The sequence below is a fragment of the Somniosus microcephalus genome, chromosome 27 (genome assembly GCF_052327205.1).
Source record: "Somniosus microcephalus isolate GS21.2 chromosome 27, FLI_Smic_1.0, whole genome shotgun sequence".
NCBI lineage: Eukaryota > Metazoa > Chordata > Chondrichthyes > Squaliformes > Somniosidae > Somniosus > Somniosus microcephalus.
In genome coordinates this window covers 43,918,269-44,062,447 of record NC_141013.1, presented here as the reverse complement: position 1 = coordinate 44,062,447, position 144,179 = coordinate 43,918,269, and positions in this window count along the sequence as shown.

The following is a 144,179-nucleotide window of genomic DNA, read 5'->3' as shown; positions in this document are numbered from 1 at the left end:
TAAGAAAAATCCATTTCGACTGGAAGTCGATACACGAGATAAAAGTAGAGACCACCAAGGATGATACAACCATTACAAACAGGCTGTCAAAAATATTGGCAAAAACACCAGAGGTGTTCCAACAAGGGCTGGGGACCTTAAAGGACATTAGAGCAAAAATAACTATTGCTCAAGACGCAAACTCCAAGTTTTGCCTTACGCCATTCGGCCAGCTGTGGAAGCAGAACTGGATGCCTTAGAGAGTGCAGGTGTCCTTACGAAGATTGAGTGGAGTGAGTGGGCCACGCCCATCGTCCCAGTTATAAAGAAATCTGCAAATAACACGCCGGGGGAACCAAAGAAGGTTCGCATTTGCGGGAATTTTAAGATAACTATTAACCCAGTCCTGCACACGGTACAGTATCCGCTGCCGCGGATAGAGGACATATTCGCATCGTTAGCTGGGGGTAGACACTTTACGAAGATTGACCTTTGTCAAGCTTATTTACAGATGGAGGTGGAGCAGGACTCGAAAAAGCTCCTAACGATTAACACACACAAGGGATTGTACCAGTACAATCGCCTGGTATTTGGTGTGGCGTCCGCCCCAGCCATATGGCAGAGGACCATGGAACAGGTCCTACAGGGCATTCCAGGAACGCAGTGCTACCTGGATGACATCCTGGTGACAGGACAAACGGATAACAACCACCTCGCTAACCTGGAGCGAGTACTTCTGCGGTTGCAACAATACGGACTCAGGGCGAACAAGCAGAAATGTGAGTTTTTCCAGGAATGTATCTCATACTGTGGTCACATTATGGATAAGGAAGGCCTGCATAAGTCCCCAGAAAAGATCGAGGCAGTAGTGAAGGGCCCGCCCCCTGAGAATGTATCTCAGTTACGATCATTCTTAGGCCTTATAAACTATTACCATAAGTTCCTCCCGAACTTATCGTCCATTTTACATCCACTAAATTCATTGCTGCAAAAGGGAGTCTCCTGGAATTGGGACGAAGCGTGTGAGGCTGCTTTTAAAAAGGGTAAACAACTCATTACATCAAAGGAAGTGCTCGCACACTTTGACCCAAAAATGCCAATGAGGTTGGCATGTGACGCCTCCCCGTATGGTATAGGGGCAGTGTTGTCACACAAATTTCCCAATGGGACGGAGAGGCCAATAGCATTTGCCTCAAGGTCGTTAACTACAGCCGAAAGAAACTATGCGCAAATCGACAGGGAGGCCCTCAGTCTGGTGTGGGGTGTAAAAAAGTTCCACCACTATCTACATGGGCAACGTTTCACACTACTGACAGATCATCAACCGTTGGTGTCCATATTTAATCCAACAAAAGGGGTGCCCCTGATGACGGCCCAAAGGCTACAGAGATGGTCACTGTTCTTAGGAGCACACCAGTACCTTATTGAATATAAGGGTACCAAACAGCATGGCAATGCGGATGGCCTGTCGCGGCTACCATTGCCTGCCGAGATGAAGAGATAGTACAGGACCCCGTGTAAATATACCATACGGCGGTTATGGAACACTTGCCCATCACCAGCCAATGTATCGAGCGGGAAACACAGAATGACCCGACACTGGCAAGGGTTTACGAATTGACCGTGAAAGGCTGGCCGGCGCAGGGTGACGCATCATTGCCGGTGTTTTCGGCAAGGAAGGACCAGTTGTCCGTATGCCGGGGCACATTGATGTGTGGGGCCAGGGTGGTGGTCCCTCAAAAATTACAACATAAAGTGTTGCGGGACTTACACGAAGGTCATCTGGGGGGTGTCAAAATGAAAAGCCTCGCCAGAGCCTACGCCTGGTGGCCCGGCATTGACAGGGACATCAAGGAAGTAGCAAAAGCATGCCAAGGGTGCCAGATGGTACAGAACGTACCACCCCAAGCCCCACTACATCCGTGGGAGTGGCCCTCAACGCCGTGGCAAAGGATCCACGTGGACTTCGCTGGGCCCTTCATGGATGCGATGTTCCTTATTGTAGTGGACGCCCACTCAAAATGGCCGGAGGTCATAAAGATGTCATCAACGACAGCCGAAAAGACGGTCGCAGCCTTAAGGACCATTTTTGCCCGAAACGGGGTGCCCGAGCAAGTCTGTTCGGACAATGGGCCACAATTTGTGGCAGAAGAATTTCAAGCATTCCTAAAAAGGAATGGAGTGCGACATTATACGTCCGCACCATATCATCCGGCTACAAATGGGCTGGCAGAGCGATTTGTACAGACTTTTAAAAAGGCCATCAAGGCGATGGGGGAGGAAAGGTTGCCACTACAACACAAGGTGGACAATTTCCTATTCGCGTACCGTAATGCTGCACATATGGTGACCAACCAGGCCCCCGCCGTCATGTTCTTTAATAGAAGGTTAAGGTCTCGCCTCGAATTGCTCAGACCAAACATCCGGAGAGACGTGGAAAACCGAGTATTTCGTAGGGCTCCTGACAGACAGACACGGAGCTTCGTGGTGGGACAGCAAGTGTTGGCCCGTGATTATAGAAATGAAAAGTGGCGGTCTGGTACGATAAAGGCCCGCCAGGGACCTTTGATGTACACAGTGGATACTGGGGACGGCATAATCAGACGACATGCTGATCAACTTGTGGAGTCCAGAAACCCAACTGATTCACTACCTCAAACGTCTCAGCACATTGTTCCAGCGGAATCACGGCCCAGCTCGTCGCTACAGAAGTCTCAGGATTGCGAGGAGTTCAACACTCCAGTGAGCTCCACGGCACAGGATGTGCCATCAGACACCGACGACTCCAGCGATGAAGTGGTGACGGAAGTACCGCCGCCTACACCGAGACCGACTAGAGAAAGACGTTATCCTAGTCGAGACAGGAGGCCTCCTCAGAGACTGAATCTATAACATGTTTCTTTTTATATATATATAGGTAGACAACTCTGATGTAAATATGTTATGTATGTTGCATTACCAAATGTTATTAGCCCTAGTTATGGTGCATCTGTTGACTTAATTGCACGGGTACATTTTAATTAAAAGGGGAGGAATGTTGTGTATGTAATATGTATGTCACTTTAAACCTATGGCCAGGGCAGCACTACTTTGTAGGGCGTAGTGATACCGTAGTACCACTCCTGGCCATAGGGGTATAAATAGTACTGTGGGTACTGATCTCCCCTCAGTTCCCGCCTGTGGGCATGAAGTAAAGACCTAAGTTAAACCCTTCCAAGCTGTCTCTTCCTTATTGTATTAAGTATATTCGCATACTTTACAGGAGCTGATTCCATCAATAATTTTAAAGGGAGTTGGACGGTTCTGGAGGGTGAGAAACTGACAGGGTCACGGACAAAAAGCGGAGCTGTGGGACTGAGCACGACGGCTCTTTCAATGGGCCAGCACAGGCACGACGGGCCGAATGGCCTCCTTCTGTGCTGTAAGTTTCTCTGATCCGATGGTTCATTCCTGTAAAGAAAGACTCAAGTGGCAAGAGTTCAGGAAATGGAGAAACAAGAAGCACCTGAAGAAAATCCCTGTGGCTTCCAGCAGCGATCACACAGCTTGTACCAGAGACTGGTAAATGGGGCAACTCCTAGAATCGTACAGCACAGGAGGAGGCCATTCGGCCCATCGTGCCTGTGCCGGCTCTCTGAAAGAGCTCTCCAGTTAGTCCCACAAACCCACTGTTTCCCCGTAGCCTAGGTAATACTCAAAATAAATAATCTAAAGCTTCTCAATCCTGCACTTTTTGCTTTCACCAAAAAACTCATGTTCAGCCAATCCACAACTGAAATGCTACTGTTTCATTTTATTTCAAAGTGAAACTTTCACAACTTTTCTAGGCGTTTATTATGTGCAGATGACGTTAAAACTGGATTTAAATTCCTGCCCATTGAGAACTCATTTCAACTCTAAGTGGAATTCCAGCCTTTTATTATTCAACCTTTTTTCTATTTGTCTAGTTATTAAATTTTAGACAGAGCCTGGGATTTTTCACTTCGGTGGAATTCCAGCATATCTTCCGGCCATTGACCGAGCCGATTTTCCAGGGTTGTGTTAAATAACATTTTATCGGCTGGGTCCTGGGTGAGGACCAGATTGTGGAGAGAGAAGAGAAAGAGAATGGCTGCAGCAGGCCTCAAGCCCTTACTACAGGCCTCAAGCCCTTACTACAGGCCTCAGGCCTCAGGCACTTACTCCAGGCCTCAAGCCCTTACTCCAGGCCTCAAGCCCTTACTACAGGCCTCAGGCACTTACTACAGGCCTCAGGCACTTACTACAGGCCTCAAGCCCTTACTACAGGCCTCAGGCACTTACTACAGGCCTCAGGCACTTACTACAGGCCTCAAGCCCTTACTACAGGCCTCAGGCACTTACTACAGGCCTCAGGCACTTACTACAGGCCTCAAGCCCTTACTACAGGCCTCAAGCCCTTACTACAGGCCTCAGGCCCTTACTACAGGCCTCAGGCACTTACTACAGGCCTCAGGCACTTACTACAGGCCTCAAGCCCTTACTACAGGCCTCAGGCACTTACTACAGGCCTCAGGCACTTACTACAGGCCTCAAGCCCTTACTACAGGCCTCAGGCACTTACTACAGGCCTCAGGCACTTACTACAGGCCTCAGGCACTTACTACAGGCCTCAAGCCCTTACTACAGGCCTCAAGCCCTTACTACAGGCCTCAGGCACTTACTACAGGCCTCAGGCACTTACTACAGGCCTCAGGCACTTACTACAGGCCTCAGGCCCTTACTACAGGCCTCAGGCACTTACATAGAAACATAGAAACACAGAAGATAGGAGCAGGAGTAGGCCATTCGACCCCTCGAGCCTGCTCCGCCATTTAACTGTGGTTGGTCTTTGATGAGGGACAGCGACTGAAGGTAAAGGACATTGTGGTCAGTCACTGCCTGTAATTGTGTGACCTTCTGATAAACAAAACCTGCACAAGTGGGCTTGATAGCATACCATGCTAACCTGAGTAGATTTGTTGACTGAGTGCACCTATAAGTCTGCAGACATAGTTGGTGAGTTCTGAATGGAAACATAGAAACATAGAAGATAGGAGCAGGAGTAGGCCATTCAGCCCCTCAAGCCTGTTCCGCCATTTAATGAGATCATGGCTGATCATCCAAATTCAGTACCCTGTCCCTGCTTTCTCCCCATACCCCTTGATCACTTTAGCCTTAAGAAATATATCTAACTCCTTCTTGAATATATTTAATGAATTGGCCTCAACTGTCTTCTGTGGTAGAGAATTCCACAGGTTCACCACTCTCTGGGTGAAGAATTTCCTCCTCATCTCTGTCCTAAATGGCTTACCCCTTATCCTTAGACTGTGAGCCCTCGTTCTGGACTCCCCCACCATCGGGAACATCCTTCCTGCATCTAGTCTGTCTAGTCCTGTTAGAATTTTATAAGTTTCAATGAAATCCCCTCTCATGCTTCTAAACTCCAGCCTCTACCAACTTTTTTAAATAGTGGGGTTACATTAGCTACCCTCCAATCCATGGGAACTGTGCCAGAGTCTATAGAATTTTGGAAGATGACCAGCAATGCATCTACTATTTCTAGGGCCACTTCCTTAAGTAGCCTAGGATGTAGATTATCAGGCCCTGGAGATTTATCGGCCTTCAATCCCATCAATTTCCCTAACACCATTTCCCTACAAATACTGATTTCATTCAGTTCCTCCCTCTCATTAGGCCCTATGTTCCCCAACATCTCTGGGAGGTTATTTGAGTCCTCCTTTGTGAAGACAGAACCAAAGTATGTATTTAATTGGTCAGCCATTTCTTTGTTCCCCATTATAAATTCCCCTGATTCAGATTGCAAGGGACCTACGCTTGATTTCACCAATCTTGTTCTCTTCACATATCTATAGAAGCTTTTAGACTCAGTTTTTATGTTCCTAGCAAGCTTACTCTCATACTCTATTTTCCCCCTCTTAATTAATCCTTTTGCCCTCCTTTACTGAATCCTAAACTGTTCCTAATCCACAGTTTTGCTGCTTTTTCTGGCCAATGTATATGTCCTCTCCTTGTTGGCCACAGTTGCGCCACCTTTTTTGTTTTATTTTTATGCCAAACAGGGATGAACAAATTCTGTAGTTCATCCATGCAATGTTTGAATGTTTGCCATTGCCTATCCACCGTCAACCCTTTAAGTAACGTTCCCCAACCCATCCTAGCCAACTCGCGCCTCATACCGTAGTAGTTTCTTTTATTTAAATTCAGGACCTCTAGTTGGTTCCTCGACATATTGGTCCAGGAAACCATCCCCTATACACTCTAGGAATTCTTCCTCCACAGTATTGTTACTAAGTGGTTAGCCCAATCTATATGTAGATTAAAGTCACCCATGATAACTGCTGTGCCCTTATTGCACGTGTCTCTAATTTCCTGTTTAATGCCATCCCCAACCTCAGCATTACTGTTTGGGGGTCTGTATACAACTCCCACTAACGTTTTCTGCCCCTTGGTATTTCTCAGCTCTGCCCATACAGATTCCACATCATCAGAGCTAATATCCTTCCTTACTATTGTGTTAATCTCCTCTTTAACCAGCAATGCTACCCCACCTCCTTTTCCTTTTTGCCTGTCCTTCCTGAATATTGTATACCCCTGGATGTTGAATTCCCAACCTTGGTCACCCTGGAGCCATGTATCCGTATTCCCAATTATATCATATCTGTTTTCATCTATTTGCGCAGCTAATTCGTCCACCTTATTACGAATGCTCCTCGCATTAAGACACAAAGCCTTCAGGCTTGATTTTTTAACACTCTTAGTCCTTTTAGAATTATTATTTACTGTGGCCCTGTTTGATTTACACTCTGCCTTCCATTTTTGCTTTTCTCCTTCCTGTCTTCTGATTCTATCCTTGCTTCCCTTTCCTCTGTCTCCCTGCACAGGTTCCCAACCCCCTGCCATTTTAGTTTAATCACTCCTCAACAGCACTAGCAAACACTTCCCCTAGGACATTGGCCCCGGTCCTGCCCAGGTGCAAACCATCCAGTTTGTACTGGTCCCACCTCCCCCAGAACCGGTTCCAATGTCCCAGGAATTTGAATCCCTCCCCCTTGCACCATTCCTCTTGCCACGTATTCATCTGAAATATCCTTCTATTTCTACTCTGACTAGCATGTGGCACTGGTAACAATCCTGAGATTACTGCCTTTGAGGTCCTATTTTTAAATTTACCTCCTAACTCCCTATATTCAGCTTTTAGGACCTCATCCCAGTTTTTACCTATATCGTTGGTACCTATATGCACCATGACAGCTGACTGTTCACCCTCCCCCTCCAGAATGCCCTGCAGCCGCTCCGAGACATCCTTGACCTTTGCACCAGGGAGGCAACATACCATCCTGGAGTCTTGTTTGCGGCCGCAGAAACGCCTATCTGTTCCCCTTACAATAGAATCCCCTATCACTATAGCTCTCCCACTCTTTTTCCTCCCGTCCTGTGCAGCAGAACCACCCATGGTGCCAGAAAGTTGGCTACTGCTGCCTTCCCCCGATAAGCCATCTCCCCCAACAACATCCAAAGCGGTATATCTGTTTGAGAGGGGTGTGGCCACAGGGGACCCCTGCACTACCTGCCTGCACCAACTACTCTGCCTGGCGGTCACCCATTCCCTTCCTGCCTGTGCAGCCTTTACCTGCGATGTGACCAACTCCCTAAATGTGCTATCCACGATGTCCTCAGCATCACGAATACTCCAGTATGTATCCATTCGCAGCTCCAGCGCTGCAATGCGGTCTGCCAGTAACTGCAGCTGGATACACTTCCCGCACACATGGTCGTCAGGGACACAGGAAGTATTCCCGGTTTCCCCCAGTGCAGGAGGAGCATGCCACGGGGCCGAGCTGTGCTGCCATGACTTACCCTTTAATTAATTCAAATTAAATTAAATCAAATCAATACCAGTAATTACACTACAATTAAATGATATACTCAAGCGCCCTTATTTACTAACACTCCCCGCTACACAACAGAGACCCTGGAAACTATAAACCACAAAAATTAAGTTTGGAAAAAAGCGAGAAAGAGAGAAATACTCACCAACCAATCACTTACCTGCTTTCTGGTGACGTCACACTTTGATTACTTTTTACTTCTCTCTCTCGCCGCTCCTTAAATCCTCGGTCTCTGCGCTCAGTCTCCACCCAGGGCCGCTCTCGCTGCTGCCGCCAGTGAGTCTGGGCTGCTCTCTCTCTCCTCGCTCCTTAAATCCTCAGTCTCTGCACTCAGTCTCCACCCAGGGCCGCTCTTGCTGCTGCCGCCAGTGAGTCTGGGCTGCTCTCTCTCTCCCCGCTCCTTAAATCCTTGGTCTCTGCACTCAGTCTCCACCCAGGGCCGCTCTCGCTGCTGCCGCCGGTGAGTCTGGGCCGCTCTCTCTCTCCCCGCTCCTTAAATCCTTGGTCTCTGCACTCAGTCTCCACCCAGGGCCGCTCTCACTGCTGCCGCCAGTGAGTCTGGGCCGCAATCTCTCTCCCCGCTCCTTAAATCCTCGGTCTCTGCACTCAGTCACCACCCAGGGCCGCTCTCGGCACTTACTACGGCCTCAGGCACCTACTAAGGCCTCAGTCACTTACTACAGGCCTCAGGCACCGACTAAGGCCTCACGCACCTACTACAGGCCTCAGGCACTTACTCCAGGCCTCAGGCACTTACTACAGGCCTCAGGTACTTACTCCAGGCCTCAGGCACTTACTACAGGCCTCAGGCACTTACTACAGGCCTTAGGCACTTACTACAGGCCTCAGGTACTTACTCCAGGCCTCAGGCACTTACTACAGGCCTTAGGCACTTACTACAGGCCTCAGGCACTTACTACGACCTCAGGCACTTACTCCAGGCCTCAGGCACTTACTACTGATCCCAGGCACTTACTACAGGCCTCAGGCACTTACTACGACCTCAGGCACTTACTACAGGCCTCAGGCACTTACTACAGGCCTTAGGCACTTACTACAGGCCTCAGGCACTTACTACGACCTCAGGCACTTACTCCAGGCCTCAGGCACTTACTACTGATCCCAGGCACTTACTACAGGCCTCAGGCACTTACTACGACCTCAGGCACTTACTCCAGGCCTCAGGCACTTACTACTGATCCCAGGCACTTAGTACTGATCCCAGGCACTTACTACAGGCCTCAAGCACTTACTACGACCTCAGGCACTTACTACAGGCCTTGGACACTTACTACAGGCTTCAGATACTACAGGCCTCAGGCACTTACTCCAGGCCTCAGGCACTTACTACAGGCCTTGGACATTTACTACAGGCCTCAGATACTACAGGCCTCAGGCACTTAATACAGGCCTCAGGCACTTACTACAGGCCTCAGGCACTTACTACAGGCCTCAAACATGTATCACAGGCCTCAGGTATTTGTTGCAGTACACGTGGAATAGTTGCGTAGGAGTCCAATATTCAACTTTTGTGGGGAATTTAAGTTTTAAATCAAACCATAGGAATAATGAGAGCCAAGAATAATAGAATCTTACAGCACATAAAGGTGTCATTTGGCCCATCATGCCTGTGCCAGCTCTTTGAAAGAGCTCTCCAATTAATCCCACTCCCCTGCTCTTTTCCCACCAGCCCTGCAAGAACACAGAGCTGTTCCTGACACTGAGAGCTGCTAGGGTACAAATTAAGGTAAATATGTCAGATGATGCATTCCCTTCATTTGCATTCAATTTACACCCGCCCACTGGAGGTGATGGGAAGAGCAGGAAGCTGGTGGAGCGGTTCCTGGAAGGATTTCCTACCCAATGCACTCGAGCTGTGTTGGCAAGCCAGCAGAAGAGGCAGGTCCATTTCTTCCTGAACACCTGTCACCCACTGAACAATAACAACAACAACTTGCATTTATCTTCTTCTCTTAGGCAGTCCCTCGGGAACCGAGGATGACTTGCTTCCACCTTAAAAATGAGTTCTCAGGTGACTGATGAGTCCAATGCGGGACCTACAGTCTCTGTCACAGGTGGGGCAGACGGTGGTTGAAGGGGCGGGTGGGTGGGGTGCTTGGGTTGACGTGCGCTCCTTGCGCTGCCTGCGCTTGGCTTCCGCTTGCTCCTGGCGAAGAGACTCGAGGTGTTCGGCGCCTTCCCGGATGCTTCTCCTCCACTTTGTGCGGTCTTGGGCCAGGGATTCCCAGGTGTCGGTGGGGATGTTGTACTTTTTCAAGGAGGCTTTGAGGGTGTCCTTGAAGCATTTTCTCTGCCCACCTGGGGCTCTCTTGCCGTGCCGGAGCTCCAAGTAGAGCGCTTGCTTTGGGAGTCTCGTATCGGGCATGCGGACGATGTGACCCGTCCATTGGAGCTGATCAAGCGTGGTCAAAGCTTCAATGCTGGGGATGTTGGCCTGAACGAGAACACTGATGTTGGTGCGCCTATCCTGCCAATGGATTTGCAGGATCTTGCGGAGGCAGTGTTGGTGGTACCTCTCCAGTGCTTTGCGGTGCCTGCTGTACATGGTCCATGTCTCTGAGGCATACAGCAGGGCGGGTATCACTGCTGCTCTGTAGACCATGAGCTTAGTGCCTGGTCTTCAAACACTCTCTTCCTCAGGCGACCGAAGGCTGCACTGGCACACTGAAGGTGGTGTTGGACTTCGCCGCCGACATCTGCCCTTGTTGACAGTAGGCTCCCGAGGTATGGAAAGTGGTCCACGTTGTCCAAGACCTTGTCATGGATTTTGATAATCGGGGGGCAGTACTGTGTGGCGGGGGCAGGTTGGTAGAGGACCTTTGTCTTACGGATGTTTAGTGTAAGGCCCATACTCTCATACGCTTCAGTGAAGGTGTTGACGATGGTTTGGAGTTCGACCTCCGAGTGAGCGCAGACGCAAGCATCGTCTGCATACTGTAATTCGATGGCAGAGGATGGCAGACCTCGGATCTGGACTGGAGGCGACGGAGATTGAACAGTTTCCCGCTTGTTCTGTAAATTAGCTCCACTCCAGCGGGGAGCTTACTGAGGGTGAGATGGAGCATTGCAGCAAGGAAGATCGAGAAGAGCGTTGGTGTGATGACACAGCCTTGCTTGACCCCGGTCTGTACTTGAATTGGGTCTGTGGTGGAACCATTGGTCAGGATCACGGCTTGCATGTTGTTGTGAAGCAGGCGGAGGATGGGGACAAACTTTTGAGCCGAATTTGAGGAGGATACCCCATAATCCCTCACGGTTGACAGTGTCAAAGGCCTTTGTGAGGTCAAAGAAGGCCATGTACAGCGGTTGGTGCTGTTCCCTGCATTTCTTTTGTAATTGATGCACGGTGAAGATCATGTCCATTGTGCCCCTTAGTGGGCGGAATCTGCATTGTGACTCTGGGAGGAGGCGATTCAGGAGGATTCTTGCGATGACTTTCCCTGCGGCAGACAGCAGGGAAACTCCTCTGTAATTACCACAATCGGACTTGTCACCTTTCTTGAAGATGGTCACAATTACGGCATCTCTGAGATCCCCTGGCATGCTCTCCTCCTTCCAGATAAGAGAAATGAGTTCATGAATTCGCGCCAGTAGTGCTTCTCCACCATGCTTTAGTGCCTCGGCAGGGATTCCATCTGCTCCTGAGGCCTTGTTGTTCTTCAGTTGTCGGATGGCCTTTTCAACCTCATGCCGGGCTGGGGTTGTGCTGAGATGGTGGCGGGTAGCATGCTGCGGGATGGAGTTGAGGACACTCGCGGTGAAGACAGAGTCTCGGTTAAGGAGATCTTTAAAGTGCTCCTTCCAGCGGGCACTGACTGCCTCCCTGTCCTTGATGAGTACCTCTCCATTCTTGGCCCGCAGTGGGGTAGGACCTTGGGTGCTTGGGCCGTAGGTGGTCTTGACTGCGCTAAAGAATCCATGCACGTCGTGGTTGTCGGCTAGCTGCAGGATCTCCTGCGCTTTCTCCACCCACCATCTGTTCTATAGGTCACGAGTTTTTTGTTGGACCTCGGCCTTAAGGCGTCTGTAGAGCTGCTTTCTTGCTCTCGAGTTCTGTTGCTGTTTCCAGATCAGGAATGATTTGCGCTTGCGGCTTATTAGCTCCTAGATCTCCTGGTCATTCTCGTCGAACCAGTCTTGGTGTTTCCTGGTCGAATGACCGAGCATCTCTTCACAGGTGCTGATTATGGAGGCCTTTATATACATGCATTTATACACTTGCATTTATATAGCACCTTTAGCATAGTAACACATCCCAAGGCACTGCACAGGAGCGTTATCACACAAAATTTGGCGCTGAGCCACATAAGATATTAGGAGAGGTGTGAGGTAGGTTTTAAGGAGCATCTTAAAGAAGGAGAGAGAGGTAGAGAGGAGGAGAGGTTTAGGGAGGGAATTCCAGAGCTTGGGGCCTTGACAGCTAAAGGCACGGCCACCAATGGTGGAGCGAAGGAATTCGGGGATGTACAAGAGGCCAGAATTGGAGGAGCACAGAGATCTCGGAGAGTTGTAGGGGCTGGAGGAGGTTCGTTCATCAGACGGCACATCACAAAATCGCCCACGATTTCCCAATAGCCCCGGCGGGTGGACAAAGCTCTTAGGGCTAGAAATTCAGTAGGCTTTGCGCCCAGTTTTCGCCCAAAGAGGGCTTTTGCGCCACTTGATGAGGTTGCGCCGATATTCAGCGCTGCGGTAATGGCGGCATTAGCCAGTAGCGGTGCGCCGCCACCGATGACGTCATCGGTGTGCGCAGTGCCCCGCTACTGCCCCGATACCAGCCCGACCGCCATATTGAGTAGCGGCCGCCTCTTCCGTAGCGGCCGCAAACAACGTTCAGAGACCGGGGCCGAACTGCAGCCTTAGTGGGGCGAGTTAAGGTGGAGGTGCGGCCGGCCGCTTTTTCGGCGGCCGCCTGCCCGCACCTCCTTCCCCGGACTCCTCCACCCCCCCCCCCGCGGCATTGCCGGCTGTTTTCAGGGAGCCCGGCACTTCTCCGTGGTGCCGGGCTCATTTGCCGGCACTAGCGAGCGGCGATCTCGCTGTTGCAGGCACCTCCCCCTTAAGAGAGGGAGGAAGGCCTGCAGTACCGCAGCCTGCCGCTCCGCAGCCGGTGGCGCTGCGGCAACTAGTGCGCCGAAATTCAGTTTCAGTGCCCCAAGCGGGGGCGGCCACACCCTTGAACAGCGGCCGTCTTCGACTTGGGGCGCTGAAACTGAATATCCGACGGGCGCGAGTGGCTCCGCGCCCAGCGGTAACTTCTGGGCGCTAGCGAGCTGGCGGGGCCTAACTGAATTTCTAGCCCTTAGTCTCCAGCACAAACTCAGAAGATCAGCCCCGAGGACACCAGTCAGGATACAAGTGTTGCAGATCAGAGGATAGCTGACTGTAGTCTTGAGAGCTGGGTCTTCCTCTTCACACCATCAATTTTTGGGTGGTGCTGGAATTTATAGGAGTGGATGGAGAACGGGAAATGGGGTGGGGACATATTACACTGGATCTGCCTCCAGTTTCCATTGGTCCGATTTTCCACCATCACTTTATCTGGATGCTAGAAAGGACACACAAACATGGGTGAGTATATTTCGATGAGGCGGTATTGACATGATGACGTCATAGGTCCCACTCTCCGTCATTGTCACATCTTTCACTCTGATGTGAATCACACCTCTAGGAAACAGGCTCCCAGCGTCCCTGGGCAGGATGTAAAAGGTGGAGTTCACTTAAAGAGGTACAACGGACACTGTAAACTGTCTTTCTCCACTGACTGCTGCGTTGCCATCTACCGTCGCTCCCTCTGCAGTGGGGCCCATCTTTTGCCCCCATCCAATTTAAAAGAGCTTACACTGGGCGGGGAATTTTCCTGGGGGTCAGCGGGTGCATTCGGTCATGGGTCAGGTGGGAAAAAAATGTTTTTGACTGCAGGTCGGGACCCCGCTGTCAACCCGCCACCACGCGCCTTTCCCAGGTGTTGGATCTGTCAGCGCTAAACAGACCCGACATGCAGCGGTGGGGGAGGTAATTCAGGTCATTATGACCTTGTTAACAGCCCATTAAACAATGTTTTGAGCTCACCTTTACAATTTACGAGGTTGCCCACGGGGACCACACTGCTCGGGGATCACGTCAGGTAAGCAGGTCGGGAGTTGTATGTCCATGGAATCATCTCTTTACTTGACAGCTGCAAATGTGCTATAAAAGCTCCCATCTCACAGCTGTTCACTTTCCAAGCTCAGAAGCTGTTGCTTACTGCATTTGGAAGACAGAGTGAGCTTTACCCAGGTTACAAGTGTTTGGAGTAAACTCTCTATCCAGTGTCACCTCATTGGAAAAACCTCTCTCACCATTGACAGAATGCTTCTGTCATCTCAAGTTCACCTGCCATCTATTAGATCAGCTTCAGTGCTATTGAAACTATCTCACCTTGGTCCTCAGAATTCCAGCACGATCAGCCCCAACACCAGCAGCACCAACAACAACACCAACCTTCTCCGCAATCACCTGATGCTGCGCAGGACACAGGGCATTAGCACCCGAGCACATTGCTGCCTGGAAGGCCAGGGATGGCCTCACCATGATCACATTTACTTCACTTGACGCTGCACACCCTGGCTGCCACATGATGTGCCAGGTTGGCACCATCCCACACCAACACCATAAAGCATCCCTACAATGCCCAAGGCATTCCTTTCACACTCAGCACCATTGCAGGGGTACCGTTATGTCTCACCATTCACTGCAACTCACTAAGCCACTTCCAAAGGTGCACACGAATCTGTCCAAGAACACAAAGTGTTGAAAATAAAGATTTCATTGTTTGACACCACATTAACAGAAACTTTTCATGAACATTGGCTAAAATACCCAAATGCCTACTCTTGTGTGTTGTTAGTTGGTATGAGTGCACTAGGGTGAGGGTGAGTGTGAGGGGTGGCTAGTGAGATGGGGAAGTGATAATGTAGATAGAGAGGGATGGGTGGAGGTGCAAGGTAAGTTGGTGTGAGTAAGGATGTGCAGGAGAAGGGTAGGGGAGGCAGAGTGATGGGGGTGTGATGAGTGACACAGCAGGATTAGGTTGAGTGTGGATTTGCAGTAATGTTTCGTGATCTACTGAGATCATAAAAAGGTTTGTGCCGCTGCAGCCTGGCCCTCCTGATGACATCCCTGCTTGTGTCCTCCTGTGCAATGTGCAGCCAGGCTGCATTGATAGCTGGGGAGGTCTCTTCTGCCCAGGGGAGAGCCTTGGTGTAGCCGTGCACCTCTGTGCAGTGCTTGTCAGTGTTTGCAGCCCGCCAGTGCTGTAGAACAACACTGACAGCACAACTGTCAAAGTAAATTTGTGCATGGTCCCTTTAAGGAAACCGAAGTCATCAGACCCGCTTCCATCAATTGGCTGGGAAATGCGCTGGGCGGGGCTTAACAAGTGCAATCAGGAACAAAATTTTGGACAGCGGGCTGGAGCCGGCAGTGGGGCCGGGAACCGCCACCAACGTCGCCCGCCACGGACCCGCTGAGGTTGGTAAAATCCAGCCCTGGGTGTCCTATTTGGAATACGCCTGTACCCTTGTTTTATGGAGGAGAAAGAACCAGAGAGGAGGCCAGGCTGGTCAAGCACCACAGGAATCACAGAGCACTCATCCTCCAGTACTCGCACTCCCGAATATGCAGACCAAGGCACTCCCACCTCCAGCTGGCCCAGGAGCAGTGTGTGCAATGGGAACCATCAATGAGTTAGGCCACTTGTTGCAATCTGACCAACAACCAACCTTCGCTTTTGGGATGGCATTGCCAAGTGGCTGTGAAGGTCACTTCACCCCTGAACTTTATGCTACAGCATCATTTTTTATGTCACTGGGGACATCAGTAACATTAGCCAATCAGCTGTGCACACCAAGCAAGCTACAGGCGCAATGTTTGCTAGAGCCAACCAATTCATCATCTGCCCCATGGACAACCAAAGGCAGCATAACAGAGCACTGTAGCAGGATTGCTCAACATGCTATAGATTGCACCCAAGTAGCCCGGCAAAGTCCCTTCATCAATCCCATCACCTACGTCATGAGGAAGGGATTCTAACCTTAATCTCCAGCTCATACACGACCAGCAAGTGAATGCTCACTTTCCTGTCAGCTACCTTCATACTTCACCATCTCCACTCCCTCCAGGCTGTCCCCAGGGTTGCATGGGCCTCTTTCTCACTGTGGATGACTGGGAGTAGATCAGTTGGTGGCCTCCCTGTGGAATCTCTCACCCTGTTACAATGCATTGTCATCTTGAAAATCTGAAGCATCAGTCGGCAGGGCAGCCCAGAATGGGTGCAAAGCACCATGTAGACAAGAAACTGCAGGGCTTGCATGTAAGGCTGTAAGGGAAGGAATTCATCCAGCTGAAGGCTGGGGTGTATAGGGCACTGCATGGCCTTTGGAATAATAAAGGAAACCAATTCTATGGGCTGGATTTTAATTCAGGGGCGGGTTGGAGTCGTGTAATCTGCATTTCGTGTTATCCACCCAAATCTAAATCGATGAGTTTTTCCAGTCTGAAAGTTACCTCCGATGACTTCATCATTGCTGCTGCATTTAAGGTCTGCAACAAGCCTTACTTCTTCTGCAGACTGCCAACCTTTTGGCCTTTCGTTCTACAGGGACCTGGAGGAAGAATGGCCAGCGAGAGAGCTAGGGTTGCTCCCAGGTTTGATGATGTTGCCTTGCAGGCTTTAGTTGAGGGAGCAAGAGCTCAGAAAGAGGTGCTCTTCCCTTCTTCAGGGAGGAAGAAGCCTCCCCAGCAAACCAAGGTTGTGTGGGTCCAGGTGGCCCAGGAGGTCAACTCTTTGTCAGTAACCCACAGAACCTGGATACAGTGCAGGAAGAGGTTTCATGACCTTCTGCGCACTGGAAAGGGGAGTATGAAGTTCCCATCACCCTCAATCTGATCCCCATTGCCTCTCCTCACCAGCACTCAGCTTTAGCAATCTCTTCCTCCACATCCCACTTGACACTGACATCCATGCACCCATTCCCTCTCTCTCTATGGTCACATTCACCTAACTATTCGACTATGCAGCCCCCACACTCCCTATCACTGTGATGCTATGAAAACAACTGACAACACACAGGGAGGGCCCTTGGTCTTGCCACCTCACTCCATCTTTGTCTTCTTCTAAATATCTATGCTATGGAATCTCTACCCTCATTCCTTCATTCTCACTCAACCTCCACTTGTCTCCCTCATTGCAGGCAAGGCAAGCTCACAATAAGCGAGAAAGAGCGAGGACAGGAGGAGGGCCACCCTCAGTAGCCCACCTCACCCCCTGGGAGGAGGCGGCCCTAGAGATCGTAGGAGTGGAGGAAGATGCGCAAGTGGGGGATGGACAGAGGGGTGCATCACAGCAAGCTGGTGACAGAATAGTTTTTCATCTCTCTCATTGACATTGCATGAGTCGTTGATAATGATTCTGAAGCTCTAACAGATGGACTTATGATCATCTGCAATATGCAATGTGCGTGTAACCTTGGCATCACATCCCTGACTCTTTCCTTTACTCCCCCACAGGACCATCGAGAGCCCCCATCCCCACTAGCCAGGAGGAACAGCCTGAACATCCAGACTCCTCAGAGGAAGCTGCAACCTCTGATGGCGCAGTATCAGCAGAATTCAGTGCACCCAGCACCAGCGCAGACACTCACACCTCGGTGGGACCTTCGGAACATAGAGTAGTGTTGTCATCTGGTGTATCACAGCTCACAAGTGAGCATCAGCAGATTGTGGAGACAGGGACAGCAGTGGAGAGTCCTAGTCGGAGGGCGCAGGACTCTGCCAGCTCGGCTCAGCTGCACTGCATATCGGCCCTCTGCCTCTGGGTCCATCCATAAGATCAGTGGCGCTGGAACTCCAGGAACAGATGCAGGAGTCTCTGGCAGGTTTTGTCTCCAGGGTCACTGCGAGTGTGGAGCGAATGGAGGAGTCCATAGCGAACATGAGCAGAGCCTTTGTGGAGTCATTGGCACATGAACGCATCACCATGGAAAGGATGGCAACCTCCATGGGGGAGATAAGTTGCCAGAGTGTAGAAAACGTGGTGAGTGTTCTGAATAGATTGACATCTCTGGAGGGGCGATGGTCATCTACTGAACAGAGAAACCAAACCTTCATGGAAGTCCTTCTGAGTAGGACTGCCAGTGCAGATACGGGTCCCCATGGCCCCCCTGATGTGCAGCAAGGTGCTCTTAAGCCACTTGCAAGAGCTGAGGGGGACCTGACTCATGAGAGGGAAGTTGGTGGCAGACATCAAGGAAGTGGGGCCTCCTCTCCAAGCACTCACACTTCCATGCCACTGCAGAGCCCTCGGTCAGAGCCCCACCAGAGTCCACACCCAACTGCGATCGCCGTCTCAACCCCTGCACAGCCGCAGAAGCAGCAGACTGTTGCCGAGCCCTCACAGGTTCGCTACCCCAGAGGACGCCCGCCAAAGGTGTCGAGACAGGAGCAGCAAGAAAGTGAGCAAGGGGCCTCCACATCTGCTGAAGCCACAGGGGAAGCACCACGTAGGAGCACGCGTAAGAGAAAGATACTGCACAAATAGTCACAAGGGTAGTCACTTGGGTGAAATTTGATGTTTTCTGTGAAAAAGCCATCAGATGAATAATGTAAATAAAAAATCTGATGGCTACTGATGTAGTTGTGGCGTGTGTCATTTCGCGAATGGGACTTTCACATTGAGGGCTTAGGATTACTTGCAATTGTCAGTATGGTGGTCAAATTGCTAGGAATCCGCTGGTCCTTGGCCATTGTCAATGCTCAGGTAAGAAGCTGCGAGGCAAAGTGTTTGATTGGCTAGGCTAAGCAAATCTAGCCAAGATGAGTGCGTTCCTTGCACCCCGGGCAGCAATGTTCTCGCGTACTGCTGCCGCTGGTTGATGGGCCTCTGCAAGATGTTCGTTTTCGCTCTCCTCCTCCTCCTCTTCCTCCTCCTCCTCATCTGAGGAGGATATGTGATGAGCCATTTGGTCCTCAGGAATCTGCAAGCCATGACGCTGCGCCATGTTGTGAAGTGCACAGCAAACCACGTCGATTCTGGAGACCCTGGCTGCTGAGTACTACAGGGCTGCACCTGATCTATCCAGGCATCTGAAGCACATCTTCAGCAAACTGATGGTTTGCTCGATTATGGCTCTGGTGGACATGTGGCTGGAGTTGTAGCTCTCCTCAGCTTCGTTGGATGAGCTCCTCAACAGCGTCATTAGCCACGCCTTCAGGGGATAGCCCTTGTCTCCAAGTAGCCATCTGTTAATTTGGTCTGGCGGACTGAATGGTGGAGGCACACTTGACTGGCGCAATATGAAGGGTACTTGACACAAACATGCAAAATTTCCTTCTTGTGGTCACACACCAGCTGAATGTTAAGGGAGTGGACGCCCTTGCAGTTGACAAAAATACCTGGATTGCGATGGGGTGCCTTAAGGGCCACATGTGTGCAGTCAACGATGCCCTGCACCCTTGGAAAGCCTGCCAGATTAGCTAATCCAACCACACATGCCGTGACACTTGCTTGATCCTTGGTGAAATGGATGTGATTGTGCGCAATCGCAAAGAGGGCATCAGTTACCTGCGTGATGCAAGTGTGTGCAGCCGCCTGGGCGATGCTGCTGATGTCTGCTGCTGATCCCTGGAATGAGCCTGAGGCAAAAAAGTTGAGTGCGGTGGTGACTTTGACGGCCACTGGTAAGGGTTGTCCACCTGGTCCTCTGGGCTCCAGGTCTTGTTGCAGCATTGTGCAGATGTAACCCACTACCTCTCGCAAAAGTCGGAGCCGCCTTTGGCACTGCTGCTCAGTCATGTTGAGGTAGCTGACCCTGTGTCTGTAGACCCTGTTTGGGGGGGTATCTCCTGCGCCGACGGGCTTCCATGCGCTGGCCCCTTCTGGCCTGTGCAGCCTCCAGCAGCTTGGTGCTCCTGTTGGTGCTGCTGCTGTTGGTGCTGCCGTTGTTCCTGGTTCTGCTGGTGCCGCGGCTGGTCTTCGTCCTCATCTAATGTCCAGAAGGGAAGGAAATAAATGCCTCCCATGCTTCTGGTAGGTGCCTCAGTTGAGGAAGCACTCAGTGAAGGTGGCAAGAGGGGTTTCCCAGGAGGTCACACTGGAGATGGGTGTCAGGCTCCAAACTTCCACAGCTGTGGTTATGCCTTCTAAAAGTTCCCCCAGACCTGAGACTACAAAGTCCTGCCACCTGCAAATGATGGCTGATCAAATCTCCTCTTTAATGGTTGAGCTGCTGCTGACAGTCAGCAATCCAATTGTGCTCCCGCCAGGTTTCACCGTCGTGTTTCAGAGCAGGTGTGCTTCACGTGGGAAAAGGGTTAAAATCACAAAGGCCTTTCAAAATGGCATTATAGAAGCAATTTAGTGCTTGTTAAGGGCCTTAATGGCCTATCCCGCCTCTTGGAGGCGGGACGGAGACGGGACCATTAGACACGAATTAATGAAAATTGCTAGGAGGCGGGATGGAGGCGGGGTTGGTCCCACCCGCCAGTTTTTGCAATTTTAACCCCCCACATGCCTCCAATCCCGCCTCCATGGCCCAATGAAAATCCTGCCCATTCAATCTAAAAGAAAGAGCTTGCATTTATATAGCACCTTTCATGACCTCTGCAGTTATCAGCTAACGTGATGCCCAGGTCTGCTTGACTAGTGCTCACATCTCCTTTCCCACTGAATAAGAATGGAATGTCCTAATTCCCTGATGTCACCACACTGCTACATTTCCCAGTAGAGAGTCGTTGTGAACCTGAATTCAGTGAATCTGGCGCCTGATAAAAATGGCCATGAAAGCTGCTGGATTGTTGTAAAAACCCAACTGTTTCACTGCTGTCCTTCGGGGCACGGAGCCTACCATAAGAGCAGCTAATAAGGCTTATAGCAAGGTTTGGAACGCTAAGTACAAGCTGAAATTAAGTACAGAGCAAGGTGTGCCTTCATATTTAGTGCTGAAGCACAATAACTACTGTCAGCAGCTGGTCCTGAGCTATCTTGGCATAAGCGAGCAGGCAGTGGGCATTCATCAATCATGGCCAATCTGCAGCGTGAGGGAAATACAATCAGCAACTGCATAAAGGAAAGAAAGGACTTGCATTTATACCTTTCATGACCTCAGGACGGCCAAAGTGTTTTGCAGCCAGTGAAGGACTTTTGAATTGTATTCACTGTTGTAATGTAGAAAACATGGCAGTCAACTTGCGCACAGGAAGGTCCCACAAGCGGCAGCGAGATAAATGGCCAGATAATCTGATGTTGGTTGAGGGGTAAGTATTGTCCAGGACACCGGAAGAACTCCCCCTGCTCTTCTTCGATAGTGCCGCGGGATCTTTAGAATGACCTGAGAGGATTTTACTACGTTAAAGGCGTTATATAAATGTTGTTGTTGTAGATAGGCCCTCGGTTTATCATCTCATCTCATCTGAAAGGCGGCACCTCCGACAGTGCAGCACTCCCTCAGCACTGCACTGCCTTGGGCTCCAATCTAAGTGAAGCCCCCTTGTCTGCCTTCAACATGCTGGGTGAACAGATCTAGAGAACCTTGAGGCAGGGATTGACCTCATTGCTCTTGAGGCAGATCAGTGAACATCGAGTGTCATTATACAAGTGGCAGGAGATGTGCCAGCAAGAGGCCAACAACAGACGGCAGCTGTGGCTGAACAAGATACAGTTGAGCCAATTGGGACAGGGCCGTCGGAATCCCAACCGGCTCAGACATTGCACCAGCAGGAAGTGGTCTCACTGTGGGAACACACGTCTATAATGTCCCTAAGTGGTCTCACCGTGGGAACGTACATCTATAATGTCCCTAAGTGGTCTCACCGTGGGAACGCACGTCTATAATGTCCCTAAGTGGTCTCACCATGGGAACGCACATCTATAATGTCTCTAAGTGGTCTCACCGTGGGAACGCACATCTATAATGTCCCTAAGTGGTCTCACCGTCAGAACACACGTCTATAATGTCTCTACGTGGTCTCACCGTGGGAACGCACGTCTATAATGTCCCTAAGTAGTCTCACCATGGGAACGCACATCTATAATGTCCCTAAGTGGTCTCACCGTCGGAACACACGTCTATAATGTCCCTAAGTGGTCTCACCGTGGGAACGCACATCTATAATGCCCCTAAGTGGTCTCACTGTGGGAACGCACATCTATAATGTCCGTAAGTGGCCTCACCGTGGGAACGCACATCTATAATATCCCTAAGTGGTCTCACCGTGGGAACGCACATCTATAATGCCCCTAAGTGGTCTCACCGTGGGAACGCATGTCTATAATGTCCCTAAGTGGTCTCACCATGGGAATGCACATCTATAATGTCCCTAAGTGGTCTCACCGTGGGAACGCACATCTATAATGTCCCTAAGTGGTCTCACCGTGGGAACGCACGTCTATAATGTCCCTAAGTGATCTCACCATGGGAACGTACATCTATAATGTCTCTAAGTGGTCTCACCGTGGGAACGCACATCTATAATGTCCCTAAGTGGTCTCACCGTCAGAACACACGTCTATAATGTCTCTACGTGGTCTCACCGTGGGAACGCACGTCTATAATGTCCCTAAGTAGTCTCACCATGGGAACGCACATCTATAATGTCCCTAAGTGGTCTCACCGTCGGAACACACGTCTATAATGTCCCTAAGTGGTCTCACCGTGGGAACGCACATCGCTAATGCTCCTAAGTGGTCTCACCGTGGGAACGCACATTTATAAGGTCCCTAAGTGGTCTCACTGTGGGAACGCACGTCTATAATGTCCCTAAGTGGTCTCATCATGGGAACGCACATCTATAATGCCCCTAAGTGGTCTCACTGTGGGAACGCACATCTATAATGTCCGTAAGTGGTCTCACCGTGGGAACGCACATCTATAATATCCCTAAGTGGTCTCACCGTGGGAACGCACATCTATAATGCCCCTAAGTGGTCTCACCGTGGGAACGCACGTCTATAATGTCCCTAAGTGGTCTCACCGTGGGAACGCATGTCTATAATGTCCCTAAGTGGTCTCACCATGGGAATGCACATCTATAATGTCCCTAAGTGGTCTCACCGTGGGAACGCACGTCTATAATGTCCCTAAGTGGTCTCACCATGGGAACGCACATCTATAATGTCTCTAAGTGGTCTCACCGTGGGAACGCACATCTATAATGTCCCTAAGTGGTCTCACCGTCAGAACACACGTCTATAATGTCTCTACGTGGTCTCACCGTGGGAACGCACGTCTATAATGTCCCTAAGTAGTCTCACCATGGGAACGCACATCTATAATGTCCCTAAGTGGTCTCACCGTCGGAACACACGTCTATAATGTCCCTAAGTGGTCTCACCGTGGGAACGCACATCTCTAATGCTCCTAAGTGGTCTCACCGTGGGAACGCACGTCTATAATGTCCCTAAGTGGTCTCATCATGGGAACGCACATCTATAATGCCCCTAAGTGGTCTCACTGTGGGAACGCACATCTATAATGTCCGTAAGTGGTCTCACCGTGGGAACGCACATCTATAATATCCCTAAGTGGTCTCACCGTGGGAACGCACGTCTATAATGTCCCTAAGTGGTCTCACCGTGGGAACGCACGTCTATAATGTCCCTAAGTGGTCTCACCATGGGAACGCACATCTATAATGTCCCTAAGTGGTCTCACCGTGGGAACGCACATCTATAATGCCCCTAAGTGGTCTCACCGTGGGAACGCACGTCTATAATGTCCCTTAGTGGTCTCACCGTGGGAACGCACATCTATAATGTCCCTAAGTGGTCTCACCATGGGAACGCACATCTATAATGTCCCTAAGTGGTCTCACCGTGGGAACGCACATCTCTAATGTCCCTAAGTGGTCTCACCGTGGGAACGCACGTCTCTAATGTCCACACATCACAGAAAGTAAAGAAATAAATTGGACGCACTCAATTTGCACTTTATGCCGAGAGTGTATTTGTGATTGTGCAAAATTAGGTAGCAGCACAGCAAAGGATGGCCATTGATGTAGTAGAGAGAGAGCAGGGACAGTGCAAAATTACTGCCCCTTTACAAAATTATTACAGGGCTTGATAGGGTGGATGCTGGGAGAATGTTTCCCTTGGCTGGGGAGTCTAGAACCAGGGGCCACAGCCTCAGGGTAAAGGGTAGGCCATTCAGGACTGAGATGAGAAGAAATTTCTTCACACAGAGGGTGGTGAATCTTTGAAATTCTCTGCCACTTTATTTTGTAAAGGGGCAGCTCAGGTAATGAGTGCGATGTATCTTGTATCAGCGCCTGGCTACATCCTCATGGTCACTGACAGCTTTCTGCTCTGATAATGATTCCACATTGGCCTCCTCCCATTCCATGGTTAGACCTCTTTGTATCATAATACAGTGCACAGCAGATAATGATGAGACTCCGTGGGCTATCCTGGAATCACCCCTTGATCTGTTAGAACATAAGAACATAAGAAATAGGAGCAGGAGTCGGCCATTCGGCCCTTCGAGCCTGCTCCGCCATTCAATGAGATCATGGCTGATCTTCTGCCTCAACTCCATTCACCGGCCCTATCGCCATATCCCTTGATGCCCTTACTAGTCAGAAATCTATCAACTTCTGTTTTGAATATACCCAATAACTGAGCCTCCACAGCCCTCTGTGGCAGAGAATTTCAAAGATTCACCACCCTGTGTGTGAAGAAATTTCTTCTCATCTCAGTCCTGAATGGCCGACCCTTTATCCTGAGGCTGTGGCCCCTGGTTCTAGACTCCCCAGCCAAGGGAAACATTCTCCCAGCATCCACCCTATCAAGCCCTGTAATAATTTTGTATGCTTCAATGAGATCCCCTCTCATTCTTCTGAATTCAAGAGAATACAGACCTAGTTTACTCAATCTCTTCTCATACAACAGTCCCACCATCCCAGGAATCAGTCTCGTGAACCTTCGTTGCACTCCCTCTATGGCAAGTTGAGACCTGTGAAGCGCTGCCGCAAGATGCCAATGAAATGGGCCTCGTTGTACCTGAGCTCAGGTTGTATCTGTAACTGATGGAAGGGCTGAAGAGGGTAGCCTTGGTCTCCCAGGAGCCGTCTTTCCAGACTCTTTGCTCTTTCGAGTAAGCCTGTGACAGATGATTGTTGCAACATTGCGTGAGCTGATTACGGAGCAGACATGGGCCCGTGCGGTATGCAGGCCAGCTAAATATTGATGAAGTGGAACTCCTTTCTGTTCCAGTGTGCCATTGCGTTATGGGTAGGTGACCAAATGGCCAATGGGAGCCATCAATCACCCTCTTTACTCCATGAAAGCCAGCAGTCTGGCCAAATTGGACAATCCTGTCATGCCCTATTGCTGGTCAGTGGAAAGGAGGTGAAAGTATTGGCCCTTCTAAAGCCTGTGTCACTTGTTTGCTGCACCTATGGACAGCTGATTGGCTGATGCTCCTGGTGTCTCCTGTGCTAGCCTAGAAGAGCCTATTCCCAGTGTGGTCTCTCAACAAATTTGTAAAATTTACCCATGTGAACTTGCCAATCATCATTGGAATAGCTTCCTTCAAAGCATAATCAGGATCTCGAGATAACTTCCAGGAAATGATTAATAACAGTTTCACTGAATATTTTCAATAAATAGTTATTATCAAACTCAAATCCTTTACATTTCCACCTTTGATGTTGGTATTGTTTCTTCAACAAACTGCACAAACTCTGAATTGTCCAAAACTCTGCTGTCTGCTCCCTGTTCCACATTAAAACCCAACCATGTCCTCATTGATTTACACTGGTTCCTTATTCCTCAGTAAATCAAGTTTAAAATCTTCCTCCTCATCTACAAATCCCACATGGCCTTGCCCCATCCCACCTCTAGAACCTTCTCTGGTCTATGTCCCCTTTCGTGCCTTCCAGTCTCCCACTTTGAGCTCCCTCTCATATACCTTTCAGCCTTCTGCCATCTTGGCCCTCCTGTCTGTAAGTCTCTCTCCAAACTACTCCACCTCTCTGCTTCCCTCCCCCCCTTTAAAGACTTCCCTGAAACCCATGTCTTCTACCAAGATTTCAGCCACCTCTCCTTAACCTCTCAGCATCCATCCCTTCTCTCCTCGCACGGTGGCATAGTGGTTAGCACTGTTGCCTCACAGCGCCAGGGACCCGGGTTCAAATCCGGCCTCGGGTGACTGTCTGTGTGGAGTTTGCACATTCTCCCCGTGTTTGCGTGGGTTTCCTCCGGGTGCTCCGGTTTCCTCCCACAGTCCAAAGATGTGCGGGTTAGGTTGATTCGCCATGATAAAATTGGCCCTTAGTGTTAGGGGGGATTAAATACGTGGGCTTACGGGGTTACGGGGATAGGGCTTGGGTGGGATGGCTGTCGGTGTAGGGACCGGGTGCTAGGGTTTGGATGATCAGCCATGATCTCGTTGAATGACGGAGCAGGCTCGAAGGGCTGAATGGCCTACTCCTGCTCCTATCTTCTATGTTTCTATGTATGTTTCTGTGAAATGCCTGGGGTGTATTTCTATGTTAAAGTCACTGTAAAGAAGAACTTGCATTTCTATAGCATCTTTCATGATCTCGGGACATCCCAAAGCGGTTTACAGCCAATGAATTACTTTTGAAGTGTTGTCACTGTTGTAATGTTGGTACAGGAAACTTTGTGATATCCGGCACCGATGGGACCGGCGTGTTGCCGATCTATCAAAACTGCCGGACATACAAAGTTAATGTTGAAGCATACGGAGGTTTTCATCTCCGTATCTGACAACAAACACTGTTGCTTAGCAACAGCTTCTAAAGAGTCGGCTGCAGCTGCAAGCGTCTGTAGCTGAAGGTGTTGCTATAGCTACAGACCTTGCAGTGGCTGACTGGGAAAAAAAAAGAACGAGATCTAAAAAAACTTACAGAAAATGGCTCCTGATTTTTGCCGTTAGATCGAGTGTTCCAGACATACAACCTCCGGATAAACCAAAGTTTCCTGTAAATGGATCAGCCAAATTTGCGCACAGCAAGCTCCCACAAACAGCAATGTGATAATGACCAGATAATCTGTTTTTGTTACGTTGGTTGAGGGATAAATATTGGCCAGGACACCGGGAGAACTCCCCCTGCTCTTCTTCAAATAGTGGCATGGGATTGTTTACGTCCACCTGAGAGAGCAGACAGGGTCCTCGGTTTAACATCTCATCCGCAAGAGGTCACCTCCAACAGTGCAGCCCTCCCTCAGCATGGCAGTGGCGTGCCAGCCTAGATTATGGGCTCAAGTCTATGGAGTGGGGCTTGAAATCATGGCCAACTGACTTAGAGGGGAAAGCGATATCACTGAGCTATGGTTGGTACCTGCAAATGCCAAGCTGTTGTGTTGTTGTCCCCTCATCATGTTCATATTTCAAGGTTCCTGTTCCAGGGTACAGAATCGTACATTTATCTCCATTTAATTCCATTTGCCATTCTTTGCCCTGTCTAGTTGCTCCATTTCTCTTTGAGTCCTTTCGCTCTCCACTACACTCATCACCTGGCCGTGCAGTTTATTGATATCAGCAAACTTTATATTTCAACACCATATCTGTTGAAATGCTGTGACTAGCAGGGCAGCAGAATAGACCATTGCGGAGCAAGGGCGAGGAATTAGTGCAGCCTCTTGATTTGTTTATTGTCAATGATTATCCCTCAGGGAGAGATGGATAATGTCAGGCTTTTCCCTCCTGCTTAGCCCAGATAATCCATTATAAAGAGACAGATCACATGGGCAGCTGGTGAAGGAGGAGTAAAATCAGGGACGAATCAACGCACTGGCCTTCAGGGCCCATACCCAGCGGTCCCAGCCCAATGATGGAGTCCCAAAAGGCTGTGGATGCTGGCACAATTTAAATTTTCAAGACTGAGATAGATAGCTTTTGTTGCGTAAGGGTATCAAGGAATACGGAGCTAAGGTGGGTTGATGGAGTTGAGGTAGAGATCATATTGAATGGCAGAACAGGCTCAAGGGGCTGAATGGCCTTCTGTTCCTGTGTTTCCCAACTCACCATAACACAGAAATACTGCATACAGCTGCTGATTTAAGCATAGTAGATTGTGATATGATTTGCTTTATTATTAATGCAGTGTGTAAACATTCTAGGGCCCTATTTATTCAAGCAATTCTCTACATGTTTGTGATTTAATGGATCGGGTTGGGGGGGTGCGTGGAGGATTATGCTGGGATGCGGAGGGGCCCAGAATATCCTTGATGCCCAGGGCCCGAAGAATTGTTAATCCAGCTCTGAGGGAGATTCATTGCAAGTGTAGTTGACAGAGTCCAGCAGGATTTTAACCATGAATCGTGCATCTCATCGATCGACCTGCACATTGGGACGTGTTATGTACTGTGTGTTCTCCTCCCACCTGCAGTGGCGCTGTCACAGCAGATATATGGTTGGGTGTTCTCTTGGTTAAGTTTAGCTCCCTTTGTTCGGAACTCTCCAGAACTTTCCTTTCCTTCCTGAATAAAGCACTTCATGTTTGAAAAAACTGCCACTATATGTGGTAAAGGGAAATTACCCATCGCTACTGGGACGTGCGTGGCTAGAGAAAATCACGCTGGACTGGCCTGCAGTCCGCATGATGTCAAAAGGGGAGTCAGGTCTGACTGCAGTGTTAAACAAACATGCAGAACTCTTCAATGGGGAACTTGGGAGCATGAAAAAGATCAGCGTGAGACTGGACATTAAACCTGACAGCAAGCCAAAGTTTCACAAAGCCCGACCTGTACCCTATCCAATTAGGCCAAAAGTTGAGGCTAACTTGGAGGCCTTAGTCAAGAATGGAGTCCTGGAGCCTGTGAGTGTGAGCAAATGGGCCACACCCATTGTTCCTGTCCTGAAAAAGGATGGATCTGTTCAAATCTGCGGGGATTTTAAAGCGACTATTAACCCGGTGCTGTCTGCGGAACAGTACCCTCTTCCCCTCATTGATGATCTTTTTACGGGCCTGGCCGGAGGGCAAAAGTTCATCAAAATAAACTTATGCCAGGCTTATCTACAAATGCATGTCGATGACAAATCAAAGGAGCTGCTGACAATTGTGACACACAAGGGGCTATACAGGTACTGCCGCCTTCCATTTGGAATTACGTCGGCCCCTGCTCTATTCCAAAGGGCAATGGATCAGATTTTGAGTGGACTGCCAGGAGTCCAGTCCTACCTGGATGACATCCTTTTCACTGGGACAAATGAGGAGGATCATCTTCTGAACTTGGATGCGACACTACAACGACTGAAAGAGTACGGACTCAGAGTTCGTAAAGACAAATGTGAATTCTTTCAGTCTTCAGTTGAGTACCTGGGGCATGTGATTGACGCTACTGGCCTGCATAAGGCGCCGTCAAAGGTCAAGGCGATTGTGGAGGCCCCAGCACCCCAGAATGTGAGCCAGTTACGTTCATTTCTGGGGCTACTTAACTACTATGGGAAGTTTATTCCAGACTTAGTAACATTGCTGAAGCCGTTACATCAGTTGCTATGTCAAGGCAAAACATGGAAATGGACTGAACTGTGCAACGAAGCTTTCGCCCAAGCAAAGAAAGCATTGCTGAAATCGGACATCCTGACACACTTCGACCTAAAGCTACCCATGCAGCTAGCATGTGATGCGTCACCATATGGTGTGGGAGCAGTCATATCCCACATCATGCCTTCTGGTGAAGAGAAACCTATCGCCTTTGCATCACGCACCTTGAACAAGGCCGAGAGTAACTATGCACAGATTGAGCGCGAGGCCTTGGGAATCGTTTTTGGAATTCGAAAATTTCATCAGTACCTGTTTGGGAGAAGGTTCACACTCCTGACAGACCACCGTCCATTGACTTCAATCTTCGGGCCCCACACCGGAATTCCGTCTCTTGCTGCAAGCAGGATGTAAAGGTGGGCTTTACTGTTGTCAGGACACACATACGACATCAAATATCGCAAATCAGACTTGCACGGCAACGCAGACGGTCTCTCGAGGCTACCCTTGCCTGTTACTCCCCCAGAGCCTCGTCAGATAGACATCTTCTACTTTAGACAAGTGGAGGGAGCACCTGTCACGGCAGTTCAGGTGCGAAGGTACACCCGCAATGATCCAGTCCTATCTGAGGTAATGGACGATGTCATTCGAGGGAGAGCTATAGGAGATTCTCCTAGTTTGAAACCTTACGTTTCAAAAAGAAATGAGCTCTCCGTCCAGGCAGGTTGTCTTCTTTGGGGACGCCGTGTCATCATTCCGCCACCCCTGAGGGAACCTATACTGCAACAACTTCATACAGGCCACAGTGGGATGGTTCGGATGAAGGAAATGGCAAGAAGCTACTTCTGGTGGCCAGGTCTCGATGGAAATATTGAGGAGAAAGCCAAAACATGTTCCCCATGTCAAAGGGTCCGGAATGTTCCACAGCTGGCAACCCTACACCCCTGGGATTGGCCTGCAGAAGTGTGGCAGCGAGTACATGTGGACTTCGCCAGTCCTTTCGAAGAGAAGATATTTATGGTGGTTGTGGACGCTCATAGCAAGTGGCCGGAGGTCGCTGTGATGAGGTCTACCATGGCAGAGAAAACAATTGTGAAACTTGGTGAGATGTTCAGCCGTTATGGCTCACCGGAACAACTCGTAAGTGACGACGGTCCACAATTTGTATCACAGGAGTTTGCAACCTTCCTGCATGTGAATAGTGTCCAACACATCAGGTCTGGGCCCTATCATCCCTCTACTAACGGCCTGGCAGAAAGGTTCGTGAAAACTTTGAAGCACGCCTTGAAGGCATCGCAAGGTCAGGGCTCAATCCACCAACGTCTGAACAGCTTCCTGTTGTCCTACAGGAACGAGCCGCATGCCACAACCAAAACTTCCCCCGCTTCGCTCATGATGAAGAGGCAGTTGCGGACAAGTTTTGACTTACTCAAACCTCCAAGGGCAGAACAGGTTGTCCATTGTCAACAACAAGCTCAAGTTGAAAAAAGAGAGAAAAGAGCCAAGGAGAGACGGTTTCACCCTGGAGAGCACGTCCTAGCTCGAAACTACAACACTGGACCGAAATGGGTTCCTGCTACAGTGATCGCGCAGACGGGCCCTGTGTCTTACATGGTTGAGACTGCCGAGGACGTCGTCTGGAGAAGACACACAGATCAACTGTTGCTAGGAGCAGAGACAGCCACAGAGGCTCCAATGGCTGGTTGGCCTGAACTGTTTCCGGATGATACCGCAAACCAGCATCCTTTGCCACAGTGCTCTTCTCCAACACAGGAAGTCATAGAGACTGTTCCACCTGTGCAAACTCCTGACTTTCGACTGACACAGGCACCTTCTCCATCCAGGCCTTTGTCAATGCCTACTGCTGTGGAAGCCAGCGATGACCACCAGTATCCTGTCAGAGAGTGGCGGCCTCCAAGACGCTTGGATCTGTAGGCGTAGTGACTTACCCACAAGACTGGGGCAGAATAAACCCCAGGGTAAAGTCAGGGTTTGAGGCAGTCTACCTCTACTCTTGGTTAGTTGAGTGCATTGAAAGTAACTTACCTGTTGAGGAATAATGTGGACCTTTCATTTAAGAGGGGAGGAATATGTTATGTATTGTGTGTTCTCCTCCCACCTGTGGTGGTGCTGTCACAGCAGATACATGGTTGGGTGTTCTCTTGGTTAAGTTTAGCTCTCTTTGTTCGGAACTCTCCAGAACTTTCCTTTCCTTCCTGAATAAAGCACTTCATGTTTGAATCTCTGGATTCTGAGTTCTAATTGTGTCTAGGTAGAAAGGTACCGACACAACAGGACGCCATTTGTTTTGTTTCCTTTCGCTATTTGTTCTCCCCTCCCCCAGGTGAAGGAGTTGGTTCCTGATGGGTTAGCGTTGCCGGTGGTTACACAAGTGGCCATTCTTCACAAGCATGAATTGACAGTGAGTGCTGGCGAGCTCCTTCTACTCCGACCACTGAGGTGGATCCTAACCTCCCGCACCTGACCTCCACCTTCCAGTCAGGGTCATCAGTAGCCCATTTTCCACAGGGACTTAGAAAGCCATTTCTAAATCCTGAGTAGAAATTGGTAATATAAGCAGCCCCTGGCGCCCTCAGAGCCAACTATCATCATTACCATCTCACTCTCGCCCGAGGGAGACAGGCTGGGGAATTTGAGGAACGCATCCCCAGTCTGACCATCTGTCTCATTCCTCGGCCATCCATTTCCTTCATTGTGAGCACTCCATCTTGTACATCCCTGCTCAAACTGTCCTTTCATCGCTCGACATCCCTGCCTTGACATGTCTGTTGAGAACAATTTACACTTTATACTTGCCAAATGAATGGCCCTTCCTAAGAACGGTACAATGAAACACAATCTTTGACAGAATTTATAGAATAGAATCGGACAGCACAGAAGGAGGCCATTCGGCCCGTCCTGCCTGTGCCTGCTCTTTGAAATCTGAACAATTTAGTCCCACTATCGAGCTTTTTCCCTATAGCCCTGCAAAGTTCTCTTCAAGTACACATCCAATTGCCTTTTGAAGGCTCCCATGGAATCTGATTCCACCGCTCTTTCAGGTGGTGCATTCCAGACGTTAACAACCCTCTGTGTGAAAAAAAATTCTCCTCATTTCCCCTCTAATTCTTTTGCCAATTATTTTAAATCTCTGAACCTCTGGTTACCGACCCTCATGCCAGAGGAAGAATTTAATTGCTATTAATCTATTAGGCTTCCTCTCCGTTTGACTACAGTTGTGTATAATGGGACCGAGTAGCAGTTCTGTGAGACAATGCTCCCTGCCTTGTGCGATCAGGTGTCGCTGATATTAAGATGATTTTCTGCCTCATTTCAGAACCAAGAATCTTTGAACCCAAATAACTTAGAATACTGGATGGAGGATATCTACACTCCGGGATACGACTCCTTACTGAAACGGAAAGAGGCTGAGTTCAGGAGAGCAAAGATCTGTAAGATGGCTGCCTTAATTGTAGCAGCAGTCTGTACTGTGGTTTTGGTTATTGTAGTCCCAATTTGCACTATGAAATCCTAATGTTTTTATAATTCTTGTATCAAAGAGTCTGAATAAATGTCCAAGGTCTCAGATCAATATGTGCATTTGGGGCTGATGTTTATCGCTGTCTTAACCTTATGTGTGTTGTATAAGTGGGTTCACAGGATCGGACACTAGAGGTTCTAATCTTCACTGGTGAACAAGTTGAAACATTTGCATAATCTTCTCCTGCGCACTGTTTTGACGCAGTCATTTAAAACAAACAGACTCACGACTCCATCAAGCAGCGTGCAACAGAACTGTACCTGAATGAGGCACCCAGTGCACTAGGCATCCACATGTTAGTGGCGTCTTAAAATAAACTTGCCATGAAAATGAAACAGGCTACTGGAAAAATAACAGTATACCAATAACTGCCACAGCTAGCAGTGTTTGAGGGTCGGTTATGTTTTGGCACCAGAATTTAAATTGGAATAAATTGAGGACACTTTTGATTGTTTCGGTTGTATTGGGAATTAAAGCAGGTTCCGAGCCTCTGTTGTTTTGTGTTGCTCTTTTCTGGAGCTCTTCTTCTGCTGCTGGTGGGAGCTTCACCTCACCCGTTGGGCACACCCGTCACGAACCCTGGCGCGCACGGCCCACGATTCTCCGCCGGCTGATTTTTGATGGGCAGAAAATGACGGCCATCCCGCAGCTCGCCTGAGTTATGATGATGAGGCCGGAGGATGAAGTTAGTTTGGTTCCCAGGCCTCTGCGTCCTGGCTCCCCGCCGGAATCACGGCCGGTTTGGGGCGCTGGCGGAGTTAGGCCCCACTGAACCAGAATGTGCTCAGTCACTGAGATCAATGGACCTGTCACAGAAAGAAAAAGAAATAGTTTAACATCTGGCAGACTGCTCAACGTTTAACTTTAACGAGGTTTTGGTCTGTCTTGCCTGGGGGTGAAATTGGTCTTGGGCAGTATTGCTTTGGCTGCCCGTTATACGCCCCCGATATTCAGACACATTGAAGCCAATGGCCCTGAGTTTGCTGGAGCGGGCCATCTTACAGCGAGAGTAGTGACTTGGATTTTATCGCCTCACACTTCAGATGGTATTATTTCGGTGCCGCAGATTGTTATGCGAGACGGTAGCGGAACGGCGAGGGTAACAGGGGAACTTGAGACATCATGAACGTCGGGTCCGATGGTCTGTCTCCTTAACCAATGAAATTTAAGGAGAGAGAAAGGAACAGAACGGATGATGGAGAAGGAATTAAGGTGAATTAGAGTCAAATTAGATCTAGAAAAAGAAATAAAGAGAGGGAAAGAAAGATTGGGTTAAAAGAGAGAAAAAAGCAACAGAAATGAAAAGTAAGATTAAACTCTCGGGACGATTTACGACCTGCAGGAGTGAGACTCCACAGTTTCATTTGTTCCCACTCTGGGTCTCCAAGGTTCAGTTTCATGTCAGGGCCATAAATCACGTCATTAACAGAGACATGAAATACCAGCCCTGAATGGCTGCGGCGAGTTTCATTCGCATTAACGGCGAACATCCATCAATTTCATGACACACAATGGGGAGGCTCAAGGCGAGGTGGTAATTTTTGGGGTTTTTGCAAGGCTGACGCCCAGCAATTTGTGGCGAATTGAAACTCACGGTATATGTCTTCCTCGCCACAAATTGTTGTCTTTTTGGTGCACTAATACTGGCGGGCAGCATGCAATGTTCCCTTTAAGCTGCACGGCTGCGCAGCACTCTGAAGGTCCCATGCAGCCGGCTTTTAAATAGAATAACCACGCGTGCACAGTACTTTGAAAAACCATTACAGGGAACATTGGCGGCGTGACCTCACCATTATTTTTCCAGCAATTTCTGGCACATCCGTTTTCAGGTACCGTCCAAGTCAAATTTCTACCTCAAAGTATCGGCTGGGTGGAGCAGGGAGAGGGAAATTGGGCAGGGAAGCGGGGCACCTTCATAACAGAACGAGCCCAATTTTCCTACCGTGTAAATTAATGGCATGAAAACCCAACAGTCTCGGTCAGGGATCTGCCATCCTTCCTACCAGATGTGCCTCACAGCACCTCGTCCTGGCCGGACTAACAGTCCAGCCGATCATCTACCCCTTGATTCTTTACAGCTTTCTGCAAAGGTCCTGGGAAGGACGTCAATCACCCTTCTGGACTAGACAAGGTCCATAGGGGGTGACTTTACAAGTCGCTCTGCATTTGGTCAAAAAACCATGGGGAGAGCGTCCGAACAACCAAAATCTGCTGCAGGGAATGAGGTGCATAGGAACAGAGGAAGATAGGAAGAGAGGAACATAGAAACAGAAGGACAGAGGGACATAGAAACATAGGAAGACAGGAAGAGAGGAACATAGAAACAGAGGGACAGAGGAACATAGGAAGATAGGAAGAGAGTGACATAGGATCAGAGGAACATGGGAACATAGGAACAGAGGGGCATAGGAACATTGGAACACAGGAACATAGGGAGAGTGGGACATAGGAACATAGGAAAAGCAGGAAATAGGAACAGAGGAACATGGGAGTATATGGACAGAGGAATATAGGAATTGCTAGACGAATAAAGACCAAGGTCCATCTAGTTCGCCTTCCACCATCCTGGTAGTCACATGATCCAACGATAATGAAGCTGTTGACCAATCACAGCGATCAATCTCTATCAGTGAGGCAAGGAAACTCCAAGTATTGGAGAGCTTTGGGAGCCAGAGGTCCACAGTCACCTGTTCCTCCCAAACATTCTACACTTACCCCATGTGATGTCTCAAATTACTCATGCACTGTATTTCAAAATGTCACTTTCTGAATAAATCTTGTCGAATTTGTATTTGAATGAATTGATACGAGGCGGTAAAGGAGGCTCAGTAGGGGGTTCATAAAATGACCCCCCTAATATGTGCAAGGATTAGATAACTGCATATGTCGCAATTATTGAACAGTGGCTGTTAATTTTCCTGCAACTGTGCTCATCATAACAACATGAAATATAAAGCGTGTCCAGTCTTGCAATCCCACCTGTGAAAACTGTGATCTATTATAAATGAACTGAACAATTTTGTATCTAATCACAAAATAAATACAACTGAATGTAAGCACCTCTTTGAGTGTTGGCGTGTATTAAAATTATTCAAGATTATATAATCAGCGGCCTCTTAAAGCGTACGGTATCTGAGCGGAACACCAGGGTAATAACTGACAGGCTCACAAAAGCAGCAAATTCGCCTGTCAAAGAATTTGAAGGAAATTGCATTTCACAAGTCCTATCACTCCATCTTTCATAAGAAAAATAAATTGAAGGTGCACTGAAATATTAATGTTATATATTAATTCAATCTGTACACTGCCAGCAAAAATTCAAACGCTCTGAGAAAATTGAACAACATTTTTCAACAAATAAATATTTGCTGAGCAATGTTATTAATGGTTTGGGGCAATTTGGTTGGAATCTAAGGGAGGAATCGCTGCACCACGTCCTGTTCACACATCGCCCCTGTGCACGCTGACCTACATCGGCTCCCGGTTAAACAGCGCCTCGATTTCAGAATTCTCATCCTTGTTTTCAAATCCCTCTATGGCCTCGCCCCTCCCTATCGCTGTAATCTCCTCCAGCCCCACAACCCCCCGAGATATCTGCGCTCCTCTAATTCTGCCCTCTTGAGCATCCCCGATTATAATCACTCAACCTTTGGTGGCCGTGCCTTCTGTTGTCTCGGCCCTAAGCTCTGGAATTCCTTGCCTAAACCTTTCCGTCTCACTACCTCTCTTTCCTCCTTTAAGATGCTCCTTAAAACCTAACTCTTTGACCAAGCTTTTGGTCACCTGCCCTAATTTATCCTTATTTGGATCGGTGTCAAATTTTTTGTCTTAAAATACTCCTGTGCAGCGCCTTGGGACATTTTACTACGTTAAAGGCGCTATATAAATACAAGATGATGTTGAGTGCAGGTCCGGGGGGTGGAGGAACTCCACAATATTACAGCTGGGAATCTCTGGGCAGTGAGATCGCCCTGAGATCCCGTTGTCCATTGGGAGTGAAGGATGCTTGAATTGGCCCCTCTCCCACCTGCCTTTAATTACATGTTTTTTTTAAAAACCCCAATGAAAATATTCATCCTGAGGATTGGAAGAGAATTTACTGCGTGGACAAAAGCGAAATAGCAAAGGGATTAGTCCCGCACTCCCGGCCAGGAGCCTCGATCTCTGGGAATTCCGAATGTTCCCACCAGACACCCAGACTCAAAATAACCCCGCAAAACTATTCTTCAGCTGAAGAAATTCTCACCATTCATATGAGGAAAGATCTTCCTTGCAAGTGGAATAAATCTGTCAACCCACATTGGATAGTCCCTTTCCGCAACACACAAATAGGATGAAACTATTTGGGTTTCCATTTGTATTTATTGTCATATTTTTTCCTGACAGGAATTATTGGATGTCGAGAGAGCTTTTATACTTCCTCCGATGTCACCCCAGGAGACAAATCGGCTGGGATTTTCCACTTCACGCTCCTGGCACCCCATCCACCACCTTAAACATTCACTCCCTCCACCACCGGCGTACCGTGGCTGCAGTGTGTACCATCTACAAGATGCACTGCAGCAACTCGCCAAGGCTCCTTCGGCAGCAACTCCCAAACCCGCGACCTCTTCCATCTAGAAGGACAAGGACAGCAGGCGCTGGGAACACCATCACCTCCAAGTTCCCCTCAAGTCACACACCATCCTGACTTGGAAGTATATCGCCGATCCTTCATCGTCGCTGGGTCAAAATCCTGGAACTCCCTCCCTAACAGCACTGTGGGAGCACCTTCACCACACGGACTGCAGCGGTTCAAGAAGGCGGCTCACCTTCTCAAGGGCAACTAGGGATGGGCAATAAATGCTGGCCTTGCCAGCGACGCCCACATCACATAAACAAATAAAAAGAAAACACATGCTGGGAATGTCTATCGGGAGATTCCGCACCCCCTGCCCTCTCCCGGCACCAGTGTCTGAGGCTCAGTCTGACTCTGCTTGTGATTTTGAACACAGGCTAGGGAGGCACTGTTAAATATTTTTTTTAATAACTTTCACTGGGGCCGGAATGTCTGGGTCGCGAGGGGGCGTGACTGGAGAGGATCCACTGGGTATCTGCCTCTATCCACTACTTTCAATGGGGTATGGACAGCCCGCCAGGCTTGTTCTGGAGTCTCCAGGAATTAAAGATTAATCTCCCGAATTCTGCAGCCAGCAACCCAGGCGAAAAATCACAGGGGCGTTAAAAAGAAATGGTGATTTTATTTTTCATTTTCTTTGAACGCTTTTATTTATTAGCTACAAAAATAGGCTGTTTTACTGGGTGGGGGGGTAATGGCCCCCCAGAGATGCCCTGGAATCCCCGGAGCCTGGTGATGCAAACCAATGGTTATCCGGGTGGGTGGGTGCGCAGGTATTCAGTGCAGGTACCGAAACGTGGCAAAAGCTGACCCTGGCACAAGTGAGGCCTGTTTTATAGACCGGTGCCCTCCCCCATCCCCCACCCCGTACCCCCACCAACCCCCATCAGTGGAGTGCAGAGTGATTGAGAAAGCAGCAAATTTATAATGAGACTTTGTAAAAATTTCTTGCAACATCTACAGTTGGCACTGCAGCCCCAATAACTCTCACACCGCAATATTTAACCCCCCCACCCCGCCCACCCCCCCCCACACACCCCCCCTGCCCACCCCCCCCCACACCCCCCCCTGCCCACCCCACCCCCACACACACCCTGGCCCGCCCCACCCAGACACTAAGTCTGGCACCCTGGTGCCACCAAAAATGGCAAGGGCGCCTCCCCAAATTGTGCAAATGACCCCGAGCCCCCGACCTGTCCCTGGCAGGCCTTTCCAAGGGGTCATTGTCAAAGCGATGGTGGGGTCAGCACACAGCACTGTGGGACTGAATGAGCATCAGTCGGGGCAGTGTAGCGGAAATGGCCGTGAAGCGACAAGGGAATCTTACACACATCCAGTGGTTACAGCAGCTCCTTGCCTGTCCACATCAGGGACTGCTCCTGAGACGTGCAGCTGAGAATTATTGCCTCGAGCACTGTTAAGTGTGAATGTGAAATAAATGGAAGCAGTTATCAGTTTGAAACCAAAATGTGTGATTCTATCTGCATGAGTGAGATTTGACAGCCATGCCATTTTCTTGTTTGTGGTGATATACATCTGCAGCACTCTCCAGTCATGGGTCGAAGTGCTGTATGATAAACCTGGGAAGATTCTTAAAAGGGTGTTATATATTTTATGGGCATTATAGTGACTTGCAGCAGTGATGTCAAGGTTAGAAAAGCCACGTGTGAAATCCTTCTCTCCTTATCTGTGCCGGTCAAGCCTGCTCACAATAGGCCCACGGTTGACACAAGGGGTGGCCCTGTGCAGCTGAAACCCCCATCATTCATGAGGAAAACTGATGCATGTTATTGGGACCAAAGTTGCTGGAGGTGGTTGGCACCAATGATTGGGGGCTGTGTTCAGCAATAAGTGGCTGGAGCACACATATGCGATAAAGTGCTCACGGCAATTAAACTTTAGAAGTGGTCACACTCTTTACGTACTGATTCATGGCCCATGTGCTTTGATGAGGGAACGAGGAAAGAGCAACTGTTCAAACAGAAACACCCAAAGGATATTTGGCACTAGAGCACCATGTGACACCAAGATCCCGCTCAGGGCCACAGCCCATGTTGGGAGATATTGAGTGAGGTAAAGCAGGAACCATCAAAAGTGGCACAAGTGGTGGGGAGTGATAAGCAGCCAGGAGCTTCACGGTGAAGGGTCAGGCTTCTTAATGCACTCCCCATATGCAAGACTACATGGACCTGAGCGGCTTTACATTGAAACAGAGTCTGCTGTGACGCAGAGTGCTGACCTGTCACCTGTATCATTGAACGCTTTTACACCCTCTCACCTGACAGATGTCAATGATCAACAGCTGTTTTCCACTGACCAACCACAAACATAGGTGGCATCTGTAGTTACAACAGGAGTAATTTTGACTTTGTACAATAGTGTAAAACGGACGATAGTGAATCGGCAGCCATTTTACATTGCTCCCCATTTTTATATCCATTAATTTCAATGGAGATAAAATTTGGGATCTCTAAAGTGGGCGGCCAATTCACCATTACCCATTTTACACTATCGTACAAAGTCAAAATTAACCCAAGATCTGTAACTCAAGCCATAGATTCAAATTCCGGTCCAGCCCAAGGCACAATTGGAGTGAATCACCAATCAAGCGACCAGAAAATGGATTGGAACCAGGTTACATGGAGATTCCATCTTACATTTTCGCTCCATTTTCTGGTAGGATATACTATGGATGGATTTCGAGCCACCTCTGCTACATCAAGGGGGCATGTCTGGCGGGTGCTGGGAATTTACATAGAAACATAGACGATAGGAGCAGGAGTAGGCCATTTGGCCCGTCGAGCCTGTTGCGCCATTTAATGAGATCATGGCTGATCATCCAAATTCAGTAACCTGTCCCTGCCTTCTCCCCATATCCCTTGATCCATTTAGCCTTAAGAAATATATCTAACTCCTTCTTGAATATATTTAATGAATTGGCCTCAACTGCCTTCTGTGGTAGAGAATTCCACAGGTTCACCACTCTCTGGGTGAAGAAATTCCTCCTCATCTCAGTCCTAAATGGCTTACCCCTTATCCTTAGACTGTGACCCCTGGTTCTGGTCTCCCTCGCCATCGGGAACATCCTTCCTGCATCTAATCTGTCTAGTCCTGTTAGGATTTTATAAGTTTCAATGAGATCCCCTCTCATTCTTCTAAACTCTAGCAAATATAAGACTAATCGATCCAATCTCTCCTCATACGTCATTCCTGCCATCCCAGGTATCAGTCTGGTGAATCTTCGCTGCACTCTCTCCATGGCAAGAACATCCTTCCTCAGATAAGGTGACCAAAACTGCACACAATACTCAAGGCGTGGTCTCACCAAGGTCCTGTGCAACTGCAGCAAGACATCCTTGCTCCTGTACTCAAAACCTCTCGCTATGAAGGCCAACATACCATTTGCCTTCTTAACCGCCTGCTGCACCTGCATGCTTACCTACAGCGACTGGTGCACAAGGACACCCAAGTCTCGTTGCACTTCCCCTTTTATCAATCTATTGCCATTCAGATAATAATCTGTCTTCCTGCTATTGCCACCGAAGTGGATAACCTCGCATTTATCCACATTATACTGCCACTGCCATGCATCTGCCCAATCACCCAACCTGTCCAAATCATACTGGAGTTTCTCTGCATCCTCCTCACAGCACACACGCCCACCCAGCTTTGTGTCATCTGCAAACTTGGAGATATTACATCTAGTTCCCTCGACTAGATCATTAATATATATTGTGAATAGCTGGGGTCCTAGCACCGATCCCTGAGGTACCCCACTAGTCACTGCCTGCCACTCGGAAAAAGACCTGTTTATTCCAACTCTTTGCTTCCTGACTGCCAACCAGTTCTCTATCCAAGTCAGTACCCCAATCCCATGTGCTTTAACTTTGCATGCTAATCTCTTATGCGGGACCTTATCGAAAGTCCAAATACACCACATCCACTGGTTCTCCCTTATCTATTCTACCAGTTACATCCTCAAAAAATTCCAGTAGATTAATCAAGCATGATTTACCTTTTGTAAATCCATGTTGACTTTGTCCGATCCTGTCACTCTTTTCCAAGTGCTCTGCTAGTACATCTTTTATAATGGACTCTCGCATTTTCCCCACTACCGATGTCAGGCTTACCAGTCTATAATTTCCCGTTTTCTCTCTACCACCTTTTTTAAATAGTGGGGTTACATTAGCTACCCTCCAATCCCTGGAAACTGTTCCAGAGTCTATAGAATTTTAGAAGATGACCAGCAATGCATCTACTATTTCTAGGGCCACTTCCTTAAGTACCCTAGGACGTAGATTATCAGGCCCTGGGGATTTATCGGTTTCAATCCCGTCAATTTCCCTAACACCATTCCCCTACAAATACTGATTTCATTCAATTCCTCCCTCTCATTAGACCCTATGTTCCCCGACATCTCTGGGAGGTTATTTGTGTCCTCCTTTGTGAAGACAGAACCAAAGTATGTATTCCATTGCTCTTCCATTTCTTTGTTCCCCATTATAAATTCCCCTGATTCTGACTGCAAGGGACCTATGCTTGACTTCACCTATCTTTTTCTCTTCACATATCTATAGAACCTTTTACAGTCAGTTTTTATGTTCCCTGCAAGCTTACTCTCATACTCTATATTCCCCCTTAATTAATCCCTTTGTCCTCCTTTGCTGAATCCTAAACTGCTCCCAATCCTCACGTTTTCTGCTTTTTCTGGCCAAATTATATGTCCTCTCCTTGGATCTTATGCTATCCCTAATTTCCCTTGTTAGCCACAGTTGAGTTACCTTTTTTGTTTTATTTTTATGCCAAAGAGGGATGAACAAATTCTGTAGTACATCCATGCGATCTTTAAATGTTTGCCATTGCCTATCCACCATCAACCCTTTAAGTAACGTTCCCCAATCCATCATAGCCAACTTGTGCCTCATACCATCGTAGTTTCCTTTATTTAAATTCAGGACCCTAGTCTCTGAGTCAACTACTTCACTCTCCATCTTAATGAAGAACTCTAACCATTGCACCTTTAAAAGGCCTCAGTGGCCGCATGCCAGTTGAGGCCTCAGCGCTGCCTGAGTCTTTTGCAAGACCCCAACCCTTACCTAGACTAAGGTAATTGATCCCTGTTGGTGCAAACTGTCTCCTAGGAACATAGAAACACAGGAACAGGCCATTCAGCCCCTCGAACCTGTTCTGCCATTCAATGAGATCATGGCTGATCTGCGATCTAACTCCATATACCCATCTTTGGCCCGACTGCTGAGTGCGGTTCTTAAAATAGGCGACATGCCATTACTCTGCAGCTGAGCCTGGGCAATCAGAAGCCCCGTATCTGGCCCTCATCCCACCCAGCAGCAAAGACCACCAGTTCATGCATCACTAGAAAGCACCATAGTACTCAACATATTGGGCTAGAAATTCGTCTTGGCTAGAATGGGTGGTATCACATGGGCTGCTTGTTATACTCCCGCCCGATATTCAGATACATTGAAGTCAATGGAACTACATAATGGGCGAGCTGTATAACGGCAGCCCATGTCATACCACCCAAGATAAATTTCTACCCAATAGCACACTAACTCAGCTTAATTAAAGTTTAATTAAAGTTTAGCCACTTTTGAAATTCCAATAACTATTTGTCTTTCTGTCACTGCCCACTAGGAGGAGCAAAAATTGTAATGTACCTAAAACCTAAAAGGGGCAATTAGATTCATAGAATCGGACAGCACGGAAAGGGGGCATTCGGCCCGTCGTGCCTGCGCCGGCTCTTTGAAAGAGCTCTCCAGTTTAGTCCAACACCCCAACTTTTTCACCATAACCCTGCAAATTAGTCCTCTTCAAGTATCTGTCCAATTGTCTTTTGAAAGACCCAATGGAATCTGATTCCACCACCCTTCCAGGTAGTGCGTTCCAGATCATAACTCACTACGTAAAAACATTTCTCCTCATCTCCCCGCTGGTTCTTTTGCCAATTATTTTAAATCTGGTTATTGACCCACTTGCCAGAGGAAACAGTTTCTCCCTACTTGCTCTGTCAAAACCCCTCATAACTTTGAACACCTCTATTACGTCTCCCCTTAACCTTCTCTGCTCTAAGGAGAACAATCCCAGTTTCTCTAATCTTGCCATATAACTGAAGTTTCTCATCCCTGGTATTACCCTGGTAAACCTCCTCTGCACCCTCTCCAAGGCCTTGACACCCTTCCTAAAATGAGGTGCCCAGAATTGGACACAATAATCCAGCTGAAGCCTGACCAGTGATTTGTAAAGGCTTAGCATAACTTCCTTGCTTTTGTATTGAATGCCCCTATTTACAAAGCCAAGTATCCCAAACACTTCCTTAATTGCCTTCTCAACTTGCCCTGCCACCTTCAAGGATTTGTGAATATTCACCCCCAGGTCCCGCTGCTCTTGCACTCCCCTCAAAATAGCACCATTTAGATTATACTGCCCCTCCAAGCTGTTTCTCCCAAAGTGCATCATTCACACTTATCTGCATTAAATTGCATCTGCCATGTGTCTGCCCATTTCACCAGTCTGTCTGTCCTCCTGAAGTCTGCTACTATCCTGCTCACTATTTACTACGTTGCCAAGTTTTGTATCATCCACAAATTTTGAAATACCAACTCTCCAGTCCAATAAACATCCGTTCACCACCGCTCTCTGCCTCCTATCCCTTAGTCAATTACGTAACCAAGTTACCACCATCCCTTTAATACCATGCGCTTCTATTTTCTGAATAAGTCTATTATGTGGTACTTCATCAAATGCCTTTTGAAAGTCCATATATACAATATCTACCGCACTATATTCATCAACCCTTTCTGTTACTTCATCAAAGAACTCAATCAGGTTAGTCAGACACGATTTACCTTTAACAAATCCGTGCTGGCTGTCCCTTATTAACCCATGCTTCTCCATGAGAGAATGAATTTTGTCCATGATGATGGTCTCTAGTAGTTTTCCCACCACTGACGTTAGACTGACTGGCCTGTAGTTACCAGTTTTATCCCTCTCCCCTATTCTGCACAGGGGTGTAACATTTGCAATCCTCCAGTCCTCTGGCACCACTCCCATATCCAAGGAGGATTGAAAGATTGTGATCAGAGCTTCTGCTCTCTCCCCCTCAGCTTCCCTCAGCAACCTAGGATGCATCCCATCTGGAGCGGGTGACTTGTTAACTCTGAGTGATGCCAACCTATTTAGCACCTCCTTTCTATCTACTTTTACCCTATCCAATATATCTACTCCCCCTCTACTGCGACATTAACTTCATCCTCTTCTTTAGTGAAGACAGATGCAAACTCCTCACTCAGTACCTCAGACATGCCTTCTGCCTCCACAAGATTTCCTTTTTTGCTCCTAATCAGCCCCACCATTCCTTTAACTATCATTTTACTTTTTATATGTTTATAAAAGAATTTTGGGTTCACTTTTATCTTACCCGCTGGTCTTCTCCCAAGCTATCTCTTTGATATTCTTGTATCATTTTTCAATTCCCCTGCACTCTCTGTATTCTGCCTGGTTTTTGACTGTATTCCATACCTAACATTTGTCCTAAACCTTCTTTTCCTGTTTTATTTTAACCTCTATTTCCTTTGTCATCCAGGGAGCTCTAGTTTTTGATGCCTCATCTTTCCACCTTATGGGAATATGTTTGATTTGTACTCGAACTACCTCTGCCTTGAAGGCCTGTCATTGCTCATTTACTGTTTTGCTGGCCAATCTTTGTTTCCGTCCACCTGTGCTTGATCCCTTCTCAAATCACTGAATTTGTCTCTCTTCCAGTTGGGTATTTTCACCTTTGATTTTTTCTTTGTTCCTTTCTATAACCACTTAAAACCTAATTATATTATGATCACTATTACCCAGATGTTCTTCCACTGCAACATGCTCCACTTGCCCTACTTCATTCTCCAGAACTAGATCCAGCACTGCTTCCTTCCTTGCTGGGCTTAAAACATACTGATTAAGCAAGTTCCCCTGTACACATTTTAGGAATTCATCACCCTACTTGCGCTTTATTCTGTTTTTCCCCCAGTCTATATTACGGTAATTGATGTCCCCTATTATTACTGCTCTATTATTTTTATATTTCTCTGAAATTTGCCTACAGATTTGCTCCTCTTGTCTCCTTCTCACCATTTGGGGTCTATAGTCAACACTCAGCAATGTAACAGCTCCTTTTCTGTTCCTTAACTCTAACCAAATAGGTTCAGTCTTTGAACCCTCTGTTTTCGTCCCACTGTACAACTGTAACATGATCCTTGATCAATCCTGCCACCCCTCTTCTATCTTTTTTCTTCCCTATCCCTCCTTAATACATTGTGGCCAGGAACGTTTAGTTCTCATCCCTGCCCATGTTTAAGCCAGAGCTCCGTTATAGCCATTATATCAAAACCCCATGTGGCAACGTGCGCCTGTAACTTATCAACCTATTTATAACATTCCTTGCATTAGCACACATGCATTCCAACACCATGCTAGTCGGCTTTGCTTTTTCCGCCATTTAATTCCTACTCTTTCGATGCTATTCCTTCTTTGGTTCAGCCATGGCTCAGTTGGTAGCACTCTCGCCTCTCAGTCAGAAGATTGTGGGTTCAAATCCCACTCCAGAGACTTGAGCATAAAAATCTAGGCTGACACTCCAGTGCAGTGCTGAGGGAGTGCTGCACTGTCAGAGGTGCCATCTTTTGGATGAGACGTTAAACCGAAGCCCCGTCTGCTCTCTCAAAGATCCCACGGCACTATTTTGAAGAAGAGCAGGGGAGTTATCCCCAGTGTCCTGGCCAATATTTATTCCTCAATCAACATCTAAAACATATTATCTGGTCATTATCACATTGCTGTTTGTGGGAGCTTGTTGTATGTAAATTAGCTGCCGTGTTTCCTACATTACAACAGTGACCACACTTCAAAAGTACTTCATTGACTGTAAAGCACTTTGGGATGTCCAGTGGTCTTGAAAGGCGCTATATAAATGCAAGTCTTCTTTCTTTTTTCTGTTGGGCTTTCCTGGTTTTCTATGCACCTTGTCTCTGTTCTCTCCTGCAATGTCCTGGTGCCCCTCCCCTGCCAAATTGTTTTAACCCTCCCCCACAGCACTAGCTAACCTCACCACAATGACATTGGTCCCAGTCCTGTTCAGGTGCAACCCGTTCGGTTTGTACAGATCCCTCCTGCCCCAGAACTGCTTCCAATGTCCCAGGAATCTGAAGCCTTCCCTCCTGCACCACTTCTCCAGCCACGCATTTACCTGCACTATCTTTCTGCTCCTATATTCACTAGCACGTGGCACTGGGAGTAATCCAGAGATTCTTTGAGGTTCTGTTTTTCAATCTTTTTCTAAGCTCCTGAAACTCAGTCTTCAGGACTTCAACCCTTTCCCTACTTATGTCACTGGTTCCAACATGGATCACGACTTCTGGCTGTTCCCCTTCCTCTCACAGAATGTCCTGCACCTGTCGATGCTGCCAGCTTTAGATCAGAAAAGAGTGTTTGAAATCACGACGTGTGCTGCCTGTGATTTTCTGACTCCTGGTAAAATAGCCCCTCAGTATAAACATCTTCACTCCAACACAAGAGAAGATAAAAGCAATGTTACTTTGCAATTTGCACAAAAGTGTTCTGTGAATTGGTCGTGTCCAATGGTCCAACATCATAGAAGAAATGAGCCATCAGCTGTTCTCACATCTGCCTCCCTACCAGCTCTTGCCAGCAGTTTTTTTTATTCGTTTATGGGATGTGCGCATCACTGGCAATGCCAGCATTTATTGTCCATCCCTAATTACCCTTGAGAAGGTGGTGGTGAGCCACCTTCTTGAACCGTGTGGCGAAGGTACTCCCACAGTGCTGTTAGGGGGGGAGTTCCAGGATTTTGACCCAGCGACGATGAAGGATCGGCAATATACTTCTAAGTCAGCATGGTTGGAGGTGGTGGTGTTCCCATGCGCCTGCTGCCCTTGTCCTTCTAGGTGGAAGAGGTCGCGGGTTTGGGAGGTGCTGCCGAAGAAGCCTTGGCGAGTTGCTGCAGTGTATCTTGTAGATGGTCCACACTGCAGCCACGGTGCACAGGTGGTGGAGGGAGTGAATGCTTAAGGTGGTGGATGGGGTGCCAATCAAGCGGGCTACTTTGTTCTGGATGGTGTCGAGCTTCTTGAGTGTTGTTGGAGCTGCACTCATCCAAGCAAGTGGAGAGTATTCCATCACGCTCCTGACTTGTGCCTTGTAGATGGTAGAAAGGCTTTCTGGTGGCTGCACAGTGCCATCACCTTCATGTTCAGCCTTGGTTTTCAGTTGCTTTTCATGTTGAGAACGTTGGTCGATTGGAACATTATGCAGGTTGTGTCGAATATGATTACTTTTCAGACAATCTCGGGGGCTTACTGCAAGGTACTTTGAGGTTGTTCTATTATCTGAAAAATTGCTTTTAGCAAATTTAAGAATCAGTTTTACAAATGAATATTTCCGATGTGGAGCTTCACCTGCCAGGAGCATGTGTCGGGATTTCAGGAGCGGAGGCCAGCGGGATTTTCTTTCCATTAATATATGGGATATCCAACAGGGTTTGCTGACCTCTACACCTGAACTCCCTACATGTGTTCCCAATGGATGAAACTCCACACTGGGAGAGCATCTTTACAAAACCTTTAGGGGGAAAAATTGGGTATTTTAGCACCTTCCGTTAGCGGCAGCAAATGGCACTAATGGGGTGCTAGAGCAGTATCGATGGAGCGCGGCGAATCCAACACCGTACGCCAAATCCCCCCCCCGCAGCGTCGCCACTAACAGTTATCACCGGGATCCTCAATGCCAGGTGGATCATGACGTCAGTGAGTGTGCAATGCTCACTGACCACCTGATCTGCAAAATTGATTGTCACCAACTACCTTAACACCTGGAGTAAACAGCGACAGGGAGAGCTGGCATGCAGCACCCGTAAGAAGGCTCCCGTAAAGGGATCATCAGTAATGAGCTGCAGCTGTAGGTTAGTGGAGTTTCAGTGCTTTCTTGTCAGTTTCACATAGCCCAACAGTCTCATTCTGTAATTTCATGGGGGGAAAAATTCGGTTGCAACGCAACTAGCGACTGGGCACGGCGATGTTTGCGCCTCTCGCGAAATTGACCAGAGTTTTTGCGACGGCACTAAACTCTACCACCGCCCGCAGATCGTGACGTCAGTCGAGCGTGCAATGCCCCAATGTCGCCCCAGACTGGATATTGAGTGGCGTCCCCCCCTCCTTTCCGCCTGCTGCAATCAATGACAGGGAGACTGGAACACTTTTCAGTCGGTAAGGGGCTGGGGGAATGCTATTTAAAGGTGCCCTCTTCCTGCCTTCTTTTGTGGGAGACATTTTTGCACCACTCATTCTGACAGAGAGAGAGATTCTGAGAGAGAGAGAGAGAAAGAGAGAGAATTCTACAGAGTCAACACTGTGTGAAGTAGTTCTGTCTACTGAGCAGCATAGAGTCATAGAGTCATAGAGTTTTACAGCACAGAAAGAGGCCCTTCGGCCCATCGTGTCCGCGCCGCCCATCCACCCCTGTCCAGTCTAATCCCATTTTCCAGCATTTGGTCCGTAGCCTTGTATGCAATGGCATTTCAAGTGCTCATCCAAATGCTTCTTGAATGTTGTGAGGGTTCCTGCCTCTACCACCCTTTCAGGCAGTGAGTTCCAGATTCCAACCACCCTCTGGGTGAAAAAGTTCCTCCTCAAATCCCCTCTAAATCTCCTGCCCCTTACCCTGAATCTATGCCCCCTTGTTATTGACCACCCTACTAAGGGGAAAAGTTCCTCTTTATCTACCCTATCTATGCCCCTCATCATTTTGTACACCTCAATCAGGTCCCCCCTCAGCCTTCTTTGCTCCAAGGAAAACAACCCCAGCCTGTTTAGTCTTTCTTCATAGCTGAGGCGCTCCATCCCAGGTAACATCCTGGTGAATCTTCTCTGCACCCTCTCCAAAGCAATCACATCCTTCCTATAGTGAGGTGACCAGAACTGCACACAGTACTCCAGCTGTGGCCTCACCAGCGTTTTGTACAGCTCCATCATAACCTCCCTGCTCTTATATTCTATGCCTCGGCTAATGAAGGCAAGTATCCCATATGCCTTTTTAACCACCTTATCTACCTGTTCCGCTGCCTTCAGGGATCTATGTACATGTACACCAAGGTCCCTCTGACCCTCTGTGCTTCCTAGGGTCCTACCACTCATTGTGTATTCCCTTGCCTTATTTGTCTGTCCAAAATGCATCACCTCGCACTTTTCAGGGTTAAATTCCATTTGCCACTTTTCCGCCCATCTGACCAACCCGTTTATATCGTCCTGTAGCCTGAGGCTTTCCTCCTCACAATTTACCACCCCACCAATTTTCGTGTCATCTGCGAACTTACTGATCATACCTTTTACATTCTCATCATTTACAAGCACTTTTCAGGTTCTTTTGGATTTGACCTTCATTACTTCGATTGTCAAGAGACTTTGGGGGTTGCACTGATTCGGTGCATCGTCCTACGCCTGCAGAATCAGAGGCAACAGAGATGCAGGGAGAGAGTGTTAATCATGGCCAGAGGGAGGAGGGCCAACAGGCCTGTGCACAGGAGACCTTACCCTCCCAGGGTATTCCGGGAACAGTTCTCCAGGAGGTGGTCACTGAGCCCTGCCACCTGCTGCAACCAGATCTGCAGCCTCTACTGAGGACCAGGACGTCTCTGTCGGTGGCAGTGAAGGTCACAGTGGCCCTGAATTTTTATGCCACCGGCTCCTTTCAAACAGCTACTGGGGACATCGCCAATATCTCCCAGTTCACGGTGCATTGCTATATTGGGGAGATCACAAATGCCCTCTATAAAAGGAGACGCCAATACATCTCTTTCCCGATGGCCCGGGCTAAACAGCATGAACACGCATTGGGCTTAGCGAGGATAGTGGGCTTCCCCATGGTGCAGGGCGCCATTGACTGCATGCATGTGGCATTGCGGGCACCGCATGAGAATGCAGAGGTTTTCTGAAACCACAAGAGGTTCCATTCCTTAAACGTCCAGTTGGTCTGTGACCACAGACAGCTGACACTCGCTGTCAATGCCTGCTATCCTGGCAGTAGCCACGGTGCTTTCATCCTGCGCCAGACTGGTGTGCCAGAGCTTTTCCAGTCAGCGCATCAGCCAATTGGTTGGCTCCTCAGGGACAAGGGTTATCCACTCTGCACCTGGCTGATGACACCGCTCCGTAACCCCAACACCCCTGCCGAGCTGCGGTATAATGAGAGCCATCGCGCCACCAGGAACATCATTGAGCAGATGATCGGCATGCTCAAGCAACGGTTCCGCTGTCTGGACCACTCAGGAGGAGCCCTGCAGTACTCGCCTGAGCGAGTCGCCCTCTTCATAGTTCTTTGCTGCATTCTTCATAACCTTGCAATCCTCAGGACCCAGCCAATGCCACCAGGCCTTGGAGCACCAGCAGAGGGGGAGGAGGAAGAGGAGAAGGATGATCCGCAGCAGCACCAAGGCGAGAGGGAGGCCCACAATGTTGAAACTGCAAGGGCCGTCCGTCAAAGGCTGATAACAAGCCGCTTCTAGGCCCCTACAATGGCTGCTGGCATGGAGAACAACATGATGGAAAGCAACCCGCAACCCCTATAGCCAGCCAAGGCAGCAATGATTCCAAAGGCCAAACATGTACATTTTGAATACAACAATTTTATTATTTTACAAACTCTGTGTGTGTCATTTATTCATGACAAACTAATAGAAACAAACACAAAAAATCAATAATTAACATAACTGGTTCTCACAACTGGAGATAAAGCACTAAACAAAAGTTATCAGATGAACCTCGGCTTTTAATAAAAATATTCCCAACATTTCGTCAGACCTCCTAATTTTTGCCGTTCGAGGGTGATCTCCTTCCCTTGCGCACTTCCCTGCTTCCCACCCTACTGCTCCTCCGTAATGGGACCCCAGTGGCTGCAGCAAGGCTGGTGTGTAGGCGGTTTTTACACTCTTTTAATCCAGATCCTGCCGCTGGTCACCAAGAGATGTAAGCGGTTTTGATCCGAGCCCAATTGCTAGACGGACGGTTTGAATCGCCCCCGCCTTACGAAAGTTCTATACCTGGGAATTATTATTCAGAGTGTAAATGGAATAAGTCACGGACAGAAATGCTTCGGTGAAAAATCAAACTTGTATTTATTTGGTCTAACATACACTGGCTAAAACATGCACTACTGAACGAAATCACTGTCTCTGTGGAGAATAAAATCCAGATTACAATCAACATACATACAGTACAAAACTGGAGTCTATAACAAGCAGTAATTCCCTTGTTGCTATAGTGGACTCTAATTCCGCCCCTACCGACGAATTACCCAGTCGCATAAACCCCTTCGCCTGGCTGAACCAAACAAAGCTCCCCCCCTCGGAATAGCCCAAAAACTTCACTTCTGAGAGACTGTGCTTACCCCGGTTTCGATCGCTCTGCTTGTCGGCTTCTCTGGTACTTCTTGTCTTGTTGGAGCAGGAGCGAGAGAGAGAGAGAGTGGTGGAAAAAGAGTCTGTCTTTATAGATAGTCTGCCTGTCTTTTCCCACCAATCTTAAAAATCCATTTGCTTCTGAGCACTCTGGTGCTTAATCTGTGATGAGTCATCCTCAGACCCATGTATATTGGATTAATGGCCCTAAGTCTGGGACATATCTTGCGGTCTTTGTGTTGGGAAAACTGGCTTCCTTTTGTCTGGGTGAGGCCAGTGGGTTCATTGTTCTGCTTCTCTTCTGAGATGGAGGTGAGAAGTGCTTTGCATATTAGAATGGTTTTTCTAATCAAGTTCAATGGCCCCCTTCCTTTTTCCAGGACTGTCGGGCGCACCCATACATATTGGATGAGTACTTTTGTCACAGCCAACTGCCATGCGTTCTCTGGAGTTTTAACAAACCAGTCTTTCACGTATCTGCACAGGGCGATCCCATAACAGGGAAAATACCCTCAGAAAAATCCCATTAAGTCCACAAAATATTCTTGACTGAATCCATTCTTCAGAGACTTTGCGATCTCTTCAGGTGGAAGGCTGCTGAATGTCAGATCCTGAGACTACAGATGCCCTTGAAGGATGGCCTCAACCAGGTCTGGGCCTGGAGGGCTCGGCTGCAGACTGCACCAACTCTGCATGGGCGGCAGCAGTCTGGGCTACAGGCGGTGGCAAGTGCAATGGGGAAGTGACAGTGGTGGCGACAGGAATGTTGTCCTCTTGAGAGAGGACAGCAACTCACTGCTTGACTGACACACTAGCACTCCCACGGGGCAGCACCTCAGCATCCGGAGCAATCTGCTGGAGCACAGATTGCTGGCCTGCTGCGGCGCGGTGAGAGCCCCGGGGAAATGTGTCCGAACCAGCGATGATGGCAGCAGTCAGTGCTCGCATGGCCTCAATCTGAGTCTGCATGAGAGCAGTCTGAGATGCGATCACGGCAGCCAGTGACTGAATTGCAGCAGTAAGCATTTGCGTGTCATCCACCTGTGCTGCAGCGTAGTGCTCCACACTCCTTGCCAGTGATTCAATGGATTCGGGCACCCTTCCCACTGCACCCATGAGCTCAGTGTGCATGTCCACCGCCTGGTGTTCATTTCAGCGATGAGCCGCTCCTCCTCTGCGTCCAGTGCAGCAGGACTCTCTGGCCTACTCTCCCTCTGGGGAGAAGGCCCATGAGCTTCCCTACCCCCATCGCATTGCTGCAGCCCGCTGGGTCCTGGAGCTTCACCCTCAGCAGACCCTTCCCCCCTGCTCCCCTCCAGGGAAGGCATGTGCCCAGTGTGGGCATGGGCTTCCTCGGGAGAGAGTGGCACTGATGCTCCGGCTTCCTCTTCCTCCTCGCCTGCAGCTTCACTCCCATTGGCAGCTTCAGGGCCTGTCTCCTCAGCTGGTGAATCACCATCTGAAAGCAGGGAGGTACAAGAGTGGCTTTAGCGTGAGGGCGGGGGGCAGTAAGGGAGGAATGAGTGCAGCAATTTAGTAAGTTGGATTGAAAGTGTCAAAGGCTGCTGTTGTGAGGGACAAGTGGAAGGAGAGAGGAGAGAAAGCTGATGACCTTACCATTGCTGTCCGGAACGGGGTCAGCCTCTCCAGGGGCGACGGAACCGATCACCTGGCTTGCCACAATCCTGTGGACGTGCGCCTCAAGATCGCTGAGGGGTTGAAGCTGAGGCCGCCCTCCACCGGTCCATTGCTGCTGTCTCCTATTATGAGACAGCTTGGCCTGCAAGAAAAAGGGCGGTGTCTGAGTAAATATACAGCCATGGTCTTGTCTGATGTGCCTCCCATAATTGAATAGCCCTTAATGTATGCAAAGTGTGGAATGTGCGTGTGTGTTTTATGAGAGGGCCATGGGTCTTGGATGGGTGTTGGGCATTGGGGTTTTAAGACCCTCTGGCCATAGAGTGAGGTTGAGATGGAGGGATGGAGAGGTATTGAAAAGCAGCCACTCACCCTGATGACCCGAGTGAGGTCGTTGAACTTTTTGCGACATTGTGTATGGGTCCTGGGCACCATGTTCCTGGAGGAGATGTTCTGAGCCACCTCCCTCCACACTCTTCTGCAGTCATGTGGCAATGGCCTCCTGCCACTCTCAGGGTACAGTATAGCTCTTCAGCACTCCACCACACCAACCAGAGCCTCCAAGACCCGCTCGCTGAAGCACTGAGCTCGTTCCCTGACTCTCTCCATAGTCCTTGGCTGGAAAATTTAGGCACAGGTCTGCCCACGACGAGATTCAAAGCTCTAATGAGCAGGGTGTGGCTGGAGAGCAAGATCGACGCTTCCCTTTAAGAACTGTCCGGCGCCAGTGTGTCTGTGTTCCATTGCTAACTGACAGCACCTGCGCTGTGCCCGCACTCTGAGGTAGTGCCTCGCTCCTCGGCCTTTGCGCCTTAAGACAGGTGTGTAGCACCTGATTTAGCGCTCCAATCACCTCCAGGGGTGATAAAAACCAAGTTTGCAGTCGGAGGCGATAATTAGCGCCAGGCGCTAAACTTTGCGCCCGGCCGATAATTCCGCCCCAAAGAGGCGATACTGAATTTCTCCCCCATGGTTATTTAGTATCAGGAGTTTTGTGGCAACTAAAGCGTAGCTACATTTATTCTTAGAAAAATCGAAGTACTACACTTGGTTACAATAATGGGGGCTGTACTGGCAGTCGACCTCGCACTCCAGGATCTATGGCGGAGAGAGCGGAGACAGCGAGAAAGATTGGAACATGTGGCCAGAGGGAGGAGGAGGGCCATCAAGGCTCTCAACAGGAGGCCTTACCCTCCGAGGGTATTCAGAGAGCACTTCTCCTACCTCCAATTAAATGAGGAGCAGTGTATTAGAAGGCTCCGTTTCACCAAGGAGGTGGTCACAGAACTCTGCCATCTCCTGCAACCAGACGTCAAGCCTCAGATCAGGACCACCACAGCTCTCACAGTGGCAGGCAAGGTCACCGTCGCCCTCAATTTCTTCACCAACGGATCCTTCCAGTTTGAAACAGGAGACTTGGCTAACATCTCGCAGGTAGCCGTCCATCGCCGCATCCAGGAGGTCACAGAGGCTCTCTACAGTATGAGAAGGGACTACATTTCCTTCACCAGAGAGGAGCAGGACGAGCGTGGATGTGGCTTTGCCAGGATAGTGGGATTCCCCATCACCAGAGAGAAGCAGGACAAGCTGCATGTGGCTTTGCCAGGATAACAGGAGGAGGCTCGAGTGGAGCATAAACGCCGGCATAGACTGGTTGGGCCGAATGGCCTGTTTCTGTACCGTATATCCTATGTAATCCCGTGGGGCAGGATGCGATTGGCTCCACCCATGTAGCTTTGCAGGCACCGCATAACAATCCTGAGATCTTCCATAACCGCAAAGGCTACCAGTGACTTAATGTGCAGTTGGTGTGCGACCACACATAGCAAATTCTCAATGTGAATGCCCGCTATCCTGGCAGCAGCCACAATGCCTTCATCCTGCGCCAGCACTCTTCCAGCCACCACGTCAAGCTCACGACTGGCTGCTCGGAGACAAGGGCTATTTGCTCTCCACCTGGCTCATGACTCCCCTCCGCAACCCCAACACTCATGCCCAGCACTCATATAATGAGAGCCATGCTGCCACCAGGAACATCATCGAGTAGACCATCAGCCTACTGAAGCAACGGTTCCGCTGGCTTGACCACACGGGAAGAGCCCTCCAGTACTCGGCTGGGCAGGTGTCCCATTTCGTGGTGGTCTGCTGCATGCTCCACAATCTGACCATCAGGAGGGCCCAGCCCTTGCCATCAGGGATTGCGGGACCACCTCAGGAGGTGGAAGAGGGAGAGGTGGAGGAGGAAGAGAAAGATGAAGATGGGGAGGGCGAGGTGGGGATGAGGTGGAAGAGGAGCATTGGAGGAGGCAGCCACTCAATCGGCCATCTGGAAGGGCGGTCCGTGATCGCCTCATCAGACTGCGGTTCCAATAAATTAAACCCCAGATCTCTGTTGCTCACCACATCCCCATCATTCCATCCCTGTCGCAGGCCATATCACAGCGCAAAGGTGAAATGAGAGACAGTACAAAAGAATCCAAACTGAATTAATAAATTTATCAAAAATCAGTGAACACATATTTACAACAAAAACATTAGCGATTCACCCTTGTGCAATCCCTTAGTGCCCCTTGTTACTGTGCCTTTACCTGCTCTAGTGCTTCTATGAAGTGATGGCCCAGTGGCTGCAGCACGGCTGGTGGAAGGCTGCTGAGTGTCCATGCGGGAGACTTCAGATGGCCTTGCAGGACGCCCTTGACTAGTTGTGGGCCTGGAAGGCCCGGCTGTAGACTGCACCACCTCAGCATGGGCGGCAGCAGTCTGGGCTGGCTGGATGACAGGCAGCGGCAAGGGCAATGGCGGAGTGGCAGTGGTGGGAGCAGGAATGCTGTCATCCTGAGAGAGGACAGCAGGTTCCTGCTCCACTGACCCACTGCCATTCCCCCGGGGCAGCACCTCAGCATCCCTAGAAATCTATTGGAGCACAGATTGCTGGCCTGCTGCAACACCGTGAAAGCCCCAGTCGACGGTGGTAGACCCAGCCACGATGGCAGCAGTCAGAGCTTGCGTGGCATCAAGCTGAGACTGCATGAGAGCAGTCTGAGATTGGATGTAACCAAGCATAGACTGCATTACAGCACTAAGATGTTGCGTCACTTCCGCCTGTGCTGCAATGGAAGCTGCCAGATCGCCCATCACATGTGGCATCAGGTCTGGGTCACCATGGTCTCTCTGGGAGTCTACCATCCTATGCAGACTGGAAATGATGGGCTCGATGGTGTGCACAGAGCTTTGTGCAATGCTGGAGGTGGACTCCTTCATGCTCCTTATCACTGCTGAGAGGCTCTTGAGCACCCTTGCCATTGTACCTATCATCTCCATGTGCATGCACATCACCCTTCTTCTAAATGCCTCTCCATCGAGGTCCTCCTCTGAGTCCTGTGCAGCAGAACCCGCGCGTGAACTCACCCTCCGGGGAGCTGGCCCCCAAGCTACCTTTTCTCCCTGGCCTTGCTGCAGCCCACTCGTCCCCGGTGCCTCACCCTGTGCAGATCCCGCTACTATATTAGCCTCTAAAAAACACATAGTGCCAGTATCTGAGCTGGTGCCTGCGGGTGAGAGATGCAGTGACGCGGTGTGTTCTTCCTCCTCCTTTTCTCCCGCCTCGCTCTCAATGGTGTCCTCAGGGACAGGCTGCTCAAGCGCTTGCTCATTATCTGAAAGCATAAAGGCACAAGATTCAGGTTAAGGTGAGGGGAGGGGGGCAGGAAGGGAGAATTTATGCATACAGCATAATTAGCTGGAAGGTGCGAAACGCTTGTGGGGTGAGGGGGAAGTGGAATGTGAGAGGAAGGATTAGGGATGAACATACTGTTGTCGTCCCCAAGCAGGTCAACGTCACTGGTGGCCATGGCACCCACCACCTGGCACCCAATAATCTGCAGCACTCCATTCTCCAGCGCAGACAGTGGTTGGGTGTCGGCTTGGCCCCGCCTGTGCGCTCCTGCTCCCTCCTGTTGTGAGCCACCTTGGCCTGCAAGAGAAAGGAAAGTGTGTGAGTGAGTGTGGAGCAATGTGTTTGGGTGATGTGCCTGCCATAGTTGAATAGGTGTCATTGTGTGCAAGGTGTGAGCTGTGGATGTGAGTGTTGATAGGCAGAGATTGTTGGTGGGTGAGTGCTGGGGCTGTGGTGCTTTGGCCAGTGTGTGAAGATTGTGGTACAGATGGCGGTATGTAGCATTTGTTAAAGCATTCACTCACCCTGACCACCCGAGTGAGCTTGTTAAATTAATTCCTGCACTGTGTGTGGGTCCTGGGGATCACAGTGCTGCCTGAGACATGCTGTTCTACCTCCCTCCACATGGTTCAGAAGACTCACTGCGAAGGCCTCCTGCCATTTGCTGGGTAGAGCATGCCCTCCGTCTCTCCACAGCGAACACCAACGTCTCCAATGCTTGGTCACGGAATCTGCGGGCTCTCTCCCTGGGGTGTGGATCTGCCATCAGTACAGCAGCTTCAGTCCTCTAGCTCCTTCATCTTGTCCTGCTTCTGCTTGCTGAGGCAGCTATACTGCCAGCAATGCTAAGAATGAGGTTCTGCAGCATCAATGAACCTCCCCTTTAAGTACTGAAAAAAGCCTGTGGCAATCATGACTTCTGATTAGACTGCACCCGATATTGGTCCACCCTTTGAGTGTAACACCAATGAGCTTGGGCTGACTTGAATTAGGGCTCCAATCATTTTTTTGAACAGTGAGCACGAATTTTGCATGTAGTCTAAAGCATTAGCGCCTGGTGTTAATTCTCCAACTTGTCTAATGATACCGCCCATTCCTGGGCTATAATGAATTTCTAGCCCTGAGTGTTCTTCTGTGCACGTGCCTGTCCTCTGGTGCTGAATGGAGATTGTGTTCTGGTGTCGGTAACTATTTTTGCAGCACATAGCCCTTAATTTAAGGAGACAGCTGTGTAACCCTCCCATTCATCCACGCGGAGAAGTGAGTATTCACGTAAAGACTCTTCCTGTCAGCACCACTCACCATCAGTACAGTGAAGGAATAATAATCCTTCCCACCTCAGGACATAGTGGGTGCAAAGATCTACCCTTGGCACCCTCCCTCCTATTTCTCATCTACATGCTGCCCCTCGGCGACATCATCCGAAAGCACAACATCAGATTACACATGTACACTGACGACACCCAGCTCTACCTCACTACCATCTCTCTCAACCCCTCCCCTGCCGTTGATTTGCCTGTAGGGGAGCATTGGAAAAGTCGAGCCTGCTGCTTGTCCGACATCCAGTATTGGATGAGCAGAAATTTCCTCTAATTAAATTTGGTCTCTGCTATAAACTCCGTTCACTAACCAGCGATTCCATCCCACTCCTTGGCCACTGTCTCAGGTTGAACCAGACAGGTTGTAACCTCAGTACCCTATTTGACCCTGAGCTGAGCTATTGACCCCATATCCTCTCCATCACCAAGACCGTCTACTGCCATCCCCTTCACATCGCCCGATACCGCTCCCGCCTCAGCCCATCTGCTGCTGAAATCCTCATCCAAGCCATTGTTACCTCCAGGCTCTGCATACTTGGTCCGACACAATATTTGTGTATTGTTTAAACTCTCCCCACCCCTCACACAAAGGCAAAAATGTCCTTTCAGAAGGTAGTAACACAATTTTATTTTAAATTCACGATATGACAGCATCACAAGTTGTAATAGTTCATACCAATGCATTCTTTACCATTTGGAAACCGTTGTTTTTGGACCTCCCTTCTCCGACATTCAGAGCTTCTATTATTAATGGGCTATGACAGCATCACAAGTTGAAATATTTCTGGTCTTTTAATACTGGAGTTTCTGGATTATCTTTGGAGCTTTACTTGCTGATGCTATTTACTACTACACAACTGTGTTGCAAGACTCCTATTGAAAAGACCTTTTGGCACAGCAGTGTTGCTCGTAGCTGCTGCCTTAGCACTAACCTCAGCATGAGCGGACTGTACTGGTCTCACTAGACGTGCTCCTATCTAGTTATCCAGCAAGTTAAACACTTATTCAAATAATTCCTCGAGAAGCCGGTTTGCTGTTTTGAAGCTTTACTTGAACAAATTTGTGAAACTGTAAACAAAGACAAAGTATGTTTTGTACATAGAACTGAGTACTATACATTAGATATTACATAAGATATATATATATTTATAACAATAGAATAGACTAATTGTATAACTAACTAACATTTGAGCTGGACTTCTGTAAATATCAACTATTAACCTTTTATAAACAAAGTATTGTCAAATACTACACTGACAAAGTTGCTATCATGTTAACAAACAAAGATACTCACAGATTGTTATATCCATGTATCTTAATGTTGTGTCCTTCAATAATCAGACAACAGACTGCAGGGAACGATCAACAGGTGTTTACTGAATGAGGGTTCAAACTGCAACTGACTGTATAGATCACTACTCAGGGTTTATATACAGGTGTGGTCACTGCCGGTACTACAGGATACAGGAGCTGTAAAAAGTAGTTCTCCCCCTTAAAGGTACATACATTACACAGATATTGCGCCTGGCCTAACATATGAGATGAGATTACACAGGATTGAGATTCTCACATGGAATTCTCCATTACTCTGCCAGGTTCTTTCTGGGATACTACTTCCGGGGTGAAACAGGTAGAAAGGTCAACTGACCTCTGCTGTATACTAACACTGCTAACACAATAACCACCACCAAAGGGTGCTATCTGCATGTGATTATTCCAGAACACTCCCCGTCTTGGGTCGTTAACAACTCCACATAGTCCGAACTCTACTTGTCACTGGAGTCCTCTGGCGACAAAAGAAGAACCACCTCAGAGACGGTCCGTCGATGTCGACGATAGGATGCAGCTTCCATAGACTGATGTGAGGGGGTAGGTTGCATTCTGCTGCTATGCACTTCAACTCTTCTGAGTAACACTCATGTTGGACACTCTTTATCACAAGGATTTTGGCTCCCTTGAGCTCCTCTTCAGAAGGACTCTTACGAGAGATGTGCCACCCATGGCAGCTACTCTCTTGCGTAGACTGGGAGAAGGTACGAGCTATGTGGGTTAGGCGTGCTACCGTCTTTATGAGAGTGTTCCATTTGGAGAAATGCTCGAAGCGTTTGGTGCTCACCAGGTCCTTAGAGATTTGAGTAACGGTCGCTGTGACTTGTGGGCGTATCTCAGAGTCAGAAACAGGGTTGAGGAGGTCGAATGACTCATTGAGTTCGGAGAAGTGCGGGGACGGATCCTGAAGAAAAGCAGGTCCTGACAGCCAAGTCGTGCTGCTGAGTAGGGACGCTGTTACAGATCTAGACCCATGGTCAGCTGGGTTCAGGTCTGTGGGGACGTACCTCCACTGGTCGGGGGATGTGGACTGTCGAATACGTTGGACCCTGTTGTTCACGTATACGTAGAACCGTCTACTTTGGTTTTGGATGTATCCTAGCACCACTTTGCTGTCTATATAATATGTGATGCTGTCGAACTTCAGATCAATCTCGTCTTCTATGAACTCTGCAATCTCAACTGCTAATACTGCTGCGCACAGTTCCAATCTGGGTATGGTGAGGTTTGGCTGGGGTGCCAACTTGGCTTTACCAAAGACGAAGCCGACTTTGCTTTGTCCATCTTGACTGGTGACCTTCAGATAAGCCACACCTGCAATGACCTTAGCGGATGCATCTGCAAAGACACAAAGCTCTTTGAATTGGGCACTTGAGGGAGAGAAGGACGTATAGGAGCGAGGTATTCGGGTCTCCTGTAAGTCTTGGAGTGAGTCTCTCCATCTGTCCCACTCTGCTTCCATCTCTTCAGGGAGGGGTTAATCCCACTCTTCAGCACGTGTGGAGAGTTCCCTGAGGAGCAGCCTGCCTTGTATGGTGACAGGGGCTAAGAAGCCGAGAGGGTCGTATAGGCTGTTGACTGTAGAGAGCACTCCTCTACGTGTGAAGGGTTTCTTGCCATCTAAGGCTTGGAACATGAACGTGTCCATTGCTATGTTCCAAGACACTCCTAGGCTATGCTGTAGGGGGAGGTCATCTCTGAAGAGGTCTAGATCCTTGATGTCCTTAGCATGATCTTCAGGGGGGAATGCCTCCATCACTGCTGGTCTGTTAGAGGCTATCTTATGCAGCCTGAGGTTGGATAGTGCAAGTAGTTCCTGAGCTTGTCCGAGGGTACTGATGGCCTCTGCTTCGGTCGGGAATGACTTCAGTGCGTCGTCGACATAGAACTCTCATTCGATGAACCCTCTCACATCACTGCCAAAGTCGTCTTCTTCTTCCTTGGCAGCCCTCCTCAGTCTGTATATGGCGATAGCAGGGGATGGGCTATTCGCGAAGACATGGACACGCATTCTGTAGTCCACAATGTCTCTGTTGGGGTCGTTGTCGCGATACCACAGGAAGCAGAGGAAGTCTCTGTGGTCTTCTCTCACCACAAAGCAGTGAAACATGTGCTAGATATCGGCAGTGATGGCGACGGGCTCTTTCCTGACTCTCATGAGTACCCCCAAGAGGCTGTTGTTGAGATCGGGCCCTGTGAGGAGTACGTCGTTGAGAGAGACTCCCTGATATGGTGCACTGGAGTCAAACACCACGCGGATCTGTTCCGGCTTTTTGGGGTGATAGACTCCGAAGGAAGGGAGGTGCCAACACTCTTGGCCTTCCTGGAGTGGAGGGGCTATCTCTGCATGATCGTTGATCAGCATTTTCTTGACAAACTCTAGGAAGCGTGCTTTCATCTTCGGCTTCTTCTCTAGCGTGCGACGGAGTGAGTTAAGACGATTTTAGGCATACTCCCTGTTGTTCGGCAGCCGTCGTCTGGGGTTCTGGAAGGGTAAAGGTGCAACCCAGCTGTTAGAGCTGTCACGAGAGACCTCATTGTCCATAATCTGGAGGAATCTCATGTCGTCGATCGATGGAGCAAGTTTGTGGTCATTGGCGGTGCGACAGAAGACTGACTGACCCGGGTTCTCTCCAGTGAGCATCATCTGTGTGCTGTCTGTGGAGATCAGCACTGGGGTTTTCTGAGGGTGAGCCGTATGACTGAACTTCTCTGTCACTCGGATCTGACTACTGCATGGGGTAAGGTAGCTTGGACGACCATTCTCCAAGATGGAAGTCTTGAGTTTGCTCACCTGAGATGGCTTGTGAGCGCCCTTGAGGCACACGTCTCCAACAACAACCCAGCCGAGGTCTGGCCTTTGGGCGAAGGGGGCGTCATGTGGACCGTTGATCTGTTTCCTTATCTTATGTACCCTCAGGATGTCCCTTCCCAACAACAGAAGTATGCCTGCATCTGGATCAAGAGGTGGGATCTCGTCTGCAATGCGTCTCAGATGACGGTGATGACGAGCTGCATTCGGAGTGGGAATCTCAGAACGGTTGTCGGGGGCTTGATTACATTCGATGAGTGTAGGAAGGGGGAGGCTAATCTTCCCGTCGGCTGACTCAACAACATAACCGCAGGCCCTCCTGCCGGCTGTCTCTGAAAGTCCAGCACACATCTTCAGCGTGTAAGGCGACGGACTTCCTTTGACCTTGAAGATGTTGAAGAACTTGGATCTTGCCAGAGAACGATTGCTTTGTTCGTCTAGTATGGCATACATCTTTTCAGATTCTTGGCGACGTCCTACAGGGTACACGTTAACGAGGCATATCTTGGAGCATGCTCTTGCGCTCACTCCTTCTCCACACACCTCGGTGCACTTAGATGTAATCTCCGGACCGGCAGCTCCCTCTCTCTCCCCGCCATGCTCTGAGGCGGGAGGAGGCGACTCTGACTTCCAAGGAGCTGGGCCTGGGTGGAGTGCTGAAATGTGCCGATCACTTTCACATTCTGTGCATTTTGCATCTACCTTGCAGTTCTTGGTGAGATGGTTCGTGGAAGAGCAGCACTTGAAACATATAGGCCTAGAAATTGGGTTCTGGTCTTGCCAGGGCTGTAGCGCCAGAAAGTTTGCGCCAGCGGTAATGCGGCAGCGCCCGACGAAAATTCGGGTGCGCCGGGCCCAGACGGCGGCGGGCGCTAAAACCCTCCTTTAGCGCCTCAAAACGGGCGTGAACTTGGGTTTGCCGGCGCTAATCCCCCGCTGCGGCACCCGATGCGGTGCGGCAGGCGGGGGAACTGCAGGCCTCCTCCTCCTGTTAAGGAGGAGCTGCCTGCAGCTGACAACTGTCCGGCGGATTGACCCGACATCTGAGCCCGGCACCTCGGGGAAGTGCCGGGCTCGCATGAGACACTGATCAGGGCCGCGGGGGGGGGAATGCAGGAGTCCGGGAAGGGAGGTGCGGGCAGGCGGCCGCCGGGAACGCGGCCGGCCGCCGCTCCACCTTTATGCGCCGGCGCACACTGGGTGAAGACTCTGTTGCCAGAGTCTTAGTTGCGCCTGCCACGGGCGAGGCGGGCGCAACTGAATTTCGGCTTGGGGCCGGGTTACCACGGCAACCGGGACGCTGCGCACACCGATGACATCATCGGTGCCGGCGCAGCGCTACCGGTCTACCGCCGCGGAAGGGCCCCAGGCAATTTAGGAACCGGCGCCAATTGCAGCGCTAGGCCCTCTAACGCTGCAAAATCGGTGCTAAGGGCACTGAATTTCTAGGCCATAGAGTTCTGTTTAAGATATTGTTTCCGATCTTCCAGGGACATCCCTCTGAAGCCTCTGCACTTCTTTAATGGATGCGGCTTGTTGTGGATGGGGCATTGTTTGCTCCTATCCTCAGATTTCTTCTGATCCTTCGTGTTCTCGGTTGAAGACACTTGCATTTTGTGGACAGATATTGGTGTCTTTCCATGTCTGTCAAACTTGTCTCTTCTGACAAGTGCTGTGTGGGCGGAGAAGAGGTTGAAGCTGGGGTCGTTCCTGGTTTTGGCTTCTTTATGGATGAATTTGGCAAACGCAGAGAATGGTGGGAAGGTAACGTTGTGCTTTAGCTTGAACTTTGACCCAAACGATATCCACTTCTCCTGCAGGTTAAATGGAAGCTTCTCAATGATGGGACTTACCCCTCTGGAAGTGTCTAAGTACGATAGACCGGGTAGGTAGCCGTCCTGCTTTGTGGCTTCGAGTTCCGGCAGCAGATCTCCAAGGTCGCGGAGCTTCTGGGGTTCCTTATTCGTCAACTTCGGAAAGCTCTCCAGCCTGTCAAAGAGAGCCCTTTCAATGGCTTCAGGCGAGCCGTAGCTTTCTTCCAGCCTCGCCCAAGCCATCTTCAACCCCGCTGGCGGCTGTCCCACATTGACCGCTTTTATCCTGCAGGCCTGCCTGGCGGACTCTGGGCTGAGCCATTTGATAAGGAGGCCGAGCTCTTCTCCTGCCGACAGGTCTAAGCCTGATATGGCATCGTGGAAGCAGGACTTCCAAGCCCGATAATTCTCTGGCCTGTCATCAAACTTGGTTAACCCTGTAGTCACCAGCTGGCTGCGTGCAAGGTATTTGGCAAGGCCATAGGTGCTGAGACCTGTGCCAGGGTTGCATTGAGTAGGGGCTCTGTTGGGAGTCTCAAGGAAACGAAAGGGGGTTTGCTGCTGACTTTCTCTCCTCGGCGTTCTATTCCTCTGCACCGTGTCTTCCGTTCTGCTGGGGGATATTCTGCGGCTTGAGGCACGCTGTCTACTTTGACCTTGGTTGGCAACTTGGGGCATGATGTATGAAGTGCTTGCGCCTGTAGAGATGTGCGGGCCTTCATCCCTCTCTCTCGTAAACTGTATGTCGCTCACGTAATCTCTGGTGCGCTGTCGTCAACTCTGCCGCGGAACGGGAATTCAAAGTTTGTAAGCTGTCTCGGGATCAGCTCCCTCCAAAATTGCCTCGAATACTTGTGCCTCAGCTAATGCAGCATCTATCTCTTTTTGTTGCTGCAGAGCGTCTAATGTGGCTTGGAGACGGGCCTGTTCAGCCTGGCGTCCAACCTGGTGACGGGCCTGGTCAGCTTGGAGTTGGGCCTGGTCGGCTTGGAGTTCAGCTTGGAGACGGGCCTGATCAGCTTGGAGTTCAGCTCGGAGTTCAGTTTGTTCTACTTTTATTTCTATTTCTCGGTCGGCATGCGCAGCTCTGGCTTGAGCTGCTACTAGCTTAGCCCGTGCTTTGGTGATGGCCATGCTTACTCTAGAACCACCTGATGACCGTGAACCAGCTTGCGATCTGTAGTAACTGGAGCTTATAGACCGATTGTCACGTTCTACAGTTTTGTCTGACTGCTTAAGGTCTTCTACTCGCTGAGTAGCGTTTTCGGCATTATCTTCTGACATGTTGATGTGAGGTAAGTGTGGTGTACAAGGTGAAGACTTAAGCTGGCTCTGTCGTAATGGCCTACTCTGAGGTCCTGCTGCTCTGCTCTTCACAGCTAGCCGTATTGCTATCTTTTCACTGTACTGGTCTCGCTAGACGTGCTCCTATCTAGTTATCCAGCAAGTTAAACACTTATTCAAATAATTCCTCGAGAAGCCGGGTTGCTGTTTTGAAGCTTTACTTGAACAAATTTGTGAAACTGTAAACAAAGACAAAGTATGTTTTGTACATAGAACTGAGTACTATACATTAGGTATTACATAAGATATATACATATTTATAACAATAGAATAGACTAATTGTATAACTAACTAACATTTGAGCTGGACTTCTGTAAATACCAACCATTAACCTTTTATAAACAAAGTATTGTCAAATACTACACTGACAAAGTTGCTATCATGTTAACAAACAAAGATACTCACAGGTATTGCGCCTGGCCTAACATATGAGATGAGATTACACAGGATTGAGATTCTCACATGGAATTCTCCATTACTCTGCCAGGTTCTTTCTGGGAAACTACTTCCGGGGTCAAACAGGAAGAAAGGTCAACTGACCTCTGCTGTATACTAACACAGCTAACACAATAACCACCACCAGAGGGTGCTATCTGCATGTGATAAGTCCAGAACACGGACCATCGGCCCTTCCAAAGACAATGATGGATTTGGTGGAGGAAGGGAATGCAGGTTTGCACCTCAGAGCTCTGGCATCCATTGGGGCTCAGGCCAGAATCCAAGTCTTCAGACTCAGGCACAGCTATTTGGGGCTGCCGGCCTCCACCAGCTACGGTTCACAAGGGAGAGGCATGATTTACAGCGTCTACTCAAGGCTGACCTGTAAAAAATAGAAGGACTTGCATTTATATAGCGCCTTTCACAACCTCAGTGCATCCCAAAGTGCTTTACAGCCAATGAAATACATTTGAAGTGGAGTCACTGTTGTAATGTGGGAAATGCAACAACCGATTTGTGCACAGCAAGCTCCCACAAACTGCAATGTGATAATGACCAGATAATCAGTTTTAGTGATGTTGCTTGAGAGAGAAATATTGCCCAGGACACCGGGGAGAACTCCCCTGCATGTCTTCGAATAGTGTCATGGGGTCTTTTACATCCACCTGAGAGGGTAGACGGGGCCTCGGTTTTAACATCTAATCCAAAACACGGCACCTCCAACAGTGCAGCACTCCCTCAGCACTGCACTGGAGTGTCAGCCTAGATTTTGTGCTCAAGTGTCTGGAGTGAGACTTGAACCCACAACCTTCCGATGAGGCGAGAGTGCGGCCCACTGAGCCACGGCAGACAAGATCTATCATGAGGGCAGCCTTGGCTGTTGCTGTTGGTTTGAAATTTTATGCAACTGGATCCACGAGTGCCATTCACCACATTAGTCAGCCTTCAATGCACTGATGCACCAATCAGGTCACAGATGCCTTGTTTGCCAGAGAAAAGATTTTAGGGTAGAAATTCAAATGCACCGGTCCTTGGGTTGTTCAGGGGGCACAAGGTGGGTGAGGCCCAATGCACCACCGATATTGGGCCTTGGGCCTCATTAACATCAAGCCGTCATGGTGCGAACAGTCAGCCAGTGAAGAGCGAAGGAAGATCGAGATGGTGCTAGTGTCACAGTGGCCTTCGGGTAAGTGAAGACCGGAGGGGGGAGGGAGATTGGAGATCGGGGTTAGGGATTACATAGGATTAATTACATCGGATATACGGCACAGAACAGGCCATTTGGCCCAACCAGTCCCTGCCAGCAATGACAAACATTCACTACATCCCACTGACTCCCACAGCTACCTGGACTACACTTCCTCCCACCCCGCTTCCTGTAAGGACTCTATTCCATTCTCCCAGTTTCTCCGTCTCCGCCGCATCTGCTCTGACGACGCCACCTTCCATCCTAATGCTTTCAATATGTCTTTCTTTTTCCTCAACCGAGAATTCCCCTCTGCTATGGTTGACACGGCCCTCGACCGTGTCCGTTCTAATTCCCGCACTTCTGCCCTCACCCCTGCCCCTCCCTCCCGGAACCACGATAGGGTTCCCCTTGTCCTCACCTTGCACCCCACCAGTCTCCACATTCAACAGATCATCCTCCGCCATTTCCGCCACCTCCAGCGTGATCCCACCACCAAACACATCTTCCCCTCACCTTCCCTTTCAGCATTCCGAAGGGACCGCTCCCTCCGTGACGCCCTAGTCCACTACTCTATCACCCCCAGCACCCCTTCCCCTTCGCCTGGCACCTTCCCGTGCAAGCATAGGAGATGCAACACATGCCCATATACCTCCCCGCTTCCCACTGTCCAGGGCCCCAAACACTCCTTCCAGGTGAAACAGCGATTTACTTGTACTTCGTGCAATCTAGTATACTGTATTCACTGCTCACGATGCGGCCTCCACTACATTGGGGAGACCAAACGCAGATTGGGTGACCGCTTTGCGGAACACCTCCGTTCAGTCCGTAAGGGTGACCCCGAGCTTCCGGTCGCCTGTCACTTTAATTCTCCGCTCCACTCCCACTCTGACCTCACCGTCCGCGGCCTCTTGCATTGTTCCAATGAAGCTCAACATAAGCTCGAGGAACAGCACCTCATCTTTCGATTAGGCACTTTACAGCCTTCTGGACTCAACATCGAGTTCAACAATTTCAGACCATAACCTCGGCCCCTATCAATTTTTTCCACTTTTTTCCCTCTCTCTCACATGGCAGCTGTCGATCATCCTGCCATTTACACTTCATTTAGAGTCATCTTTTGTTTCTTAACTTGTCCCATTACCATCTCCTTTTGCCTTGCACCATCATCCCTTTTGTCTCTTAATCTCTCCTGCCTTCCAGCCTATCACAGACCTTCCCTTTTGTTCTTTCCTCCCCTCCCCCCTCTCCCTGCCCCTACACTTGCTTAAAAGCCTGTTCCATCTCCAGCTTTTTCCAGTTCTGACGAAGGGTCATCGACCTGAAACGTTAACTCTGTTTCTCTCTCCACAGATGCTGCCTGGCCTGCTGAGTATTTCTAGCATTTTCTATTTTTAGTCCATGCCGGCGTTTATGATCCACTCGAGCCTCCTCCCGTCTTTCCTCATCTAAATCTATCAGCGTAACCCTCTATTCCCTCTCCCTCATATGCTTGTCTAGCCTCCCCTTAAATACATCGATACTATTCGCTTCAACCACTCCCTGTGGTAGCGAGTTCCACATTCTCACCACTCTTTGGATAAAGAAGTTTCTTCTGAATTCCCTATTGGATTTCTTGGTGACTATCTTATATTGATGGCCTCTAGTTATGCTCTTCCCCACAAGTGGAAACATTCTCTCTGTATCCACTCTATCAAAACCTTTCATAATCTTAAAGACCTCTATTAGGTCACCCCTCAGCCTTCTTTTTTCAAGAGAAAGGAGACCCAGCCTGTTAAGTCTGTGTGTCCTAGTTATTGTTAATAAGAATCACTGCACACAGACCACAAGAGTAAATTCAACAGGTCTTTACTATTCGGAGGTCAGGCTGAACTGCCCAATAAATCATTACACAGCACTTATATACCGGTGTGGTCACCACCGGTATTACAGTATACAGCAGCCAAGATAAAGTAGTGCATCTCTTAAAATAGTTCTCTTAAAGGTGGAACGGTTACATACACCACAATCCTCCCTTTTTAGCTTAACAGTATATATTCCCCATTAAACATAACATAATAACATATATACACAACTTCATGTAAAAACAGTTCACAGATTCAGTCTCTGAGGAGGCCTCCTGATCCGAGACGGATAACGCCTTTCAGGGGTCTCTGGTTCTCGTTGCTGGGGTGACTCATCTAGTTGATCCCCTATGGATAGGACATCATCATCAGGTATATTCACTTCTGAGGTAGATGCTTCAGGTTCACTAACTTCCTCCACGGTTGTCTCAGTCGTAACCATGGGCTCGACCCTTGTTCTCGATCCCACCAGTTGGTCAGCATGACGTCGCATTACATTTTCACCAACATCTACCGTGTACATCAGGGGTCCTTGTCTGGCCCGAATTGTTCCAGATTGCCATTTCTCGTTTTTATAGTCCCTGGCTAACACCGGTTGTCCTATTTCAAAACTCCGAGTGGGCTTGTTATTGATATGCTGGAACTGTTTGTTTTCGACTTCCCTCCGCACATTTGGTTTTAACAAGTCCAACCTGGACTGCAACCTCCTGTTATAGAACATCATGGCAGGACTTTGGTTTGTGGTTGCATGGGTGGCGTTTCGATATGCCAGTAGGAAATTGTCCACCTTGTGTTGCAGTGGAATCTGATCTTCGCTCATGGCCTTTATTGCCTTTTTGAACGTCTGTACAAACCTCTCGGCCAGCCCATTCGTAGCTGGATGATATGGGGCAGAGGTATAATGTTTCACCCCATTCTTCTTCAGGAATTTCTGGAATTCCTCTGACACGAACTGTGGTCCGTTGTCTGAACATATTTGCTCTGGCAATCCATTTCTTGCAAATATCGTTCTTAGCACCGCGATCGTCTTCTCCGAGGTAGTGGTAGTCATTTTAATCACTTCTGGCCATTTAGAATGTGCGTCCACCGCAATTAAAAACATGGAATCCATGAATGGACCAGCAAAGTCAATATGTACACGTTGCCATGGGGTTGAAGGCCATTCCCATGGATGCAGTGGTGCAATTGGAGGTGCATTTTGGACTTTTTGGCACCCTGAGCAGCTTTTCGTCAGATCCTCTATCTGTTGGTCGATACCCGGCCACCACACATAAGCCCTAGCAAGGCTTTTCATCTTGACTCCCCCCAGATGACCTTCATGTAGTTCTTTTAGAACTCTCTCTCTTAACTTAGGAGGGATAATCACCCTTGTTCCATACATCAATGTTCCCTGACAGATGGACAGCTGTTCCCGTCTTGCTGAGAATGCCGGTAACAGTGGATCACCATGGGCTGGCCATCCCTTTACTGTCAATTCGTAGACCCGGGACAGTGTCGGGTCATTCCTAGTCTCCCTTTCAATATTTGCATTGGTGACAGGTAAACATTCAATGATGGTCGAGTGAAATAACTCCACCGGGTCAACCGTCGGTGCCTCCTCCTCAGTAGGTAGTGGCAGGCGCGACAGCCCATCAGCATTACCATGCTGCTTTGTACCTTTGAATTCTATCTGATATTGATGTGCCCCTAGGAAAAGGGACCATCTCTGGAGCCTCTGTGCTGTCATCACCGAAACACCCTTCTTAGGGTTAAAAATGGATACCAACGGCTGGTGGTCTGTCAGCAGTGTAAACTTCTGGCCCTGCAGGTAATGATTAAACTTCTTTACTCCCCACACAAGGCTGAGAACCTCCCTATCTATCTGAGCATAGTTGCGCTCAGCGGAGGTCAATGATCTGGATGCAAATGCGACTGGCCTTTCCAAGCCATTTGGCAACTTGTGTGAGAGTACTGCTCCAATACCATAAGGAGAAGCATCACAAGCTAAACGAATAGGTAGCGTTGGGTTGAAGTGAGCCAACACTTCCTCTGAGGTGATCAATGCCTTGCTTTTGCGAAAGGCCTTCTTACAGTCCTCGCTCCACTTCCATGGTACTTCTTTCTGCAAAAGAGCGTTCAGTGGGTGCAGCACCGTGGATAGATTTGGCAGAAACTTATGGTAATAGTTAATCAACCCTAGGAACGACCTCAACTGGGATACATTTTCCGGAGCGGGAGCCTTCACAACAGCTTCGATCTTGTCAGGTGACTTGTGCAGCCCCTCCTGGTCAATGACATGACCACAGTACGAGATCCGTTTCTGAAAGAACTCACATTTCTGGCGATTAACTCGAAGTCCATATTCCTTCAATCTGGTGAGCACCAGTTTCAAATTTGCAAGGTGTTCCTCATCGTCATCTCCTGTAATCAGGATATCGTCCAAGTAACATTGAGTGCTTGGAATTCCCTGTAATACCTGCTCCATGGCCCTCTGCCAAATTGCTGGAGCCGAAGCCACTCCAAAAACCAGTCTATTATATCGATACAAGCCTCTGTGCGTGTTGATTGTGAGATACTGGCGCGACTCTTCCTCAACTTCCATCTGCAAGTACGCTTGCGCCAGGTCTATCTTGGTGAAGTGTTTCCCGCCAGACAATGAAGCAAAGATATCCTCAATCCGCGGAAGCGGATATTGCACCGTGTGAAGCACCGGATTAACCGTGATCTTGAAGTCTCCACAGATGCGGACCTTCCCCGGTTCCCCTGGCTTGTTACTCGATGAACGCTTCATGACGGGAACAATGGGCGTGGCCCACTCACTCCAGTCCACCTTAGACAGTACTCCTGAACCTTCTAGCCCTTCCAGCTCAGCTTCCACAGCAGGTCGTATCGCATAAGGTATCGGTCTGGCTTTGAAAAATTTTGGGTTTGCATGTTCTGCAATCTTGATTTTTGCCGTAATTCCTCTCAGTGTTCCCAGTCCCTGTTGGAACATCTCTTTAACCTCATCCAATATTCTGGACAATCGTTCAGGTTTGACATCTTTTTTTCCGGAAAACTACCGTTATTGCTTTTAGGGAGTGCCAGTCCATATTTATTTTCCTGATCCACTCCCGTCCCAGAAGTGGTGGACCTCCCTCAGGTAGTACATATAAGTCCATTCCTTGGTGTTCTTTGCCCTTGTGTACCACCTTGACTTTTATCTTTCCGATGGGGTATACTCTTTGCCCCGTGTATGTCTGCAATACTATCTCCGTATCCCGTAGGGGAATATGTGTGAATAACCTTTTGTAATCTTGCTTATTCATGACCGTCAACGCCGATCCGGTGTCCAATTCCATCTTCACTTGGACTCCTGCTATCTGAAGTGTGACCCAGATAGTTTGTAGGTCAGCTTCCTTACTCACATTGTGAATTCTCAGACTACCCAGTTCCTTGCTGTTGGAGTCTGAATCCGAATTCTGTTCATCCGAACTCTTCTCAGCCACCTTATGTACCTTTCTGCACTTTTCCTGCGGTGACTTTTTGTTGCTGGTCTTCTTTCCTGACCGGCATACTTTAGCTATGTGACCAAGCTTGCCACATTTTCTACATTCCTGATTTTTAAACCAGCATTGGTTCTGATCGTGTGTTGTCTTTCCACAACGATAACATTTCGCTGTACCCAAAGCCATTTGATCTACGCTGAGTACCGCTGCCTTCAGCTGCATTTCCGCAGTGCCTCTCGCTGCGGCTTCGTGCGATGCTGCAATAGTGACAGCCTTATCAAGTGTAAGATCATTCTCTTCAAGCAGCCGCTTTTGTGTTCCTTCTTTCGACAATCCACACACGAATTTGTCTCTCAGTGCCTCTGTCAGTCTTTCCCCAAACTGACAGTATTTCCCTAGCTTACGCAGTTCAATTAAATACTCCGCGTTGCTTTCCTCTTTCAGTTGCGTTCTCGCATAAAATTTTAATCGTTCCGCTAACATCAGCGGTGTGGGGTTCAAATGATTTCTCAGGACAGCAACAATATTAGCGAAAGCCTGATCCGCCGGTTTAGCTGGTGCTAGAAGATGCTTCAATAGCCCGTATGTCTTCGCACCCATTGAGTTTAGAAAGGTTAGTGCTTTATCTTCATCTGATATTTTATTTGCCTTACAATAAATCTCTATGCGTTCTACATACGTGGCCCAATCTTCAACATCGGGATCGAAATCGTTGATGTTACCACGCTTAGGCATCCTCGCAATCTTCTTGAGAAACAAAAAGAAATTTTTATTTTATTTTTTTCAAAATGGCGGCTTCCCGCGCTTGTCTTCTTCCCCCGCCTACGAAAATGGCGGCTTCCCGCGTTTGCCTTTCTCCCCCACTGGCTGTAATGGCGATTGCCGTATTGCTGCGTTCGCCCTCCCCAGCGGTTCTCAAATCATGCCTCCCGGCCCCTCTTGCAGTCCGGTCCTTTCCCCCCGGCTGCGGCTGAGTTCTCCGCGTTTTTTTTAAATTTTATCCCGCGCCTCGCGGCCTCGGTAGCTGCCCGGCCTTTTTCACCGGTCGCGGTCGAGCTCTCTCTCGACGCTGTTGCGTCTCCCAGCCCACTTGCAGCTCGGTCTTTTACACCGGCTGCGTTTGCATTCACCGCGGCTCCCGTGCCTTACGCTGCCCCAGTCTCAGCGCCTCTGGCCCCGACTTCTGTCCGGCTCTTTTCCCCGGCCGTGGTCAAGTTCTCCGCCCTTATATCCTCCGTTTTTCCCTCCCCTACTTCACAGCCAACGTGGCCGACTTGCTGCTCGTCGCTGATCGGCTTACCCACCACCGTGATAGAAGGGATGATCACTGCCTGTTGCTGATGGAAGGCTTCGTGTCAGGATTCTTCCTTGCTCTTCAGACCCGAGTCTTTTCTCAGCAGGATGATGAGGGCGGATGCCTCTTCTCGACGCCCGTTAAACTGCCTTGGATATATCTCTGCCGCAGGGTAAGATCGTCATCGTCGCCACTGTTAAGTCTGTGTGTTCTAGTTATTGTTAATAAGAATCACTGCACACAGACCACAAGAGTAAATTCAACAGGTCTTTACTATTCGGAGGTCAGGCTGAACTGCCCAATAAATCGTTACACAGCACTTATATACCGGTGTGGTCACCACCGGTATTACAGTATGCAGCAGCCAAGATAAAGTAGTGCATCTCTTAAAATAGTTCTCTTAAAGGTGGAACGGTTACATACACCACACAGCCTGTTCATCCTTTCCTGATATGTATACCCTCACATTACTGGTATCATCCTTGTAAATCTTCTCTGCCCCCTCTCCAGTGCCTCTATATCCTTTTTATAATATGGCGACCAGAACTGTACACAGTACTGTAAGTGTGGTCTAACCAAGGTTTGATACAGGTTTAGCATAAACCTGACGAAGGGTCATCGACCTGAAACGTTAACTCTGTTTCTCTCTCCACAGATGCTGCCTGACCTGCTGAGTATTTCCAGCATTTTCTGTTTTTATTTCAGATTTCCAGCATCTGCAGTATTTTGCTTTTGTATTAGCAAACTTCCCTACTTTTCAATTCAATCCCTCTAGAAATAAACCCTAGTGCTTGGTTTGCTTTTTTTATGGCCTTGCTAACCTGTGTTGCAACTTTTAGTGATTTGTGTATTTGTACTCCGAGATCCCTTTGTTCCTCTACCCCACCTAGACTCGCACCCTCCAAGTAATAAGTGACCTCTCTATTCTTCCTACCAAAATGTAATACCTCACATTTATCTGTGTTAAACTTCATTTGCCAATTATATGCCCATTCTGCAAGTTTATTAATGTCCTCCTGTAATCTGTTGCAGTCCTCCTCAGTATTGACTATCCCCCCCAATTTGGTGTCATCCGCAAATTTAGAAATTATGTTTTTGATTCCAAAGTCTAAATCGTTAACGTAAATTGTGAACAACTGTGGTCCCAGCACTGATCCTTGTGGAACACCACTACCCACCTTCTGCCACTGTGAATAGCTACCCTTTACACCGACTCTCTGCTTTCTGTCTTGAAGCCAGCTAGCTATCCATTCTGCTACTTGTCCCCTGACTCCGCATGCTCTGACCTTATTCATTAGTCTATTATGGGTTACCTTATCAAAGAGCTTTTGAAGATCTAGATAAATTACATCTACTGCAGTACCATTGTCTACTCTCTCTGTTACCTCTTCAAAAAATTCAATAAGGTTGGTCAAGCAAGATTTTCCCTTTTGAAATCCATGCTGACTATTCATTATTATACTTTTTGTTTCTAGATGTTCTTCTATTTTCTCCTTTAGCAGGAATTCCATTAATTTTCCTACCACCGATGTTAAGCTGACTGGTCTATAATTCCCTGGACATGTTCTATCCCCCTTCTTAAATATCGGTATTGCGTTAGCTATCCGCCAGTCCCCTGGCACTACACCTTTTTCTAAAGAATTATTAAATATGTGTAGTAATGCCTTTGCTATCTCTTCCCTAGATTCTTTTAAAATGTGTGGATGCAATCCATGCAATCCAGGGGTTTTATCCTCTTTGAGTTTGATTAGTTTATTTAATATATTCCCTCTTTTTTTAATGCACTTATCTCATTATTAATCTCATCATCCAATGTCATGTCCACCTGTTCTATCTCCCTGGTAAATACTGAAGCAAAATAATTATTTAATATTTCTTCCATCTCTCTATCACTGCCTGTGGTATTATCCTGTCTATCCCTTAATGGCCCTATTCCCATCCCAAACTTCCTTTTTTTATTGATGTGCCTGTAAAATATTTTACTATTTTGTTCTTTGTTCCTTGTTAATTTAACTTCATAGTTCCTCTTTACCTTCCTAATTATTTTTTTGACTTCTCTCCTAATCTCTTCATATTCTCCCTTATCATGCACTCCCCTGCTCTCTATGTACTTAATGTATTCCTCTTTCCTTAGCATCAATTGTTCCCTTATGTCTTTATTCATCCATGGAGTCTAATTAGTGTTTAGTTTGTTCTTTCCTTTTAGTGGAATATATTTTTCCTGCATACTGTTGAACACCATTTTAAATGTTCCCATTGTCGTTCTACATCGTTGTTTGCCAATATTGTTGCCCATTTTATTTTTCCAAGATCTATTCTCAGCCCCTCAAAATCAGCTTTTCTACAATATATTACCCTGGTTTTCGCCATACTTATGTCCTTCTCAATTATCATATTATGGTCGCTATTTCCTAGATGTTCCCCCACTTTTACTTCTCTTATCTGCTCTGGTTCATTCCCCATTACTAGATCCAATAGCGAATCCTCCCTTGTTGGGCTTTTTACATATTGGGTTAGAAAGGAGTCCTGTACACAATGTAGGAACTCCATTCCCTTATCCCCTTTACCTACCTCATCTGTTCAATTAATATCGGGGTAGTTAATATCCCCCTTGATTATTATTCTATGTTTTTTACTCATTTCCCTAATTTGTCTGCATATTTCTTCCTCCACCTCCCTTCCATTATTAGGTGGCCTGTAGACTACGCCTATTACTGTGATTGATCCTTTATTATCTGTTATCTCTATCCATATGGATTCTATTTTGGTCTTGCTGATAGCTGTGCCACTTTTTTCTACTGCCATTATGTTATCCCTAAAAAGTACAGCTACTCCACGTCCCCTTTTCCCCTCTCTATCTTTTCTAAATATGTTATACCCTGCAATGTTTAATTCCCATTCCTGATTTTTTTGTAGCCATGTCTCAGTAATCCCTACAATGTCTGGTTCCTGTAGGGGGGGCATCTATTAACTGGTTTATGGTAACATACCTGGCCAGCAGCCTTTTTGCCTGCTGCACTGTAAACCAATTTTAACAGCGGTTCCGAATCACTACCCCACCTTTCAGTTCTGACTGGAGGACTTACAGTTAATGATATTAAAGCGGACAATTAGTTTGGATGGGAGAAAATCAAAATTTATTAAACTAAAGAAACCATAATCAAATATAAACTATACCACACGAACACAGTAAATGCAGTAAAAGTGTATAACAGAAGGGGGGGTACAGATGGCAAAAATGAGGGATACAATGGCTACAATGTTACTTAAACAATGTTAGCAATTCCCTTAAATCACCACCCCAAACTCCTTGCTAGGTTGTCTTGTTGAGGAGTCAGAACACCCTGCTCACCTGTGGTCCAGCGAAGTAAAAAAGATAGAAAGATAGCTTCTCAGCAGCTATCTTTATACCTGTGTGCTGCTGCCACTCTGTCTGGAAAGATTCCTGCCTAAAGTTCCAGTACACAAACAAAAGGACTGTGATTGGTTGCTGAATTGCTTGTTTAAACATAGCCAGCCATAATCGGCCTCGGGTCAAGTGGGCAACTCCTGACCTCCCTGGTTTGATTGACAGGTCTTTCACACAGACATATTACAAGCTGCCTAGTTGACTGTGATTGGTTGCTGAACATAGCCAGCCATAACAACCTGTCTCTGTGGCCTCGGGTCAAGTGGGCAACTCCTGACCTCCCTGGTTTGATTGACAGGTCTTTCACACAAACACATTACAAGCTGTAAACCTCTGTGTTTGACCGGGCTCAAAAGCACGAATTTTAATCAAGATGTTCTTTCTCAATGTATGTGAATACTTCCACGAATTTCCTCGATTCTGTTGTAGTCCAGCTCAGCCCAGCTCAGCAGTCTTTCGTGGTTCTGAGCATGCTTTGAAACATTGATCTGACCCAGAGGCAATTCAAAACACATAAATCTTCATCCACGATATGGACCAATGTTTCTCTTGTTTTCAGGGAAATTAGGGGAATTTTGCGAAACCCCTACATTCCCTGCTTTTGGTACTTCAAACTTGATTGTAGTATCGACTCGAAGGAGTGAGCAAAATTCTCTGACGCCCCTCACAAACAACCATCCCCTGTATTTACCTAATAGCTATCTGCCACTGATCCCCATCCCGTCTATTCCCCTCAAAATTTGAGAAAAACAAAACTGTGGTACGGTAGGCATCCTACAGATACATCAGTTTACAATAAGGGGTCTCATACCCCTACACGCTTGTAAAATTATACAATGTAAACCAAAGTTACAAACACCTTTTACATTATAACTTATTACAAAATGTAATCAAAATGATCCCAAGCACGGAGAGGGTTCTACGCCTCTGCTCAACTTGGAGTTGTCACAAAATGATCCCAAGCACGGAGAGGATCCTACGCCTCTGCTCAACTTGGGGCTGTAACACAAAATACAAAAAAACATTAAACATTTGAAACAACATGCTTAAATAAAACCCTGATCATCACGTGCCGATGATGGGTCGCGAAATTCGAGTGGGTATTGCTCCTCCCACCCAGGCAGTAAAAGTACCTTCCACCCCCCTTTGATTGTCTTAAACTTTAAAACAGGCAGAATGGATTTACTGGCCAGCCTGCTCCGCCAGTCCCGAGCCGTTCCCTTGTCCTTTTGTGGAGGCGGGGTACCCCTCATGTTTAAAATACCTTGGCACAGACCGAGACCAGGGAGTATGGGATCATGACTCCCAGTCCCTCCCCCTCCCGTCTTCCCTCGACTGGCTGCAGAAAATGATGGGTGCCTGTGTGGCGGCTCTCCCTGGCCCCACACAAACTTGGATCCCAGATCCGGCCACCCACTCATCCTTCCCAGCCACACTTACCCTCTTTGCCCGTGGGCCCCCGGGTGAGTTCCTCCCTCCCCCGACCACACCCACACGACTCTTGGGTCTCCCCCTCCTCTATACAATCTTTCCCGGGCCATCACCACCCACTCCCGGGGAACGCGTCCTTATCTGACCAGGCGCCCGCACTTCCCCACCATGACTCCTCAACAGCGAGGTCTCCCGCAAGTGAACTTCAGTCAGAATAGTGCTGGTTTGGGGGCCGTGCCCCCCTAGCTGGGGCCATCTCCTCCCCGTAGGAGTAGGTAAGTTCCTCCGGACCCTGTCCGGTTTTTCCCAAAGATCGCTGCGGGGTCTCCTGGATTCGTCCAGTGGCGAGGTGATCCCCAACACTCTGTCTCCATATCTTCATTCGATACCCAGCTCGGGCTGGGCGAACAGTGCTGCTCCTTGGTTTTCATCTATTCTCCTGCAAAACATAAAAGGACATGCAGCCAGGTCTCTCCCTGACCTGCTGCTTTAGGTGGAGGCGTGGTCGGGTCCCTCGACCTCGGACCAAAACACAAACATTTGGCACACTTGTAAACTTAAACTTACACTTAAACTCAAAACATTTGCAATTTACATTCTAAACTTAAAATACATCTTAAAAGCACGCTACAATCAAAACGCAATCAATACAAAGCTACAGTACAAATGCCGCCCGTCTCCGGGCGGCCAGGCTAATCTCTGGCCCCGTTGCAGATTGCTGCTGGCTGCAGCGAAGCTTGACTGCCTCCTGCTGCTGGTCCCTCGCAGCTTCTGGCTGTTGAGTGGGGACCCCTGATCTTTGGCTTCTCCCTGGCTCGGGAGACCGCCTTACTCCACTGTAAAGTGGGTGACCATGTTTTCTTGGGCTGGGGCACCCGCAGAGACCTTCTGAGGGGCGTCTCTGTGGGGGAAACCCTGAGCTTGGGTCACAGCCCTAGCTGGCTGGGAACCTTCTCCCCCATGGCCAAATAGCCCGCACTGTATAATATATCTGGCAGCCTGCCGGTACAAATCTCTCTCTCCTGATCCAAAACCTGGTGTCAGCTCCCTCCCTATGTCTCCTGCAAGAGGGATTGCTATCCCTGCCCCTGCAGGGTCCCACATCATAGGGCGAACCCCCCTAGAGGCTGACTGAGAAAGTGGTCCCTTTAAACAGGCAAGTGCGCCTGCGCGAACAGTTTCAGTGGGTGGAGTGGCAGCAGCCTGCAGATTTCTGATCCCAGGCTGCTGTTTCTCTGTTCCTAAGCCACCTAACCAATTCAAATTTGAACTTTTGTTAAAATTAGGGTCCCACTGAGGTAGGGAAGTGTCCCAATTTGTGGGCTGGACAACTTTACCCTGAAAACAAGCCACAGTGCCTGTTTTTACAGGCAGTGAACTTGAACTTGCATGGACAGCAAACTCATGTTCCCTTACCTGGGTAGCTTTAAATGGGGAATTTTGGACCTGCCTTTGGTCTGGGGCCAAAACTATCCCCTTTGTGCCTCCCTTGTCCCAGATTTCTGCTACTGGACCTGCTCTACAGGGGTCCCAGAACTCTCCTTCCCTGTTCCCTGGCTTAAACAGCTTACTCTGCCCACGAATGGCTCCTCCCCCCACACAAGCCACAGCACTTGCCTGTGAACTTGTGCCTGCTGTGGGCTGAGGATTCCTATTCTCAGGCTGACTCCCAGCTGCCTGGTTGGGGTTGACTTTAAACCCCTTTCTTTCCAGTGATTGTGGGGAGGCAGAGGTGGGTGAGGGGGCTGCAGCACCACTGATGGCTGCTCCCTTTCGCTGATTGGTCAGGAGAAACCGCATTGCCTCCAGTAGCGACTCGACTGAGGCGGGGGAAATTCCTGTCTCTACCCTTTGGGCTGGGGCTGTGGGATTCCTGGCTGTATCATCTCTCCCAGGCTTTTTACAATCTCTGCGCCAGTGGCCCTCCTCCCCGCACTTGTAACAAGTGACCTTGTTCTGGGAGGGATGGCTCCCCTCCTGGCGCCTCTCTTTCTGATATGGATCCCCAGGTTTATCTAATTCCCTATCCAGCACCGTTCTGGGTGCTGCCTGTGGGATGGTTCTACTTGGGCTGCCAGTAAAATCTGGCTGACCTGCCTTCGGGCTGATCAGGCAAACCATTCCCCTTGTTGCTTTTAAAGCCACGTTAAGGCTTTCTATCTCTGCCCTACAGGGGCCATGATCTGCTTCCTCAAACCTTAGGTTGCAGGCCAGCTTAGAAGCTGCCTTTACCTCCCTAACCTTCTCCTCCTGCTCTGTTACTTCTGAGGTGAGGCGGGCATTCTCTTCCCGCAGTCTCATCTCGCTCCTCTTTGCTTCTATAATTTGGTACTTTAGGAATTCTATCTCATTCCTTGCATGGCTTTTTCCCTCGCTAGCTTCTTGGGTGAGGTGTGAGATTTCCTCCTGTAGCCTCATCTTACTGTCCCTCGCCTTTGTGACTTCCTGCACAAGGCGCTCTATAAATGCCTGGCATTTCGTGACCTCTAGTGTGATGCGTGCATTCTCTTTCCGCACCCTCATCCCACTAGCTCTGGCCTCATTCACCTCTCTCATGAGGCGTTCTACCCCCGCCTGGCATTTCTCAAACTGGGACTACTGATTCTTGGCCTCTTAACCTCCTCCTGCTCTCTCCTCTCACCCTTCCTAACCCAACCACCTATACCCCGATAGGTCAGCCTACACGCTGCCACTACCTTCCACAGGGCTGCCCACAGACTGAAAGCAAGAAAGAGAAGAGCTGATGCTTGCTGCAGACCCAAATCACTCATCAAATCAAGAACTGCCTCCAGTCCCATCTGGGTCGCCATTTTGTAGGGGGGGCATCTATTAACTGGTTTATGGTAACATACCTGGCCAGCAGCCTTTTTGCCTGCTGCACTGTAAACCAATTTTAACAGCGGTTCCGAATCGCTGCCCCACCTTTCAGTTCTGACTGGAGGGCTTACAATTAATTATATTAAAGCGGACAATTGGTTTGGATGTGAGAAAATCAAAATTTATTAAACTAAAGAAACCATAATCAAATATAAACTATACCACACGAACACAGTAAATGCAGTAAAAGTGTATAACAGAAGGGGGGGCACAGACGGCGAAAATGAGGGATACAATGGCTACAATGTTATTTAAACAATCTTAGCAATTCCCTTAAACCACCACCCCAAACTCCTTGCTAGGTTGTCTTGTTGAGGAGTCAGAACACCGTGCTCACCTGTGATCCAGCGAAGTAAAAAAGATAGAAAGATAGCTTCTCAGCAGCTATCTTTATACCTGTGTGCTGCTGCCGTTCTGTCTGGAAAATTCCCGCCTAAAGTTCCAGTACACAAACAAAAGGACTGTGATTGGTTGCTGAATTGCTTGTTTAAACATAGCCAGCCATAATCGGCCTCGGGTCAAGTGGGCAACTCCTGACATCCCTGGTTTGATTGACAGGTCTTTCACACAGACACATTACAAGCTGCCTAGCTGACTGTGATTGGTTGCTGAACATAGCCAGCCATAACAACCTGTCTCTGTGGCCTCGGGTCAAGTGGGCAACTCCTGACCTCCCTGGTTTGATTGACAGGTCTTTCACACAGACACATTACAAGCTGTAAACCTCTGTGTTTGACCGGGCTCAAAAGCACAAATTTTAATCAAGATGTTCTTTCTCAATGTGTGTGAATACTTCCACGAATTTCCTCAATTCCATTGTAGTCCAGCTCAGCCCAGCTCAGCAGTCTTTCGTGGTTCTGAGCATGCTTTAAAACATTGATCTGACCCAGAGGCAATTCAAAACACATAAAGCTTCATCCACGATGTGGACCAATGTTTCTCTTGTTTTCAGGGAAATTAGGAGAATTTTGCGAAACCCCTACATTCCTCGCAATGCATAATTGCCTGCAGCTCCCCTGTTTTATTACAAACACTGTGTACATTGTTGTATAGACAGTTTAACTCATTTTTAATAGGCTTTCCTCTCACTTTATGTTTAACCATCTTTTTAGACTCCTGTTCTATAACTCTATTTATTCCCTTGCCATCAATGTCCTCCCTTACTTTATTCTTTCCTAGGCTCTCTTTTCCTGTTTTGTTAATAATTAGGCTGGTTACGTTTCTTGTAAATCCCTCCCCCCATCTTACAAGTTCAAAGCCTTTGTCACCTCCCCATTTACCCTTTTCGCTAGGACACAGGTCCCATCATAGTTCAGGTGGAGCCCGTCCCATCAGTACAGCTCCGTCCTGTCCCAGAACTGGTGCCAGTGTCCCATGAAAAGGAACCCCTCTTTCCCACACCAGCCCTTTAGCCACGTGTTAATTCTCCTGATCTGTCTACTTCTATGCCAATTTGCACATGGCTCGAGCAATAATCTAGAGATTATTACCCTCGAGGTCCTGCTTTTTAATTTAGATCCTAACTAATCCTCTCTAGCCGCCGTGAGATATCCCTTACCCTGGCACCAGGTAGGCATCACACCTTGTACTTGGCTGCAGAGGACGCTATCTATCCCCCTAATTATAGAGTCCCCTATCACTACCACATTTCTATTCTGGAAGCCAGGGATGGGGATCTGAGGCTGGGGGTCGAGGGATAGGAGGCCGAGTGGGGATCAGAAGCTGGGAAAGGTAGTGATTGAGTGGGGGGTGTGTGTGGGATAGCAGTGGTCTGCGTTCTTTAAATATGGGGCCAGGAGGAGCACCACGTACGTGACTGCAATGAGCAGGTGCTTGAAAGAATTGTTGCCTCAGAGGCTAAGCAGACAGAATGACACAATGACTGGAGGAAGGACACAAACTTCAAATGGGTTGACTGATTAAATTAGCTCTTTATATTAGGAGGCTGTGTGCACAGCTGTCAGCGCTGGCTTGGAATGTGGCTGCGCCACCTGCTCTCAGAGCCTCGGTGAGTCAGTAGCGTGTTCAGCCCGCACTGAACCTACTGAGCCTTTGGGAGACAAGCTGTAGGATGCTGCGAGGGTGACCCAGAGCAAGGCTGCAGATACCCCTGCAGGATGGATTGCTGGAGCTCATGCTGACTCAGTGTCCTGGGTGAGCCCACCCCTCCAGCACTGCGACCTGTGGCCACGGCCACCCTTTGCTGGTTGGTTCGCATGTCGATGGCAGTCCCGTGTCTGTGCCAGGCCGAGAATAACTGGCAGCGGGATGTGCCTCTGATGTCAGGGTGACATCTCAGGAAGGTCCTGGGACTGATGGTGCTGCTCCGGAGTCGATCACTGCTGGAACCCAAAGCTCTCTGCATTGTCGGGAATAGGCGGGAACATGTCATAGCGCAGGCCCCGAGACACTCCCAGGGACCGCCACAGTTAGAGGGAGGTTAGGACTCTCAGGCGTGGAAATTGGCTTCGGCCCATTTTCAAGCCTGAAATAGGTGGCAAGTGAAGAGCCAGAAGCCCAAGATCGACTCTCACCCACGATCGGACACCAGAGGCAGCTCACTGGTTTCATGAGGACAGAGATGGGCTGGCTACCTTCCTGGCACAGATCCTCAGGTAGATCCTCGGGGTGGGGGGACTTGATTGAGAGGGAGGTAGAGGGTGATCAGCAGGGGGCGATCAGGAAGGAAGGAGGGGGCTGATTGGGAAGGAGCTGAGTGGGGACTGGCCATGGTCCTCGGGACTGCTATGGAGCTGTGTGTTTCAGGCACGGGCCCTGGACACCTATACTGGAGCTATTACCAAAATGGCACATTCTGCGCTGGAAGCGTGCCACCCGCCATATTGGATGCTTAAGTGACCATTTTATGCCCAAAAAACGGGCGCGGCATCAACGGATCTCTAGGCTCCAAGAGTGAGAAGAACCACGGCAATCACAAGATTATGGCGGCATAAAGAAACATAGTGAAGTCATCTCACCCATTCACTTCATAGCATTAATTTCCATGCTTCAGCACAGAAATTGATGACCTGGGACTGACCAAAAGTGTGTTGACTGATTGCCACTGGCTGTGGCCATGCCAGCTATTCCCTTGTCCCCTTTCCTCTGGCTGATTCTCCATGTTCAAACACTTGACCTTCTAACACCAATCCCAAGATCCTCTTTGTCTACTCCTAGGACCCAGCTGTCTTCCTCAGTGAAATCTTCCTTTTGTTCTCTTCTCTTCATCATTTGTAATTTTAACTTCTGTCTGAACAGTTGACTGCCCTGCACTCCTCCCCTCAGTCAATCCCACCCTCCACATTGACTGCCTCACCCACACAATAGATATTCTTTGACCTTGAAAGCTCCAATGGCCGAGCTGGTGACAGGGCTTAGTCTGACCATTTGCTTTTTCCTACACATCCCGCCCCCACAATTCTTCCCACCTCAACCCATGAAAAAATATATTTCCAACTGCCCCTCCTAAGTCCTCTCAAACATCAACCTCCCTTTCTTCTGACCTGAAACCTGTGATGACATTGATCTCTCCATCAAGTGGCTTCTTGTCACTTTCACCCAGTGGAGCAGTTTGGGTAATTTCAAGCTTCTTTTTCATCAGCAGTGTTCTAGCAAGTGCAAAGTGGCTCCATTTATTGTTCAAAGATTCAAACTGCTACATTTGGCAACATTAATGGGGCCTGTACTGGCGCCACCTCGCCCTCCAGGACCTACAGTGGAAGGAGCGTAGGCAGCCAGAAATACAGGAACATGTGCGCAGAGGGATGAGGAGGGCCCTCAGGGCTCTCACCAGGAGGCCTTACCCTCCGAGGGTATTCTGACAGCACTTTTCTTACCTTCAATGAAGCGAGGAGCAGTGTATTAAACGGCTCCGCATCACCAAGGTGGTGGTCACAGAACTCTGCCACCTTCCCCAAACAGACCTCCAGCCCCACACCAGGATGACTTAAACCCCAGATCCCTTTTGCTCACCACATCCCCATCATACCATCCTTGTGTCATGCCATAACACAGCGTCTTCCTGGGTGCAAAGGTGAAATGAGAGAGACCACAAAATATTCCAAACTCTATTAATAAATTTATGCATAACCATATCACACATATCACATTCATTCTAATAACCAATAACCCTTGTGCCTGCCATAGTTGAATAGCTGTCATTGTGAGCAAGGTATGAGATGTGGGTGTGAGTGTTGGTAGGTAGAGATTGTTGGTGGGTGAGCGCTGAGGGTATGGCTCTTTGGGCAGTATGTGAAGCTTGTGGTACAGATGGTGGTATGCAGCATTTGTTGATGCATTCACTCACCCTGACCACCCGACTGAGGTGGATCTGCCATGAGCCCACCTGCTTCAGTCCTCCGGCTCCTTCTCCTTGTTGTGCTTCTCCTTGCTGAGGCAGCTGCACAGCCAACAATGCTGAGAATGAGGTGCTGCAGCATCAATGAACCTCCCCTTTAAGTACTGGGAAAAGCCTGTGGCAATGTTGAGTCGAGATTAGACTGCACCTGATATTGGTCCACCCTTTGCCTGTAATGCCACTGAACTAGGCCTTTAAAACTTGATTTAGCGACCCAATCATTTCTTTCAGCAGTGAGAATGAATTTTGCGTGCAGTCTGAAGCATTAGTGCCTTACGCTAATTTTCAAACTTTTCTAAAGATACCGCCCATTCCTGGGCTATAATGAATTACTAGCTCACAGAATCATCATATCATAAAATAGTGCAGCACAGAAGGAGGTCATTCAGTTCAGCAAGTCTGTGCCGTCTCTTTCGAAGAGCAATCCAGTTAGTCCCACACCCTGGCTCTTTCCCCATATCCCAGCAATTTTTTCTCCTTCAAGCATTTATTCAATTCCCTTTTGAAGACTACTATTGAATCTGTATCCACCACCCTATCAGGCAGTGCATTCCAAATCCTAACCACTCGTTGCAGAATTTGTTTTCCTTATGTCGCCTCTGGTTCTTTTGACAATCACCTTAAATCTGTGCCCTCTGGTTATCGACCCTTTAGCCATTAGAAACAGTTTCTCTTTATTTACTTTATCTGAACCGTTCATGATTTTAAACATCTCAATCACATCTCCTCTTAGCCTTCTCTACTCTAAGGAGAACGATCCCAGCTTCTCCAGTCTATCCATGTAACTGTAACCCCTCATCCCTCGAACCATTCTAGTAAATCTCTTCTGCACCCTCTCCAAAGCCTGCACGTCCTTCCTAAAGTGTGGTGCCCAGAATTGGACACACTACTCCAGCTGGGGCCAAACAAGTGTTTTATATAGGTTTAGCAAAACTTCCTGGCTTTTGTACTCTGACTCTATTTATAAAGCCCAGAATCCCATGTGCTTTATTAACTGCTTTGTTAACCTCTCCTGCCACCTTCAAAGATCTGTGCACAAACACCCCCAGATCTCTTTCTTCTTGCAACCCCTTTAAAGTTGTAACATTTAATGTGTGATGTAATAAAACTCACTACGCACTTGGTTCGAGTATAAAGCAAGGCTTTAATCAACTTATTTCAAAACATGGAGGTCTAGTTATCTTTCACTAGTTCCTGTTTACAAAATGTCCTGGGCAAGCTGGGCCCACGCCCGAGTATTTAGACTCCTTGGACAGCACCACCAGCTGGCCGCCGAGTGTTATTTCATGAGTCTTTTTTCATGGATCATAAGATTCATAACAGTGTGTATTGTCTCTCCTCATTCTTCCTGCCAAAATGTATCACCTAACACTTTTCTGCATTGAATTTCATCTGCCATGTGTCTGCCCATTTCACCAGCCTGCCTAGGTGAAAGTCTATTACTATCTTCCTCACTGTTTACTGTACTTCCAAGTTTCGTGTCATCTGCAAATTTTGAAATTGTGCCCTGTACCCCCCCAAGTCCAAGTCATTAATGTACATCAAAAACAACAGTGATCCCAGTACTGAACCTTGGGGGACATCACTGTACATCTCCCTGGAGTCCGAGAAACAGCCATTCACTGTTTTCAATCCCTTAGCCAATTTTGTATCCACGTTGCTACTGCCTCTTTTATCCCATGAGCTTCAATTTTGCTAACAAGCCCAATATGTGGCACTTTATCAAACGCCTATTGATAGTCCATATACACAACATCAACTGCACTGCCCTCATCCACCCTCTCTGTTACCTCAGCAATAAACTCAATCAAGTTAGTGAATCATGATTTGCCCTTAAAAATATCCGTGCTGGCTCTCCTTTATTAGTCCATGCTTGTCCAAGTTGCTGTTAATTTTCTCCCAGATTATTGGCCTAGAAATTCAGTATAGCCACTTTTGGGGCGGTAAAGTCGGGCGGCCGCTAAAGTTTGCACCCGGCGCAAAGTCGCGCCCCCTTCGCCGATATTCAGTCGCAACGCCCCAAGAGGTTGCTGCTGCGCTAAAACAGGCGATGCATGACTATCTTTAGGCGCTAAGCCGGCGGTGCTGAGCGATACCCCCGAGGCCGGGCGCAGCGCAGGTGCGGCGAGTTCTTGATTGACGGCAGACACTCTGGCGCCGGTCATCTCTTAAAGGGGGAGGGTGGATTTGTTTACCTGCCACGCCCTGCACACTGCAGCCCTCAACCTAGGCCTGACCACTTCAGCTTCACCTGTACAACGCCCAGGACTATGGAGAAGGCCAGGGAGAGAGCGCAGCGCTTCAGCGACGGTGACCTGAGGCTGCTGGTTGGCGGAGTGGAGCGCAGGCGCCATGTTCTGTTCCCAGAAGGTGGCAAGAGGCCGCTGCCCAGCGCCTACCGGAAAGCCTGGAGGGAGGTCTCAAACAGGGTGTCTTCCAACAGCGTGGTTGCCAGGACTCCTGTGCAATGCCGGAAGAAGTTCAACGACCTCACTCGGGTTGTCAGGGTGAGTACCCTTTCCAGTGTCCTCCTCATCCTTGCATGTGCACCTCACATTATGGGCAAAGGGACCTGAAAGCCCTAATGGCCAGCCCTCATCCAGCAGCTATGGGACTGGCATGAAAATCAATTGCACATTCAGCACTTTACACACTGTCCAAGCTATTCGACCATGTGAGGCATTGCAGGCAAGATCAGGGCTACACACTGTCCAAGCTATTCGACCATGGGAGGCATTGCAGACAAGATCAGGGCTACACACTGTCCAAGCTATTCGACCATGGGAGGCATTGCAGACAAGATCAGGGCTACACACTGTCCAAGCTATTCGACCATGGGAGGCATTGCAGACAAGATCAGGGCTACACACTGTACAAGCTATTCGACCATGGGAGGCAGTGCAGACAAGATCAGGGCTTCTCACTGTACTTAGAGGCCGTCCTTTCTCTTGCAGGCCAAGGTGGCGCACAACCGGCGCAACCGAACTGAGACCGGGGGAGGCCGTCCTGACCTCAAAGAGCTCTCCAACCTCGACCAGCGTGTGGAGCGCATTATGGTAGGCCGGCTGATTGGCCCCGTCACCAGTGGAGATGCCGACCCTGTTCTGGACACCAATGGTAAGGGCATCACCTTTTGGACCTCTCTCGTTCCACTTGCGCATCAGATCAGCATCCTTTGCCACTGTCCGACCAATGCGGTGAATGGCACCACTCATGCCTCCCTCGCTGCCGCCCTGTCCTCACTCTAAAGCTACTCTTGTGCCTTCCTGCTTTCAGATGGTGAATCGCCAGGTGAGGAGGCGGGCCCTCAAGCTGCCACTGTCAGCCCTTCGGAAGACGAGGAGGAGGAAGAGGAAGCCGGCCCATCAGTGCCACCCTCAGCCGCGCCAGCCCATGGCGATGTAGGGGACACGTCTTCCCTGGAGGGGAGCCGGGGGGGAAGGGTCGGAGGAGAGTGAAGCTCCGGGGCCCAGCGGCCTGCAGCAACGCGGGAGGGGTGGGGAAGCTCGGCGGACTTCTCCCCAGAGGGTGAGTGCGGCCTCCAGTCCTGCGATGGTCAGCGCAGTGGAGGTGCGCCTCCTAGAGGAAATGGCCGTCCAGGCTGAGCGCAGGCACACTGAGCTCATGGCTGCAGTGGCAAGGATGCCTGACTCCATAGAGTGTCTGTCAAGGAGTGTGCAGCAATTCGGAGCAGCACAGGCCAGGAGTCTGCAACAATTCAGTGCAGCACAGGCCAGGAGTCTGGAACAATTCAGTGCAGCACAGGCCAGGAGTCTTCAGGACTTCGCGGCAGCACAGTCGGCTTCTAGCCAAGTGCTCAGTCGTGCCGTCCATTCACTGGCTGGTGTCATGCGGACACAGAGCAGGGCCACACAGGCACTAACTGCTGCCACCCTCGCTGGATCAGCCAGGCATCGCCAGGGCACTCGCCGCGCAGCAGCAGCCCAGCAGTCTGTTCTTCAGCTGTTTGCTGCGCATGCTGCAGTGCTGGCCCGTGCGAGTGCCAATGTCTCAGACGACCAGCGAGCACCTGCGATCTGCCAGGTTGCCACCATTCCTGCAGCCGACACTGCCACTCCGCCATTGCAGCTGCCACGAGCTGCTGGACAGACTGCTGTCGCCCAGCCAGAGTTGGAGCAGTCAGCAGCTGGACACTCCAAGGCCAGAGCTGGTGCAGGCCGACCCCCAAGGGCATCTGCCGTCTCGCCATCTGCCCCTCAGCAGCCTTCCCCCAGCCTTGCTGCAGCCACTGGGCTCCCATTGAGGAGGAGCAGCAGGGCGGGCAGGGGCCAGGCAAGGATGCGCAAGGCATCGCCCTCGCAGGGCAAAAAGTAGAGGTATGCACAAATGCCTGGTGCTTGTTGTAAGGCCGACACTGGTGCAGTTGTTTTTGTGTAAGGCCGAGACTGGTGTCTTTCTTTCTTTTTGTAAGGCCGAGACTGGTGTCTTTCTTTCTTTTTGTAAGGCCGAGACTGGTAGTTTTGTGTTTTTGGAGGGGGCTTCTCCACATGAGCATGTAATGTGGGAAGGGCAGAGGTTTTCAATAAATTATTGCTGTTAAATTGCAGTGTGCATGGTTTTTTGGTTAAGTCCTGGTTGCCCTGCTCGGCTGAGGGCTTGTGGAGTGGCTACATTCATCTGCTGACATTGGCACAAGCCAGTCCCTGAGAGGGGGCCTAGAACCGACGTTCAATAAGCCGGCGACGGGCGGCCCTTGCACTTTCTGCCTCCCTCCTGTGCTGGTCCTCCTCCTCCTCCTCAGGTGGTCCTCCAATCTGTGGTGGCAGTGGCTGAGTCCTGCGGATAGCCAGGTTGTGCAGCATGCAGCAAACGACCACGAAATGGGAAACTCGCTCCGGCGAATACTGTAGGGCTCCACCGGAACGATCCAGACAGCGGAACCGTTGCTTCAGGATGCCGATTGTTTGTTCGATGATGTTCCTGGTCGCTTGATGGCTCTCGTTGTATCCCTCTTCAGCAGGGGTGCTGGGCGCACGGAGCGGGGTCATCAGCCAGGTACACAAAGGATAGCCTTTGTCCCCGATAAGCCATCCTCGTGGGTGAGGCTGGGCCTGGAACATGTCTGCCACAGAAGTCTGTCGCAGGATGAAGGCATCGTGGCTGCTGCCTGGAAAGCGGGCATTGACAGCTAGGATGAGCTGCCTGTGGTCACACACCAGCTGGACGTTCAGCGAATGGTAGCCCTTCCGATTGCGGTAATCCTCGGCATTCTCCAGAGGTGCCCGCAAAGCCACATGCGTGCAGTCAATGGCGCCCTGCACCATGGGGAAGCCCGCGAATGCTGCAAAGCCCATTGCACGCTGTTGCTGCTTGGCAAGGGCCATGGAGAAGGAGATGAACTGACGTCTCCTTTTGAAAAGGGCATTGGTCACCTGGTGGATGCAGCAATGCACGGCGAACTGGGAGATGTTGGCAATGTCCCCAGTAGCGGATTGGAAGGAGCCGGTGGCATAGAAGTTGAGAGCCACCGCCACCTTCACTGCCACCAACAGAGACGTCCTGCTCCTCAGCTGTGGCTGCAGATCACCGCCAAGCAGCTGGCAGATCTCTGTGACCACGTCCCTTCTGAATCGCAGCCTCCGAACACACTGCTCCTCAGACATGTTGAGATAGGAGAACTGCTGGCGGTATACCCTGGGTGGGTAAGGCCTCCTTTGTCGATGCCTGTTGCCCCCTCTCCGTCTAGCCAGGGCTGCCACTCTCTCACGGCATCTGTGAGCCCTTTGGATGTAATTGAGAAAGCCAGCGTTGACACCCATTGCAGCCCCCATAATATGCTGGCAAACAATGAGATGTCAATGAAGGCAAAGACTAGTGGAAAGCTGTGGCCTGAAGCCAGAAGTACCTGTCCGAGTGTTGGGCCAAAGCAGAAAGCTATCTACCTTGGTCTCTCTCCAAAGATCCGTTTCTCAAGAGGGAGTGCTGCGAAATGGCAGCCTTTAATAGTGCAGGAGGAGTGCCCTTTAATTTGCGCCCCCCCGCGCCCCGCATCGGCTGAGCACCGTTCCACTCTAACAGTCGCTAGGGGCGCCAGGCGCACAATGGGGCGTTGCCACTGAAGTTCCGGCTGGGGGCGCACAAAGGGCGTTGCACGAGGAAATGACGTCATGATCTGCGCGCGCAGCTGAGCGCGCGCAAAGACTTTGTGCCGCCGCTAAATCTCTAGTGAAGTTGGGGCGAGGCGCAGTTCGCGCTGCGCCCGGGCGCTACCCACCTAGCGCCCGACATCTACTCCTCCTAAGGTGCTAACGGCTGGCGCAACCAACTGAATTTCAAGGCCAATCTAAAAGCTTCCCCACCACCGACGTTAAATTGACTGGCCTGCAATTGCCGGGTTTATCCTTCTCCCTATTCTCGCCCTGTAGTCTCTGTTGTAATGTAGGAAACACAGCAGTCATTTTGCTCATAGCAAGGTTTTAGTGATGTTGATTGAGGATAAATATTGGCCCAGGACACCGGGGAGAATTTCCCTGCTCTTCTTTGAAATAGTGCCATGGGATCTTTGACATCCACCTGAGAGGGCAGATGGGGCCTTGATTTAATTTCTCATCTGAAAGGCGGCACCTCTGACAGTGCAGCACTCCCTCAGCACAGCACTGGAATGTCAGCTTAGATTTTGTGCTCAAGTTGCAGGATTGGGACTTGAACCCATAACCCTCTGACTAAGAGGCGAGAGTGCTGACCCACTGAGCCACGGCAGACAACAGGAATGTCCTCTGATCTGCTTTCGCTCCAGTTCTACTGATGTAACTTCACTGGAAGTGCGGTGGAATGCCTATTTACGCGAACGGAATTTCCGACACTCTTCCGGTGAAGTTACGGTGGGGGGGGAGAGGAATAGCTCCGAGCGCATTACCCGCCCGACGCTGCAGCTGCTGGAGCCCGTTTCTGAGCACGGACTGGAGGCCAGGAATCCCGTCCACCCTCAGCACTTACTGGGAAATCGCCCGTGATTCCCATCCAGTCCATGATACCTGAGAAAATCTAGGGCGGTGACACAAAGCGGTCAGAATCACATGGGCCGAAGTCAATGGAACTGAAAATCAAGTGAGGCCTGTAAACAGCGGCTGATGCAATGCCTGCTGCCGTGAGCTACCGCCCCAGGCGAATTTCTGCCCCAGAATCTCAGCTTTAAACAAGCAAGCCTTTCCAAAGTCCTCATCTGCGGTTTTATTCTGCAAGTAAATATATTTTACGCTTTTCGCAATTTGGGTATTCTGAAAGTATTTACTTGTCAGGTTTTGAACACAGACCCGGAATGTTGCGGTGATAAGGTAAGTTGTGTTCATTAGCCGAGCACTCAAGCGGCGATGCGATCACTGAGCTTCACATTCACTCCACGTTCAGCTGCTGCATTTTGTCGAGAAAATTGGATTCTGTCAGTGGAGAAAAAAATCCTGCTAAGTTGATGGAAGAGAGCAGAACAGAGTCACCGGGACCTGGTTTCTGAAATGTCATGACGTGGCCGACAAAATTCAGCTCCAATATTATGTTAACCTAATTAAGTGATTTTAAAGACAATTGGCCTGGAAATGGGTTGGCGCCCAAGCTTGGGCACAAACCCAGCGGCAAACGGGAGCCGCTGCGCCAAAGCTGATCAGCAAGATGACCGGGCAAAATGGTGCTCTTGCGTCATCAGACGCGGCCGGCGTGCTGGGGATGCCAGTCGTCCCCACGAGGCAGCGCGCCAGTCATGCAGAAGATGAAGATCGGCCGGTGCCAGCGGGGGGTCGGAAAGGCAGGTGAGCGGCGGTCAGCAGCAGCTCGGAGCATTAATGCGGAGCCTGGAGGAGCACTCCTTCAATGGAAACATTTTTATTTACCTTTGTTAGTTGATAGCCCCCAGCAGCCCTTTAAAGACTGCTGTTCACCTGTGAAAACTGACCTCAGGTCGCACGGCACATGCTGCGGACACACGGCACATGCTGCGGACACACGGCACATGCCGCGGTCAAACGGCACATGCTGCGGTCCCTCACAATCCAGTTTCGGGAATGAGTCTGAAACAGATGTTCGTCCCCCTATTTGCATTTGCAATGGGCCTGATGCCTGTTTCAGGCGGACGCCCTGGACAACCACAGGAAGCCCTAACCAACATGGCTTGCAGCGTATATCAGCGTGGAACGATACCGCACGCCACATTAGAACCTTCAGCGCCCATTTTTGGAGCAAAAAATAGCTCCTGTGTGATCCAATGTCTCAGCTAATGGCCATTGCAGCTTTAAACACAATTCACAGCAACACTGAAAATTTGAGGGTTTCTTTATTAAGATTTTTACCGACCCTTAAAAAATCTCTTTGCTCTAATGAAGGAAGCCCAGCGGCCCTTGGCTGTGTCGCTAATTACAAGAGATGTGGTCAGAAACGAGGACAAAGATAGGGGATTTTTCTCACAGTTGTGTTTTGTTATATTTGCAGTGGAAGTTTTTGAACTTGTTATTAAAGTAAAATATATTCAGGCCTTTGGCAAGCGCAGTGTAATCAGAATGTGCAGTTTTCAGAGGGATGAGGAATGTTTGTATTCGGTGCATTCTGTAATAGGCTCAGAGGGAAAGTTGTGGACGAAGCATGTGATGGAGAATAGATTGGTTTTACAGAGGCTGAAAATCATTGTGCTCGAAGCGTTAGACCAGACTTTGTGCTCCACTTGAGTTAGAAGGAATACAATATCCGCCAGATTACAATCTCAAAAAATCTTGTTAATTTTCTTCAAATGAGTTCTTCACAGAAGGATTTTATTATCATATCTCTATATAACATAATAAAAAGAAGTATATAAATCAGTGTGCTGCTGGATACTGGAGTAGCCTAATCATCTAACAGAGGGACCCTTGGCCCAGTTCATTTCCACGATAGCTGCATCATCCCACTGGTTCGCTATTTCATTCCTTGTTAACTTCCATCTGTTGTGTTTGCTGCAACACTCCTGGGCTCTTTCTATAAAATGTTTTCTCTTTGCTAGTCCCAATGTTAAACCATCAGCTTCGGGTTTCTGCTCTGCTACCAAATATAGGTATTGCTCATTTTAATGACATGGGAGAAATAGCAGAATGGATCGCAAGCTGGCTACAAAACCGAAAACAGAGAGTAGGGGGTAAGGGTAGTCACTCAGACTGGTGGAAGCTGGGAAGTGCTGGGGCCACCGTGGTTAAAGCACATGGGATTGGGGACAAGGTATTGACTTGGATAGAGAACTGGTTGGCAGACAGGAAGCAAAGAGTTGGAATAAACGGGTCTTTTTCCGAGTGGCAGGCAGTGACTACTGGGGTACCGCAGGGATCGGTGCTAGGACCTCAGCTATTCACAATTTATATTAATGATCTAGACAAGGGAACTAGATGTAATATCTCCAAGTTTGCAGAAGACACAAAGCTGGGTGGGCGTGTGTGCTGTGAGGAGGATGCCGAGAAACTCCAGTATGATTTGGACAGGTTGGGTGATTCGGCAGATGCATGGCAGATGTAGTATAATGTGGATAAATGCAAGGTTATCCACTTCGGTGGCAAAAACAGGAAGACAGATTATTATCTGAATGGTAATAGATTGGGAAAAGGGGAAGTGCAACGAGACCTGGATGTCCTTGAGCACCAGTCGCTGAAGGTAAGCATGCAGGTGCAGCAGGCGGTTAAGAAGGCAAATGGTATGTTGGCCTTCATAGCAAGAGGATTCGAGTACAGGAGCAAGGATGTCTTGCTGCAGTTGCACAGGACCTTGGTGAGACCACGCTTTGAGTATTGTGTGCAGTTTTGGTCGCCTTATCTGAGGAAGGATGTTGTTGCCATGGAGGGAGTGCAGCGAAGATTCACCAGACTGATACCTGGGATGGCAGGAATGACATATGAGGAGAGATTGGGTCGATTAGGCTTATACTCACTGGAGTTTAGAAGAATGAGAGGGGATCTCATTGAAACTTCTAAAATTCTAACAGGACTGGACAGACTAGATGCAGGAAGGATGTTCCCGATGGCGGGGGAGTCCAGAACCAGGGGTCACAGTCTAAGGATAAGGGGTAGGCCATTTAGGACTGAGATGAGGAGGAATTTCTTCACCCAGAGAGTGGTGAACCTGTGGAATTCTCTACCACAGAAGACAGTTGAGGCCAATTCATTAAATATATTCAAGAAGGAGTTAGATACATTTCTTAAGGCTAAAGGGATCAAGGGATATGGGGAGAAAGCAGGGACCGGGTACTGAATTTGGATGATCAGCCATGATCACATTGAATGGTGGAGCAGGCTCGAGGGGCCGAATGGCCTACTCCTGCTCCTATCTTCTATGTTTCTATGTTTTCTATGGTTCACCATTTACATAAACAATTTGGACTCGGGAATAGAAAGTATATTTTCAAAATTTGTGGATGACACCAAATTGGAGGGTATTGTTAATACTGAGGAAGACTGCAACAAAATATAAGATGTTAATAAACTTGCAGAATGAGCGTGTAATTGGCAAACTAATGTTAATATCGACAAGTGTGAGGTGGTGCCTTTTGGTAGGAGGAATAAGGAGGCCACATGCTCCTTGGAAAATAAGAGATTTAATGAGGTAGAGGAGCAGAGGGAGCACTGTTGGAGGTGTCGTCTTTCGGATGAGACGTTAAACTAAAGCCCTATCTGCCCCCTCAAGTAGACGTAAAAGATCCCACGGCACTATTCGAAGTGTCCTGTGTCCTGTTATTTATCCCTCAACCAACATCACTAGAAGAGACAATCTGGCCATGTATCACATTGTTATTAGTGGGAGCTTGCTATGCGCTGCAGCGTTTCCTACATTACAACAGTGACTACACTTCAAACGCACTTCATTGGCTGCAAAGCGCTTTGGGACGTCCTGAGGTCGTGAAAATATAACTCCAAGTCTTTCTTTCTTTCTTCCTTCAGCAGCTTTAATTTATCAACAGAACAACCAAAGCAACTCGCTCTTCCATGCCTGCTCTCTCCCAGACACATGCTCTCACAGCAGGGCACGGATCTATTGAGAGCAGAAGGATGTTCAGAGACAGGAAAAGGCCAATAGCACCAACAAGGCTGAGCCTTTGATGATTCACAGCTTCAGCCATCTCACCATATCCTTAGATCACTTCTCTCTCCAGAAGCACGTCCAGCTGCCTCCTGGATCTATTTATACCATTCATGTCAGTAACCTTTGCTGTCGTCCATGGTGCCTTGTCTAATTTCTCTGCTAATGTCTAAATTGGCTGTGATACCTCATAAAAAGCCGTTCCGAGCACTAAGCAACAATTGACTTTAATCAAACGCAGTTACCGACTGTAACAATCACACTTATCCATTAAGCACCACTCTGCGATGTCCTCATTATTTCTAGAACCAATACGCATTACACTCAGAGCTGAGTGAAGCTTTCCACAAAATAGATTTTGGTGTGTGGTGGGTTAGGACCCTGCCTGACACAAGGGGGTAACCCCAACCCGACCCTGCCTTACACAAGGGGGTACCCCCAACCCGACCCTGCCTGACACAAGGGGGTATCCACACCCCGGCTCTGCCTGACACAAGGGGGTACCCACAACCCGGCACATTTTCTGGAGTCAGAGACATTTGGATAATTTTGACCTGCACCCAGGATCATGTTTGGGAGGTTGGAGAATGATGGTGACAGGATTGGGAGGTTGGAGAATGACAGTGACAGGATTGGGAGTTTGGAGAATGATGCTGACAGTATTGGGAGGTTGGAGAATGATGCTGACAGGATTGGGAGGTTGGAGAATGATGCTGACAGGATTGGGAGGTTGGAGAATGACAGTGACAGGATTGGGAGTTTGGAGAATGATGCTGACAGTATTGGGAGGTTGGAGAATGATGCTGACAGGATTGGGAGTTTGGAGAATGATGGTGACAGGATTGGGAGTTTGGAGAATGATGGTGACAGGATTGGGAGTTTGGAGAATGATGGTGACAGGATTGGGAGGTTGGAGAATGACGCTGACAGGATTGGGAGGTTGGAGAATGATGCTGACAGGATTGGGAGGTTGGAGAATGATGGTGACAGGATTAGGAGGGTGGAGAATGATGTTGACAGGATTTGGAGCTTGGAGAATTATGGTGACAGGATTGGGAGGTTGGAGAATGATGGTGACAGGATTGGGAGGAATGGGAATGATGGTGACAGGATTGGGAGGGTGGAGAATGTTGGTGACAGGATTGGGAGTTTGGAGAATGACGCTGACAGGATTGGGAGGATGGAGAATGATGGTGACAGGATTGGGGGATTGAAGAATGATGGTGACAGGATTGGGAGTTTGGAGAATGATGGTGACAGGATTGGGAGGAATGGGAATGATGGTGACAGGATTGGAAGGAATGGGAATGATGGTGACAGGAATGGGAGTGATGGTGACAGGATAGGGAGGGTGGAGAATGATGGTGACAGGATTGGGAGGGTGGAGAATGATGGTGACAGGATTGGGAGGGTGGAGAATGATGGTGACAGGATTGGAGGATTGAAGAATGATGGTGACAGGATTGGAAGGAATGGGAATGATGGTGACAGGATTGGGAGGGTGGAGAATGACGGTGACAGGATTGGGAGGATGGAGAATGATGGTGACAGGTTTGGAGAACTCTCACCATTTAGTGTGCCTGGTGACTTAAGTGCAGAAAAAAAATTGCAAATTTTTACAATCATCATCCTAAGCTTATCAAATCATTGCCGTTTAAACGTTAAAAGGCCCCTCCACCCCCGAAAACAACGCTGGGTGCCTGGGGAGAACAGCCATTATTAGCACCCAGTGTTGCTGAGGCACAAATTATAGGAGAATCATCATATGATGTAACCTGTCATAACTACAGGAAACTTTGTGATATCCGGCACCGACGGGACCGGCGTGTTGACGATCTATCAAAACTGCCGGACATACAAAGTTAATGTTGAAGCATACGGAGGTTTTCATCTCCGTATCTGACAACAAACACTGTTGCTTAGCAACAGCTTCTAAAGAGTCGGCTGCAGCTGCAAGTGTCTCTAGCTGAAGCTGTTGCTATAGCTACAGACCTTGCAGTGCCTGACTGGGAAAAAAAAAGAACGAGAACTAAAAAAACTTATAGAAAACGGCTTCTGATTTTTGCCGTTAGATCGAGTATTCCGGACATACAACTTCCGGATAAACCAAAGTTTCCTGTATCTGCAATGCGCCTATGTATTATATGCCATTGTCACTTTTATTGGAGCTGGGAATCAGCAGAGTTTCTCCCAAGGTTGTCCCGACACACTCCACTCAAGCTCCCCCCCCCCCCCCCGCCCCACCTCCCCCAGGGGCTGGTGTGGCTCAAGTAGAAAATCCAGGCCGAGCTCTTTACCCAGAGCAAAAGCCGTCTGCATATTAACCCATGGACTCTTGGCAGGTCCAGGGAAGTGCGCGTCTACCTCGGCTGATCATTGTCTGAACTTTCAGCTCAAACACATGAAGACTGGAACAAACCCTAATCGCGCAGCAATCAATCTGCTCAGGCATCAGAAATGACATAATTACTGTGATATTATTTCTAAATAGAAAAAGTAATTGTTGAAACAATTCATGTCTGTCCTTCCCCCTGTTTTTCTTTGTATTTTTGCTTCTTTCATGTTCTTTGTCCGATTTATATTCAGGCTGTTTTGCACAAAGTGTCTTGTGGAAAATTAAAGGTGCACAGCCTGTGAGCGTCTGTCCGTTGGCCTTACTGAGCTGTGAGCCTGTGATCACTCCCGCTGGAACCACGGAGCCAGCACTGGTGGTGGGGGATCTCTTAACCTCTGGGAGCTGGGTTGAATTCCAGTCCAATGTCATGGGATGAAGGTTTCCTCTCTCCCCTGGCTGTTAAAAGTCTCCGAGTGAGCATCGATCCATAGCACCAAACTGTCTTGTTATTCACAACTAATTGGCACTAAACTGTCAACCTCACTCTAAGGTGAATGGCTTGTGCAGGAAAGGTTAAAGTTCGCAATGGTGCAGTAGAGGTTGGGGGTAAGACACCCTGTTGGGGCTGAGTTAACTGGACGATGTATTTGACCCTTGCCGTGTGCGTGTGTGCAGCACAAAGTGAGAAAGTGCTCTGCTCCCAGCACTGACACCTATCTCAAAATTGACCATAAAATAACAATTTTAAAAGGATAATGGGTTGCTGAAAGGGTTAAGATCGATAGACATGCTCGTGTAGCATTCAGGGTGTCGTTATTGCCTGAACTGAATTCTGATTTCAATTTTACTGAATGGAGGTTGTGACCCATATAAATATTTATGCAGCATTGCTTTCAGTTCCCGGCTCACATACTTTCCTTCTGACAGCTGTCCTACTGCTATAGTCGCACCGGCTTCTACTGGGTTTGGGGAAATTGAGATCACGGCCGGAATTTTAATCTGGAGGCGAGTCGGGAGCAGGGTGGGGAGGGGCTAGAAAGCGGTTGGGAAACCCGGCAGAACAAGTTTCCTGCAGCCCTGTCGAATTTAACGGCAGGGCCTGATTAGCATTTGAAAGCTCTGTTTCTCGCCCGCAGCCAGCCAAATAGATATTTTTATCAAGAAAGGCTGAACAGGCTGGTGCGCTTTTCTCTAGAAGGGAGGAGACTGAGCGGGGTGACCTGATAGAGGTCTTTAAGTTAAAGGAAGGGTTTGATATTGTAGACGTAGAAAAAATGAGGAGTATTTTAACCGCCAAAAACGGGTGGGTTTGAGTCAGGTGAGGTGTTAAAGTGTTAAAAATCTCAAACCTGACCCCAACCCCGCTCGAACCCGCCCACTTCAATTTTAATGGAGGCAGGACAGGAGGGGGGGCGAGCGACCAATCCGCTCCCAGGAGGTGGGTTGGTCATTTATATATTATAATAATGAGGCAGTGTGCTTCTTTTTCTGTTGTGTTAACGAAATCGGTATAATTCTGTTACTTGTTATTTTATCAATAGTTTTACTCTTGTTACATATAATTGCTATTCTACCCAGTGAGACCGTCAATTATAAGTTTGTCTTTGATTCGGTATCATTCAGTAGCAGTCAATTTCCTGATCCTACAGAAACCCCAATTTTAATGGATGATTAATATTTTCCTTTGCAGGATTAAGTGTTCTTCCTGCACTTGATATCAACTGACTAATGTTGATACTTGCATTTATATGGAGCCTTTAATGTAGAAAAATGTCGAAAAGTCCTTCACTGAGGCTTAATAAAAATATTGATGCCAAGCCAAAGAAGGAGATATTAGAACGAGTGACCAAGAGCTTGGTCAAAGAGTGGGATTTAAGGAGGCGCGGCAGAGGGGTTTAGGGAGGGAATTCCAGGGTATGGGCCTTGGTAGTTGGTGGCAATGGTGGGACGAGGGAGGGGGATGTACAAGAGGCCAGAAATTGGCTGGTGTTGGTGACACTAATGGATGAAGTTAACTTGTCCATGTGACATTCTTTTGTTCACTATTTAACACAAAGGGGTGGATTTTCATTAAGCTGTCGGGAAGGAGGCGGGACTACAACTTTAGGGTTTTAGTCCCGCCTACATCGACGTCCGGCCAATCCACGCGATTTTCCCTTGATTGACCTCGTTGAGCCCGCCCAGCGCTCTCAGCAGGCCAATTAAGGGCCACCCGGCAACAGGTGACGTCACAGACTAAAATTTCATCTGTCAAGGGGTCTTGACAGATGAAATATTAGTGTTTCACAGCTGTTTGAAGCTGTCAAACACTGACAGTCTGACTTGTAACCTGAGTCATTCTACACAGACTCAGTTAGAACTGTCACCGGCACTGAAAGCTGAAGGCTGTCACTTTTGACAGCTCGCAGCCATTTTGCTTTCAGTGCCGGCTGAGTGATGGACTCCCGAAACCTAGAGGAAGAAAGGCTGTTAAGGTAAGTACAGGTAATTTAAACTTCTTTACACACTTTAGACACACCAAACACACTTACCTTTGCACTCATGCACCCATCACTCACCCGAACACCAACATCGCGACCCCTCCAAGTCCTTCAACCCGACGGCCCGCCTGCTCTAACCTGGCGTGGTTTGGAGCTGTCGGGAATCCCATACGACACCCCTCAAAATAGAGATTAGGCTAAAAACTGTCTGTTAACTATCTGTTAACAGGCAGTTAATTGGCACTAATCCCTTCCCGCCTCGGGTCGGCGGGTCCCAGTGCGGGGCGGGTACCCGCCTCCTCTGAAACTTACGTGGAGGCGGGTTTTGGGCGGGATGGTGTCGGGACCCCTGATTTCGGGATTTTTGCCCCCCGCACGCCTAAAAGCCCGTCTCACGGCACGCTGAAAATCTAGGCCAAGGTATTTCACGTGAGGTGGTAATTCTGCAAAAAGTGCAAGACGAGGAAACGTCATCAGAATGAGTTAAGTATCTGTGAAATTCAAAGGGAACTGTTCAGCACGAGTGACTGCAGAACCGAGAAGCTGGAGGCTTCTGTACAAGAAACATGCGCAGGGGAAACGTTGGTGCAAACACTCTGTTGTTCTGGGAGGATATCGGGAAGATTTAACAAGAGTGTTTGCTTGCTAAAGAAGCTATGCCTGTTAGAACGCGGGGCTGGTACCAGTGTGTTTAAGGCACTTCCGTTATACAAGTCCCAGCATACTGAAACCATTCAGTTTTGAAGGGTAGAACTATGAAATGGTCAGAGATGGAACACTAACTGCAATGTATTTATTCTATGGAAGAGGGGTCTAAGGACATGGGATGTCTGACCAGAAACAATAGTGGAAGCAGAATCTAGAATAGCTTTCAAACTAACAGTGGATAAATATTTGAGAAAGAAAAAAATAAAAGGGTATGGATAAAGGGTAGGGCTGTGGGACTAAGTGGGTGGCTCGTTCAGAGAGCCAGCACAGGCACAATGGGCCAAATGACCTCTTTCTGTGCTGTGTGATTCTATGAAGCATTCAGAAAATATTGAGGAAAATTGAAGATCCAGCCTGTACTGAAATCTGTGCTAGGAGCTTCCCTCCATGAGAGGGGGTGAGTGAGAGAGCAGTGGGTAGGTACCACATGCATTCTGCCTGAGGTGGCAAAAATTGTGAGACCCTGTGGGACCTCCGTGTGTTACTGTAACTATCACTGTGTAACTGTTTACAGTGGTTATGTACCCAGAGGCCACGCCTGTACTCTCTTCACAGAAGTAAGTTAAAGCAATGGACAACCACCAGAGCAAGAACAGCAGCATTCACCTTCAACTGCCCCATCACGAATTGGACTCAAAGCTCAGGTGCGCACATCCCACCATAGAATCATAGAATGATACAGCACAGAAGGATGCCATTCAGCCCATCGTGCCTGTGCCGGAATCCAGAATAGCTTTCAAAACTCTTCATATAGTTAAAGAAGAAAGAACTTGCATTTATATAGTGTCTTTCACAACCTCAGGACTCCCCAAAGTGCTTCACAGCCAATTAAATACTTTTGAATTGTAGTCACTGATGCAATGTAGGGAAACATGACAACCAATGTGCGCACAGAAAGCTCACACAAAACGCTTTTAGCGATTTTGGTTGAGGGATAAACGTTGGCCAGGAAACCAGGTGAACTCCCCTTGCTCGTCTTTGAACACCAAGTCCCGTTCACCCATCCCCTCTGTGCTCGCTGACCTACATTGGCTCCCGGTCTGGCAATGCCTCGATTTAAAATTTTTCATCCTTGTTTTCAAATCCCTCCATGGCCTCGCCCCTCCCTATCTCTGTAATCTCCTCCAGCCCCACAACCTCCCCGAGATATCTGCGCTCCTCCAATTCTGCCCTCTTGCGCATCCCCCGATTTTAATCACTCCACCATTGGCAGCCGTGCCCTCAGCTTCCTAGGCCCTAAGCTCTGGAATTCCCTCCCAAAACCTCCCCACTTTGCTACCTCTCTCTCCTCTTGAGATGGCTCGACCTGCAATGTTAACTCTTGCTTCCTTCCAACAGAAGATGCTGCAAGGCTTAGAGACCCTCGCCAGTGTGTGCTGCTGGAGTTTAACCTGATTAACCTACCCATTCAGAGCACTGGTAAACTTCCCACTGCAAGAAAACTATCAAATCAAAATGGGTCACCCAGGACATGGATATATGTCTTTCTAGCAAATATGGTGCCTGCAGAAGCACACAATAGCCAGGAAATTGCTGCTGTCCTGCTTCACTGGCATAAGTGCAGCAGATTGGAAACCCACATCCTTGCCCAAGGCTGGAAAGGCCAACCCCAATTCCAAGGATGGGGTCATTTACATAGCCTGGGCACCTGCAAGGGCGCATCGGCAGCGGGCACCCTGGTCCAAGCCAATCCACCCTTCTAAGGCAGAGCAGAATCCTCCCAATGACCAAATGGGCTGAGGAAAATATTTTTCCCCCAACTGCTGACCTTCATTGGCTCCCAGTTCGACAATGCCTCGATTTTAAAATTCTCATCCTTGTTTTCAAATCCCTCCATGACCTCACCCCTCCCTGACATAAGAAAACTATGAGGCACTTGGTCTGAGTATTAAACAAGGCTTTAATCAACTGTTTTTCAACATGGAGATCTAGTTGTGTCCTTCACTAGTTCCTGTTAAAGAATGTCCTGAGCAAGCTGGGCCCGTGCCGGGTATTTATACTCTCCCTGGACAGTGCCACCAGCAGGCCGCCCAGTATTACTTCATAAGTCATTTCCACATGAATGACAAGATTCATGTCACTCCCTACCTCTGTAACCTCCTCCAGCCCTACATCCCTTCGAGAGCCCCTCCAATTGGTGAAGGTAATTTGTCCTCTGTGTGATTGCCCCCAGCACACCCCTCTTCCGTGGAGGAGGGGTACTGAGGATCTGCCCGACCAGAATGTAAAGGTGTGAAGCCAGGATCCATCCCATATTCCAGGTCCATATTCTGGGTGTAAACGTCACCCTCCAGCCCCAGGAATTTCCACTGCAGTGAGACCAATGTGCAGATACCTCCCTGTGTGATGTATGATGTCTATTGGCATGTTTTTGTAAAATGCAGAAGACTATTACAATTCTGCTTACTTTACCTGCTGAATAAGATAAAATTCTTCCCCCCCCCTGCCCCGCCCCCCAACATTGGTGCAGCCTTTGCTCCTTCCCACTGAAGGGATGGTCTGAAAATAAACGAATCTTGGGTGATGAGCATTGACACAGTAGCGAGCATGGACTTGTAGAATTTTGTACATCGACAGCGGGGTGTGTTCAGGATGTTAAAACTCCCCCTGAAATTGCTGTGATTTTTTTTTATTGAAAGAATGTGCCTTAGATCACTCAGTAGAAATTGAGAAATAAAAGATGTTCTTCCAAAGCTGGTCAGGTCTGTAATACGACCAGTGGAAACCAATCAGGTGGGCTGCACTTCTAAACGTCACTGGAATATTGCGGTGAACAGGATCGAAGTTATTGATAGACCAGCGACACATAACTGGCACCTGGACTTTGTGCTTTACAGCTTTTGTTCGAGTTTTTCCCTTTCATTTGCTTTCTCTGAATTGTTAGATTAATGGAAGTCATATGTTTCTGTTTGAACCGTATTGTGAAAGTCCTATTTGAAAAATAGATCTTTTGAAGTAGTTTTGTTTGGTCTGGAAAACCTATATCCAAATAACCCCCCCCCCCCCACCCCACCCCCCAGCCCCCAGCCCCCCACTTATCTCCCTGAAAAATAATCCTGGCTGCCATCGCACATCTTCTGAGTATTTATTGAATGGAATCTCTTCCTATTTACATCTCGGGATTGTGGCTAGTAGCTTGAATGTAATCCTCTGTACACTGGGGACCCTTGCTACCCTGTACCAGTCCAGTCTCTGCTGCTACACCTATGCTGAATAAGTTGCTCTGCGTTACCATTCACGGTATTAACCACTTATCGAGTGCAGCACTTCACTTTTGATAGATGTCAAAGTGTGCAGCACTTCACTTTTGATAGATGTCAAAGTGGAGGTGCTGCCACATGAGGTGGGTGAGGAGAAGGGTTGCCCTGTTTGGCACTCAAGAGCCCCCTCCTCGGAGAATATCAGGGTAGTATGTCTGGCAGAAGGTGCCAATCAAGGCCAACGCTATGGCGAGTATGTGCGTGCTCCAGGAACAGGCATTGAAGAAGACAGCACACCTTAGGAAAGCTGCCGAGGTGAGACTAGCCAAGAGAGCCATTTAGCAGATAGCTGGTACAAGTGAGCTACGACGTGCTGCCTGTCAATCTGATGCACATTTACTGCTGACTCATGCAGTCTTCAGACAACCTTCCAGCTCATTCATTGCTCGCCGTGCGTATCCATACCCCAGCAGGGTAGATGTTCAAGCTGCAACTTACAAATGAAACTCTTGACGTATTGACATCTTAAAAAGGCTTTACACAAAAAATAATTCTAACATAACTTACTGACACATAGGTTAAGAACATAAGAAATAGGAGCAGGAGTCGGCCATTCGGCCCCTCGAGCCTGCTCCGCCATTCAATAAGATCATGGCTGATCTTCTACCTCATCTCCACTTTCCCCACTATCCCCATATCCCTTGATTCTCTGAATATCCAAAAATCTATCGATCTCTGTCTTGAATATACTCAACGACTGGGCCTCCACAGCCCTCTGGGGTAGAGAATTCCAAAGATTCACCGCCCTCTGAGTGAAGAAATTTCTCCTCATCTCAGTCCTAAATGGCCGCCTCCTTATTCTGAGACTGTGACCCCTGGTTCTAGACTCACCAGCCAGCTAGGTTGTCACTGTGTATGTGCTCATCCAACTTAGGACATATCAGAAGGACGTTTCTATTTATACAAGATAGTTCATACTATAAGGCAGTAGACCAGAACTGGAGGAGGATTCAGAAATTATAGTTAACTTGACTCCTTTTGACGAGATGATCTTGGACATTCTTGCCAATAGAACCAGGGAGCACATGAAGATCAGGCTGGAGACCTCCTCCAAGCACAGGACTAGTACTATCCTGTCCTGGTTATATCTTGCTCCTTCCCACTCACTGACAGACAGGCACGCATGCAGCCATTGCTCAGTATCTCGCAATGCAAGCTCTGTCTGAATACTTCCCTCTGAGCCAGAATTGTAACATTTATTTCTTTTCTAAGATTTGTAGGCCTGCAAGAACAGTCAGTCAGCCAGCAGTAGCCCATGGCCCAAAGCAAGGCAGCAATTCAAAGTAGGCTGCATCCCTGTCACCAAAGTTTGCAAGGACCAGTGGAGCCGCATACAGCCAAGAGGAAGCAGGCAATGAGCCCGAATGGAAAGGGTGCGTCAATGTGCAGTGAGGAGGACCAGCTGGTGGTGGGGACAGAGGAGGAGCAGGAACCCAATGCCGGGATGGTCACATGGCTCTACTTTCGGAAATCCAGCAGTGCAGTGACATTGGGCAGCTGGGTCATGCTGCCATTGCTCTTCACTGGGACATGTTGGTCCCACATTGGTTGATAACTGCAAATGATCTTTATTCTAACCAGGCAGGAGGAGGAATCAGAAGAGTTGAGAGAGGAGGTGACCCTGACTGCCACTGGTAATACTTTAAGTTGGCTTCAGGTGCCCTTGCAGTAGATGGCATCACTCTGTAGGGGTCTCTGTGCTGACCAGAGCCTATAGAACTTCCTTCAGTCGTTGCCAGGGCAGTGTGCCAGGGCTTAGTGATATAGTTTGTGGCATAATGAGTTATATGGATAGTCTGATTCCAGTACCAACTGGTCTCCTTGGCATGTCTTCTTTCATCTAGTCCCACTGCAACCATGAAATACTGAGATTGGGGTGCATTAAAAGCAACCTAATTAATTTTAAATTGTCCCTCCAGCCAACACTGACTCTGTGGTTTGTAATTAAATGTCTTGTTGATCCAGTGTGAAAGCTCTTTTTCCTATTCCTGTTTGTTAAGGATCTTCTGGTTCTGTGGAACTCTTGTAAATGTTTCAATTGCCCCACTTCTGTCAGTACCTCTCCCTCCCCCTTACACACACTGATTATTTAATCTGTGTTGTATCTAGTTACAAAATTTTCCCATCTTGCAATATAGGGGGAACATTCTGCACCCAGTAAGGATACCCAACTTGCTCTACAATGATGTCTATCAGAGCTCTCCAGCATGGCCGTCACCCACCCCTCTAGACAACCAAGCCCGGGAGGAGTGGGAGAGACTCCAATTGAATTTGTGTGGAGGACGTTTCAGGTGTGGTTAGTTGCTGAGGACAGTTTCCACCCTGAGTTGATCGTGATTTTTGGATCATCATCTCTAGTTTGATCTTCATTAGGAACTAGGAAGAAAGTGTAGCTGTGAGGAAGATACATAGCTCAAATATTTTCATTCATAAACTGTGAAAAAATACAGTTTACTGTTAGTCATCAAAGTACTGTTGCTAACACTTGGCTCCCTGTTCTACTGAAACTAATATAAATTCTTCATACCCTTAGCAGTTGTAATCTGTATATTTATTTCATAGTCGGCATCTGTGAAGTTTCCTTCCTTTGAAAATTCACTGTAATTTTGTTTGAATACTTTTAACAATTATAGCAATACTTCTAATATAGGAACACTTCTGTTAAACAAAACATTTGATTGTTGATGGATTTCACACCAGCGATTGTGAATGGAAAGCCTCCATAGTACTTTAATTTCATTTTCTGTTTGCAAAACCTTTGAGCTTCGTCCCAGGAGCTAGATGCTTGTTGGCAGCATTATTAACTTCAATTAACAATAACAAGAGATAAAAAGCAGGTCTCTCGCCATCTGTAAAGTGAAGAGGCAGGCCAACAGCAGAGCGCCAGGACGCACCACAACTCTTCTGACAATCCCACACCTGCAACAGCAACCTGCTTCTTCCCCAAACACTGACAGACCCCACCCCCTCGCCCGTGAAGCCCCAGGCCCTCTGCCTTTAAGGAGAGATAACAATGGTCTGAATTGGATTGAATTTGATGTACAGACTGAAGGGGTGCGGAGTGTCTGGGAGAAGGACTATTCCTGAGGTGTGTGTTGAGCTTTGCTCGAGCAGTGTGGAAAGAAAGAAGAAAGACTTGCAAAGATATATCACTTTTCACACTCTGGACATCCCAAAGCACTTTACAGCCAATGAACGAAGACCATGGGGAGGTCAGAGTGGGCAGTGGCAGGGGGAATTGAAATGGTTGGAACATTTTTATACGTTAAAGGCACAAGTCTCTGTTGCTGTTGCTGAGCCACTGGGAGGTCAAGAATACATTAGTGAACAGAACAGAGGGGTTTAGAAAAGTGGTCACTCAACCTGTGTTTGGTCTCCCCAGTGTAGAGGAGACCGCACCATGAGCAGCGAATACAGCCTACGAGATTGGAGCGAGTGCGTGTAAATTACGGTCTCACACAGAAGGAGTGTTTGGGCCCTTGGATGATAGTATGGAAAGAGGTGAATAAACACGTGTCGCATCTGCCGCAGTTTGTATGGGAAAGAGCTGGGAAAGAACACCTGGAATTTCAGGTAGTAAGAAAGTGAACAAGAGAATGGTTCCTCTGGAAACAGAGAGTGGAGGGGAGGGGAGGGGGTGAAAGTGGGAAACAAGCTTGGTGCGATCGTTTTGTGAATGGTGGAAATGCTGGAAAATGATCTGGTGACTGGGAAGGCTGGTGGGGTGGAAGGCGAGGGCAGGGAGGGGAACTGGCATTGTTGCGAGGCAAGCGAGAGAGAGTGAGAGCTAAGGCAGAGGCAAATAGGCATTCCTGGTCAAGAACCCTGTCAGCTATAACCCTTTTTTCTGTCCCATGTCTTTTCATTGCCTTTACTCAGCTATTTTTATCGGATAATCTACTAATTGAGGTTTGCACCTCTTTCCAGCTTTTCAATAAAGCTTGCCAGAGCATTGAACCCTTTGGGCCTGATTTCACTCTTCGTTACACCCCCAAAAAAGGATCTGAAACTAAAGGGAAATCACTTCCCCCGATAAAGCAGAACTGTTGCTTTAGCATCCCGATAGTCTTTTCGATCAGGTTCCTGGTGGCGCTATGGCTGTCATCGTATGCGTGCTGAGCAGGAGTGTTGGGGTTGCGGAGGGGTGTCATCAGCCAGGTGACGAGCGGATAACCCTTGCCTCCGAGCAGCCAGCCGCGAGCTTAATGTGGTGGTTGGAATAGTGCTGGGACTCCAGTCTGCCACAGGGTGAATGCATTGTGGCTACTGCCAGGATAGCGGGCATTGACGGCGAGGATGAGCTGTCTGTGGTCGCACACAAACTGCACATTCAGAGAGTGGTAGCCTTTGCTGTTACGGAACATCTCTGCATTGTGATGAGGTGCCCGCAATGCCACGTGGGTGCAGTCAATGGCACCCTGGACCATGGGGAAGCCCGCTATCCTTGCAAAGCCACATGAGCATTCATCATGTTTCTCTCTGGTGATGGGGAATGAGATGTACTCCCTTCGCCTTCTGTAGGGAGTGTCTGTTACCTCCCGGATGCAGCAACGGATGGCGAACTGCAAAATGTTTGCAACATCCCCTTTTGAAGCCTGGAAGGGGCCACTAGCATAGAAATTGAGAGCCACTGTGACCTTCACTGCCACTGAGAGAGACGTCCTGGTCCTGATCTGAGGCTCGAGGTGTGGCTGCAGGAGGTGACCACCTCCTTGCTGAAGTGGAGCCTTCTAAAGCACTGCTCCTCTGAGAGATGAATGTAGGAGAAATGCTCCCGGAAAACCCTGGGAGGGTAAGGTCTCCTGTTGCGAGGTCTGTCGGCCCTCCTCCTACCTCTGGCTACCTCTGTCTCTGCATCCACTGCCTCTGACGTAGTTGCTGGAGGGCGAGGTGGCGTGCCAGTACAACCCCCATAAATGAGAGAAAAGAGGAGGTAGAAATGTTCAGAGCAATACAAGTGAAAAAACTGTTAGAGCAGCGACAAAGCAAAGATGGAGAAAATGTGAACACAGCCAAAATGTTATCTGACAAGCCAGCAATGAATCTGACCTCCCAATGAACCGGTAAGTGATCCCTTTAGATAGCGCCCCGGGAGTGGCAATCCCAGGTATTGACGCCTGCTGTTTCTGTCATTCTCAGCGCCAGGCGGTAAGTCAGGGGAAGCGACTGAACTTCACATCCGGGGCGCTAACGGGGCGCTGCACACTCACTGACATCACGGTCTGAGTGGCACTTGAGGGTCCGGCGCTAAGTGTTAGCGCCGGCGCTAAATGCCGACTGAATTTCGCGGGCGGCGTTGGAATCGGCGCGCCCGGGCGATAAGCCGATAGCGCCCCGCCCGGGCACTAACAGGAGGCACTAAGGTACCGAATTTCTAGCCCTCTGATCTTCCAACATGTGTGAAACCAGACGTGAGAGACTCCTGTTCATGTTTCTCCACACTCATCACCAGTGGTTTATACGCTCTCAAATGACTATACATAAAGCACTGATGCTCAGAGAGCAGCCTTCATCTGTATGCCGGTCCTGTTTGGTTCCAAACCCCGGCCTTGGCAGCTGAGGAACGGCTCTTTAACCAGCTGGGTCCTGCTCTCTGCTGCCACCTGCTGTTGCTTCCCCCCACTCATGCTCGGTGCTCCCTCCTCACCCTGCCTTCCTAAATCCCCTGGGGCGGATACACCTGAGCGAGAGCAGCACCAGGACGCAGGCTGCTGTGAGATATTGGTTTGTTTGCGGTTGGGATTGAGACATCATCTTGAAGCAGAAGATGAATGCGTTAGAATGATGATAGGAAGGAATACCTTCAAACAGAGGTGACATGCTAATATATTAATTATGGGCTATGTTGCTGTTGTACAGTATATGAGTGAGTGAGTGAGTGAGTGGGTGAGTGAGTGAGTGAGTGAGTGGGTGAGTGAGTGGGTGAGTGAGTGGGTGAGTGGGTGAGTGAGTGAGTGAGTAGGTGGGTAAGTGAGTGGGTGAGTGAGTGGGTGAGTGAGTGAGTGAGTGAGTGAGTGAGTGAGTGAGTGAGTGAGTGAGTGAGTGAGTGAATGAGTGAATCAAGTAGGACGAGGAAGATGAATAACCAGAGATACTAACCCTAAGCTTCAGTAAAGCTCCGAACACCTTCTATGATTTGAAGAGCCGTCTCCTTAAATTAAGTCAAAGTCCAGTAGTTGGGAGTTCCCTCTCTCTGGTTTGTCATCACTCCCATCTGATACGTGGCACTATTTGAACAAATGTTGGAATTTGGATGAGCAGAGATAGCGTCACCCAGGTGCTCAGCTTACATCCAACCCTGTGTGAGTTCAGGAGCATGCAGCACACAAGATCCTTGTTGTCCTGTTCTGGGATTTTTGACAATTTTTTTTCTTCACAGAAAGGATTTGAAAGAAAAAAATAACTTGCATTTATATAGCGCCCTTCAAAACCTCAGGACATTCCAAAGCGCTTTACAGCCAATTTTTGAAGTTTAATCACTGTTGTAATGTAGGAAATGTGACAGCCAATTTGCGCACAGCAAGGGCCCACAAACAGCAATGAGATAAATGACTAGCTCATTTGTTTTAGTGCTACATATTGGCCAGGAGACCAGGGAGAACTCCGCTGCTCGTCTTCGAATAGTGCCATGAGATCTTTTATGTCCACCTGAGAGGGCAGACAGTTTAACATCTCATCCAAGAGACAGCACATCTGACATTGCAGTGCTTGCTCAACACAGTTTCGGTCTCCTTATCTAAGGAAGGATATACTTGCCTTGGAGGCGGTGCAATAAAGGTTCACTAGATTGATTCCTGGGATGAGAGGGCTGTCCTGTGATGAGAGATTGTGTAGAATGGGCCGATACTCTCTGGAGTTTAGAAGAATGAGAGGTGATCTCATTGAAACATACAAGATTCTGAGGGGGATTGACAGGGTTGATGCTGAGAGGTTGTTTCCCCTGGCTGGAGTGTCTCGAACCAGGGGGCACAGTCTCAGGGTAAGGGGTCGGCCATTTAAGACCGAGATGAGGAGGAATTTCTTCACTCAGAGGGTTGTGAATCTTTGGAATTCTCTGCCCCAGAGGGCTGTGGAGGCTGAGTCTTTGAGTATATTCAAGGCTGAGATCGATAGATTTTTGGACTCTAGGGGAATTGAGGGATATGGAGATCGGGCGGGAAAGTGGAGTTGAGGTTGATGATCGGCCCTGATCTTATTGAATGGCGGAGCAGGCTCGAGGGGCCGTATGGCCGACTCCTGCTCCTATTTGTTATGTTCTTATGTTCTTACTATACTGAAGAGTCAGCCTAGATTTTGTATTCAACTCCGTGGAGTGGGACTAGAAACCCACAACCTTCTGACTCAAAGGCAAGAGCGCTACCACTGAGCCACACCTGACACCCTGAGAAAAAGTTACCTTTAGGTTCTGTGCTTCAAAACAAAGTGAATTCACACTGCTTTTGTTTTTTAACAAGCCAAAAATTACAGGCATTGAAATAACGAATTAAAGCCAGATGAGCCAGTTTGTGGAATGGCTTGGTCCATCATCTACTTTAAACTGAGACCATGAGGGTCAATTGTCTCATCCCAGTCTATTAATCCAGGATGGCCCATATTCATTTTGAGAATGGCCGATGATTGCTTGCAACCAACACCCTCAAGGTGGGGGGGGGGGGTGGCGGGGGGGGGCGGCGGAGAGGTCATTGTTTTATTTATAGGCCTACTGGTGAATTACTGAACGGAGAAGAAGCCAGATGGACAGCCCTCCCAGTTGCTGAGAACACAGGAAACAGGACCATAAGACACATGAGTAGTCAGCTAGCCAGCTGGGCCTGGAGATGAAGCCTTGCCCAGCAACGGGAAATGTTCCGGCCCTTTACGGGAATATCAAAGGCAGAATCGAAACTTGGAACACTTGTGTTGGACACCTATTTCCTGGCTACCAACAAAGAGAGTCCTGCAGCAATGTGAGCGTGCATGTACTTGTAGGAAATTGAAAAGTTGCCTCAGTATTTTGCACACTGCCTCAGTGAGGTGACACAGGATGACAGTACATTCTCTATATCATGCATCTTATGGCCTTATACTTGGGGTAGGCAAATGCTGGATAGCATCACCGTGGCAATCTTCCTGAGGTTTCAAAACATTTTCCTCACTTGAACATAAGAACATAAGAATATAAGAAATAGGAGCAGGTGTAGGCCATTCGGCCCCTCGAGCCTGCTCCGCCGTTCATTGAGATCATGGCTGAACCTCTACCTCAATTCCACCTTCCTGCACTATCCCCATATCCCTTGATTCCCTTAATATCCAAAAATGTATCGATCTCTGTCTTGAATATACTCAAAGACTGAGCCTCCACAGCCTGGGGTAGAGAATTCCACAGGTTCACCACCCTCTGAGTGAAGAAATTTCTCCTCATCTCAGTCCTAAATGACAGACCCCTTATTCTGAGACTGTGACCCCTGGTTCTAGACTCCCCAGCCAGGGGAAACATCCTCCCTGCATCTACCCTGTCAAGCCCTGTAAGAATTTTGTATGTTTCAATGAGATCACCTCTCATTCGTCTAAACTCTAGAGAGTATAGGCCTAGTCTACTCAATGTCTCCTCATAGGACAATCCCCCCATCCCAGGAACCAGTCTGGTGAACCTTTGTTGCACTCCCTCTAAGGCAAGTATATCCTTCCTTAGGTAAGGAGACCAAAACTGTACACAATACTCCAGGTGTGGTCTCACCAGGGCCCTATATAATTACATTAAGACGTCTTTACTCTTATACCCCAATCCTCTTGTAATAAAGGCCAACATACCATTTGCTTTCCTAATTGCTTGCTGTACCTGTATGTTAACTTTCAGTGATTCGTCTTCAAGGACACTCAGGTCACTCTGAACACCAACATTTCCCAATCTCTCACTATTTAAAAAATACTTTGCTTTTCTATTTTTCCTACCAAACTTCACATTTCTCCACATTATATTCCATTTGCCATGTTCTTGCCCACTCACTTAGCCTGTCTATATCCCCTTGAAGCCTCTTTGCATCCTCCTCACAACTTACATTCCCACCCAGCTTTGCATCACCAGCAAACTTGGATACATTACACTCGGTCCCCTCACCCAAATCATTGATATAAATTATGAATAGCTGAGGCCCAAGCACTGATCCTTGCGGTACCCCACTAGTTACAGCCTGCCAACCTGAAAATGACCTGTTTATTACTACTCTCTGTTTTCTGTCCGTTAACCAATCCTCTATCCATGCTAATATATTACCCCCAATCCCATGAGCCCTAATTTTGTGTAATAACCTCTTGTGTGGCACCTTAGCAAATGCCTTCTGAAAATCCAAATATACTTCATCCACTGGTTCCCCCTTATCTACCCTGCTAGTTACAACTTCAAAAAACTCTATTTGATTTGTCAAACCTGATTTCCCTTTCATAAATCTGTGTTGAATCTGCCTAATCATGTTATGATTTTCTAAGTGCCCTGTTACCATGTCCCTAAGAATAGATTCCAGCATTTTCCCTACTAGGCTAACTGGTCTTTAGTTCCCTGTTTTCTCTCTCCCTCCTTTCTTGAATAGCGGTGTTACATTTGTTGCCTTCCAATCCTCGGGGACCGTTCAAGAATCTAGGGAATTCTGGAAGATTACAACCAATGCATCCACTATCTCTGTAGCTACCTCTTTTAAAACCCTTCATGGACATGGGAAACTGCGCACACTCACTCACTCTTCCCCCACCACCCCTGCATTTCTGACATTGCCCCTGAAGGGAGGTGCCTCTCACCTTCTGCAGCAGGTGTTCAAAGACAGTGTCCTCAAATGGGACCGTCTTACTCTTCTGTCTTCTACACTTCATTGCTGACTTGCTACTGTTCAATGCAACTCCCATTTAAGTGCAAGTAACAGCCCATTAAGAGTTTCACTGGGAATATAATGGCCCAGATTTTGCTGCCAATATAATGGCCAGTTTAATGGTGCTCGCTGTTATTAATGTATAAATTGTCCAGCAACTTGTGGCGAGGTAGAGATACCCCGTGAATTGCGAGTCGCCATAAGCTTCTGGACGATTTGCCGTTAGCTTGGCAAAAACGGCAGCTCATTCTCAACCTCCCTGTTTCATGAAGTTGCTGAATCAGCACATTAATTGCCAATTAAACTCACCATAAAAAGTTAGTGCTGGTACTTAATAGCGTAAGTATTTTATAAATGTGGAGATTTATGTTCCTGCAATGCCACTCGACCTCTCCGGCCCAGAAAGGGAACAAATTAAACTGTGCAGTCTCCTTCCTGCAGGTAATCAATTGTTGTTAGAGATTTAATTTTAATGTAAAAAAAATTCTCACTTTCCCTTTCTGTCTCTTTTTTCTCTCTCTTAATCCAATCTTTCTTTCCCACTCTTTATTTCCTGACTTGACTCTAATTCACCCTAATTTCTTCTCTGTCCTTCCTCTGTTTCTTTCTCAGTCCTTAAATCTTATTGGTTAAGGAGATAAACTGTTGGTCCCGCCGTTCACCCAGGTCCCACATGCCCGGTTGCCCTCACCGCGCCGTTATCAGCTCGCACTTCCAGAAACTTACAGGGCAAAACATTTTCGAGCTAAAGGGTGAGGGGGAAAGTCTAACTCACGAGGCATGCAGCAAGATGCCCCGCTCCAGGAAAATCTGGGGCATTGAAATTATACGCATGAGCTGTCTTCAAAATCAGAGAAGGTCAGCTCGCCAGGTAAAATGTGCAGAGGGGACAATGTTGCGATCGATCCCTGGGACTGGAGTATTTACCATTAGGAATGGGCTTCAAATAAATCAACAGCACAACCTTTTAACTAATGAATATTCCTATAGCTTGGAAGGAATGTTTTCTTTTGGTGTCAATTTGAATAAAATTGGGACTGTAGGGAATCCCTTCAAACAGGGTGAGATGTTAATGTATTCTGTGCCATGCTGCTGTTGTGCCGATGAGTGAATGATTGAGTCTGCAAGTGCGAGGAGAATGAGCCTTATAACAAGCTGCTAGCTCCCAGTGAATGGAGAAATTGCACCAAACATCTGGAGCATTAAATCAATAATCCAGTCAGTTAAGACAAACTGACTGATAAGCAAAGTACACAACACCTCTTAAAAATGTGGAGCCCAAAGAGATATTTATTGTTCCTGTTGATTGATTGATTGGTCCTGGTTGCCGGATGATTGCAGTGTACAGCGCTTAATCTACACAGGTGGATGGGAATGTACAGAATGGTGAAATAAATGGATGGCAAATCCTACAAGTTTCCACTCCTGGTGATGAGGGGCTCCAGCAAGGGTGGGCAGTGCGTCCAAATTTCCAACCTGGTCAGCAAGTTTCCCCATCATCAGTGAGGCCTCGTAAAATTACCCCCAATTTCTGGCAATGTTTAGACTTGCTTTCCTGAGGTCACCTCCCCGAGAGCTTAATAAGGAAGGTAATTCCCACTTTTGTGCATTATTTTCCAAGGACAAGACAGCCCAAAACATATGAAAGAGAGAGTGAGAGAGAAAGAGAGAGGGGGAGAGAGAGAGATGGAGAGAGAGGGAGAGAGAGGAAACGAGGTCATACAGGTGTCGAAGAAAGGGAAGTAGGAGGGTGGATGGCAGCTGCAGGTCTGTCATGAACTTCTGCTTCTCTTCCATCTTGTCCTACTGTACCCACATTGTCTGTAGTCTAAATCATGAAACCCTCATGTCTCTCCTTCTACCAGTCGGGACCAGCGGGAGCAGCGAGGAGGAGCTCGGGAGAAAACCCGGCGACCAGCGAGGCCCGAGACCAGTCGGGAGCAGTGATTCAGAGCTGGTATAAAAACCGGAGAGAGGCGAGGCCCGAGACCAGTCGGGAGCAGTGATTCAGAGCCGGTATAAAAACCGGAGAGAGGCGAGGCCCGAGACCAGTCGGGAGCAGTGATTCAGAGCCGGTATAAAAACCGGAGAGAGGCGAGGCCCGAGACCAGTCGGGAGCAGTGATTCAGAGCTGGTATAAAAACCGGAGAGAGGCGAGGCCCGAGACCACAGCTGGGGCAGTCGGGAGAGCAGGAGGCCAGTAACTGCTGGGGCAGTCGGGAGAGCAGGAGGCCAGTAACTGGTGAGTTTAAAAGCTCACCTTTCGCGGGCTTTTTCTTTCACAGCTGGTGCAGTCGGGAGAGCAGGAGGCCAGTAACTCTTATATAGGTGGAGCTGTTGCTAAACCCGAAACACTACAGTGTAGTGTCTCCCACCCTTCCACCTCCTCTAACCTTTTAGGGGTTAGGGGAAGTTGAAAAGGTAGGTTCAATTTATTTTATTTCAGGAGCCTAACCTAGGTGGAGAAGGTTCCAGGACAGGAGGCGGCAGTGAAAATACAACACCAGAAAACAGGTAGGTGACTGGTTGGTGAGTACTTTCACAAACTTATTCTAAGTAGAATTCAATAATTAAGCTAAATCGTAGTAAATAAAAGGGTATTGTAAGGGTTAAGTCATGGAAGGGCAGCTCGGACCCGTGTCATGCTTCTCCTGTGCCATGTGGGAAATCAGGGACACTGTCCCTGACAACTATGTGTGCAGGAAGTGTGTCCAGCTGCAGCTCCTAGCAGACCGCATGGTGGCGCTGGAGCTGCGAATGGACTCACTCTGGAGCATACGCGATGCTGAGGATGTTGTGGATAGCACATTCAGTGAGTTGGTCACACCGCAGGTAAAGGCTAGCTCAGACAGTAAATGGGTGACCAAAAGGCAGGGTAAAGGCAGGAAGGTAGTGCAGGAGTCACCTGCGGTCATCTCCCTCCAAAACAGGTTTACCGTTTTGGGTACTGTTGGGGGAGATGACTTATCAGGGGAAGGCACCAGCAGCCAGGTTCAGGGCACCATGACTGGCTCTGCTGCACAGAAGGGCGGGAAAAAGAGGGATAGGACTATAGTGATAGGGGATTCAATTGTAAGGGGGATAGATAGGAGTTTCTGTGGCCGAGACCGAGACTCCAAGATGGTATGTTGCCTCCCTGGTGCAAGGGTCAAGGATGTCTCGGAGCGGGTGCAGAGCATTCTGAAGGGGGAGGGGGATCAGCCAGTTGTCGTGGTACATGTAGGTACCAACGATGTAGGTAAAAAGAGGGAGGAGGTCCTACAAGCTGAATTTAGGGAGTTAGGAGCTAAATTGAAAAGTAGGACCTCAAAGGTAGTAATCTCTGGATTGCTACCAGTGCCACGAGCTAATAAGTTTAGAGAGAGTAAGATAGATAAGCTAAATACGTGGCTTGAGCAGTGGTGCAAGGGAGAGGGATTTAAATTCTTGAGGCATTGGAACCAGTTCTTGGGGAGGAGTGACCTGTACCAAGGGGACGGTCTACACCTGAACTGTGAGGGAGCCGATGTCCTCGGGGTAATATTTTCTAGGGCGGTTCGGGAGGATTTAAACTAATTTGGCAGGGGGATGGGAACCTAGGTAGTGGAAAAGAGGGAAGTCATATGAAGTTAGAAATAGATGGTAGAAAGGTGAGAAGCAATAAGCAAAGGAGAGAAACACAAAGGGCCAAACTAATTCATAATGAGAGTGTGAAAAAAGCAAGCCTGAAGGCTTTGTATCTTAATGCTAGAAGCATTAGGAACAAGGTGGATGAATTAGTTGTGGAAATAGAGGTAAACAAGTATGATTTGATTGGGATTACAGAAACGTGGCTGCAGGGTGGGCAAGGCTGGGAACTTAACATCCAGGGATATACAATATTTAGGAAGGATCGGCAAAAAGGTAGGGGAGGTGGGGTAGCATTGCTGGTAAAGGAGGGGATTAATGCAATGGAAAGGAAGGATATTAACTCGGATGAAACGGAATCTGTATGGGTAGAAATGAGAAATAGCAAGGGGAGGAAAACGTTAGTGGGTGTGATATATAGGCCTCCAAATAGTAATATGGAGGTGAGGGAAGGCATAAAAAGGGAAATTAGAGAAGCGTGCGATAAGAGCACAGCTGTCATCATGGGTGACTTTAATTTACATATTGATTGGACTACCCAAATTAGTAAAAATTCTGAGGAGGAGGAATTCCTGGAATGTTTTCGGGACGGTTATCTGGACCAATATGTCGAGGAGCCGACTCGAGATCAGGCCATTTTAGACTGGGTATTGTGCAATGAGAAGGGACTTATCAGCAATCTTCTTGTACGAGGCCCCTTGGGTCAGAGCGATCATAATATGATCGAGCTCTCAGTCGAGATGGAGAGTGAGGGAATTGAATCAGAGACTAAGGTCCAGAACTTAAATAAAGGGAATTATGAGGGTATGAGACGGGAATTGGGTAAGATTGATTGGGTGGTGTTTCTGGGGGGATTGACAGTGGATAGACAATGGCAAGCATTCAAAGATAGAATGGAAGAATTCCAGAACATGTTTATACCGGTTTGGCATAAAAATAAACCTAAAAAGGTGGCTCAACCGTGGATAACGAGGGAAATTAGGGACAGCATAAAATCAAAAAAAAGGGCATATCAACTGGCAAAAAAAAGCACCAGACCGGAAGATTGGGGGCAGTACAGGATACAGCAAAAGAGGACAAAGGGATTAATCAGGAAGGGGAAAATAGAATACGAAAGTAAACTTGCAGCAAACATAAAGACAGACTGCAAAAGCTTTTATCGGTATATCAGGAGGAAAAGACTGGTAAAATCCCAAGTCGGTCCCTTGCAGTCCGATTCGGGAGAATATATAATGGAGAATAAGGAAATGGCAGACCAATTAAACTCATACTTTGGTTCTGTATTCACAAAGGAGGACACAAATAACCTCCCAGGAATATCGGCAAACATAGGGACTAATGAGAGGGAGGAGCTGACAGAAATTAGTATCTCTAGGGATATGGTGTTGGGTAAGTTGAGGGGACTGAAGGCCGACAAATCCCCGGGGCCTGATAAACTACATCCTAGGGTACCTAAGGAGGTGGCCCTGGAGATAGCAGATGCTCTAAGGATCATCTTCCGGAACTCCATTGACTCGGGAACAGTACCCGTGGATTGGAGGGTAGCTAATGTTACCCCAATATTTAAAAAGGGGGGTAGAGAGAAAGCAGGGAATTATAGACCAGTAAGCCTTACATCGGTTGTGGGCAAAATGCTAGAGTCCATTATTAAGGATAAAATAGCGGAGCACTTGACAAATGGGGAAAGGATCGGACAGAGTCAACATGGATTTACAAAGGGTAAATCGTGTTTGACTAATCTGCTGGAATTTTTTGAGGAAGTAACTGGTAAAATAGATGGGGGAGAGCCAGTGGATGTGGTGTACCTTGACTTCCAGAAAGCCTTCGATAAGGTTCCACACAAAAGATTATCATGCAAAATTAAGGCTCATGGGATTGGGGGCAAAGTATTAACGTGGATAGAGAACTGGCTGGCGGATAGAAAACAGAGAGTTGGAATAAACGGCTCGTTTTCGGAGTGGCAGGCAGTGACCAGCGGGGTGCCGCAAGGATCTGTCCTGGGACCCCAGCTGTTCACAATATATATAAATGATCTGGATCAGGGAATTGGATGCAATATTTCCAAATTCGCTGACGACACTAAACTAGGAGGAGGGGTGGGCTCTGATGAGGATGTCAGGAGGCTACAGTGCGATTTGGACAGGTTGGGGGAATGGGCGGATACGTGGCAGATGCACTATAATGTGGATAAATGCGAGGTTATCCACTTTGGGGGTAAAAACAGGAGGGTAGATTATTATCTAAATGGCAATAGATTGGGAGATGGGGAAGTGCAGAGGGACCTGGGTGTTCTTGTGCACCAGTCACTGAAGGAGAGCATGCAGGTGCAACAGGCGATTAAGAAGGCAAATGGTATGTTGGCCTTCATATCAAGGGGGTTCGAGTATAGGAATAGGGATACCTTACTACAGCTGTACAAGGTGCTGGTGAGACCGCATCTGGAGTATTGTGTACAGTTTTGGTCGCCCCATCTGCGGAAGGATGTTCTTGCCATGGAAAGAGTGCAGCGGCGATTCACCAGGCTGATACCTGGAATGGTGGGAATGACCTACGAGGAGAGATTGAATAGTTTGGGCTTGTACTCACTGGAGTTTAGAAGATTGAGAGGGGATCTCATCGAAACATATAAAATTATGGCAGGCCTGGACAGGCTGAATTCAGAGAGAATGTTTCCAATGGCAGGGGAGCACAGAACCAGGGGCCACAGTCTAAAAATAGCGGGCAAATCATTTAAAACAGAGATGAGGAAGAATTTCTTCACTCAAAGAGTGGTGAGCCTGTGGAATTCCCTGCCACAGAGGGCTGTGAAGGCTAATTCAATAAATATTTTCAAGAGAGAATTGGATATATTTCTGAAGGCTAAGGGGATTAAGGGTTACGGAGAAAAGGCGGGGACGGGGTACTGAACTGGTAAGATCAGCTAAGATCTCAGACGAAGATCAGCCATGATCTCATTGAATGGCGGAGCAGGCTCGAAGGGCCGAATGGCCTACTCCTGTTCCTATCTCTATGTTTCTATGTTTCTACTGCAAGTGACATGTGAACTCTGCTCCTCAGCAACTCATTCTGACCTCCCATCCTCTTTTCCTCCTCCAGTTGTGTCTGGAGCTGAAGTACACCAGCCCCCAGTGCATCCATCTCCACCAGCACTCAGGGCATGCGCTATCACTCACTTTCTGCCTCACAACCACCTGCCCAGAGACATCCACTCCAGGGGAATTAAAGCGTGATCCAGAGGGGAGTGCACTGGGTGAGTCACAGAGCACGAGTCAACAAGAGGAACTGGTGGCAGGGGTGAAGAGGAAGGTGGTGCAGTTTATGTTGCCCGTTGGCTAAAGAACTTAGGATACTAATCTTGTAGGTCCTACCTTTAAAAGGATGCTTGTAGGACATTGAACATAGGTGCACAAACCAGGAACTGTGTCAGTTAGTGTGCTACAGATGGCGGAGTGAGTGAAGGAACCCACTACCCAAGTGCGCAGTACCATCGTGGATGGGTTTGCAGCACTAAAGTCTAACCTGGAGCATGTGGCAGCTCCAGGGACTTCCTAAGTGGAGGCCTTCCCAACAGAGGTCCTAAGGAAAGTGTGTGCTTCTTTCATGGATGCTCAGGTGGCTCAGATGAGATTGTTTCTGACCTCCAAAGGATTGGATGGGTTGGAGAATCACCTTCACTGCTCTGCATGAGTGTTGCTGGAGCTGCACCCATCCAGGCAAGTGGAGAGTGTTCCATCACACTCCTTGTACATGGTGGAAAGGCTTTGGGGAGTCAGGAAGTGAGCCACTCACCGCAGACCTCTCTAGTAGCCAAGGCATTTATGTGGCTGGTCCAGTTAAGTTTCTGGTCAATGGTGAGCTCCAGGATGTTGATGGTGGGGAATTCTCCAAATGCAATGTCATTGAATGTCAAGGAGAAGTAGTTCAACTATCTCTTAATTGAGATGGTCATTTCCTGGTACTCGTGTGGCACGAATGTTACCTGCCATTTATCAGCCCAAGCCTGGATGTTGTCCAGGTCTTGCTGCATGCAGGCACGGACTGCTTCATTATCTGAGCAATTGTGAATGGAACTGAACACTGCAATCATCAGCGAACATCCCCACTGCTGACCCTATGATGGTAAGAAGGTCATTGATGAAGTAGCTGAAGATGGTTGGGCCGAGGACATGGCCCAAAGGAACTCCAACAGCGATGTCCTGGGGCTCAGATGATTGACCTCCAAAATAAGGATATTGAGGCTTCAGAAATGGTACAGCACAGATTCACTAGCACACTGGCTGGTATGAGGATATGAAAAAAGACATAAAAAATGGAAGCATTTTTTTATTAGAACAATGCAGATTATGGGACAATATGATATAATTATTTAAAATTATGAAAGGTTGGGAAAGGATAGATAGTAACAGATTGTTTCCACTACTTGAGGGGTCTAGAATGAGGAACCATAGATACAAGATTAAATATAGAAGATTTAGAACAGAGATCAGGAGAGACTTCACACAGAGAGTTGTGAGGCTGTGGGATTCACTTCCAATGTTAGTGGTTGAAGCAGAAACTGTGTCAACACTCAGGATTAGATTGGAGAGGTGGATGAAGGATATTGGGATAGGGTAGTGTAAGATTTGCAAAATTTTCTACATTTCCCCAAAGGTTACGATTAATAAAAGGGACCCTGCGTGGACATTTTAAAAAGTGTACCCAAAGATGGCGTCCGCACCTCGTGGCCAAAAGCCTGCAAGATTTAAAAGGCTTGGACTGTGGCACAAACAGCCTTTGGGGAAATCGAAACCAAAGCTGCAGTTTCTGTGAAGAGAGACCTTTTGTATTTTGAAAAGCAGACACAGGACTTTGAATATGCATTAAGTCAAATCGGAGACAGGTCAAAACCCAGTTAGGCCTATACTTAAGGCCATTAAGCAGTTTGCATAAATAATCGGAAACAGCTTAGGGAAGCCATCAAGGTTGGACAGGCCCATTAAGATGTATTAATAACAAAACAACTCAGAAATCGGGCCAGTACATGCGATTACCGGCCATCTAAAAACAGTTAGTTTAGATTGCTACCATTATTTTAACGAGCCCGCCAAGATTGGAACAATGAGCTAACCTGATTTGGCACGCAGATAAGGGGCTATCGAAAGGAGTATAACTGCAGGCCCTGGGTAGCAATCGCGCTCTTGACTCTCGTCTCTTGCTCTTGCCCTTGACTCTGCTCTCTGCTCTTGTGGCTCCGGCCTCTTGGGCTGCCGCTCGTACTCGTGCCCTGGCCTCATGGTGGGTTCTCTCCCCAGAGCAGATTTTCAGTAGCTAAGGACACCATACCAACTGCTAGGAAGGGGAACGAGACCCAAGTCCATAGCCATCCAGGACGCCCAGGCCGCAGAAAGGGGCGAGACGAAGTTAAGCAGATAGCCCAGGACTCGTATAGTAGTCCGACGAGACGAGATGAGTGGAGACAAAGAAGATGATAAAAACTCGATAAGGGCAGAGCAGGGCAGCGAAAAACGTATCGATAAGTAAACCAAGCGCCTAGTTATAAGCTGACGCTTGGGGAAGAAAGTCCTTGAGGACAGTGAAGACAAACACCTTGTTGAGCAATGCGATAACGCAGGTGTCTACGCCACGACGAATATACAGGCGTTTGATGCATGGCTAGTAAAATCTAAACGGTAATGACTGGTGACTGTCCGATAAATATAACGTTACCGCCGACGACCGCCCGAGGGAGAAGAAGAGGAGAAGCCATCGAGACAAGACGACGACGGTAGCGGAGGGGAGAAGGTGTGTCGCAGTAGCCGACCCAGCACCGCGCCCCTGAAGACCACGTGGCGACGGGGTACCTAGAAGGACCAGAAACCAGACTTCAAAACTCGCACTCGTTAACAGTTGGCTTTTATCTTTGGATTGGTGAGCATGAATTCTGGTCCCTCATAGCTTAATCAAGTTAGGTATAGGGGGTGGGATAAGGATAAGGGGATTGTTAAGCTAATTGTTTTCCCTCGATGTGCCGTGTGCTCCCCATTCCCTGTATAAGTATAGCTATTTTGTATTTGCCTGTAATTTTTTTATACTAGTAACTTCTCATAAGACTGTGTTATTTCTATTTCAATAAAATCTTGGTTTTGCTTATATCCAAACCACCTGTCTACTCAAGTCTTCTCTGTACCGCTGCCTTGTACCTAAGTCCGGTGTCTAGAACCCAGGGGCGTGGGAGCAATTCGAACCGCTCACAAACAGTCAGAGGCATAACTGACTGGGCGCACGCGCCAACCACACACCACCCCCTACAGTAGGTAAATTTGATTAGAACTATTTTCTTGTGTGGAGGGTAAATGCTGACATAGCTAGGTCCCAATGACCTGTTTGTGTGTTGTCATTTCTATGTATTTCTACGCACCTGGCAACAGGATGTCCTCCACATAGCCTCTAAGGCCGCTACTGCTACTCTTCCTGATCTGCTTGCTGCCCATGAGCCTTTGCCCTCCAGGGCATTCATAAGGAGGTTTCAAAGCTGTGCAGTATGTAGCCCACCAGCACAATCTCTGAGACCCTATCTGGGCCGGTCGCAGCACGCCTCCGGATCAATTCAGGCGCCTGTAGCACAACTTCAACATTTCAACTGCGTGCCGTTAGATGGCTGTGGTGGGTGAATGGAGCTCATTATTATGGTTCTCAGCTGGTGTCCTGGGAAAGTGTACTGGTGCCATCACCCATGGCCGGAGAGGACAACATCATCTCCTACAAGCCACCTTTCCTAGACAAACAATGCCAACAATGAAAAATTTCTTGAAATGAAGGCATCGGGGCAGCTCCGAGTCATCTGTTTTATGGTGTGCAACTGGTCACATACAACCTGAACATTGAGAGAGTGAAATCTTTATCTGTTGCTGTAGGTGGAGGCTTTGAGCAAGGGAACATGTTGGGCCCTGTGGGTGCAATCTATGATACTCTGGATCTTGGGGAATCCTGCCGCTCTGTAAAATTGTAGTGCTGTCATGCTGGTTGCCCGTGGGGAAGCTGCTAGTGGTAGGGAACACTGCCCCTGTGACGTGCTGATGTCTCTGGGCACAGCTGTTTGCCTAATGTTACTGGCATCCCCAGTGACAGCCTGGACTTACCCTGTAGCACACGGGTAAGGGCAGTCAACATGAGCTAAACTGTCGCGGCTACTGTCAGGCGTGGCTCAGTGGGCAGCACACTCGCCTCTGAGTCAGAATGTCAAGGGTTCATAGTCCCATACCAGAAACTTGAGCACATAATCCAGGCTGACACCCCAGCGCAGTGCTGAGGGAATGCTGCACTGTCAGAGGTGCCATCTTTCAGGTGAGATGCTAAGCCGAGGCCCAGTCTGCCTTCTCAGGTGGACATAAAAGATTCCAAGGCACTATTCAAAGACCAGTGTAGTTTTCCCACTGTCATGGCCAATATTTATTCCTCAAACAATATCAGTGCAACAAAATATCTGTTCCCTTTTCTCACTGCTGTTTGTGGGAGCTTGCTGTGCGCAAATTGGCTGCTGCGTTTCCTACATTCCAACAGTGACTACACTTCAAAACAAAATACTTTACTGGCTATAAAGTGCTTAGGGACATCTTGAAGTCGTGAAAGGTGTTGTATCAATGCAAGTTGTTTCTTTCTTGTCTGAGGCTTGGCATTCAACTGCAGAATGTTGTGCTAATTATCACACAATAGCTGGATATCAATGGAGTTGTACACCTTTCAATTCATGTAAGAGGCACTCCTCTCTGCAGGCTCACGTGGGTCCTATTGCCTCATGCCCTGCTACCTGGGCAAGCTGGCAAATTGGGAGAAGACAAGGGCATGTGCTTGCTGCTCCCTGGCATCCATTGAGCATGTGGTATATTCATTTGTCCTGGTGAATGTACCTCAGCAATGCTGACTGGCTTATTTCAGCTATATTCTCGGTAGCCCCTTGAACCCCTCCAGTGACATAGAAATTGAGAGCCACGGTGATCTTCGCTAGCACAAACAGTGCAGTGAGGCTTGGGACTGTGGTTTGAGATGCTGTCCTAGCAGTCAACAAAACTCTCCAATGACATCCCTGCATAACCTTAGCCTCCAGAGGCATCGCTCCACACTAAGGTGTTACCTTAGTGCTCTTTCAAAAGATGCTTCTTCATCCTCGTCATCCTCCTCTTCCTCCTCTCTCATCCTTCTCTTCCTCCTCCACCTCCTTCCTACTCCTCCCCTCTTCTTCCTTTTCCTTCTCCTCTTCCTCCACCTTCCCCTCCCCCTTCCCTCTTATTCCTACTCCTTCTCCTCTCCCCTCCTCCTCCTCATCTCCTCCCCATCTCCTCCTCCTCCTCATCTCCTCCCCATCTCCTCCTCCTCCTCACCTCCTCCCCATCTCCTCCTCCTCCTCACCTCCTCCCCATCTCCTCCTCCTCCTCATCTCCTCCCCATCTCCTCCTCCTCCTCATCTCCTCCCCATCTCCTCCTCCTCCTCATCTCCTCCCCATCTCCTCCTCCTCCTCATCTCCTCCCCGTCTCCTCCTCCTCATCTCCTCCCCATCTCCTCCTCCTCCTCACCTCCTCCCCATCTCCTCCTCCTCCTCATCTCCTCCCCATCTCCTCCTCCTCCTCCTCATCTCCTCCCCATCTCCTCCTCCTCCTCATCTCCTCCCCATCTCCTCCTCCTCCTCATCTCCTCCCCATCTCCTCCTCCTCCTCACCTCCTCCCCATCTCCTCCTCCTCCTCACCTCCTCCCCCACCTCCTCCTCCTCCATATTTTTCCGATTGGCTGTGTCTCCCGTTGAGGCCCTCCTCTAGAATCTGGCCAACAGCTTCAAAAAACATCAACACAATCTCCAGCAAACTTGCCCCCATTATCAGCCTGTGACATATGAAAACAGTAGTTATATGGACAGTGCTGCTGAAGTGTTTGGTGCGTCCCACATTCCTGCACTGGTCTAAGGATATGAAAGCCTGAAGCGATAAGTCCAAGGGGGAGAAATTCAATTGTTTGTGCCACCCGCTAGCGCCTTAAGAGGGCGATAAGTGGGGCGCGAAGCGGCTAGTGCCCGGGCACGGCGAGACCTGCGCATCTCGCGACATTGTGCGGACATTTAGCGGTGGCGCAAAACCGCAACGCCCGCTCAGCTACGCGCGCAGATCCTGACGTCATTTCATGGTGCAACGCCCTTGGGGCGCCCCGAACCGGAAATTCAGTGGCGCCCCCCTCTTTTCCGCCTGGCGCTCCCAGCGACTGGTTGACTGGAACGGTTCCCAGTCGCTGTGGGGCTGGGGAGGCGCTATTTAAAGGGGGCTCTTCCTGGCTTCTTAGTGGTAGCCATTTTTGGACCACTCCTTCTGTGAGAGAGAGAGATTTGCAGAGAGACAAAGGGAGAGAGCTTTCTGCATTGAGCCAGCGCTCGCACAGGTACTTCTGGCTTCGGGCCAGAACTTTGCAGTTGGATTGATTTTTCAGTGCCATAGCCTTGAGTGGCCACATACTATGGGGGCTGCAATGGGTGGAACATTGGGTTTCTCCATTGCATTGAGAGGGCTCAGAGATGCCGAGAGAGAGTGCCAATCATGGCCAGACGGAGGAGGACCAACAGGTGTCGGCACAGGAGACCTTACCCTCCCAAGGAATTCCGCCAACAGTTCTCATACCTCAACATGTCTGAGGAGCAGTGTATTCGGAGGCTTCGATTCAGCAGGGAGGTGGTCACTGAGCTCTGCCACCTGCTTCAGCCAGATCTGCAGCCTCAGCTGAGGAGCAGGACGTCTCTGTCGGTGGCAGTGAAGGTGGCAGTGGCTCTCAACTTCTATGCCACCGGCTCCTTCCAATCCGCTACTGGGGACATTGCCAATGTTTCCCAGTTCGCGGTGCATTGCTGCATCCACCAAGTCACGAATGCCCTCTTTAAAAGGAGACGTCAGTACATTTCCTTCCCCATGACCCTGGACAAGCAGCAAGAGCGCGCAATGGGATTTGTAAGAATAGCGTGCTTCCCCATGGTCCAGGGCACCATTGACTGCACGCATGTGGCTTTGCGGGCGCCGCAAGAGAATGCCGAGGATTACCGCAACCGGAAGGGGTTCCGCAGCAGCCACGACACCTTCATCCTGCGCCAGACTTCTGTGGCAGACCTTTTCGAAGCCCCAGCTCACCCAGGAGGCTGGCTTCTCGGGGACAAGGGCTATCCTCTGTGCACCTGGCTGATGACCCCGCTCCGTGCGCCCAGCACTCCTGCTGAAGAACGATACAATGAGAGCCATCAAGCGACCAGGAACATCATTGAGCACACAATCGATGTGCTAAAGCAACGGTTCCGCTGTCTGGACCATTCCGGGGGAGCCCTTCAGTACTCGCCTGAGCGAGTCTCCCATTTCCTTGTAGTATACTGCATGCTGCATAACCTGGCAATCCTCAGGACTCAGCCACTGCCACCAGACATTGGAGCACCACCAGAGGAGGAGGAGGAGGAGGAGCACCAAGACGGGAGGGAGGCACAAAGTGCAAGGGCCGTCCGTCAGCGGCTTATTGCAAGTCGGTTCTAGGCCCCCTCTGAGGGAATGGCTTGTGCCATTGAAAGAACATGAATGGAACGGTTCCGCAAACCCTGAGCCGGTCAAGGCAACAAATAGTTCAAAGAGCAAACATGCACATTCTGAATAAAGACACTTCTTTATTTAACAAACCGTGTACCCTTCCCGCATGACAAAGTAATAGAGAGAAACCCCAAAAAAAGCAGTCAGACACATAACTGGCTCTCACACCCTGGAGACAATGAACAAAAGAGTAAACAAAAAATGACCACGATCCTCGGCCTTCACTAAAAAAATTAACAGCATTTTGCCACACCTCCTACTTTTTGCCCTTCGAGGGTGATCTGCTTCGCTTGCGAGATTGGCCCCTTCCCACCCTGCAGCTCCTCCGCAATGGGACCCCAGTGGCTGCAGCAAGGCTGGGGGAAGGCTGCTGAGTGTCAGAAGCTGAGTCGGCAGATGCCCTTGGGGGACGGCCTGGACCAGCTCTGGGCCTGGAGGGCCCGGCTGCTGACTGCTCCAACTCTGCATGGGCGGCAGCAGTCTGTCCTACGGGTGGTGGCAGCTGCAGTGCAGAAGTGACAGTGTTGGCAGCAGGAATACATAGAAACATAGAAACATAGAAGATAGGAGCAGGAGTAGGCCATTCGGCCCCTCGAGCCTGCTCCGCCATTCAATGCGATCATGGCTGATCATCCAAATTCAGTACCCAGTCCCAGCCTTCTCTCCATATCCCTTGATCCCATTAGCCTTAAGAAATATATCTAACTCCCTCTTGAATATATTTAATGAATTGGCCTCAAATGCCTTCTGTGGTAGAGAATTCCACAGGTTCACCACTCTCTTGGTGAAGAAATTTCTCCTCATCTCTGCCCTAAATGGCTTACCCCTTATCCTTAGACTGTGGCCCCTGGTTCTGGACTCCCCCGCCATCGGGAACATCCTTCCTGCATCTAGTCTGTCTAGTCCTGTTAGAATTTTATAAGTTTCGATGAGATCCCCTCTCATTCTTCTAAACTCCAGCGAGTATAAGCCCAATCGACCCAATCTCTCCTCATACGTCATTCCTGCCATCCCAGGTATCAGTCTGGTGAATCTTCGCTGCACTCCCTCCATGGCAAGAAAATGCTGCCATCCTGACAGAGGACAGGCACTCCCTGGTCGGACGACACACTGGCACTCCCACGGGGCAGCACTGCAGCATGCGGAGCAATCTGCTGAAGCACAGACGGCTGGCCTTCTGCGGCGCGGCGAGGGACCCGGTGATGCGTGCCCGATGCCGCGAGGGTGGCAGCAGTCAGTGCTCGTGTGGCATCAATCTGTGTCTGCATCAGACCAGCCACTGACTGCATTGCACCACTAAGCACTTGCGTGGAAGCCGCCTGTGCTGCCTGTGCTGCACCGAAGTCCTGGACACTCCTTGCCAGTGACTCAATGGATTCGGGCATCCGTGCCACTGCAGCCATGAGCTCAGTGTGCCTGTGCTCCACCTGGGTGCCCTTTTCAGCGAGGAGCCGCACCTCTTCTGCGCTCACTGTAGCAGGACTGGTGGCCAGACTCTCCCTCCGGGGAGAAGGCCACCGAGCTTCCCTAACCCCCCCCCACCCCGCGTTGCTGCAGCCCGCTGGGCCCCGGAGCTTCACCCTCCTCAGACCCTTCCCCCCTGTTCCCCTCCAGGGAAGACGTGTCCCCATTATGGCCATGGGCTGCCTCGGCTGAGGGTGGCACTGATGGTCCGGCTTCCTCTTCCTCCTCGCCTTCAGAATCACTCACAGTGGCAGCTTGAGGGCCCACCTCCTCACCTGGCGTTTCACCATCTGAAAGCAGGGAGATACAAGAGTTGCTTTAGCGTTAGGACAGGGCGGCAGCGAGGGAGGCATGAGTGCTGCAATGCACTGTATTGGTTCGATAGTGGCAAAGGATGCTGCTGTGAGGCACAAGTGGAAGGAGGGAGGTCAAAAAGGTGATGACCTTACCATTACTGCCCAGAACGGGGTCGGCATCTCCAGTGGTGACGGGGCCAATCATCCGGCCTGCCATAATGCGCTGGACTCGCTGCTCCAGATCGCTGAGGTCTTTAACGTGAGGCCGGCCTCCCCCGGTCTGTTGCTGCTGCCTCCTGTTATGGGCCAGCTTGCCCTGCAAGAGAAAGGATGGGCTCTGAGTACAGTGTGAAGCCCTGATCTTATCTGCACTGCCTCCCATGGTGGAATACCCCTTACAGTGTGAAGCCCTGATCTTGGCTGCACTGCCTCCCATGGTCGAATAGCCCTTACAGTGTGAAGCCCCGATCTTGGCTGCACTGCCTCCCATGGTAAAATAGCCCTTACAGTGTGAAGCCCTGATCTTGGCTGCACTGCCTCCCATGGTCGAATAGTCCTTACAGCGTGTAAAGTGCTGAATGTGCATGTGAGTTTCATGAAAGGCCCATAGGTGTTGGATGAGGGCTGGGCATTGGCGTTTTCAGGACCCTTTGGCCATAAAGTGAGGTGCACATGCAGGGATGAAGAGGATACTGAAAAGGGTACTTAACCTGATCACCCGAGTGAGGTCGTTGAACTTCTTCCTGCATTGCATAAGGGTCCTAGGCACCATGCTGCTGGAGGTCACTCTGTGAGCCACCTCCCTCCAAGCTTTGCGGTAGTCATTGGGCAGCAGCCTCCTGCCACTGTCCGGAAACAGGATAGATTGCCTGCGCTCCACCGCGCCAACCAGAACCTGCAGGGCCCCCTCACTGAACCGCTGCGCTCGCTCCCTGGCCCTCTCCATGCTCCAAGGCATTAGAATGTGGCAGCAGGTCTGTCCAGGCCGAGAATCAGGGCTTCGATGCGCAGGGTTTGGCTGCAATCCAAGATCGAACCTCCCCTTTAAGAGCTGACCGGCGCCAGCGTGTCTGCGTGCAATCGCTAACTGGCCGCACCTGCGCTGCGCCCGCCCTCGGTGGTAGCGCCTCGCTTCTCTGGCTTAGCGCCTTAGGACAGTCGTGCAGCGCCTGCTTTAGTGCTACAAGCACCTCTTGGGGCGAAGCAGGTCAATTTAGCTGAAGGTGACGATAATTTGCGCCGGGCGCTAAATGTCGCACCCGCTCTACTTTGTATTGATTTCTTTTTGGGTTCAATAATGACTCATTTCTGAAAGAGAATGTTGTTTAATCTAAAGTCTTGTTCAAGACTTTCTACAGCTTTTTAAAGGACACACCATGCTGTGATGCATCTAGAAACAAACTGAAAGTAAAAACTGTCAGCCTGTTTGTCTGTGTCACATGACCTCTGCTGCTCAGGCACAAGCAATCAAAAACACAGACAAATATGCTGTAAGGCATAAGTAATCAAACACAGACAAATATCATCACTATTTGCTGATATCATTACATCTCCTTTTCTTAAAACAAAAGTATTTTACTTTTAACTAACAACATTTAATGAACTTACATCATCATTATCATGATCAAGGTTTTTTACCCTTGCTTTGTGTGTTCACATGAAATATGTCAATACACTAGAACTTGAAGAAAGAATAAGATAACATTACTTCCTTCTTTAACAATAGTCCTTAAATTTGCTCAATGAGTCTCTCAGGAGGCTTCACGTGTCTTGAGGATTTTCTGATTGATTGTCCTTGAATCTGAGTTGTTGCCTCAGATGATTGGTTCTCAGCTGTGTGATCAGTTTGTTCACCAGTATCAGTCTCTTGACCTGCTGTGGCTGGTCCCATGAGAAGATCTCGACGATTTCTTCTCAGAACAGCACCCTCATCTGTCTGAATGGTGTATGATCTTGGTTGAACTTCACTCAGGACAGTTCCCTTCTGAGTCCATGTGTTTGTTTTGTCTTTCAACCTTACTTGGTCACCAGTGTGGAGTTCAGGTAGGTTTTGTGTTCCTCTGTCATAGTAGTACTTTTGCTTTTCTTTCTGTTGCTCTTTGAACTTCCTCACTTTCTCCCCCTCTTTTGTTTTCAGGAGGTTCTCTGGGATGGGTAGGTTTGACCTTAGCCGACGTCCCATCAGGAGTTGGGCTGGTGACATACCACACTCAAGCGGCATTGTGCGGTATACAAGCATGCATTGGTAGAAGTCAGTTCCACTGTCTTTTGCCTTGTACATCAGTCTTTTCACTGTCTGGACCGATTTTTCCACTAGTCCATTGGACTGTGGATAGTGAGGACTTGACATTGTGTGGACAAAGTCCCACTCTTTGGCAAAGTGTCGGAAATTTGCATTGTTAAACTGGGGTCCGTTGTCTGTGAAGACCTCGCTTGCCACGCCATGTCTGGAGAATATGGCTTTCATACTTCTTATCACAGCTTCTGCAGTGGTGGTGTACAGTCTACAAACCTCTGGATACAGGGAGTAATAGTCTGTGACGACAAGATAGTCCTTCCCTTGACATACGAATAGGTCAGCGCCTACCTTCTGGTAAGGTCTGTCTGGTGCTGGGTGTGGCTTGAGTGGTTCTACCGGATTGCTTGCTCGATATTTCAGGCATATTGTGCAGTTTGACACCTCATTTGTCACATCTTGGTTGATTCGTGGCCAGTACATCACCTCTCGTGCTCTTTTCTTACACTTTTCGATTCCCAGATGTCCTCCATGGATCTTTTTTAGCATCTCTCTTCTCAGACTCTTTGGGATAACTATTTTACTTCCTTTGTAGATGATGTCTTCGACCACTGATAGTTCCGCCCTGCAGTTCCAGTACTCTGCTATATCAGGTGAGCAGTCTTGCTTCATGTTGGGCCATCCATCCAAGATGCTTTTTCTCAGTCGTCTCATTGTTTCATCTTTGTTTGTCTCAGTCTTTATGAGCTCCATTTTTGCATCTGCTATGGGCAGTGCACTTGTGATCATGTCCACGTAGGCGTTCACTTTGTCATCCATTGTGGTGTTTGCGGGCTCACTTGGGTCAACAGCTCTGGACAACGTGTCTGCTGTATACATCAGCTTACCCGGTGTGTACGCAACATTCAGTGTATAGCGTTGCAGCCTGATCATCATTCTTTGTATTCTAAGCGGACAGCTATTTAGTGGCTTTTGGAACAATGCAATCAAGGGCTTATGGTCAGCCTCTACACTGATTGCTTGTCCTGCCACAAACTGGTGAAGTCTTTCACAGGCGTATGTGATGCTGAGCAGCTCCTTTTCTATTTGAGCATATCGCGTCTCCGCGTCTGTCATTGAGCGCGATGCATATGCAATAGGTTGCCAGTAGTCATATTGTTGCAGAAGAACGGCACCGAGCCCACTCTGTGATGCATCTGATGATATCTTGATGGGTCTCGCTGGGTCATAAAACTCAGAACTGGTTCCTCTGTGAGCAGTTTCTTTAGATCGCTCCATGACTTCTCATGCTCATGATTCCATTCCCATTCTATGTTCTTTTCAGTTAGTCTTCTCAGTGGCGCTATTTTTTCTGAGAGGTTGGATATGAATTTACCCATGTAGTTGATCATTCCATTAAACCTCTGCACGTCCTTTTTGCATTGTGGCCTTGGCATATTTTCAATGGTGGACACCTTTCTGGGATCTGGTTTGATGCCCTCACTGCTAAGGATATCTCCCACGAATGTCAGTTCTGTCACCCCGAGCTGGCATTTCTCTCTATTCAGCTTCAGGTTTGTTTTCCTTGTTGCTTCCAGCACTTTTTTCAGTCTCTCGTCATGCTCAGTTCTCGTGGTTCCCCATACTATGATGTCATCCATTGATGTATCAACTCCCCCCAGGTGCTCATAGATCATATGGATAGTCTTGTGATACACTTCAGGAGCTGAGGCAGTGCTAAATGGTAACCTTAGGAATCTGTATCTGCCAAATAGAGTGTTGAATGTGCACAGTCTTGAACTTGCTTCGTCCAGCTTCATCTGCCAAAATCCTGAGGATGCATCTAACTTGCTGAAATATTTTGCAGTTGCAAACTGTGCCATGATTTCCTCATGTGTAGGAAGCTTGAAGTGCTCTCTCTTTATTGCTCTGTTTAGATCTCTTGGATCCAGGCAAATTCTGAGCTTTCCATTCTTTTTGTCCACTACGACGAGGGAACTCACCGACTCAGTTGGCTCATCTATCTTCTGGATCACGTTCAGGCTTTCCATCCTGTCCAACTCTGCCTTCAGTTGCTTTGGAAGAGCAAACGGAACTTTTCTGCATGGATGTATGACCGTTGTCATACTTTTATCTACTCTGATCGTGTGTTCTCCTGGAATGCAGCCTAGACCCTTAAATAGGTCTTTGTACTCTTTCATGAGTTCATCATAGACTGTCTCTCCTTCGCTTTCCACAACGAGGACTCTCTTTACCAGGTTCAGTCTCTCACAGGCTTTTAAACCTAGTATGGCTTGCACATCCTTAGGCACCACGATTAATGCTAGCGTGTGCTCTCTGTCCTTGTGTGTTACTTTGACAATGCATTTTCCTTTCACTGGTATATCAGTACCTGAGTATCCGGTCACTTTCACTTGTATTCCATGTAACTTTGGTCTGGGTCTAATTCTCTTAAAATCGGTCTCTGATATCACATTAACTTGTGCTCCAGTATCCAATTTAAATGGAATGTGTATGTCATTCACTTTTAGTGTCAATATCCAGTCTCTTTCTTCTTTTTTGTTTTCAGACACAACATCCACATTGAATTCCTCTATCTCGCTTTCATCTACTGTATGGACCTTGCTTTGTTGCGCTTGGTTCTTACAGCAACGGGCATAATGGTTGTTTTTGTTGCATCTATTGCAAGTTTTACCATATGCTGGACACTTTCTTGGTGGATGCTGTGTACCGCATCGACTACATGACTTCCGATTGTCCCTTTCATTTTCATTTGCTGGCCACGTCTCTTTTTTCACATTGGCGCTCCCTTTGTTAAACGGTTTGTATCCGTTCTTTCTCACTGCATCCACATTGCAGCTACTGTCACTGAACAGCTCCTTTGCCTGCAACTTCACAGTCTCTGTAGCCCTACACAGTGCTATGGCTTTTCCCAGGTCTAGATCTTGCTCTCACAGAAATCACAGAAATCACAGAAACCCCACAGTGCAGATAGAGGCCATTTCGGCCCATCGAGCCTGCACCGACACATATCCCACCCGATCCCCGTAACCCCTACACCAACACATATCCCACCCTATCCCCGTAACCCCAAGTATTTAATCCCCCTAACACTAAGGGTCAATTTATCATAGCCAATCAACCTAACCCGCACATCTTTGGACTGTGGGAGGAAACCGGAGCACCCGGAGGAAACCCACGCAAACACGGGGAGAATGTGCAAACTCCACACAGACAGTCGCCCGAGCCCGGATTCGAACCCGGGTCCCTGGCGCTGTGAGGTAGTGGCGCCAGTGGCGCACTGCCTCCACGTAGCAGTCTTTCCCTTAGACCATTATCTGGAATACCACACATCAGTCTGTCTTTTATCAGCGAGTCTGTCAGTCCCCCAAATTCACACGATTTGCTTCAGTTTCTCAGTTCAGTCACATACTGATCAATAGTCTCGCCGATTTTCTGTACAGAAGTGAAAAATTTGTGCCTCTCAAAGGTCACGTTGCGTTTAGGTATGCAGTAGGCCTCAAACTGTTCCATTATTTTATGTAGCTTCATTTTGTCTCCATCAACATCAAATGTGAAGTTATTATACACCTCGAGCGCTTCATCACCCACGACATGTAAAAACAGTGACGATTTCTTTTTATTACTTTTATCGTCAGCTCCGATTGCTGATAAATACAACCCTACACGTTGTTTGAATCTCCTCCAATTTTCAGCCACATTACCTGACAACTGAAGCGTCGCCGGTGGGAGTAAACCTTCCATTTTTCACTTCGTTAGCTATTCTCTAATGGTAAGCAACGATGTTCTCTTCTGGCTTGCTAATCTGTGGAGAGCTGATTTAACTTCAGATATTTTCTTTCAGCCACTTCTGACATCATGTATTGATTTCTTTTTGGGTTCAATAACGACTCATTTCTGAAAGAGAATGTTGTTTAATCTAAAGTCTTGTTCAAGACTTTCTACAGCTTTTTACAGGACACACCATGCTGTGATGCATCTAGAAACAAACTGAAAGTAAAAACTGTCAGCCTGTTTGTCTGTGTCACATGACCTCTGCTGCTCAGGCACAAGCAATCAAAAACACAGACAAATATGCTGTAAGGCATAAGTAATCAAACACAGACAAATATCATCACTATTTGCTGATATCATTACACTTTAACGCCCCAAACGTGGCGATACTGAATTTCTAGGCCCAAGTGTTTTAGACACAAAATAGGTGGGAGAATCTCTTGGGGTTCCAGGGCAATGCACCCCCACAGAGGGGTTATTTTTTACATCAAAAGTGATGAATTCTGGTTAATTTGTACCTCACAATTGATAGATTTTAAATCAAAGAAAACTAAAACAGTAACATTGGAATTTTCAACAAACCAACCAGACAATTATTTCCCCAAAAGTTACCTCAACAATGACCCTTCCCAGTTCAGAGACATTGAACCCCACCCAAGTCCGGTACCATTCACAGAGGCACTCTCTGCTCCAACCCTCCGAGCTGATATTGTCAGTCTTCTCCGTCTCCCCCTCAATTCAGCTGAGCACTCTTCTTTCATCCCCTGTTCAAGCCAACACTCTTCTCGCTTCCCCTTAATTAGCCTGCCACTCGCTTCTCCTCCAACCCGCTCTTCTGCCCCTTATGCATTTGGTACTCATCTCTCACCACCCTCCGCACCCCCTCCCCCACCCCAACAAGCCCCTCTCCCCTCAGTGTTGCTCCCATAGCGGCTGAAGGCCTGGCCAATAATGGTGGGGCATAAAGGGGAGACAGGGGGGTGGGGAACGCACAGAGGCCAGAGTCAGAATGGAGAGTTGAGGGGTGGGGGGGGGTGGTTGCGCATAGGACTGGTACAGATGACAGAGATGGGGGATGGGGGCGAGGCCATGGAGGGATATGAACACAAGGTGGAGTATTTTAAATTGGAGGTGTGAAAGTGTCAGTGCCACTGGGAAACACACAGGCCAAGCTTCACTTGGTTGCGGGGCGGCAGGACAGAGAGTGAAGGCAGCAGAAACTAGTGTAGAAAGAGAAAACATGCTTTAAAATTCATAGCGGAAATAGTGTACGGACTGATTCCGTGCTTGAGGTGATGAAATTCATGATTCACTTCTATCTTTAATTATGACGGATTAATTCTATGACAGACATTGTTTATATTGATATGGTTGTAAAAGTGGCACTTTCCCCCAAACAGTATCTATTATATTTATACGATAGGTACTAATTCTGTTATTAACCTGCCAATATTAAGCACAGAGTTGAACCATGAATTTCTTGCTCTCGTTAACAGATAATTTATGAACACATCAAAATGGGCAATTTGAACAACTTATTAAAGGCAAGGAGTCTGAACAGCGGACCTGCGAGAGGCACAGAGTCAGCGAGAGGAGGATAAAAAGAGCACGGAGAGGAGGCCTGGGACTGGAGCTGAGCAGCGGACCTGCGAGAGGCACAGAGTCAGCGAGAGGAGAAAGAGAGGTTTAAAATAATTGAAGTGTGACGTCACCAGAAAGCAGGTAAGTGATTGGTTGGTGAGTATTTTTCTCTTTCTCACTTTTTTCAAATTTAATTTTTGTGGTTTATAGTTTCTAGGGTCTCTGTTGTGTCGCGGGGAGTGCTGGTAAACAAGGGCCCTTGAGTATATCATTTAATTGTAGTGTAATTAGTGGTATTGATTTGATTAAATTTAATCTGAATTAATTAAAGGGTAAGTCATGACAGCACAGCTCGGCCCTGTGGCATGCTCCTCCTGCACTATGTGGGAAATCAGGGACACTTCCTGTGTCCCTGACGACCATGTATGCGGGAAGTGTATCCAGCTGCAGCTACTGACAGACCACATTGCGGTGCTGGAGCTGCGAATGGATACATACTGGAGCATTCGCGAAGCTGAGCACATCGTGGATAGCACGTTTAGGGAGCTGGTCACACCGCAGGTAAAGGCTGCACAGGCAGGAAGGAAATGGGTGGCCACCAGGCAGAGTAGTAGGCACAGGCAGGTAGTGCAGGCTCCCCTGTGGCCATCCCCCTTTCAAACAGATATACCGCTTTGGATATTGTTGGGGAGGATGGCTTATCAGGCGAAGGCAGCAGCAGCCAACTTGCTGGCACCATGGGTGGTCCTGCTGCACAGGATGGGAGGAAAAAAAGTGGGAGAGCTATAGTGATAGGGGATTCTATTGTAAGGGGAATAGATAGGTGTTTCTGCAGCCGCAAACGAGACTCCAGGATGGTATGTTGCCTCCCTGATGCAAGGGTCAAGGATGTCTCGGAGCGGCTGCAGGGCATTCTGGAGGGGGGTGGGGAGCAGCCAGTTGTCATGGTGCATATAGGTACCAACGATATAGGTAAAAAATGGGATGAGGTCCTAAAAGCTGAATATAGGGAGTTAGGAGGTAAATTTAAAAATGGGACCTCAAAGGTAGTAATCTCAGGATTCCTACCAGTGCCATGTGCTAGTCAGAGTAGAAATAGAAGGATATTTCAGATGGATACGTGGCTAGAGGAATGGTGCAAGGGGGAGGGATTCAAATTCCTGGGACATTGGAACCGGTTCTGGGGGAGGTGGGACCAGTACAAACCGGACAGTTTGCAGCTGGGCAGGGCCGGAACCGATGTCCTAGGGGGAGTGTTTGCTAGTGCTGTTGGGGACGGTTTAAACTAAAATGGCAGGGAGTTGGGAACCTGTGCAGGGAGACAGAGGAAAGGGAAGCAAGGATAGAAACAAAAGACAGGAAGGAGAAAAGCAAAAGTGGAAGGCAGAGAAATCAAGGGTGTAAATCAAACAGGGCCACAGTAAATAATAATTCTAAAAGGACTAAGGGTGTTAAAAAATCAAGCCTGAAGGCATTGTATCTTAATGCGTGGAGCATTCGTAATAAGGTGGATGAATTAGCTGTGCAAATAAATGTAAACGGATATGATATAATTGGGATTATGCAGACATGGCTCCAGGATGACCAAGTCTGGGAATTCAACATCCAGGGGTATTCAATATTCAGGAAGGACAGGCAAAAAGGAAAAGGAGGTGGGGTAGCATTGCTGGTTAAAGAGGAGATTAACACAATAGTAAGGAAGGATATTAGCTCTGATGATGTGGAATCTGTATTGGTAGAGCTGAGAAACACCAAGGGGCAGAAAACGTTAGTGGGAGTTGTATACAGACCCCCAAACAGTAATGCTGAGGTTGGGGATGGCATTAAACAGGAAATTAGAGACGCGTGCAATAAGGGCACAGCAGTTATCATGGGTGACTTTAATCTACATATAAATTGGGCTAACCAAATGAGTAACAATACTGTGGTGGAGGAATTCCTAGAGTGTATACGGAATGGTTTCCTGGACCAATATGTCAAGGATCCAACTAGAGATCAGACCATCTTAGGCTGGGTATAATGTAATGAGAAAGGATTAATTAGCAATCTCCTTGGGGAAGAGTGATCATAATATGATAGAATTCTTCATTAAAATGGAGAGTGAAGTAATTGACTCAGAGACTAGGGTCCTGAATTTAAATAAAGGAAACTACGATGGTATGAGGCATGAGTTGGCTAGGATGGATTGGGGAATGTTACTTAAAGGGATGACGGTGGATAGGCAATGGCAAACATTTAAAGATTGCATGGATGAACTGCAGAATTTGTTCATCCCTGTTTGGCATAAAAATAAAACAAAAAAGGTGACTCAACCGTGGCTAACAAGGGAAATTAGGGATAGCATACGATCCAAGGAGAGGACATATAAATTGGCCAGAAAAAGCAGCAAACCTGAGGATTGGGAGCAGTTTAGGATTCAGCAAAGGAGGACAAAGGGATTAATTAAGAGGGGGAAAATAGATTATGAGAGTAAGCTTTCAGGGAATATAAAAACTGACTGTAAAAGCTTCTATAGATATGTGAAGAGAAAAATATTGGTGAAGTCAAGAGTAGGTCCCTTGCAGTCAGAATCAGGGGAATTTATAATGGGGAACAAGGAAGTGGCAAACCAATTAAATACATACTTTTGTTCTGTCTTCACAAAGGAGGACACAAATAACCTCCCAGAGATGTCGGGGAACATAGGTTCTAATGAGTGGGAGGAATTGAATGAAATAAGTATTTGTAGAGAAATGGTGTTAGGGAAATTGACGGGATTGAAGGCCGATAAATCCCCAGGGCCTGATAATCTACATCATAGGGTACTTAAGGAAGTGGCCCTAGAAATAGTAGATGCATTGCTGGTCATCTTCCAAAATTCTATAGACTCTGGAACAGTTCCCATGGATTGGAGGATAGCTAATGCAACCCCACTATTTAAAAAAGGTGTTAGAGAGAAAACGGGGAATTACAGACTGGTAAGCCTGACATCGGTAGTGGGGAAAATGCTATAGTCCATTATAAAAGATGTAATAGCAGAGCACTTGGAAAACAGTGACAGGATCGGTCAAAGTCAACATGGATTTACAAAAGGTAAATCATGCTTGACTAATCTACTGGAATTTTTTGAGGATGTGACTGGCAGAATAGATAAGGGAGAACCAGTGGATGTGGTGTATTTGGACTTTCAGAACGCTTTCGATAAGTTCCCGCATAAGAGATTAGCGTGCAAAGTTAAAGCACAAGGAATTGGGGGTAAGGTATTGTCTTGGATAGAGAACTGGTTGGCAGACAGGAAGCAAAGAGTTGGAATAAATGGGTCTTTTTCCGAGTGACAGGCGGTGACTAGTGGGGTACCGCAGGGATCAGTGCTAGGACCCCAGCTATTCACAATATATATAAATGATCTAGACGAGGGAACTAGATGTAATGGCCCTTACCTTGCGCACCGGCCGTTGAGCTGTGGGCCCCCGTGGAATTCTGATCCTGGGCCTCCTCCAACTGCCAGCATGCCGTGCTTGCGTATCCCAGGGGCGCAGTTAGTTCGATGCATCCCCTGGGATCACGTGGGCCATGGAGAGCCAATCGGAGCAGGGAATGCTTCATTCATAAGTTTGACAGGAAGGGCTGTCAAACTTATAAATACTATGAGCCCCAAAAATCACTAAATCTTCAAATAAATGTTATATAAACTATAAATTACATGAAATAACTATTTTAAACAATAATTTAAATTACAAAATTTTTTTTTTTAATTTTCTGACGGGGCTAAATATAAACTTACCTTTCTTTAAAGTATTTAAAAATAATAAACCTGTGGAAAAAATGTTATAATTTTAATTAATTCACCACTTATTCTGGAGACTTACCCTCCCGGGAAAACCTGCAAAAAAAACGTAAGTTCGATGCGCACGTGCAGCCTCTCCTGCGCACGCGTTCGACTTCTGAACCCCTTCTTTCAGGGGAATGGAAGTGCCGGTTTCCCACGCATGCACAGTGCATGCAGGAAAACAGCACTTCCATTGGGCTTACGGGTGAGTACCCCGTGCGTACTCACCCGTGGAGACCCGAAGTTCTGGGCCAATATCTCCAAGTTTGCAGACGACACAAAGCTGGGTGGGCGTATGTGCTGTGAGGAGGATGCTGAGAAACTCCAGTATGATTTGGACAGGTTGGGTGATTGGGCAGATGCATGGCAGATGCAGTGTAATGTGGATAAATGTGAGGTTATCCACTTTGGTGGCAAAAACAGGAAGACAGATTATTATCTGAACAGCAATAGATTGAGAAAAGGGGAAGTGCAACGAGACCTGGGTGTCCTTGTGCACCAGTCGCTGAAGGTAAGCATGCAGGTGCAGCAGGCGGTTAAGAAGGCAAATGGTATGTTGGCCTTCATAGCAAGAGGATTCGAGTACAGGAGCAAGGATGCAGTTGTACAGGGCCTTGGTGAGACCACACCTTGAGTATTGTGTACAGTTTTGGTCACCTTATCTGAGGAAGGATGTTCTTGCCATGGAGAGAGTGCAACGAAGATTTACCAGACTGATACCTCTGATGGCAGGAATGACGTATGAGGAGAGATTGGGTCGATTAGGCTTATATTCGCTAGAGTTTAGAAGAATAAGAGGGGTTCTCATTGAAACTTATAAAATTCTAACAGGACTAGACAGACTAGATGCAGGAAGGATGTTCCCAATGGCGGGGGATTTCAGAACCAGGGGTCACAGTCTAAGAATAAGGGGTAA